The 144,179-nt window shown below is 39.0% G+C and overlaps 1 protein-coding gene and 1 long non-coding RNA gene across 2 annotated transcripts; one reads left to right on the forward strand and one right to left on the reverse strand.

Moving 5' to 3' along the window:
* Positions 1 to 11,714: 11,714 nt before the first annotated feature.
* On the reverse strand, positions 11,715 to 78,357 carry PIK3C3 (phosphatidylinositol 3-kinase catalytic subunit type 3). Its single transcript, XM_032675189.1, has 25 exons — positions 78,218 to 78,357; positions 75,999 to 76,187; positions 75,322 to 75,465; positions 73,149 to 73,278; positions 68,148 to 68,234; positions 65,915 to 66,010; positions 59,958 to 60,029; positions 58,773 to 58,877; positions 58,165 to 58,257; positions 57,274 to 57,459; positions 55,819 to 55,970; positions 54,545 to 54,632; positions 53,317 to 53,384; positions 50,135 to 50,240; positions 49,136 to 49,252; positions 48,390 to 48,521; positions 46,222 to 46,350; positions 45,812 to 45,881; positions 45,170 to 45,234; positions 42,714 to 42,798; positions 41,776 to 41,850; positions 33,548 to 33,716; positions 28,786 to 28,876; positions 16,043 to 16,168; positions 11,715 to 12,449 (listed from the first exon to the last, which is right to left on the reverse strand). Exons 1-25 carry the CDS (start codon positions 78,283 to 78,285, stop codon positions 12,435 to 12,437), a joined length of 2,658 nt encoding a protein of 885 aa, XP_032531080.1. The 5' UTR covers positions 78,286 to 78,357; the 3' UTR covers positions 11,715 to 12,434.
* On the forward strand, positions 78,356 to 86,608 carry LOC116780338. The gene is made up of 3 exons (XR_004354426.1): positions 78,356 to 78,474; positions 80,926 to 81,103; positions 85,812 to 86,608. It is a non-coding gene; the product is annotated as an uncharacterized LOC116780338 (long non-coding RNA).
* Positions 86,609 to 144,179: the final 57,571 nt, after the last annotated feature.

The following is a 144,179-nucleotide window of genomic DNA, read 5'->3' on the forward strand; positions in this document are numbered from 1 at the left end:
AGTGTCCCACTGACATCAGTTCAAAGGCAGCTTCAGCTGCTCTCATCTTCAAGAGAGAACTTTCTTGCCCAGACTTCAATTAATCCCCACGCTGCCTAATTTTTCAACATTTTCAACCTTGTACAGATTCATTGCACAAAATCCTGTCACTTCCACTTGTTCTTCTTTGCCTGAGCACACAGGTCTTCAGACAAAAAGGAAATATGAAAACTCTTATCCAGAATTTTCCTTCCCTGCACTGCAAGTCAATAATGTAGATGCTTTTTTATTTGCTTGATTTGTCATAATCAAAACTAAAAATAACCCACAGGGTTCAGTCTTCTCAATTTTATCCATTACAGAGACTGCCAATTTTCTGGCTTGTGCAAATCAAGTTTTTGTTATTTTGCCTAAGAATTAATTATGAGAAAATATTTCTTCAGCATATGCTTCAGATTTTCCTAAAACTGTACTATTTGCTTTTTTAAACAGGAAACTTTTCAATCTCCTAATGTACTCTTGCGTTTTGCAAAAGCCACAGATTTCCTAATTCCCATTTACATTGTGTCATTTAAGTAAAGTACTTCAGAACTACACCAAGCCTCTGAAAGGCATATTAAATATTGACTTGTGCTTGAGTAGTTTTCAATATGGAATTTCCTGTATTATATATTAAATATCAATTAAAAAAAATTTAAATACAGCATCATCAAAAGCAGATATAAAAAGGGACTTTCTTGCTCAATAAATCTGACCTCTATGCAAACTAATTGCTCTTCTCAAGGCATATTTTCTTTTTCTAAGACAAACACCCATTTCTTTCATTTATTTATTTTTTTAACAGAGCATTTGCAATGAAATGGATCACAAAGTGCACATGCATTATACCTCTAAACATAGGACCAGCTATGCAAGGTCAGCTGTACCATGTCATGTCCTCAACTCTGACAAGTAACAAAACTCAGGAGTGACGAGAAGGGTAAGACTATATTGGTAAGAATATATTAACATTTCTCTGTTTATGCTCTCAGCTTCCAATGACTTGTAGGTTCAGGAAATTCAAGAACTGTGAGCAATACTGCATTTGGCTGACCTTGATGAATGTTTCTTCCATGCATTTATCTAATTGCTATTTAGCATCCGCAAAACTCCATGATAAGGAGCTCCATAGTTCAATTATGCACTGTGTAAAGAGCTCTTCTTTTTATTTGTTTCCAACCTTTCTCTTGCTAATTTCCTTTTGATACCATCTGTTCACTAAGAAAGAGGAAAAACCAATAATTTCTTGTTCACTTTTTTTTTTTTTCCCATATGACTCAAGATTTTCATAAAATATCTCAGGATAGAAGGGACCTCTGGAGACCTCTCAGTCCAATCCTTCTGCTCAAGTAAGGTCACCTGGAGCAGGTGTTGTTCAGTTGGGTTTTGTGCATCTCACTGATGGAGAATCCAATTCTCCTCTGGGCACTCTGTTCCCAAATTTGACCACCCTCACAGCCTCTTGTCCTGTCACAGGGAACTACTGAGAGGAATCGGACACTCACTCCCCTTTATTCCTTCCCACTGGCTATTTATGCACATGGATAAAACCCCCTGAACTTTGTCTTCCCCAGGCTGAACAGTTCCAGCTCCCTCAGTCCCTCCTCACAGGAAAGATGGATGAGTCCCTGAATTTTCATTGTGTCCCTTTGATGAACTTGCTTCAATAAGTTTTTATCTTTCTTTTACTGGACACAATACCGCAGATTTTAAAGACCTCTGTCACATCCTTTCTCACCCATTTCTTTCCTAGTCTGAAGTTTCCTGGTCCAGCTACTCGTCCTGCGTTAGGAGGCATTTTCTTCCCTTGCTTATACTTTCTACTCATCTTCTCATTCTCTAGACCCAACACATTCATTTTGGAAAGGGACACCCAGTTGGGTGGATGCACATAGGCAGCAGCGTGAGGATGTTTTTTTGTACATTCTCTCTATTCCTACTCCAAGAAATCCTGCTCTTTGACTGCTACTGAGCATGAAAAGATGTTTTCCTAAAAATATTCTGTGTATTAGAACTCTCAGATCTCTTTTCTGAATACGCATTTTAACAGTTGGAGTTGTATAATGCCAGCCTTTCCTTATGGTAGTGGTAGTATTATTATTACTGTTGTTGTTTTACTAATACTACTACTATTTTCAGATGTTTCCCACTATTCTTCCTTCAGGTTTTGCTTCCTCAAAAACATAAAAAGCAATTTATTTTGCATTAGCATGTTTACCCCCTTTCAATTATTTTCCTAAGGCAAAACAGAAAAGTGAAAGAAGGGAAGGGAGGAATATAAAGAGGATACAAATAGTAGCAATGTATTAGTAAAGATGGACTATTGAAGTAATATATTGATCCTACATGTGATTTTTGAGATGGCTACAGCACAGCTTATGGGAATGTCTTCTACACTTACAGTCTAGTCTGTGAAGTGACAGGAGAATTCAGACACCTCTGTCAACACCGTGGGTACTATTTTAGTCACACATAGGGGAAACAGTTCAAGGGCTGAAGACTTCTGGCTTATGCAATAGAGAAGGAAACATGAAAGAACACCTATGCCTTCACTACCCACTCTACCTACCTCTGTGTAACTTGTTTTTCAAAGCCAGGGGTAGGACTTGGAGTATTTTCAAATTTCATTCCAAAAGGGTGAGAAGCATTCAAAATTTCCTGGAGGCTCAAGGCACAACTCAGAGGTCTGGAGGGCCTCTCCTGTGAAGCTGGGAGAGTTAGTGGTGTTCAGCCCAGAGAAGAGAAGGATCCACTGGGAATTATTGTAGAATTTCAAAACATTGAGTACTTGTAAGAAAAATGGGAACAGACTTTTTAATAGGCTTGCAGTAACAGGATAAGAGATAATGCTTTTAAAGTATTAGACTAGGTATTAGGATGAATTTTTTCACAATAAGGCTAGTGAGGCCCTGGCACAGGTTGCCCAGAGAAGCTGTGGCTGTCCCATCCCTGGAAGTGTTCAAGGCCAGGTTGGATGGGGCTTGGAGCAACCTGAGACAGTGGAAGGTGTCCCTGCCCATGGCAGAGGGGTTGGACTAGGTGGTCTTTAAAGATCCATGTAAATCCAGAGTATTATATCATTCTATGATTTTGTTACAGATAAATCTTGGATAACTGTTTTTGCAATCCAACACACAGCCTCATGGTGGGGAGTCAGATATTCACAGGAATGCATTACTGCTGCCTTGATAATAAAACCTTTTCTGACTCAAGTTTTGGACAAGATATTTCTTTCCACCTCTATCCTGTGAAATGGTAAGGTCTCTGAATATAATACCTGTTTTGTTCTCCACCAGAAGTCATTTTGTGCAGTGTAGCAAGTTGATTAAAAGGCTTTTACTGCGTGCTTACACAGTTTGGTTGAAAAAAAAATAGTTGACAGTTCTTCTCACTTTGATTTAGAAAACAAAACCATCATTTTCTCTTCTGATATTTTCAGGATGACCAAAGCGAAAATGTGTGAGTATACTTTTCCTTCAGAGGGCTTCTCCTGTCTTCTGTGCATCTATCCAGTGTTCCTTCTCATTTTACAGTCGATTTAACTAGCAAGATCTAGCTTTGTTATTTACATATGCCTTGCCATTTGGGCTTGGATTGCTGGTTTCTTCCATAATTACTTATATTATAGGAATGCTCATTGATTCCAGACCTTTGGTAATAATCACTATGCAAATGTAATGATATGGTCCTAGCTCAGAAGAGCTTGCAAATTTAAAAGGTCAAGAGAAGACAACACAGATGGATGCAACAGATGAAATAAGAACCACTTGGATCCCTGATGCCAGTTATATAGGATTTAAAGGAGACTGCAAAAACTCTTCATACATGTGAAATGGCAAACAGCTGGCATGGTATCTATGGAGCACCAGGATCAAGTCTGTCCTTTATTGTGTCAGCAGAAATTCACTGTAATGATTTCCAATTCAAGTAAAGCTTCCTTCTTTAATTATGTAGCTTGATAATAAATAAGGATATTAAAAATAAGAAAAAAAAAAGAAAAATAGTCTCCTTCCCACCCTCTATCATGCTGGATTTTATGGAATTAAACAAAATAGGAAGGGAATAATCAATTAAATCATCAAGAGACATTCAAAACTGCAGTATGAGTAGAAAGTAATGTTTAACATCAGATAATTCATGCAAACTTTACTTTAGAAAAGGTAATAATATATGCCTTGCCTTGCATCTTTCCACTACCAGGAACTAAACACACTTGTTATTTTAAGCTTCACAAAATACCTGAAAGCAGGTAAATAAGAGAGATTAGAGCAAGCACATCTGAAGCCTTGCTACCATGGCAATTGGATGGTACGTGAAGATTTGGAGCCCAAAGCTGAGCATAACAGAACAGCCAGTTGATTTCCTGGGGCAATGTAATTATCTACTCCGTGATTCAAGCTTGGTTGTTGTGCCTAGTTATGTGAAACACACTTGAATCTGCTCCAGCTTCTGAGAAGATGGCATTTCTAAAATGTGCTACTCTTTGCTGCCACATCACCCACTAATAAATTCAAGGAAGAGCAGCCTGTCTTCTTGGGACACCACCATCTCCCATGGGTCTGCGGGAGGCCGTTCATTCTAGTTATCACAGAATGAATTGGGTTGGAAGGGACCTTAAAAACCACCTAGTTCCAACTCCCTGCCATGGGCAGGGACACCTTCCACTAGACCAGGCTGCTCAGAGCCCCATCCCTGGGCGTTTCACAGAATCACAGAATATGCCGAGTTGGAAGGGACCCACAAGGATCATTGAGTCCAACCCTTAGCCCTGCACAGGAGTATCCTCAAGAATCACACCCTGTGCCTGAGAGCATCATCCAAATGCTCCTTGAGCTCTGTCAGCCTTGGGGCCGTGACCACTGCCCTGGGGAGCCTGTTCAGTGCCCAACCATGAAGAACCTTCTGCTCATATCCAACCTAAACCTTTTCTGACACAACTTCAGGCCAATCCTTCAGGTCCTGTCACTGGTCACACAGAGCAGAGATCAGTGCCCTGATCAGTGCCCTGTCCCTCCTGTTCCCCTCCCCAGGAAGTTGTAACTGCAATGAGGTCTCCCCTCAGTCTCCTCTTTTCCAGCTGAACACATCAAATGCCCTCGACCACTCCTCACATGGCTTCAAATCAAGGTCCTTCACCATCTTCATGTCCCTTTGCTAGACACTCTCTAGTGGCTCAATATCTGCCTTATATTGTGGTGCCCAAAACTGCCCCAATATTCCAAGTGAGGCTGCACCAGTGTAGAGCAGGAAAAGTATCTTAGTGCTCAGTGTTGGGGCTGTACTCCTAACACTTTGTGAAGCTCTGAACTTCCGCTGAAGTTGAGCTCATGGAAACAAACATTTTTTCAAGGTAACCAGCTGGATGAAAATGTGGCAGGATTAACCCTTTCTCTGAGTTACACAGAGACATTCCTGTACCTGTGGTTCCTCTCAGAAAACAAGTGTGTGACTATACAGTCAAAAAAAAAATCAAAGCCTAAATGTGATTTGGATGGACACTTAATCCACATCTCACAGAGAAGTCCACTGCTCAGAGAGCAACGTGTCTGCATGACATGGCTATGACCTCCTCTTTGAGATGGAGATGGCCTAGTGCCTTGAACTTCAGACTCCCTTAAAACCATTCAAACTTCCCATGACAGGGACATCCACTTAGGGATGTCCTCTGTTTGGCCCTTGCAAGCAACACGGTAGTACTGGAAAACAGAACTGCCCCGTGTGTATTTCAGCTTCATATAAATACCTGACTCAAGTTCCCAGCATGGTCCATGGAAATCTATGCGGTACAGCCAGTGGAATTCAGTAATTTCAGAGTCAGCTTGCTCTAAAGTAGGCACATAGACCTTGATTCAATTTGGCTAAAACTAAACACACAGTGTCATTTGAAATGGCCTGGGGTACCCCCTCCATGGCAGGGTGGTAAATACAACACGGAAAACATTAGTACAAACACTGTGGCTGAAAAATGGCAAACCACACTAGAACTCAGTATGCAAAACAAACCCAACAACCTCTCTGACTGAACAAAAGGCTCGGCACTAAAACTAATGAGTAGTTTTAGTATATGACCAGGGATAATACTATGGGTAACCAAACAATGAAATAGTTTGGAAAAACATATGCTAACTAAGCCTTTGGTGTACACACATAATGGAGATGCAAAACTGAGCTGGGGGTGTTCTGATTTATGCTGATTTCCAAGTCTTAAATGAGTTGTTCTTCTTGCTTGTTATATGTCTCAAACTGTAAATGAGAAAATAATGCTTGTGACTTGTAATTCTCAGTTTTTCTTGTACACACCCATTTACAATCCATGTGGTGTTAAACTAGAAAAAAACCGCATAGCTTCCAGCTATCCGTCTGGCTGGATCTCCTAACTGAATAAAATAATTTATCTGTTGCAGCACATTAAATCAGGATCAGGTGCCCATTAAGCTGGGCAATGCAGATGCAGAAAACATGGACCCCGACAAAAAAGGCCTGACAATGTGTCTTGCGGCTATTGCTTGCTTGAGCTGAAAAACTGCTGTATTTCAGTTAAGCTTTATTTGTGTATGTACAGAACTTTAGGATTAATTAATGAAAACACACAAACATTTTCATTTTCCTGTTTTAACTACAGCTTTCCAAGACAGAAGAATGGAGAGAACTGCCAGAACACTGTTTGACAGACACAGGGGTTCCAGCGAGTACATTTCTTCAGGCACTTTTGAGCTCTAAGATATGGAACAAATACAAGCCAGTGAACCAAGTCTGAATGCAAAGTGCAATCAAAACACACTGCTATTTGGCAAGTGGCACTTCCCAGATCCAACTGAAATTAAAGCCCACAGCTATGGTACTTCTTGTGTGAGACAAGTTAAAAATGGGTCCTGCACCGCTGAGTTTATAGAGCCGGGAGGGAAATGGAAGTTCATAAAGCAAAAAAAACTTCAAGGCTGATGGACAAGGAAAGCCACAGACATGATTGTAACACAGAGCCTCTCAGTTCTTGTTTCAAAAGCAGCATCTGTCAAGCTAGAAGCAGAACAGGAGCTAAAACCTGCCATCTCCTCGTTTCCAGAGTAAGATGCCACAGCACCTTGTTACTCGGCATATTGTTTCCAACTTGGAAGAGATAGGTGCAATATGGTCCAACATCCTTGAGAAGATACTACCTACAGGTTTTACTAAATTTTGTGGACTAACCACACAAAACAACTCTGAACTATACAATCACAATTTCTCCCCATACTCAGGATTTCAGCAAGTACAGCTCTCATGGTAGCCAGGTCTCTGCCATGTACTTCACTTTTAAGAAAACCTCATTCACCATCCCAAGGTTTGTTGCTGTGCTTTCCCTTGGAAAAGCAGCTGAATTAGCTTCCAGTGTAATGTAGCCTTGGTAGAACCTGATCAGAGACCTCAGCTGAACCACTCCTTTAAAGAGTGGGCTTCAAGCCATGCAAGCTGCTGTCCTCAACCCTGAGGCTGGTGAATAACTCAGACAACCATCACAGCATCAACCATCTCCCCTTCACCTCCATTAGGTCAGAAGACTCAGCCCCTGAGTCTGTCACTGCATCATCAGATGCAAAAAATTCCAAGTTTAAGCTGAAATGGAAGCTGCCTACTTCAGGGAATAGATAGTGCTGCTAGACCAGCTGTGCTTTTGTTTGAAATCTCTCATTCGCATGTCAGTCGATGTATGTCAGTACAGCATCAGAAAAGTGACAGGCAGCTGACTGCACTGAATGAGTACAACTGACATCCTCAGATATGGGGAAAAAAAACAATCCAACATTTAATGGAAAAGAAAAAAAGCTCTGTCCCTGCCCTGGGGACACAGCGCCCCATCACAAGGCACTACATCACCAGACAGGCAAGATGCACAACCACACAGATCTCTACACATGCATGCAGACATGGAACTTAAGTTACTCCACCTAAAGTTCAAAGGGATGTAATTTGTGAATGGTTTGTTAAAAGTAAAGATTTTACCTAATTATCTCCCATCTTCTGTGCTAGGAAACTGTTTCCATATGCCTGAGAATGAAAATAAACTTTCAGTCTCTAATCAGAGAGAGAGATGTTTTATTAAACAGATACAACAAAGGAAAGCCTTTGGCTACAATTAACTTTACAGTCTGATTCACAGTGAAAGAAGACACACCGAAAAAAGGATTGTGGCAAAGTATCTTCTCATTTTATAGATCACGTACAGAAAAAGCAGTTTGACACTGCAGAATGTGGATCTGCATGATTCACCTATTACGTTTTCCAATCAGCATCTAAGCACCCAGTCAGAGGAGGAAAGGGGTATTATCTGATTATCACTGTGAGGACCACAGGCTGGACCAAACTGAATGGCTCCACCATGGAAGAACAGACTCCAGAGCTCCCCAGAGCTTGGCTCAGCCACACCTTCACAGGGCTTTCCGTGCACTGCAGGTTGTGAACACTGATCCTTGGCTGAGGCTGTGAAGCTGCCACTCTCTGATCCAACACCACTGAAGAAAGGCAGTAGGGAAAAAATTAGGACAAATGCTTTTCTGTCAAGGGAAGGAATTCAAAGTGGATCTGTTAAATTCTGCAGAGCTTCTAATTGTGGAGAGGTTTTATTTGGAATTTAAGTACCTCCCTGGGGTTTAGCTTAATCCCCTTTGGAAAGGGCAGTCCCACACACAGCTTAACTGATTAATGCCTGTGTGTAGACGAGCTATGAATTCCCCCCCAATCAATGTTCTTGCTGTTTCAGGTTTGAACCCATGCAGGTGAACCTTCTCAATACTTCGGAAGTAACTGGGGTTGGGCATTTTATTCTCCTAAGTGAAATTTCTTTCCCCCTGGTAGGGCCCAGTCTAAATCACAGAAGTCAGGGCACCAATATCACACTTCAAGTAGCTTCACTATTTCACAGAATCATCACATCAGCTGAAGAGGTTACAAAAATCTATTTTAACACAATCCACCTGCAATCTGTTTTCAATGACTCCCTTAAGACTCCTTAAATGTAGGCGCTTCAGATACTTCATAATAAGAACAGTATTTTACCCTCTGCTGATGACACCTGGTCTTGTGAGTAAAACCTCTCCTGAGTTCAAAAGGCAGCCCATTTAGACTGCCTCTCTTTCCGCTATCCCCGCTCTTGAGTGGAGGTGTTAAGATTCCCATTCTCTGTTCCTCCTTCCCCTTCCCAAAGCCATTATCCCTCTAAAGCCTTTCAGAAGTGCTTTTTATTTTAGATTGCACACAAGAACAACAAAGCCAGGCAACTGTCTATAAGGACAGGAACATTTCTTGCCAAAAGGATACATGCCTTTTATATTAAAGCAAAGACCCCATCCATCTCTTTCTAACTCTCCTACCCCACCCTCCCCAAAAATTCTGCTTTGATGATTATTGTTTCTTCATCCCCAAAAGAAAAGCTGACTGTGACACTTTCTGCTCTGGATGCACCAGCAGTTGAAAACAACCAGTGACAGTCTATAGGTAGGGAAGAAAAAAGAAAAGAATGATTTCTTTTGCTTCTCCCACCCTCAATCCCAAAGAAAGACCACCAGAGATTCCAGAATAAAATCAGGATGAAGCCAAGAGGGATGCTGAAAGGCAAATAAAGCACCCACAAGCTAGATTTATTGTACTTTTTATCTCCAGTTATGTAAAATACAACCGCTGGGCAAAACAAGCCCATGGCAAAATTACTGACTGTTCTGTTTCTTTTTCTCTGCAATGCTTCCTGGGGACACTTAACAAAATGACTTTTGACACGTTGTTCTGTGACACAACTGGTACAGCCTGGTTTCCTACCAAATACTGCATCATGCTCTGATACACATGATGGAGCTCACAGCCTCACTCTATCCAGAATTTTGTGTTTGTGTGTGCACCCCCCCCACATGCATACACAGAAATAAATATGCAGGGTTAAACTTCTGACACTCCCCTGAAGATCTTTCCCCAACCAGGGGTCTACCTTTGTGAAACATATAAGGATTTCAGCTTTAAGACTTGTACTCCTGAAGACAAAATCTGCAGTAGCTATTCAAGGGATTCAGGTGATATTAGAGACAACAGACACATAATATACTCATGGTATTATATAGAGATATTGAGCCATGATAGATAATCTATCACACATATTTAATTTAGTAAGTCAAAGCTTTAGACTAACATATCTAAAAAGAAAACCTTTAATTTAAAACAAAATAACTTATTCCCCCCAATGCTTGTTCGGGTTTTTTCCTTTTCTTTCCTGTGTGTTTTACTTTAAATAAATGATGCCACATGAAGCACCAAGAGCCATCAAATTTTACCCAAAAAAAGTGAGAACCATGTATATGAGTATTAAAAAAAAACCAACCAAACAAAAGACTTACTGATGTGTGGACTTGTAGGAACAATTTTCAACAATATCTGGTATTTAGAAGACGAGGCATAAAGGATACATTTATTCACATGCAGTGTGTTGTATACCTGATAGTCTCCATTTACAAAGTTTTCAGTGATCTACAGTGAAATCAGGGTCTTCCTAAGCCTTACCCCACTGTGCACAGGTTCCATTCAGGCTCACATTGTAACATTCATAACTGAATTAGTGTACAATTTTAATAGGCTGTTGCATAGCCCAGCATATGAACAGGTTAATTAATTTTAAAACACAACATACCGAACGACCATGGTATTATTTTGTAGTGTGTTCATAAAAATTAATATTTATCACTTTATAAACCTCTCTGCAAAGTGAAATGTGCTGTATGATTGAGCTGATGATGTCTTTTGGGTTTTAATGAGGAGACAAACCTTGGCCTGTCTGGGCAACTGGTAATTAGTCTGCAGCAGGAAGAACAGAAAGTTTTCTTCAAGAAAAATAGAGGAAAAACCCTATAACATATACAGTTGAAAGGGCTGGGGGTTAGGAGACAAGAATTCAAGTCAAATAAAGTGTGGCTGCTTCATACAGATCAAAAGTTGTGTGAGCATATAGGATGCACCTTCAAAACAGATAAGAAAAAAAAAAGAAAAAGACCTTTTGCAGAATTTTCTCTGAATGTCTGAAAATTCCAGACTCTCAGAATCATACTTGGAAGAGACCACAAAGTACTGCATGTAGAATGAGTTCATGAGAAACAGAGGCAGCAGAGAAGTATGTAAGTGCGCCAGATGAAGCAAGACCAGAAGAAAACCTGCAAGAAAATGGTAATTACTACTTCTCCAAAAAAGAGTCAGGTAAAGATAAAAGGTACTAGTGTGGCTCCTCTGTGGCACTGGGTGTTCCCAGCTGACACAAACACTACTAGTAACTACGGTAATGCAGTTCTTAAGCGACACATACAGGGGAAAAGAAGGGCAAAAGCACAAAGCAAGATTCACTCACAAATATCAGTTAGATTCAGATTCAAATCAGTCCCTCTTATCTTTATAATTGGGACGGATTTTTTTCTGGCTTAAATTGTTATATAAGAAAAATACAGGAGTATAAGAGCACCCTTTGAAGAGAGCCACGCATTTATGGAGAGCTAATTACATTGTTGATCATACAAAACAGATTCATTATGAACTCAACATGTGGCACAAAAGTCATTTCAAGAGAGGCCTTATTTCAGCATTAAGCGAACCGAGAAGTGAAAATCCTCACAAAAAGCCAAGAGTTATAAACATAATCCTCCAGTACGCCATGTCTCAGCAGGTAAGATTAAAAAGACAAAACAGAACACTTCAAGACTGCAACAACGAAGATTTTATTAGAGTGAGGAATACATAATCACTGTACAGAAAACAATGAGAGTAAAAGTGTGAAATACTGAACCACTCACTGTGCATTATGGTTGCTGAGCCTGTTAGTGATGATTTAATTGGATGCCTATGGCTGGGTAACTTATCAACACTTAAAAACATTTTTGTAAGCAGGCAAGAAATGATTGTCCTTTCTAAATGGTAACATTGCCCAAGGTGGGAAATAAAGGATCATATGACATTACATTTAAAATTTACTCGGGGAACAAAGTCGGTGGGAAGGGATGAGAGGAGATTGCCATAGTTCTGTGGGGTTTTTGCTGCACCGAGGAACTGCAGCCTCTCTGCTGTAACTTTGTATGTACTTATATTTTAAATAAGAAAATATATTAACAGGTACAAGAATTCCCCATCAAATCCAGCCTCTTCCAGTTATCTTTGGCTTGAGAGGAAGTTGCTTACTTCGACCTTTGAGGCCCCCAAGGATGGTATAAACAATCATTTTCCTTTAAAAATTGGTTGGTTTTAAACCTGTGAAGAACAGAGACTCAAAAAGCTTCTCTACTTTCTGAGCTCTCAGTGCTCCATATTCCTAAATCTGCAGCTTTTTCCTTCCAAAGCTGCTTGGTGAAGTCCACAAGGGCTTGAGAAAGTCTTTTTCTTGAGCATTTGTTTGTTTCCACCACGTGTAGGCAAAAGGCTTATTTTCTCCAATACTAAAAGAAAAAAAACAACATAGAACAGAGTTTATTCAACCTGGTTTACTCTCAAAGAACAAAAGTTTTGAGCAAATGGAATTCTGTGCTTAAAAGCACGGTGAAATGCCTAGTGGGAGGTGATTTTCACAACCTCTAAGAGAAAAAACAGCACAGAAACCAACTCTATCTGCCCCATGACAAATGATTTGAGTTAATCCACACAATCCTGCTGGTAGATATTCCCTATTTTATTTTGGCATCCAATAGGAAGGAAAACAGAAGCCTTGTCCTGAGGTCCCTGCATTCTGGGATACAGCAGCACTGAGATTACAGTTTGGAGATATTCTAAAGCCATGAACTTCCACAGCGTAGTAACTGGTAACTGAGTTTGCTCCTAAGCAGAAAGCAGTCAAGCACTGATAAAACCTCAAAACTGGAGAGCTACACTTCTGGTGGGACATCTCATAACCTGCAAACTTTCACTTTTCTAATCACTGCTTAACATCACCCCTAAAAATGCAACTGACTTGATTTTTAAATTTATATAGGAAATAAAATGTGAAATTAGACACTTCATCTGGAGATTGTTTCCTGCCTCTGCAGAAATAAATAATGCTGCTAAAATGAAGATGACTCTCCAGGAAGAAATGCCTATCCAGTCTTCATTAGTATCGATTAAAATTGGTATGCACTTCTTCCTCCTCTTGAGCACTATTGTACAACACCATTATCTTATTCTAAATGTTAAATTTATTTACTTTTCAGACAACGTTTCTTAGATAACTGTTAAGGAGACAAATAGTGCATAAAAAGGTCTGTAAAATATCTGATAAAATAACAATTAGAGATACATTAGAAATTAAACCAAAGGCTTTGTAACACAGCTGTGAACTAAAATCCATTTACAATATTGTTACAAAAGAACAATACTGAACTGATTCCAAAACATCCTGAGTACTTTATCCAAGCATTTTACTTACTACAGAGTGACATATAGAATACTGAAACACCGTGGTTGCTATAATAACCAACCTTATTAAAAAGCTCTTAAGTGCTGCAGTAAACTGCACAGATTCCTTGTTGGCCTATTTTGGAGGCAGTAAAAGAACAAATATCTACTGATAAACAAAAAAAAAGTGTTGAAGAGCATTTAAAATTAAATATTATGTGGCATTAAGCTAAATCTGCTGTTTACACTTGTGTCATAACACTTGTGTAGTGCTGGGGTTTTTTTCAGTCAACTTATAATACTATTAAGAGCAAGACCATTGGCAATTAAAGGCAGAATTATAAATGAACAAACTGAAGCTTCAGTTGGCCATTGTGTGAGATGACCCCTTTACAGCAAATTCAATGACCCGTTAATTGCTCATTTAATGATTTACAGACTCCATGAAGACCACAGCAGCAAATTCTTAAGACCGCCTCAGACAAAAAGGAATGATAATGATTTTGACCAATGAAGTACTAAGTATCACTAAAAAGCGTCCTATTTCACTTGTAATATAAAGGGAATAGACATTAATTACAATGAATTTTTTGTAAGTTTTTTTTTAAATACATGAATAGACCTCAGATTCTTAAGACTTGCCAACTGCTGATTAATTTGTGACTATTCTTTTTGCATCCTCCTCACACTTGCAAGCATCCAGTATCCTCACAGGGGCAAGCCTGTAAGTGTAACTGTTTTTAGAGCATGAATAAAGGCAATAACTGGAACTCCAAAACTAGCAGAAGAATCCTACATCACATGGAGGCTAGAGATGCCCTAAGCACTTACAAAGCAACACACTATGTGTTTTCATTCTAGGCATCAGATGCCAAAATCAGAAAAGTACACAGCTTGCACACTCCGCAGCAGTGCACGAGGGGAGTTCAGAGCCTTAGTAAACACAGCACTTAAGACTGTGCTGCAGTTCAGCATGGGCCACTGGAGAGGTAAGACCCCCAAAATGAGATAACTGTGACAGTAGTGACTGGCACATCTGCTTATTTGGTATCCAAAGTGTAATATACACTGTGAGTTTGCTTTTTAACTCCCAAAAATATGAATGGAAGATGCTGCTGTATGTATCAGCTTGTTGCTTAGAACACCATTCCTGCGAGCTGAAATCACAGAATCGTTGGAAGGACCTTAAAGATCAACTAGTTCCAAACCCCTGCCATGGGCAGGGACATTTCCACTAGACCAAGCTGCTCTAAGGCCCATCCCATAGAAGCCTGGGATAACATTCTTTGGTACTTTTCCATATTCTGAACAATCTGTCCTGAGATTTTAAAAGCAGTTGTACGTGCTGAAGAAAGATCAAGCAAGAACAAGCCTGAATGGAAAAAGTAAAAGTTATCTAAATCAAACCTGTAAACTCTGACTTACTAATACAGCTTCACAAATGCAATAATAAATTATCTGGGAGAATCTGGTAGTCACCTAAGGCCAATGAAGTAAAAAGACATGTCTTAAAATAGTGACTGTACATGATTAAAAGGAAGACCTACACACATATTGGAGGCACTTAAAATTTTGACCTTGAATCTTTGTAATGGCCTTTTTTTTTTACTTGAACCCCAAGACAGATGCAGGGCATTTCACACTTTGTGTTATGAAATTACAAAACCAAAGTAATCCATAGTAAATGACAACAAATTTCAGATCATTTTCATATAATTACACTCCCTTTTTTTACATCACATAAAAGATCACCTTTATTCAATACATGTGTGGATGCAAATGACATTTTTCCTTCTTATTCTGCACTATATAGTGCAATTCTTCAAAATAAAAACTAAGTTTGAAGGCAACAACAGAAGATCTTTAGCAAAATGGATAGCCATAAAAACAGTTCTGCTCAGTTATGTCAGAATTTGATCAGCATTTTGAAGAAAGAATCAATAAAAATAACTGGGATAATGACTGACTTTTCAGAGCAGTTTCATTTTTCCTCTTAATTCCATTTCTTGTCATGAGTCTAATACTTAAGGCAAACAGTGTAGTATCTTAAATCCTGGACAAGCACAAACCAAATGTCAGATGGTTTTAGAGGAAAAAAAAAACCACTGTAAATTTGAAGCAGAAATGCTTTTGTGAACACGGTTTTGTTCTACACAAGAATCAAATATTTTATTGTCTTACAATGGCTTGCAGTAAGACAGCACAGAGCTGGAGGCAGCACTGCAGGTGGAGTCCCACCAGAGTACAGTAGAGGGGCAGAATCACCTCCCTTGCCAGGCTGCTGGGGATGATCTCAGGACACACTTGGCTTTCTGAGGTGAGTGCACAAGGCTGGGTCATACCCAGTCTCTCACTCACCAGCACTCCAAGTCCTTCTCAGCAGGGCTGCTCTAAATCTCCTCATCCCCCAGCCTGGATTGATACCAGGAACTATCCTGACCGCAGGTGACAGAACCTGCATATTTGCTAAGGCGTTTCCCAACTTTTTCTAGGATCACTGTTAGTTTGTTCTCCAGTCCTGGCAGTTAAAACAGTTTTATTCTGTAGGAAAATGAACTAAAACGTCACAGACAGTGAAGTTATGTCTTAAACTCAAGCACTTGCAACCTCTCACCTTGTTCACCTTTCACACAAACCAGCAACTGAGTAGAAGGTATCTCACCTGTGCAAACTTGTGTATCTGCTCCACCACAGCTGCAAAGAGGGCATGAACACTTTCATCAATTAGACTCTGCATATAATGGACAGCTTCCTCATCAGACAGGTCCAAACGAAACTTGTCCTGCACCTGGAATGGGGGTAGAAATGGCTAAAATTAGTTCAACACATGCACTATGCTATCTGTGTATACAGCAGCAGACACAGTGATTTCAGCTAAGACAGTTTAGTAGAGAATCTCTCTTTTACTTCTAAGTTGCAGCAGATTGCTGGAAATTCACAGTGCTATATAAAACACCTGTTTTAAATCCTTTCATCAAAATTAGTGTTTAAATAAGCTAGAAACAGACCCTGACATCTCATTGTCCCAACTACTAATTTCAAAGCTCAAGGCCAGAAAGTCAAGGGCAGTACTTGGACATAGGAGTTTAAGCAGAACTGAAGTGGTATGAGTTTTAAAAAAGAGAAAATACTCAACTTTTACTAAAAATGAAATGCCACTTGAGAAAAAACACACAGCTCTGCATATTAAATACAAATTTGGAAGAGTCTGGATGACCCTAATAATTTTTGAAAAGATGTAACACTTCCTTACTCTACATCTATTTTCAGGTAACACTATCTTTTAGAAACTGTAAGGCAATTAAGTAAAGAACACAGAATTAGAGGAAGGGCTGAGCAAATCAACTCTCTCAAAACTGACCTTTATGTGGTGGGTGTGAAGGTCATTAACTTTGATTGTATCCACCATCCACATAAGGTTGGAGAAACTGCTACACCTCACATTGTTTTTCCTTTTGACAGCAACATAGTTTAATCATTGCTCCAGTAACACAATTCATGTATGAATTAAAAGCTCAATGCACTATAATTAAGAATACAGCAACATCCATAGTTCCCTATTTCCACCTTGGCAAAGTCAAGAACATTAATGAAGGGGCCTTTCTGTGACTTCCAACTAATTTCATGGCAGTTTTTCAGAACTGATCCAGATGGTAACACTCTCTAACATATAGGGCTAACTAACCTTAACTCTACTGAGCTTGGTTTTATCCCCTTCCCCTTTCAAAACTCTTTTGAGAAGTCTAGATCTGAGCATTGGCAATTAATACTATCCCCTTAAAGTACTAGTTACCTTGCAAAGAAGTGTTAATCACAACATGTAAATTGCCCAGCAAATCCACATTAATTGCAGAAAATTTATTGCTGCCACCTAGTAACATGCTTTATTCACATAAAGATAAATCTCAAATGACATGAGCTCTTCTGGAGACCATCACATTCAAGTTCTTCAGTCTCCTGCATAATGAACTAGGTAAAATGGTATCAAACAATTTTTTCACCAAGTACTTATCTTCTACTTTATCTATGAGAATCTCCTTTATGGTATCTTTATACAAAGACAGAATGTTTCACACCCTCAGTAAATTGTTTCAATGATTAATTGCCCTATTTAACAAGCGTGACTTATTTGCTATCTGAATTTGTCCAATTTCCATCTCAAACAGTTGAGCTCATTAAAACTTTTTCTATTAAAGAGCTGCCTAACAGAAATTCCCCTCATGTAGGCAAATATCAAATGATTTATGTTTCTTCTTAACCTTCTTGTGGCTGTGACTAAGGAGACTAACAGTAAGATGGAATCAAGTCTTTCCTGAACGTTTTCCATGCATTCCCCTTTTTTTTGGGCATTGACAAAAATGTGAGCCAAATTATTTCAACAGTGCACTTAATAAGGTTGGATTTGTTAGATGACACTGCCTTTCCTTCCTATTTTGTATGCTTTCTGTGCATCAAGGAAACCATATACTCAACCACACTCTTTATGACAGCAAAAATGCTCCAAAATTGCGGTTTAGCGTAACTCTGTGTTCCTTTCAAAGGTAACCTACTATAAAATAGTACCCTTCAGAACTGTAATAAAAGCCTAAGTTAGCCTGCTAAGTATGGAAAGATCGTGGAATCATAGAACGGTTTAGGCTGGAAAAAAGCTCTATGATCATAAAGTTGCTTTACTCAAAGTATCATTATAAGTGATACAGTGGAAGTAAGCATAAATTGAGTTTTTCCTCAACTTCCTCTCAAAAAGAAGTTTGATCAACATGAAAGAATGGATTAAACAGGAAAAGTTCAAACTTTCAACAAAGCATGTACCAGGGAGAGATTCAGCAGATATTTCAGGCTAATAGTATAGAACTTTTATCTTCGTAACAAACACGATGAGAAGGAGGTTTATTATCTCCCACAGACATATCAGAAGTTTTTAGACAGCCAATGACGCACGCAGTAGAATCCAACTGAAGTTAATGGACTATTCACATGCTTGCAATTATGCACAAGTTTAAATACCTCCCCAAATTACAGCACAGATTTCTTTCAGATCTATTTCCATGCTCACAGAAAAGGTGATGTTAATGAGAATTCAGGAAAATTGCTCACTCCAGGCTTCAAAAAAAGGAAAAATCACCATAATGCTCTTTTACACAACTCTAGTAATCAAACACTTCAGCGATCTTCTAATTTGCTCATGGAAGACCTTCTCAGAATTCCTGCAGTTAGGGATATTAAGATGCAGCTTAATTCTATGGAATTAATGACTAATTAAACCCACTTCCCACAAAACACACTGGCACACTGATATATGTGCAAAGAAATTTACCCATGGTTAGATCTTAAAATCAGTTTGCAATGAACAGCAGGATCAAATGCTGCTGAGTATCAGATCTTTGCATGGAAGTTTTTCAGCCCTGCATTAAAACTGACTGCTGGAATCTAGATGAGAAGAAACACGGCAAAACTACAAATTATTTCTTGAGCTGCAACAGCAGCAACTGACTTCTAGTTCTTGTAGGAAAACCAACAGTAGCTCTTATTTGAAATCCCTGAGTTCCAATGTAAATGATGTATTCTAAAAGCCAGTAGTTTCTCACAGACGAGGCCAACTAGGAAGAGATTTTTGCACAGTGTTAAAAATACAGGCGAGTTTGGGGGGTGAAATTCTGATGAGTTATACAACTATCTCATTCTACACACTTATGAAGGATGACCACCATGAAGGCATCAAAGATATTCCACCTGAAGATTTACTTAAAGCTGTCACTTTGATATTTAAATCAACAGCATTGTTTTTGTTTAGTATTCGTTAAATAGAAAATAAATATATTTGATGAATCTGGTTAAACTTTTGCTTTGTTTCGAGAAAAGGAAGTTTTAAACCCCACACCATATACAAACACTGTTTTTCAACATTAAGTCTCAACAGAAGAACTTGAACATTCAAGGATGAAAAGGCTGAATGAACAAGTAGAGTCCATGCAGATACTGACATTCAACTTGAAATATTAAACCTATACACTTCCTATCCCCCTGCAGAGTGGATAGTTTAGTAATAAACTGTACAACAAGAGGATTGCAAAATTATATGAAACTGGGCAACTAGAAATTTTACTATCCTTCAGTAAAATTTAAAGCGCCTTGTAAGAAAGCTACTGTCAGTTATCATGGTAGAGCTTTTATTTTTCAAAAGACAAATAAAAATTAAAAGGGGAAGAGACCATGAGGGACAGTTCAAAAGAAAATATGGGGGAGTGAGGGTGAGGAGAGAAGCATTTAAATATAAATTACTTGTGGTTGCACTGATGATGAGCTAAAAAAATGCTGATCATCACTTGTAGCAGAATTCCCTATAGGATGGGAACTTAGTAAGAATAGCCAAAGCATGGGAAAAATATATTTTACAGTAACAAAAAGAAAGAAACACTACTTCACACCATTATCCCAGCACAAAGTTAACTAAGAGGGGAAGAGCGTAACATCTACCAGAACAATGGGCATTGTTAACTGCTAATAAATTTGGACTTTGTTTTTGCTTGAAGTGTCTTCAAGGAGAAGTAGAATGAGTATTGTTTGGAAAAGGGCACCAAATGTGTTTATAAAGCTGATTTCATAGAAAACTCTCAGGCCCATAGAGTTGTGTAAAGTACAAAAAACATGATGGCAAAAAGAAGACATGAAATACTCAAGAAAATACTAATCTTATTAAAAAATGTAGTTAAAGGTCTGAGATAATGGCAGGCCAATGTCTTCATTCTGTTGAACGAATCTCCCCAGGTTTACCCTTTTGTGGCATTTTGCATTTTCAGAAGTGTGACAGACTTAGGATTGAGATATGACACGTACACCCAGTAGGGAACAGAGCTTATGTGGGTAAGTGCACTTTCTTGTAAAGTTGCAAGATTTTCACTTAGGCCTTTTGTTCCTTAACCACAGGACTGCCTTTTCTCTCTCACCAAAGAGCAGATTTGTATGGATTTTTATTTTTCTTTGTCCTCAAATTTGATCTACTGTACAATATGGGCCAGGGGAATCATATTAAACTCAATTTTTTTTTCCACTAGAAATCATATTCTCCCTGCTAAAAAAATTACCTAAAATTAATTGGGTACTTAGGGCTCAAGGTTATGATAAACATTTTAGGAATTCTGTGGAAGCTTTTATCGTCTTCAGGACAGCATCCTCAACACTCATGAAGCTCTGCTTTTCATAACTACTGAGGAAGGTAATAATGCATTTTAAGGTGGCATAGGAGATGTACATATGAGAACTCTTTCTCAATCCTGTTTAGGTTTCAGACAAATTGCAAGTCAGCCATTCTGAAGAATGCACCACCAAGACTGGTGGCTGCTCTGCTATTTATTCTTCCAGTAATATTAAGCAGCACTGCTTGTGTTTTATATAATTTTATCACACCAGTATGGACTTGCTCATTGCAAAATCAGCTGCTTACAGAGAAACTTCAGTGTCCTTTTCCATTAGGTCATAATACACATTGGATGTCATCATGACTAAAACCTCAGACAAAAATCAATTTATAGTCAAAAAAAGAAAACAACAGTATTTAGTGGTCTTTTCATGATTATTTTTACTGCTTTTCCTTATAATTATTACCAGTACTCAGTATCCAACATTCATGTGGCAGAAATTGGCATTAAATTATTTGCTTAACCCTTATCACATTCCATCTTTTTCAGTAAAATACTTTCTTGTTTTCCCTGTTGCTTGCAGCCTAAACAACTGACAGAACAAACTATTCAGGTGTTTTATTTGCATGAACAATTTCATTTGGAACACTATTCCAACAACAGCCTTTGTTTTCAAGGGTTGAATTTGAACAAACTGCAGTTGCTAAATAAGCCCATGTATGCTTCTCTCTATATTTTTTTTTAAGTAGAAGGCACTAAAGATGTTAGAGAATGTCTCTAAATTGAACTGTGAAAATCAGGGTTTCAGCTGCTACAGTACACAAAGATTATACTATTCCAGCTCAGAATTTCACCATGCTGGCCAAAAACTTACAGTCAATTAGAGAGTGCAATATAAAGCAACAGGAGAACAAGAGTGTTCTCACACTTGGTTCATGTTGTGATGTTTATTCCAATTTTTGTTTTTTTTTTGTATTTTGAAATAAATTAATATACATGAAAAATCAACAGCCTAGAAACAGAAAAGCTGGGTGTGCAGCTGCAGCATCATTACCCAAATGGACACAGACATGAATATCTGTTGAAGCAAAATAAGCTCCGTTGCAATGTGACACTTTTACAAAGAATAAACCTCCCCAGAGTAGCAAGAAAATATGACTAGTGAAGCAAAGAGACCCTAATCAAGCAGAACTGAGTTTATTTCTCCTATAAATGTAAATTTCCTATTGGCATCAGGAAGGTTTCCTAGTGCCACCTTCTAACCAACACTTGTATTTTCAGTCAGGTGAAAAGGGACAATCACTGCCTAAAAAGGCTTGTCAACTTCCAACTTAGAGGTCCTTTCCATTTCACTAACTTGGGAACTCAACTCTCAATTATCCCTTGACTGACTCGGGAGGAAAGAGGAGGGGGAAAAGAGCAGTAGGAGTTTCACTATAAGCCGGATGAAAAAAAAAAAAAAAAAGGAAAAAATTATCTCAGGTTTAGGGACAAATTAACTCAGGAACTCTTCCTGTACCTTCAGTAACATCTCTGCTTCAGCTTTTATACCTGTACAATAAAAATAATTTTACTTTGATATAGTCCATGTTTCAGAACAAAACAATGTCTGTTCCGTCTTCTTGATAGTTTCCAAATAACCACACTGATCATTTTCTTATCAAGGGGGATGAGCCCTCCTCAGACTTGGAAACACAGAGGGTGCTCCCAGTGTTTCAGTCCACAGAACGATCTTCCTCTCTTCTGAGCAGTTTGATTTTAGCCTTTTCTGTCAAAACTGACTGGGGCTGCTTTCACAGACAGCAGTTACCTCCTGCTTGCTGAGAGCCAGGTATTTGTGCTGCCTGTGCTCACAACAACCTCGCCTGTAATGCAGTGTCTTTGCAGAACCTTCTTTAATCAATGGGCATCTGAAACACAGCTCAGGCAATTAGGACACTGTCCTTTAATGCCTGCTGAGTCCTTTGTCTGCCAATGAATCACTGGTCCCTGATGTTTTCTCATTTAAAGGTCAAATTTGCTATGAAGGACAGATAGAAACCATCTGGCTTTCCTGTAGAAAAATCAAAAGCTTTTTTTGTTAGGAGGTGACAATGTTGAATCCATTAGCTACATCTGAAGAGTGATGGTCTACTTCTTCCTTACGCAAAACTGGCTACATAATTGACTCCAGATTTTAGTCATTACTACTTAGGATTTATAGCACTGGCTAATTTTAAAAAGCCCAACAATTAGCAATTAGCACTTCAGCTGTGCTGGAAACAGAAAAACAAGGAGCACTGGTAGGAAAAAAAAAAGTGAGCGTGGGGATAACTTCATTGTATTATCAGTTATGCACTGACAGGTCAATATAAAGATTTCAGCTCAGCCTTCTTCCTGAAAACTGAAAAACATATGTGAAGAGTGGAAAATTTAAAGGCAATTACCTCAGAGGCCACAGAAAGGGAGAGGCAAACTGGGGAGAATCTTCTGCTACTTTTCAATTTAATTTCATTTTGTGACATTTTTGAGCCATGGTAGGTTTTCAGAAAAGCCTAAATCAGAGAGTGGCAGTAGGAGATGGTGTCGTGAACCATGAGATGAAACACTATACTGACAGCTCTCCTTACAAATAGTATGGAGAGGACAAAAGGAGATGAAAGGATCAAAAAGACAACAAATTTTAAGCTCCGCAGCTACTTTTTCTTGGTCAAAAATTGATATGCTTTTTGCTATGAAACTAAATAGGACGAATTCGAAGAGGATTTCTAGAGGTCTGAGGATGGAAACAATTTTGTGCAGCTGGTAATCCCTGTTTTCAGGGTTTTTTTCTGTGGGGAAAAGTAGTGATCGAAAATGGAGTGAGGCAAGTCAGTACAACAAGCTTTTCTTACAACTGAAAGGGACTAGCCTATCTATCTATAAATATTGGGTATATTCACTGCAAGCGGATAGCAGTGGATAAACAGTTGTGAAACTTCAAAGAGCTTTGTTTGTTTTCAGGACAATGTTGACTCACTCATTGCCAGTCCAATTTTATCTGTGGGAATGCATTGTTAAGGTCAGCACTGATTTAATTTCTGAAAACAAACACTACACAATGCAAGTAGGAAGGGAATGTCAAATTTTGGTGTGCTCTAAATCCACATCTCCAGTTGAAGCCACGGGGAGTTTGTGTTTCTTTTCACGCCAGCAGGAAAAAATATATCCCTTGTCACTTTTCTCTGATAAGCAAAATCAGTTTCTGTAGAGTTTGTTCTCTTTTGAACAGGAAGGATGTGAAAGTACCTTCAAGGAGGACGGGAACACACTTTTGCCATAAACCATGTCAGAGGTGCAATCTATACTTATTTTGCACAAAGTTACACACGACAGAAGCTGCTGTTCCAATTTTGACTTCATTTGATGTGCATTTCTCCCAAGACTTTCCAAAACCCTTAGACAGAAACAACACCTGGGCAATATACCTTCAGTTAAGATTTTAAGCTTGATTATACAATTACATTCTGTCAGTGAGCTTCCTGGGATGCCAAGCTGTTACTAGATAGTAGACAGTATTTTGAAAAAAGAAAAAAAAAATTTTTGGAAAAAAAGATAAAGAACCTGCCTTCCCTTTTGTTCCCCACATTAGCAGTGATATTCCTTACGAATACTTTCTGCAGTCAGATTTTTCTAAAAACTCTCATTTAACATAGGAGTCTTAAATTCGCAAAGGAAAAAAAACCTGAAACCATAACTCAAATCATCCAATGCCTCACTGAAGAGGACACGTTCTGTATAAGTTTCTTTACAATCTTACTTGGTTTCCTTATTTGTCTGAACATCAGAAAGTCCAAGGATTGCTGACTTTCAACCACCTTCTCTTAACTAGTCTAACTAGCAAGCATCCCATAATAATACACCTATATACCACAGGAAATGACAAGAGAGAGTACAAGAAATTGAGACATGGACAATGTCGATAGTATTCTTTATTCTTTTTTCAATTTACTTCACTCTAGCCATCATTACCATATGGCAGACGCAAATTTTATGCTTATTTAGATTACGTATGTGATTACTAAAATTAAACCTACATTCTGGCTCTAAGATCTCAGCAGAAAGTTTAGGAAAGAGGAACACAAAAAACATTTTATTTCCAAAGGTAGCTTTACTTGCCAGCATGTTTTTACATCTGACTGTATTTTTACTAGCAAGCAGATACTTTCTGCAACATAAAGCACCTCCCTGCCTACTGGAAGTGAGGATGATACCTGATGTCTCTTCGTGAAAATAAAGATTAGACTTGAACTTGAGCTACCATCTAACATGGCAAAGAAATATTCTTCAGAAATAACATTTGGAATAATTCATGCCTACTTGATAACAGCAGTATAGCTACACCTATTAAACTTTCAGTATCAGAGATATTTATGCCAAAAAAACAGTTTGACAAAATAACTGCAATATAATACTTCAACAGGTGTTATAATATATATAATATATACAATACTTCAGTAAGCATTCCTTTGTTTGAAAAGAATTTTTTTCTACCATCATTCTCCTTGCAGTTTAATTATAAAACTAGTATTCTGATTAATCTCAAAATTTAGGTAAAGGTAACCTAACTAGTTACCCCAGTTACTTGACTTCAGATGCCTGTGGGACTAGAGCCTCACTGGTTCCAGTGAGCGTGGACCAAAAGTAGGGCTCTGCAAAAAGGAATATGAGTGGTACTGCAGCACCAGTGAGGAAAATGCTGTCTGTGAACTTCCACCTACACTGTTTACCAGGACACCTTCTTAGATACAGAAACATTTGTAAATCTCCACCTTTGTCTCCGGTGAAAGTGATACCACGGCTGAAATGGCTATTGACTTGTCTCACACATCAAAGGTAATTTAATTTCGCAGGTCAGTCCAAAATAGATTTTTACCTAATTTGAGTCTGTTGATATATATATGGATTTTTTGTTAAAGCTTTAAGGAAAAAAATAAAAATCAATTGAGATGCTGAAAGCATTTATTCAATTTTCCTACAACAAGGTACAGTATTACCTTGTTAAATGACTGAACAAACTTGCCACTCAACCCAAGAGATGCAAGACACCTTGTTCCTTTCTTTTATTAGTACTAACAAAGTTTATAACTGATTTGAGATGGGCTAACAAAGATACCCAAAATAAGTTTTCTAACACATTATTTTAAAAAAACCCAATCAACAGTGACCTACTCACCATTATATAACGGGTTAAGATGATTCTGATTCTAGCCCATTGTTGATTCTACAGTTGTTGTCTGGTTTTCCTGTGGTTCTTGGTTGGGTTTTTTTTTGTTTGTTTGTTTCTTTCTGCTTTGCTTTGTTTTGTTTGTTTTGGTTTTTGGTTTTTTAGGTTTCATTTCCCCAGTAAAACAGTAAACCCAAAAATTGAGAACTAAATAAAACAATTGCTGTTGTATGAGCTTTCAACATTGTCATACGCACCCAGTAGATTATAATATCAACCACTGCTTTATGGAAGGTTCCTCTGTTCACCTCGTCTTCAGGGATCCCATATCACATATTATCTTTTGCACAAATTTAGGGAGTATATTCAAAGGCTGATTTTGAACCAAAAAGACTACATCTGAACCACTAATAGTGGTCAAAAACAGCTGAGCAGTCAGGAAAAAAAAAAGAGTTTATATAAAATAACAATACTTGGGAGATCTGAAAAACTTGGTTATCTTTCTGACAATATGTTATTGTGTGAGTCTTCTTTTGTTTTTTAAAGGAACGAGCACACTGTAAATTAACTCAGAGACCCAGAAAAGTAGGATCTTTTCCTCTCAAAGCAGTTGAAAGTGATTTGCATTCCTTGTTAGAAGCACTTGCCTTACTGCTTCAGTTCTAGTTTGTAACACATTTTAAAGCCTCTGTGAACAGACAGCCTTGAACTGACATGAGGGTAAAAGTCACAATTCACCAAGCTGCAGTCACTGCCAGAGCTAACAATCCCAATAACTAATTGCTGCATTCGATCTAATAGTGATCTGTCATATAACAACTATGCTTTTCATGCAAAGAAGGCACTATTATTTATACTTTGTAACGGAATTTAGAAGTAACCACGTGGATCTAATTCATGGTTCTCACAACTTCTTTTTAGATACTGCTTCCTTCCATGATCTCCAGTTGCACACAATGCCATTATGCTTTACATAATCTTGATTTTTAACTATTGCACATCAGCGAACTGTAACATACTTCTCAGCTGAGAAAAGACTTGTTGGGTTTTAATTCTGTATCATGATTTGTGATTTCAAGAAAATTATACGGGAAATTTATATAGAGTAAAAGAGTTTTAGAAGTGTCTGAAATACTCAAACATCGCTACATTAAAATAATCCAAGTATTTTACAGAATCTGACGCCCTACTATCACTAATTACAGAAAGTATGTACCCTGGGACAGCACTTCTAGAGAGTTTACTACCATAAAATGCAATGCCAAGATACTAACAAGAAACAAGGATATTTCATGTTAATTAGCAAGCACCAGGAAATTCTGTTTGATAAAAACATATCAGAGCTCATAAGAGAGCATTCAAGGCAGGAATGAACAATGCCACATGTCCAGTGGAAGGTGTCCCTGCCATGTTGGAATGAGGAGGTTGGAACGACATGAATTTTAAGGTCCCTTCCAACCCAAATTCTGGGATTCTATGATCAAACGACAGGGAACTCTGAACAGATACTAAGTAAGATTAAAAGACACAGCAAGTCTCAAACCTACTGATATAAACATGAAAGAACAGCACTTCTGGGATTCCATGAAACCATTTGTTTGGTTTCTTGATGACTGTTTCAGTCAACAACAAACTTTCCCAAAAATTAGTCTCTCCTCTGCCTGTAGTTGCATACTTCAAATTTTCTAGGATTTATGGTGCATCTATTTGAAGACTCTGCAATCTAAAAGATCTTCCCCTCCCTTACTGTATATTATGCCTTTTTACAGTGGGTAGTCAGAATTAAACAAGTCTTCTTCATAAAAATAAAATTCATAGACAGGAGTTGCATACTGTTAGGAAGGTCTCTTCCTTCAAAAGAAGGTGTCTGTACAAAAATGTAGTTACTCCCAGAACTTGGTAGGTATTGAACCATTTTAGCTGGCTACTTTAGGCTTTTACCTCCCATGTTCTATGTGAGTTATCTACTCAGTCTTTGTAGGGTATTTAGGGACAGAGGTGAGGTTCAAATATTGATATGGAGAAAGAATTAGATGTCATTTTCTCAGGAAGACAGTCATGTGGAGGGAGGACTGTCACCTTTACCACAAAACACAGCATTTGTGGCTAGCTCAACCTTCCTTGAAATGAAATTGAATAGCTACAGGAACTCTTTGTATCAATTTGAAACCAAGGAACTCTGAACAGAAATGCTCAGATTCTTGAAGGCAAAAAAAAAACTTTGTTTGAGTCACAATTTAGTCTTCTTTAGGGAAATTATATTACAACATGAAATATTAATTTAAAGATTCTGAATCTCTGCTTTCATAGCTTATTGAAAATAATGAAGAACAACCTTTTTTAGAGAAAATCCACAGCTGAAATAAAAATTACACTGAACTAATTTCCATTGGATACAGAGGCTCCACAAAGTCCTTTGTGGAATTAAAATACATAGCCCTTCACTATAAACCAGGTTATAAAAGAGCCAACATTTGTCTAAAATGTAAGTGCAATGAAATCTAGATGAACAAGGATCCAGTATTTTTCATGTCAACTGCTGCTCAAACATCAAATGGAGAAGAATGGCTCAAGCTGGAGTAGAGGGACAAAGTCAGAATTATGGGACATCAGCTTGTTTTCACAATAAACAAAAATTTCTTGGTGATGAAGATATACCAGCCTACAGGTTTCAAACCTTCGGCAGACTGGTTTTATAAAACCATCCATGACTTACAGTAATCTAGACTAGATGGAACAACCTTTCATGATATAGTCAGTGTTGATTGCTTTGGTTATAAAAGGTTTGATAAGGTGGGAACAGTGTTCTTACCTAAAATACCCCTTGGAACAGAGTGCTAGGGCAGACTGTGCACACCGCATGGATGATAAAAAGCCATTCTGTATTTATGGGCACATGTGCTAAATTATCTCAAAGTACACGCTCCTATCTTTAACTTCAATGATTCTAGAAACTGATCAAGATTTCCTAAGAGGAGTAAGTGTTCTCAGGTCAGATACAAAAAAGTCATCACAAGTGACTGAACATTTCTTAATGAGATGACCTAGGTTAGAGAAAGACAAGGAAAGCTTTTCAGTTACCTTTTTTACAGTCTTGTCGGGTTCAAGAGCAATATCTGGAATGTTGGCATCCACCATGAGAGAAAATAAGTTCAAGATCAAGTTGGAATACCTAAGCAGAAGAGTAAATTACGTAAAAACTTTGTAAACTGCACAAAAGACATTTTTTGTAAACAACTTAAGAACTCATCATCTTAAGAGTGAATTGGTAATTCTTCAGAGATCCATTTGCAACATTTAATTGAATATATTTATGTTAAGAACATAAGATACTGACATTAATCATCAAAGTTTAGCCCTCAAACTCTCTCACACAGCCAAAACTCAATAAATTGCCCTGATTTAGTTATAATTTTCTAAAATTACCAGAACATTTACTCAGAGACACATCAAATATAAACTGTGATTTTAAGATTTAATGTCATTTTCTACCTCAAGTAGGATAAACATTTGCTAGAATACTGATTCAAAGGTTATTTTTTATTAAAAAGCAACACAGCAGTATGATATAAATTAACATTCTAAGAGCTGAACTCTTCATAATTACAAGACATGATTTTTCAAGTCACTGTAAGGGCTTTTGACACAAGTTAAATATTTAACCAGATCCAAGTCTTCAGTTGCTCAGTTAAGCTCCAGTAACAGTGGTAGCATGCTACACTTATGAAGTACATATGTCATCTATAACCATTAAAACAGACAAGGCAGAGAACAGTTTTCAGCTTTGAAATGGTGTTGGAAGCACTCAGGACTATTTTTTTAAAGAAAACCATTTTGCCCTTGCAGGAAATTAGCTGTAAGCTGCTTTTTGAAAGGATAATTTTCAAGCTGTTCAACATAAACTGAAACTCCCCTTCCTCTGCAAAGAGGTCTAGTTCTCTTAAAGAGACAATGTATGTAACAGACCTCAAAATTTGAAATATTGCTTTGCTAAGAGCATCAGGAACTTCACAGATGATAGAAAATGAATTCTTAGCAGCAAAAATTGTTTATTAGGAAGCTGCTGAACATATATAAGCTGACAGTTGCAAGTACAAAGTATTTTAACTATACAAAATGATTGCTTCATGCTCAAAAAACCATCTCTCTAGACAAGTGTAATTCCATCAAACACTCATGATACTTAATTATTATCTGGAACTAGCACCACCTAACACATTCCCATATAAGATTTAAGGTTTTATAATGCAAGCATTTAAAATAAACTGTTTGGCCAGAAATCTTCAGTGTCTACTTTGTTTCAGCTGTTCTGCTTCACTTGCACAGGGGCGAGAGACTGGAGTGGGGAAAATTACTTTTACCACAAGTCAAAAGAGAAGCAGAAAAGTTACTCTACCATTTTGTTTCAGACCTGGATAAGAAATCTGGCAGTCAAGTTGCTTTGCTGCCAGGAACAGACATCACAGACAGTACTGATTTTCTTTTTCCCCTACCTGTCTGAAACAAACAAATCTACTTTAAACATGCTTAAATCTTACACATATGTGCTCTCAAGTCTCTTCATAGGTTATTGGTAGCTTCCATCAGCAGTTTTTCCTTTGAACCGACCCTGAGACCCTTTTGCTCTTGAAACGCATAGAGGACAAGAGCTTATGAGCACTGCAGGTGGTTACTGCAGTTATTTATGTGATGGAGGCTTGTAAAAAAGATTTTTAAAGGTCTACTCATCATTGCTAGGTGCCAGTTAAGAGCTGGTTCTGTTCCCCACAATCAAGTCTTTTGGTTCTTGAAGCATAAGGTCATATAAAGAACCTCGTTAAAAAAAAAAAAAAAAGTAGTTTTGGGGGAGATATTGAGTAGAAAAACCCCAGATTAAGAAAGAGTTGCTCACTATACTATCCACAGGTCTCTCCTCTGCCCCTCACCCCAGCATTTCTGTAACTCAGTAGTCCACTGTCATCCATCTTACTGGCTACATATTTGGCAAATATGCCATGAGGTTCACAGCTGGAGAACTGACAGCCCAAATTCATCCTAAGAGGAGACATTCTGCTGACTCACCTGAGCTAGGAGGCTGACCTGTAAGAAACAAACACCTTTGTCAAGCAAGTGGTATCACTCATCTTTGACATCTGCATTACAAAGTCCTCCAGAATGGCTGACTTCCATTCACAGCCAGAACAAACTTGGAGACAGGAATTCCTAGGTTTAAGAAGGTTCAATTAAGCACCTAAATCCAAACCCAAATCCTTCTCACACAATTTGCTTTTCTCAAAGCTCAGTAGAAGCTAACTTACCAAACAGATGAGCACTTGGCTACACTGAAGGTTGATTAACTTACAGTTTGAACATGAAGTGCTGTTAAACTTTAAGAAATCCAAGAAAAAAACTCCTACATAGAAGAGGCCTTGTGTACTAAGGAAGAAATGCACAACAGACAGAAGTTCGAATTCTCACTGATGTGTTTTCTGACAACAGAAATTTTTGGTTTTAAGTGCTTAATATATATCAATATATATCAAATAAATGCTTGATCCTAAGCATTCCTTTATTTTTTTTCCAACATTTACTTGGCTCCTTTGCATATAGATGCCCTGGAGCAACTAAATATTTAGGTTGTTGACACTGAAAATACTCTACCAAATTCGAAGCTACAAGACAAGGACAGGAGAGTTTACAGTTATTTGCAGTCCCAGACTAAGGCCCTGTCTACCTGGTCAAAAATTCCTAAGTTTAAAATGCAATTGCCTTTTTTCAGTGTGACTTGGGATCGCCCCATGGCTCACTTCTTCTCAAGACCACCTACACTCCCCAAACGCTGTCATGTCCAAGTTGGCTTTCATAAATGATATCAGCCACAACTTGCCCTGCAGCACACTCAGAATGCAGAGGCTGCTCCTTTATTACAGCACTGCTGACAAACACACACAACCCATTACTGTTGTTCAAGGCAGTAGAAAGCATCTCCCCAACTTCCCGCAAAGCCCCCAAACAAACAAAAAACCACAAAATAATGATCATGATAATAATGCCAAAATGCTTACAATCTGGAACAATGAACAGAACCACTGTTTCACTTGTAACTTTTAAATTCCTTATATTTGTTTTCACTATGCAACACCCATTCCAGTAGGAATCGTGGAACACCAACATACAGTACCTGACATATGTAGGGAACTGGTTATACCTCAGGGAAATAAAGAACAAAAATGAAACACAAACTGGGGAACATGACAGAGAGTTTGCATTTTGTCTTAGTAATCAGAAGTTATGGTTTCACACTACTTGGCCAGAAGGTGTATCTGTGAGTGCGTTTCTGCCAACATGCAGAGCTGTTAGAACTAAGCAGTTTCACATCCAATTATTCTTTTTTTTCAATAAGCAAGTAAGCTCAATAATTTTTAGTTCTAGCTGCTTGAAGTAATAGCTACAGTAATTCTAATATTCTCCTACACTATCTCTGTTGAAAGCCTTAAGGATATTTATCCAGAACCATTTAAAAATATTTCCCTATTAAGCTGAACAAACATTGGAGAGACTATAATTACAACTACAATCACAGACATTATAAATGAACCTATCTTGATTTACACTTTAGGTTGTATACCCAAATTACTGCTATACTCCACACCTACTGATGATCTTTGTAGCAAATCATTACATAAATTAATTCAATGAATAATCCTTCACTGACACAACAGACCTCTCCATTGAAACAGCTAGGTTTAAACAATCAAAACAACTTCAATATATGACAAATAAGAAATAAAGCATTACAAAACAGCTTTAAGCAATTCAGAACTTGGAATATGCATTAGCCTTTCTGATTGTTCTCTGACACCACAAGTATTGTTTGCTGATAACATGCCACTGTTTTTTTCAAGTTGTTGAATTGCTTTTAAGCCATTAATATTAAATAGACCAACTCCTTACTCTTTCTCCTTTTAACAAGTGGAGAACTACATACAGCATTTTATTTCATATCATTGACTGACTGCTTTTCATATTACATCGTACTTTTCACATATGCTTTCCATATTACTGTTTTTTTCCACATATTTGGAGGTTTGCATTATGTAATCCTGATATTAAAGTGAGATTATTTCAGCTCTGTTGAAGATGTGGTAAATCAAATCCCTGGACAGACCAAGAGTGCTTACCTGTGTTCTGTTTAAACAGAACAAAGCTGAGCTACTTGGTTCAGAAAGCTGACGGTAAGTAATACAGTCACTGCAAAAGAATGAAGCTGATTCCAAATTTAAAGCAGAGATCTGTTGGTCTGTAGATACACAGAGTCTAAAGAGGTTTCAGCTGCCACAGTTCTGAGTATCTAAAGAAATTTCTAACATATTTGATTGTCGCTACAAGCAGCTAATTTTTGTCCCACAGGACCTAAAGTCAACTAAGCATATGTGTGTGTGTCAGCTTCAAGCCAAAGCTTTTGACTGTCACTAATCTAAACTGGAGGAGGATAAAGCAGCAAATGAGTAATGACTTAAGAGTGAAAATGACAATTACTTGATCATCAATAACCAGAGGAAAACATACTTAAGGGAAAAAACATACCCAAAAGAGAAATATACAATTTGACACCCCATACAAGTTCCGAAATAAAGCTATTTAAGTTATTAAACAAGCAAAACTGGGGGATTTAACTTGAAGAACAATTACATTCAAGCTCCACCACCGCTTTTCCTTTGTTTCATACAAATTCTTGAGTTTACGTTCACACTTAAGCAAGTTTTGGATTTTCCACAGAAACATTTCAGTGATTCAGTTGCTCCTCTTCTCTCCTGCTTTACGGCGGCTCTAACAAATTCCAGCACAAAACGAGCCCTGTTACCTGCGGAGATGCAGGAAGGCTGTGTAGCACTGCTTGCGGAACTCCTGGTACTGCTCACTCTGTGTCCCTCCCATGCCTTCCACCATCTCCTTGTTCAGCTTCATCGGGGGAGGAAGGGGCTTGGGGTCCCGGCCCAAAATGTAACCGAAGTCAATGTGGAACAGTTTACCTGCAGAGGAAAGAAAGGCAAAAACGTCACATAGTTCTTGATGCAAAGCTTAGAAAAATAGAATTTTTAAGTCTAGTCTCTAGAGACAGTAGGGAGCTCTCAGAAAATAAAATTAATTCTTTTCTGTAAGGTTTATAACAGTATATTTATATATTCATTTATATACTCAGTTGTTGACTTGAAATTGTGGTTTTCGAGAAGCAAAGTTGATTTCAAATTCAGTAGGTGTACTAAAAGGCAAGATCGCTTTTTCTGCTTTTTTGATTTTTAAACACACGGAGTATATTCACAAAGACTGAACCAATATTTGAAACTGGTTAGTAGATATTTAATGCTCAATTTATATAATAGATACTATTAAGTCTTTCCACTTTCTTTAGAATGTATTAGCAAATTAAAATAATACTAAAAGCAGTGCAATGTGTGCATCCTGTTCAGTTGCTGCGGCACAAAATATGGTAAACTTGACAAGAACTAATACAACAAAGGGAAAATAAGACTCAGGATCCTAACAACAACTTTTTGAAGCCACTAAACACCAAAGAAGACTTCAATGTGGTTTCAAAAGTCTTTTGAGTTGAGTAAGGTCAAAATTTATCAACAGCTTGGAAATACATTGAAGAAACATCACAACAACTCCAAATCTGAAATTGTATTGCAAATGCAAATGCACCAAAGTTTGTCATGCACTCTTTCAGTACTAAAATGAGCTACATCACTTGATCACTACCTTCTCCCTTTCAACTCACTACATTTAAAACATTTCTGCAGCATGAATGTAACAAAAAACTTCTATATACCTGCTGTCTTCAAATGCACAAGGCAACTTCCCTTCATATCAAGAGCTTGCACATGGCCATACTGCTCACCACGGTGCTCATACCTTCACTGGGGAGAATTCACTGTATTTCCCTTCAGTAGTACTGAGCCAGGTGTGAGACACAACAGGTGGCAAAATGGACAACTGAACTTCAGTTGGTAAACTGCAGTTTACCAGCAACTTCAAAAAACCTAAAATATCTGGATATACTGAAGACTAAATATTATATAAATCCACAATGTTGTTAATAGAAATCAAAGTAGAACAATTCATAATTCTTAGGAGGCCATTTTCTAGGAACACTCTTGATTAACTTATATAAAGCAAAAAAAATGTTTTTCAAAGTGTTCTGCAAATGTTTTTTTCAGTTTGAAATGTATAATTTAAGCAATGACTTGGGCCCTAGCAGAACTACATCACAAAAAGATGGTGAGATTGCAGATATTCACACAGATACAAGATAAAAGATCTTTTAAACAAGAATGTAGAACATTTTTGCACGATTGTTATCTAGACAGAGAGACAGCACAGAACACAGAGTCTTGTTTCGGAATTATGGAACCGAACAGCACTACACAGGGATGCATTTGCTAAGAGGTGCTTTAACCTACAGCACCTGTATTCACTGAGATTTTCATAAGATTAGGTGCTCAGTGCTCCTGAAAAAAAAAAAAGGCTCAGTATTTTTCAATTAGTCACCCCTCTGACTATTTCACTGAATGGCTGGGCTTCACGAACAAAGATTTGGGAAAGGTCTCTACCACGTTTGTTACAAGCACGTTGGTGGTTAAAAAGGCCAATACGAGACAGGCATGTCTGATTGCAAAAGGCACAGCAGAAAGACTCCTTAGGTGGTAAATTCTGCAAGGCACGGTTCTTTCTGCGTTGTCTTTTCTCCTCAAGGGTGATCCTGTCTGTGTTCTCAAAGGCATAGCAGCATTATAGCTGGTGTGTCTCCAGACCTCCTGACTGGAGGCCAGAGTAGATCAGTTATGATGATCAGTACGGCCAAGGCTGAGATGTTGTTTCAGGGAGTCCTTGTATCTCCTCTTTGGGGCTCCTCTCATGTGGCAGCCGGTGGCAAGTTCACCATAGAGCAAGATCTTATTTAATAAGATTTTTTATTCTGTAAGAATTCACTTTTCACTGTGAAAAGCTCATTGTCTTGTAACATAGCCATCAATCCCCATATGTGTCTTAAGGATGGGGGCAAAACCTGCCAGGAACAACTTATGAATTGTTTTTTTGGTTAACCCAAAGATATTTGGGTTTGTTTGTTTGTTTTTACATTACTCAAAACATTACTCATTTGAAATTTGTCAACCCCAGCTAAGACAATGCTTGTCTCGTAACCATAGCTGAAAAACAGTCTACAGCAGAATGAGCATCTTGTTTGGGCAGGTTTTCAGAGAAATTTTTAGTTCTGGAGAGTCATTAATTTTGTGCAGTTTGTATTTGACAGTTTCTTAGTTATGTAATATGGTTGGCAAGAAGCACATGCACACCTTCTCAACAGAATTTAGAAGATGATTCTATGCAACTTTTATTTCACAGAATCACAGAATGGGTGAGGGTGGAAGGGACCCCTAAAGGACACCTGGTCCAACCGCCTGGTTGAGCAGGGCCACCCCAAGCCAGCTGCCTTGACCAGGACCACATCCAGGCAGTTTCTGAATGTCTCCAGGGACAGACTGTCCAACTTGTACCAGCCACCTCACTGTAATCCTTCATACACATATCATGGTATTTATACACAGTTATCACCTGACTGCTCACTAAATTAGACTGCATGTGACCTTTGTGTAATACCACCTCCTCTAAAGGCCTTGAACTTCCACATTTTATAAAACAATTACATGTCCTTCCTTCAATAGTGTGAGTGTCATAACACATAAACTTCTATCTCTTAGACCATCATGTTTTATCATGATCCAATTTCTTCAGATTTATTACATCTTAATTTAAAGGGCTCTTAATTATTAGACATGTCTATAAATTACAGACAAAACTGGACCTTTAGCTTTGGTTCATTACTGTTCCCAAATGACTGCTAAATCATATGGGGGAGATTTTATTTTCATTTCAGTCATGATTTAAACTAAAAACAGGAGTTATTTAAGACAGTAGGTGAAACAGATTTCATCCTCTGAGCTCCTTAAATTCTTGTAGGGTTAGGTATAGAAGGCCTTGGATTTCAATATATAGACACTTTTTTAAAAATATGAATTCCTCATAAAAGTGGGGGATTTTAGGCATCTGAGAAAACAATTCAGGAAACACCTCAAGACCACAGATAGGCACGCATGAAATTCCTGCTCTGTCTCAAGGCTCAGAGGAAGACTGTAGGTACCCACAAGGAGTCCAAGACACAGAGCTCTGGAGAGACATTTCTGATGTTCAAAGTGGCTCACTCCTCAAAGTCTAAAAGACTTCTTTCAGGAAGCAGGAAAAATCTCTGCAGGAAAGACTTCCTGCAGAGTCTCTTACCTTAAAAATAGTGCCCTAGTAACGTATATCCAAAGTTTCCATTTAAATACATTAAATATATTTTATATTTTTCAAACCCACTCTGAACTCCCCATTTAAAGTATTTTACCATAAGAAAAGCAAGTGAAGGTAGTTACTGGCTGGAAGTGGAAAAAAAGCTTGCAGAAAAAAGTAATAACGCAGCATGCACACAAAATTATTTCATTCAAAACCTAAAAGCTGATACCGGTGAGTACTTTTAAGCTTGCCTTTTAAAAAAATTATTTATTTATTTCATGCGTTTGATTACATTTTTCTACTGAATACCTGGATTTCTAACATATTGGAATAAAGAGGACAGGCCCTTGGAGACCTCAAGGAAATGGCATGAAACACAGAAAGTTTCCCCGACTAGCAGTCAGGGCATCAGGGATTTCCAAGTCCATCTGAGTTCCTTTCAGCCTTGAGAGTGATCTTTGATTAAGTGAAGCATGGACCTTTAGAGACTAAAAACTGATATCTGGTGCTTGCAATAGCCAATAACACCTGAATGCAGCTGGAGAGGCTGATTTGTCCATCACTTTTACTGCTAATACCTAGATTTAGTAGAGGAAAAAGCTCTCATATAGCAGTAATTTTTCCATTTCACTAGAGGACAGTTACAAAAAACTACTGAAAACCAGTTGTGGACTCTGAAAACCTTAAATGAAAGGCAGAAGACAAAACAAATGAGATGCAATTACTGAAATAAAACAAGTCTGATGACAATTGTCTTTTAACAGTAAAAAAACCTTACAAATTATTTCAAACTGCTCTGTTCTCATTGTTGGAGGGAAAAAACAACCAACCAAAACACAATAAACCCCAAGTTCAGTATTTCAGTACTTCTCCTGTAACCCCCAAGCGCCACCATTATTTTAACACGGTTCCTAAAAAAAAAAATACAATTTAGTGACTATTTTAACTGAATTCCTATTTTTAAACTTGAAACAATCGCATAAAAACTCCTCCGATGAAAACGGTTGGATGGACGGGGTGGTTTTCTGGCTTTCCCAGCAAATTCTGACATTACTGTCAAAATCTTGCCTTTTTGTTAACAGAGCATTGCCATGATGACAAAAATCAGAATTCCTAATTTATTGTCATCATTTTCATCATCAGCATGTTACAATTTTTCCAAGACTTCACAAAAGTGAAAGTAACACGAGTTTTTAATGACTTATTCAGGATACAGGTTTTAAAGTTATTATGCAGCAAGAGCTGGGGGTAAAGCTTATCGCTGTCATCCATATGATCGATAAGAGCTCAGCTTGTCCTCAGGATTGTAACTTCCAACTTCTCCCCTCAAGCTGTCCATTCTCAAAATACGCTCGATAAATTAAGAAAAAATTCCATATTACATGAAAAAAACTATGTTCTATGTATATTGTTAAATGGGAAAGACTGTTCAAGATACCTAAAAGAGAAAAAGTTTTAGCAGATCAACTGCTAAGAGCTATGGTCTTTTTGCAATAAGCATCACAGAAAATGGAGTTGCACGGAGAATCTACATGATAAAAGTATATGTTAGTTTGTTGTTTTTTTTTTTATATAAGGATTTTCCCCTATCAAGATCAGTAACATTTGAAAACACATTTAAAAATTCTACTACATTTTACATACTATAGTAGTTTGCACCATTAATAAACAGATTTAACAATGTGCTTATCTAAACACTGATATAGAGGGAAGGTCTGAATCCCACAGTTCTTCCATTTTTGTAATCTTCAAACCTGCTTTAGGATACATGGTTTTGACCATCTGGAAATACAAACACATGGTGTCAGCTCATATGTGGATCTGTTTAGGTCCCTGCTGTCTTACCTGGCAACCCTTTCTAACCAAGACTGAAGAATAAATCTGATGTCATTGGGGCACTTCACACTGGAGACAGACCACAGCTCTACCTCTAAGCGTTACATCAGACGACAGTACTGCCCTTTCACCTATCAACACATGATAGCACATGTAACATGATGCTAAAACCAAATGTGGTTTTCAAGTTCTGACTGCTCAGTCTTTGACCTGCTCTGAAGATACTTATATAACCTGATTTTATCCATGTAGCAATTTGCCCTCCTGCTACAGAACAATTTCAGGTGTATGGTTCAGGTCAGAGCACCTGTACTTTGAGAACGCATACTGGGAACTTGAATCTACACGTAGGTCCTTAAGGGTTATTGAAAGATGAAGCTGGCCAGTCACTAGGGCGGGTTAGCTTGTCAGACACACCACATGCCCGGTTACTCAAGAAAGCCATTTGAATGTCTAGGATATCCTGAAATATCCACACACAGCCTGGACCTTCGGGAAACCTTTTTATGTCTATAAAGCAAGTTGAAATTACTAAGACAACTCTAATGGGAAGAGAGACTACACTTCCCTGTGAAAGTTGAAACACTACTGATGACTGTCCCGATGTCTTACTCTTCTAAAAGGTTTAGGAAACGTGAAGACACCCATATCTGGGTATTTTATCAGTACCTAGATCCCAACTCTACAGTCAAAATCAGAGAGTGGAACAAATGCAGAACAAAGTGTTTTTGGGGGAAGGCATGAATTGCAACATACTAGCCTAGTGCATCTTCCATGAAAGTTAACTGAACAGCTGCACCTTATGTATAACAATCCCACTTCACAACCACCCAGCTTGTCTTTCCAAGGCAACAAAGGGAACATTAGTTGTTGATTCAGATGCTGGCTTCAACATATAAACCAGTCTGTAATCCTAAAAGGAGGCACTGATATTGCTTAAAACTGGACATTCAGCTGCGAAAGTGTCTTACTGTTTACAAAACACAGTAATATTTGCTGCTGAAGATTTGGAAACAAGAAATTAAAACACAGAGCAATTAATAACGTATTTAATCTCCAGAAGAAGTAGAAAATTCAAAGTTTTCAGAGAAAATAAATATTCCTGTTATGCAATACTGACTATATAATATGACCTTCAGGTCACCAGCTAAGACTCATTTATGAAACTGATGCAAGCACTCTTGCAATTTTTAACATTACTGACACATAAGGATGTTTTGCCTGAAAGTTTCCCATATCTCTTTCCAAAAAAACTGCTACAGTTGTCCTTGAAGTAAAATGATACAGAGCATTTAAAAACCTGAAAATTTAGATGTCCTGCTCAAGACTACTAAAAAAAGTCACTCTGTTTCCAGAACTATAGGCATAAGAGTCATGAAAGACAGCAGAAATTATTTCATCAAGATAACTGACACGGTCACATAAAAAATACATCCCTAACACTGAGTAGGAAACAACCTGGTTTTTATGAATGTCAGTAACTACTGCATAATATTTAAATTATACTATATCTATTATAAGCATAGACATCTATATGTTAGAAGGTGGTGCATGAATTCTATCGGAAGGAGTCAAACAGAGATGTGGCTACATTCATGGAACTGAAAGGTAGAGCCAAAAAATGTTAATGATATTTATTGCCATATAAATCCAAGAGAAGTACGTGAACCCACAGCTGGTACCCAGCATTCTTTACTGTACTGGAAGTCTTCAATTCATTAAATAAATATCATCAAGAAAGGATGCACATACAAAGGATGCTTATACAATTTTGAAGAAGGTACTTAGAGCATGGATCCTTCAAGAGAAGAATGAAATCAGTTTTTTCCAACTTAAGGCTAAGGGATTCTCTGTAGCAAGACACAAGCCTTTGCAGCAAGTCTTTGTTGTATTTGGAACACAAGGATTTCTCACAAAACCTCTCAGCATGTGGTAGAGCACATGCAGTCAGGCTCAGGGTGTATGGTGGATGTGCACTGCCCTCTGCTGCACTCCCTAAACTCTTCCACTAAGTCACTGCGCTGTTACTCTTTGTTAACAGAGACAGAGGTAAGATGCATTTTATCCCAAAATCAAAACACTAAACTATTCCTACTTCAGGAAGAAGAATGTGTTATGAAAAGATATATATTCATCACCATTGACAAATGACAGAGACCTCCCAAGACACATTTTTAAACTACTGTTTGCACATTTTCAAGCAGATAAGGAAAAATACACTTCCTTTGGTTGTTCCATTATGAGCTTAGAGAAAGACCTTTTACCCTAATCAAGGCCCAGTGTTAATTTTCTACTCTTTGAGAGTATGCCTGTTCAAAGCAATACAAGCTTCAGCCTTATCTGTAAAACTAACAAGCCTCCTGTGTGGATGTGCTTCTTTTTCCAAATAACACTTTTTATTTATATGTTTCTCATTCAATAAGCATTTCACTTTATAATAAACATTCTACCACAACTCTCCATCACTATGTAATGAAGGTATTCAAGGCACCAGAACTCCTAGGGAAGCTGTAGTTCAAAAGTAAGCAAGCAAGTAAAAATAAACCCAGGACAAAAATTGGAAAAAAAAAGTCTCCTATAAGAAATGTTATTTGTAAAAACTTTGTGACATTTATGCAGATACATCTGAACTCATTTTCAACAAAAACACTTGCATTTCCCTCCCTCCCAAAGCATTGATTCTAATAGTTGGAATAGCTTAGCTTTCAAATCCTTCATTTCCTCTAGTTAAGAAATCTTCTTCTTAATCACTGGATCAAATGTTACCTTAAAAGAGACAATATAACTTACATTTTAAAATATATTCTAATCTACAACATTCAGTGGGTTATACTCACAAGGAAAATGGAACAAAAAAGTGCCAACACATTACTAATTAAACAACTGCTGCTACAAAATTATACTGCTAAAAAGAATTACCTGTTTTTGTTAGCAGCAGATTATCCAGATGTCTATCTCCAACTCCAAGGATATAAGTAATCACACAATAACCAGCTGTAACAAGTAAATTGTAAACATCAATATAAGTACCTTTCCTGGAGAGCAACAAGTTCCACACAATTAAAGAAAGTATATGACATTATCTTAGGTCTTGTTCACTAGTAATAAATATAGCACAGAGACTCAGGCACCAATGGTGCTTGGTGAAGAATAAGCAAAATTATCAGCACCATGAAGAAAATTTGAATAAAACACTTGAAATTCACTCAGTACTGACCAGATTTTAATTTCTTAATACACAATTACATCTTTAACACTAAAAAGACTAAATTGGTTCAATATTGGGATTAAGATATTTCAAAGGAAGCTGAAATATTTTGAGCAAAATGACTGTAGATATTTCGAACTGAAGATATTGTAAGGGCACTGTAAACCAGCATTAGACACTGATATGAATCTGAATGTTCACGTCAGAAGCATTCACAAGCCCAGCAGTAAGTCTGGCAGTGATAAAGAGCAAACTCTTTTAACTGTTACTTTCACCCATTAACCAAAACAGTTTGAAGACCCTAATGTTTTCAAAACAAATTAAAATTTCAATACAAAAGAATTCTTATATAAAATGCTTTAGATCTCCCTGCATTATGAAGACCCCAACTCACAATGCAGAGGGGGCAGAGGTAAGATTATTGCTGGAAGGCAAAGAGTACTTAACTTATCCTCACCTATAAGAAGAACAAAGAGAGGACATGTATGACATGCCAGGCTCAAAATGATCCTTTTCCCAGGAATTCTGACAGCAAGTACATGCACAGTGTCCTGTTTGCAGTCATCTAAACTGAAATGTCTCCATATCTCATCCCCTTCATCCTTTAGACTTCAGGTATAAAGTTATCAGCTGTAAGACTGTAACTTACCACAGCTCTTAACATACGTGTCCATCACCTCTGCACTTATCCCATGAGGGCCAGTGTCACTAGGTGCATGTTTTCTGAAGAAGTTCTGGAGAGGATGTCATGAAGATATTTAGTTATTCCACATGATATGAAACTGGATCTTTAGAAAAAAAATATCTGAACCAAGACCACAAATGGCCATTATTAAAATCTGTTAAACTAACGACCACTCAAGATCTTTACTTATTTTCTGTCTCAATCATCACATTCTTACACTCAACACACAAATTGAAAAGTACTTTTCTTTATTAAATGTTTCATAAAATTACCAATGCATTGAAAAGTTACTAATCAATGAGTGACAATACTTTCCAAGCAAATTGTTTAGGCCAGGTCAACAAAAACTAAACCAGGATTAAGGGTCCTGCTTTGTAACTTCATTTGGGAAACAGTCTCCTACAAGGTTTCTCATCATGATATGTTTCCCTATTCCTCAAGAAAACCAGGTGCTGCTACTGAGTTTAAAAAGAAAATAAACCCAAGCTATTATAATATCCCAATTTATTATAATAAAAACTTGACATTTCCTGTGAAATGTGGACAGGGCCAAAACAGTCCTAACCACAGCCAGAAGAAAACTGGTCTTTTTGTGACTAAGAGAAAAGATAATTAAATTAAATCCAAGCCTAAGCACAAGTTTGTTCCATTAAGAAAAATCTAAGCAAGCACTGAGGAGGAGCACTTAAGAGGAGCATAGTGGCCACCTGGATGTGTACAGGTGACTAAAATCATAATGAAAAAATTAAGAATTATTTCAATGAAATTCTAAAACATGAACTGTCATTCTAAGACTGTTGATAGAAGGTAAGTAACACTCAAATATCAAAACACCTTTTCTTTCCTGCAGATCTGCATTAACAGCCAGCATTGGATTACTTGCTTTGAATCTTTTCAAAAGTTAATGTTGATATACAATGCTGGTCTTTATTAGAACAGCTGTGAAATCCAAAATGAACATTTACAGGAGGAGTAAAACAAACTTTTACAACACCTAGTTCATTTAGTTTTTATTTCCCTGGCCTACAATGCCCAGCTATTCTGTCATGCCTCAGCACAGGAAATCTGAGCTCTGTAATGTATTTTGCCATTGATCAGTGCAGTAAACTAAGACCTCATTGTTTTGGTGTTTTGTCTATTTGGATTAATAATTCTTTGCGGGAACAATTGCTTCTTATGTCTCCACAGCAACAAAAACACCTATTTCCTATTGGAATTTGATGTAACAAGTAATTGCAAAATGACAATTTCACAAGCATTTCTAAAGATCATGGCTAGGCTTCGGAAACAAAGATCTGGGATTTCTAAAGATATTGTTTTATAAAAACACATAATGGACTAAATTACGAATAGTACACTTTTAAGGTTACAAAGGATAACTTTAAGGTTACAAAAGATTTATGATCTGTATGATTATCGACTGTGCAGCTGTAGCTTATTATAACCTTTACAGAATGGAAAGCTACATAAACTTATGCAACTTGATAATAAACTTATGCTGCTCGTTGATAAATGACAAGTGTTTTTTATAAGTGATAAGCATTTGATGTGCTTATCTGTTAAGCAAATGATAATGACCAATGATAAGAAAATTTTAAGCTCCGTATTTTTAATATATGTAGTTTTTAGGAGCCAGGAGCTAGTGTGCTTTGGCTCACTGTTACTGAGCTATAAACAAATGCAAACTTCAGTATCAACTACAAAAAACTGAAAACAGGTACTTTGACAAATCGAATCCACATAAATATGTTCTATTTTCATTAAAAATCTTACTAGCTATTTACCTCATATGGCAATTCAGTATGTTTTTATCTATCTACATTTATCTCAACCAGCTGATCTAGCTTGGTTTGTGTGGTGTGCTTCAACCTAGCATGAGTTTTATGCGCCACTATTGCTATGTATCCCTACTCAATTCCATGAGAATTACAGAAAGTTTGCTAACAAAGCCAAGTTATAGTATCTAAACATCCACTATGGCAAGGAAAGAGTCTTCAGAAATATGAACAAACTAATTGTTACATCAAAAGAACCGTTACAGCATACTTTGACAAGGTGTCAAATCAAAACTAATGAATGAATGACAAACATTGTGAAACAAAAAAGTTCAGAAAAAAGTGTCAAGTATCTCCTATTCATCATTACAGCAAAGTTAGAATTTCAATTTCACAACTAAATTGCACTTTAATTATTTAAATCATGTTACTTTTAGAACACAAGATACTCAAGCAGTCATTTAAGTATACATTTTTAAAGCAAAACATCTGCTGTAAATACTCTTGATGTTTCAAGCCATAATTTGTATTCTAACCACAGATAAAAAAAATTAGTTGATAGACTGAAGGAATTTTGTACAAGATCTACACCTGCAAGCTACACTGTTTGATCAGCAGACGACTTAAAATTCGCCCACCACATACCTGTATTGTTTCCTCAGTAGCAAGAACTTCTGCAACTGGTACTGACTGAATAAACTGCATGAAGCCTGTGACAGAAAACAACCAGAAGGTTTCCAACACACAAAACTGTCAAGTTACTCTATAATGTATGTTTATGAACAGACAACGCTAATACACACTGCTTCTCATCAGAAAAAACCCCCACATTTTTGTCCCATGTTCCAATTTTCTGCCTTCAATAGTTTTAAAACAACTTGTTACTAACATCAAATTAGCTTGCAAAAGGTCTGTTGTTCCAAGTTTTTGTGAGAAGAGAAAGAATCTTAATGGTTTTCTAAGTATTTATCAAGAATGTATCTAAAAGCATAGCCAAGTTTGATATTGTTTTGCTTTTCTCCTCAATTTCATGCAAACATCCCTAAATATGAGTGTTATTTGTTCGAGATCACACAGCAAGCTACCAACAAAGACTGACACACTACTGATTGTCACCTACTCCAAAATCCAGACCAGGTTTCTTTTATTGAAGGTATCTGACTGACCCATGGAATAATGTGGTCACTTAGGACCTGAACTGCAACAAGTTTTGTTACACACTGTCTATGAACATAGGGATAAGTTTCTTTTCCATACTGTATTTTTAGGAAAAAACAGTATTCATACCATGTTTCGTACTAGTTGCCAGCACTTTATAGGGTGTCAGCTTCAAGTCTAGATTCTCTTTCCTTAACAGCTGGAAAAAAAAAAAACAAAACAACACAAAAAAGCAAAGATGAATTAAACAGAAAGGCAGATTCCATTTCTGAAAGGATATGTACTGGACATTGATATCCACTGTTTCTCACTCAAACTGATAATGAGTGAAAGCTTGTATGGCAATTTAAAAAACAAAAAAAATATAATCTACACAGGATAATTGCATGACTATAATGAAAAGAAAAAAGCCATCTAAGATCTGAGAACTCTGTAATGTATTAGCAATACAAGCTGCATTAACAGTGTTTAACAGTCTTGCTTTTGACAAGGAAAATCATGAAAACTGAAAGTCAAGGATGGCGATTAATAATTCTCACCTTATCCATGAGTGAAATAATCTGAAGAATAAGTTGATCTTGACGTAAATCATCACCATGCTTAAAAATTACTGGATATTTGCCTCCATCTTCTGTCTTGAAGAATAACTGAGCAGGCATTAATGCACTCTGGAAAAGGAAATATTCTACTAAGCTGGTTCCCAGCAATGCTCATATGAACACATGGCTACAACAGAGTTCTGAAATACAAGTCTTTATATTGCACTTGTAGTGACTCAACAGATAAGAGTGTACCATTTCCAGTTACCGAAAGTCTGATTCTAACCATATTTTCGAAAAGAAAAACACATTAAGGCTTTCCTTCTTTTTTTAAATCAAGGAATATGAAGGATACATTCCCCCTCTGAACTTCCGACGGTGGTAGAACAGGAAAGAAGTATTCTATTTTTTTTCTGTATGCATGTAATTCCAATCAACAAAGAAGCAGTATACAAAAGGTCACAACAAAACAAATTTAAACTGTCCAGAATAAGAAGAGACACAATTATAGGATAAGCAACAAAGAATTGCTAGGGGCAAGACATCTTAAACAATTAATTGCTTCCTTAACCTATTTAGTAAAAGCAAAAATGCCTTTTACATTGTTGTTTGACAAAGCCCATTTAATTGCTTAATATTTTTCTGCATAAAATGGGTTGAAGAGGATCAATTACCTACATGAAGGATATAATCCACTGCAACTGACCAAGTCACTTCCCTCCAAACCAAAACAAACAAAAATAATTGAGGATACAGGGTTTAATACTGAGTAGTTAGATTAGATTTTCCTATACAGTTAATATTTCAAAACTATTAAGTTCCATAAATAAAGGCAAAATTATTCTTTACGTAGTCCTACAAAAGCTAACACGTAATGTCCACGGCACCAGAAATTAGTCATTCTTCCCTTTTTAGGTCTGTTTGGTTTTTTTATCCCACAGCACAGAGTGGGATATTAAATGGAAATCTGTAACCTTTTAGAATCAGGAGAAGAAAAAATATATGATTTTGAAACAAGCTTATGGTTTTGGTCCTAAAGTCTTTGCATTGCTACACGAGACCAATATACAAAAGACTGATTCAAGTTTGCTCTGAACAACTTCAGCTGTTATTATTGATAGGAAACATTTAGATGCTGTTCCAGCAATCTTTTTGTCCACATTCTTTCCTCAAGCTTTAAATCACATTCACAAAAAATGCTGACTCAAATCTGCAAAACGTTGCTTTCCTGACAAAATCTTTCCAATGTTGCCTCCAATCAAAGGTGCAGGAGCATGCATACCCTTCAAAGAGACTAACAGGTAGCTAAAGAAGCAAGCTAAATCTGGTAGAAAACTATGCAAAAATATTCCGATTTTAAGTAAACACAAATCATATCACAGCCAACAAGCAGCCTGCTAAAACTACTGATCATAATAAATTCAGGACCCAGTAGAGATGCTGGCTGTCGCAGCAGCTTGTATGTTTTTTTAACTGGCAGAGAATGCCTCCTGGACATAAGTCCAGCTTGTAAAGCATATTTTGGTCATCTTAAAATTAGATTACAGTCACCTCTATGAATTGAAACCAAATTTGTAAAGAGGCCCTACATCACTGTGACCACAGTTAATAACTTACACCACAGGTATTAACTTACATTTGAAGTAGTATAATAAACAAAACAACCCCAGCCTTTCAGCAGTACATTGGCTGTTAAGATTAAGGGATGGCCACATGATCACAAGCAGTTGCTACAGATTGGTTTAAGGAATTACCAACTGTAGGGATACAGGATCTACCTGTCAGCTTACTGCAACTGCAGGACAAGACCACTTTATTGCTTATTGCTGCCCATGAATTTAAGTTATATTTTGTAATGGAACAGACATGCACATGTAGCTGAGAGGTGGCACATCTGCCTTGATTTGCATCATTTTGATCCTAAGTATTCCTGTTGAACATAGGAAGAAAGTTCTGGGAAATTCTGAACTTCATAATCTGTATCAGTCTTATAAAAGCTGCTTTTAAGTTTAGAACTTGAAAAAAAAAAAAGAACATAAAGAGCTGTTTAATCACTTTCAGAGCATGCTACAGTTACATTTTGCCTCAACTATGTCTGTCCCTTTAAATCTTTCAACTGATGTCACAAGACTGGTTTGTATTTCAGTTATTCAGAAGATCTCACTTACCTTGAAGAGTGTGGCTTTTTCAGGGATTATTCCTTTAATTTTCACCTGAGGTTCCAGAGGAAGTGGAATAAGTTCCATATCTGCTAAATTCATCTTTTCATTATCAGCTAACAATGCCTGAAGCCTCTCATTCTAAAAGAATGAAAAATTGTTTAAGAAAAAAACCTACAAAACATAAAACACATACTAGGCATGTAAAAGAAAGGATGCATTATTAACAAATATTCAATTTATTCAATTCTTTATATGTCCAAAAATCAAGCTTTCGCTCATAAAATCCAGGGAAATAAAAATTCTCTATTTGTAGTAATCTGAATAAGAAAGGAGATATTCTATCTAGTGTTTATATAGTCAAGCAATTTTAAAAAATACAGATACAGCTGCTAACTAAATTTCACTATGTATCCCCACACAATACATCACAATAACCTCTGTTACCTTCCCATGTCCCCCACAGCTTGTTCACTGTTGTATTATCAGCTATTAAATTATCCTCACATCCCTCTTCTGCCAAAGTACCCAAGAGTGTTCTCAAGGGCCTCTTCTGTTCTTCATCTACAAACTTTTAGAACACTTCGGAACTTTGGCCCACTGAAACCTCTACAAAGTTTGTTTATCATTAAGCAAAATTATTACAGGACAATGGACACCTGTTATAAATCTCAGTGCTAAGAATTTTTAATGAAAAGCTAACATTCTCATTGTCAGATTCAAGCCACAGGTAGGTTTTCCAAGCTTTTAGTTACCTTCTTCTTGCGGTTCCCACTTTCACGCTGCACTGCTTTCATTACATGAACCAGCCGGTCCACAAACGTCTGCTGGGCTGCCAACAGCGAGCGCATAACCCTGACAGACTTATCACCCTAAGAGAATGAAAAGAAACAGAATTAGCTCCTTGTTCCATAATTATTTTATCTAGAAATTATTCCTTTGTTCTTAGACCTTTGTGCTTTTAAGAGCTAAGTGAATAACGATCAATTTCCTGTCAATTCAAAAGGTATTTTCTGTAAAACACAATCAGAGTCACTGCAGGTGGCAATCAATTATCTGACCTAACAGTGCACTTCAATTTGCATCCACAACTTCAGTGGTGAACAGTCATGCATGACAAACCTATTCACACAGCCAAAGTAAGATAGTAAGGATAAGTGTGGAATATTCTTATGAAGCGTAAGAGTCAGATTGAAGTAACGCCCCTAAAACTGGAAATAATATGAAGTGTGAGATATATGAAAATCAGGACAGACTGCACATTTGCTATAAATTATAACTTCCAATTCACAGAAGGTTTTTCGGCTTTGTTTTAGCTATTCTTCCCCGCTGCTCCAGCACCCTCTGCTGCCGACACACAGAACAGCAAGCACTGCTTGTGAATTCAACAAATCGGTCTCTCCATTTTTACTTCAAGGACAAGTGTCTCCAATAAAGAAACAGTAAATAAACCAGCTTGATTACACAAGGCTTTTAGAGGGTTTTAGACCCATAATAAGGCAGAGGATTTTAGAAACAGTACGTTACCACCAGGAACAAGCAACAAGAAAGAAGTGTTCTCCATATCTGTTCTTTTCCTTTTCGGTAGTTTCTTTAGTTTTGCTACAAATTCAAAATTCAAGCAAAAGCAGAAGCTTTTATAAAATTTCAATACATACGACACAAAATAAAAGTCTCATCCTCTTAGACACCTCTGCCTTTTTAAGAAAGGACTACCTGAAACCACCACATATTTCCTTACACAGAAGCATTACCTTCAGCAAAGCCTGACTGAATCTTCTCATCACATTTAAGTACATTTCGTGAGTCTTTGGGTCCCTCTGCTGAGTGTCTTGGTCTTCACACTCCACTATTACATACCTGCAGTATAAAAACAACCCAAGTTATGCTGTACTCCTGTCCTACACAATTTGTGTGAAACACATTAGCTCTGTATTATAGACCTGGAACTAAAAATAAAGTCGATCTTGGAATGAGATCTCTAGTTCAACTGACAGGTGAACCCTTCAAAATTGCATAGTCCCAAATTCCCACTTGGATCAGGAGAGCCTGTAAAGTTGCTGAGATATTTCACTTACAGTAGAGTGCCATCAGTCAAACAGGACAAGTCTGAAATTCAAACAATATGAACACTCCAACCAAACAGTACAACAAGAGGAGTAGGTTTTCCACTGTACTAACACCCTCTATACAGTGGTTGAAAACTTCCTACTCAAGGACACCTGCAAGACCAACGAGAATCTCACACTACCTGTGCCCTGTTTTACTATTAGCAGTGGTGGAAGAGCCAGGTGTTGCCCCTAAAGCAGCTCTGAAAAGTCTACATTTCAAAGTAAGTTTCCATTTATAAAATTACCAATCAGGTACAAGATTTAAACAGTACAATTTGGGACAGTTATACTGAATTTATGTTTTGACATTAAGAAGTCACTTGGTATGCTTTTGTGCTTATTTCTTTTTGCAGCACTGACAAGCAAAAAGTAGCTCTGCATTAAAGGTCTTTCTGTTGGTCAATATTTCTCCCGGTACTACCAATTAAAAACTTTTAATAAACATATAATAAAAGTAGAAACATATAATATAATAAACATTAGTGAAAAAAAAATAAGAAATTAGCAAGTCAGTCGATTTGCAAACACTGCATTCAGATTTAAAAGTGCCTCCCTCATTCAAGGAAGTGACACATTCAATAACTGGACTCAGACTTTGCACTGGCAGCTGGAATTACCCTCTCCTTATATAATTGTGCAGAATCTCTTTGCCACTGAATGACTATGGGACAAGATTAGAGGTCTGTCATTTGCAGATGATCAGATTTGACTAGGCTTATTTATAAATACTCAATATATTATATACATTAAGGCATAGGTAATTTTTTCCATGTGTATTATCTCATGGAATCTGTAACTAAAGATTCCCTCTAGGACTTGGCTAATATACTATTATACATGAATACATGCATGAAAATAAGTCCATATTTATAAAATCTGTACACCTAAACGTCATGGAACACTAGAAGTAATGAATTGAAACATGCCACCTTTATCTTCATTTGTTAAAAGGCCCCAGACAGTCTCTCAAAGTTATCTTAAAATAAGGACTAAGAGTAATGCTTCATACTTGGATAGGTGTCTCACACGTCCACAGAGGAGACAGAAAAAGCAGTAGCACTGACTTCTGAGGCTGCTGTTAAAGTACAGGATAGCTCTACAGTGACAAGTGACTGAGCAGAAGGTTTGATTTTCAAGGGTTATTGTACTTTTTCCATTGATTATTTTAGGTGCATGCTGTGTCTGGATAGTTGAAACATACAACTGATCAAGAACCATGAGGATTTATGGCTACATCAGCTCAAACAGTGGCTGCGACATTTGTATTTTGTCACTGAGAAACTGAGATGTCTGGAAAGAAAACTAAGAATAAATTGACTGGGGTTCTTGGTTTGGTGGGCTTTTTTTGTTTGTGTTGTTGAAATTTTTTTAAATCATAAGTCAAAAACTTCAGAGTTATGGATGTTTGAACTTTCTGTAGCCTGAATATCTGAGATGTTGTGGAAATGTAAGTGTACAGTTTCTATCAACGTGATAGAAATATGGTAACATACCGATTACCAACATGTATCTTAATGAAGAATATTTGATTTGGTCAAGCACTTGGTTTCTACTCACATCATTTCGTACTGCAATTATTTTAGTTACTTGAATTTAACAGCATTTTTTTTTACTCAAGCCAAACACTATCTTTGGCCACAGCAACAGAACTAACTACTCTTCGCAAGTGTACATAAATCATGGACTTAAATGTCTTCAAACTCAAGCTAGTAAAAAAATAATGAAATAATAAAAGTTAGAAATTACATTTATAAATGGAGTCTCTCTCAGGATAGGTTGTAGAATTCTTGTAAGAATGTTGTAAGAACAATCTGCTATGTTTATGTCGCATTCCTAATTCACAACTTCTCTGTGGTTAACGCTCTTAATACATTAACATAGGATCATGTATATTAGTATTTTTAATTACTAGATGCAGCTACAGAGGATACAAATGAGAATCATGTGCCTTGGATTTAGCCATGTAAAAGGCACATAAGCTCTCACTTTTAAAATGCATGTGTATATACAAGTAAATAGCTTTGTGTGCTGTGCATATGTACTTTGATACGCACACACACACAGAGCACAGCTCTACTCATCTCAGCTTCCTTCAAATGAGGTAACTTCTATCTCCAAATTTTTACTCAGAAGGCTTTCAGACGACTAGTTTAGGCATCTAATTTAATTCCTAAACCAGTGAGGTGACACAAGATCCTCAGATAAGTAATCCTACGTCTCCACTGTCTAAATGAACTATTCACAGCTACAGTTCCCCCTTAAGAAAGCATACATCTGCAATGACATTTTGTTTGTGCTCATGGAATAACCACAAATGGAATCCAAAAAACCCAACAACTTAGAACAAAAAAATTAGTGCTTTATGAATCTTCATAAAATACACTCTTGATTAATACTGAAGTGCATAACTTCAGTGTTCTACCCAACACTGTCAAAACCATAAACACAAACCAAATAGAGAAGCAGAGCAGAAGATGAACTTTATCTCCTTCCCAGCACCATAAACAATTTGAATGACAACTTACAGCCTGTAATTGGGCTGTTTCTTGTAATGCTGTACTTAATTCCCAAGACATTACCTTTCTTTGTCTAGCAGTAAAGGATATTTTTGCATTTAAAAAACCTCCTTTTAATAACTATAATGTCCAAATGCATATTATTATACACATATTATTATATTAAGAGAAACTGATATTCTCTAGTTCTCTAGACAGGTCATCTTTTGCTGAGCATCCCTCTGGGCATTTTACTTTGATTTCAATTACATATTGATACAGTATGAATAAATAACCATTGGTAACAACAATAAACCATTTCCAACATACCAGTACAAGTAGTTTGCCAATGTGGAATTTTTACATGCTCGTGATATCAAGAAAGTGCAAAGGTCTTGCTAGAAGAGATTTAAGAAGAGCAAAATTAAGTTATAAAGAAGTCCCAAGCACTTGAGAGACAAACTTTAGAAAAAATCCCAAATAAATATAAGGGAGTTTTGAGAGATATATTCCCTTATAAAATCAGAATATGACCCAACCTAATATGCAAATCAAATTAGTTTTAATATTACTTCAAATCCATCAACACCATTAGAAGGAAAAAATGGTCTGCTACTCCAGTAATATATTTACCAACATTTCAAAAGTACATGGTGTTCTCCAAAAATAAACCTTTAATGTAAAATTTCTATTTATGTTACTTTTCTCTTATGCAATTATCCCTTTCTGTAAAATTCAATGCCAAAAGAAATTTCCTACTCTGTTTTGCACCCAGAGAATCTAAAAATCTTGAAGATGTTCTACATTTTAAGAAAAAAAAATGTAGAGGTTACATAGCATTTAGCTGCTTTTTTAAGGTTTAATATTTCAACTAACAAGAAATCTGTGTATCTTTACCAATATGTTCAGTTTGAGGTTTATTTTCTATGCAGTACTGAGACTCAAATAGGACAATTTGCAACAGGGAATAGGTCTTTAGTTCAAAAGCCAATTAATCTCCATATCATATTAAACTCAGACTCCCTCAAACTTTTTATACCTTTTATCTTTCCCTCCGTCCAGTCCCATTTCTATTACTATTCTCATTTTGTGGTTTAAACTGAGAATAATCCTTTGCAGAAATAAATCAACATAGTGTCTCAGGTTCAAAAAAGATGACATGCCAAAGAATATGGCTACAGAAGAAGAGACTGCAGAGACTAAAACATTTGGATAACTGTTTTCCATTAAAAAAACCTGCTTTACAACACCTTGAACACAGCGTCAATTTTTGATAAGTATGTGGTAGCCTTTGCAGTAATTTTCTCCTTCAAAGAAGAGGACTTTCATTTTATGAAAAATTCAATGCCCAGTTCCCCAGTTTCAGATAGTGTGACCATGTACAGAAACAGATGGCCTGTATTGCTATTTTCTTGGCATCTAGTTTACATTTATATTCTTTGGGCACTTTAAATATTCAGCATGATACTGGAGAAAGACCAAAATATTCACTAATGAAAGTTAGAAACAGTACCAGGTCAACAAAAAGTATCAAAAATACACGGTAAATCTGACTTACATCAAGGTTTTCATTTTCTGCAAGCTCTTTTGTCTTAGAAGTAAGAGGTGGAGAGGAGACAGGTGGAATAGGACTCATAATCTGGGAACTACACAAAGGAAAGCATGTAATTGGCATGATTCAAAGTTCTTGCTTGGGGGCCAGGGAGCATGCCTGGAAACAACAATGAATTTCACTTCCACAGCATATAAATTCAGAAAACTGAAAGAGAAGTATCTTTGAAGGTAGCATTCCAACCCTGTTTCAGAACAAACTGCTAAACAGCAACTTTGACAGCTGCAGTTCCTGAAAACAGCAAAAATCTGTCTGTGTCTGTATACAGTTTATGGCTGCGAAGGATATTCACTTACATCAAACTTTGCATTTTGTTTCATCTTCCATACAAAATAAGCAGACATGGATAAGAATTTAACAGATCTGCATTTTCAGGAGAAGCTGTTGTCAAAAGTGCTTAAGATGAAGCTGCTAATACACAACACCTGCAAGCACTCGTCTCTGGAATGCAGCTACACATAACAGAGCAGACAAATGAAATATTTGCAAGGCAAAATTTTCAGAGAGTAAATTTACCTGAAAGGAAGTAAGTAAATAGCTCTACTAATGTCTAAGTATCATGGCAGCCTCAAAATACACCATATATTCCGAGATACTCACTCTAGAGCTTTGCAGCAAGATCAATGAAAAGCTGCAGAATTGTAACATCAGAAAATATACCCTAATGATACAAATGATGAGAAGCTTAAGACTAAAAATCCTGGCAATTTGTAATAGATATTCACAGGAGACTTTGGTTAACTAGGTTGGTTTACACTTTGCTTAATACTTTATTAATTAGATATCTCAGTCTTTCTTTTGCATTCCTGTAAGAACAAGAAGCACGATTCCCCAGGTCTTTCCCTATACCACCTTCTGCAGGAGTAGGATGAAATTTCTTTCCATTTCAGACTGACTGAAATTTAGATACGCGTTCTGTGAATTAAAGTAGAACTTCACTGAAGACATCCTAACTTTTGCAGAAGGAAGTAACAACGTTTTTCCTGCTCTCCAGAAGTTGTCTTCCTTTTCTGTAGTAAAGGTCACAACTTCAAGATTAGGAATGTTTGCTCTGTAAACTATCTGTAATCAGGAAGCACATTAATTTTCTTTTTCTGTCACTGCTTCAGATTATAAAATAATGGGTTGAATACACAAAGGTCTCAAAAAACCAAGAAATAATTTAATTGCTTAGAATGTTACATGTTTCTGACTTTCTGCCGGAAGTCTAAGCTTCTTACCTGTCTATTTCTGCACTAGTTCCAGACGTTGACATAGTTTCTGACATTGAACCTTGACTGTCCCTTTTGCTAGGCTCTAGTCCATTCTTTATGTCATCAAAATTTTCATATTTCAGTGCCTGGACTAACTGTAGCAGGTACATCAGCAAATCCTTACGGAGGAAAGAAAAAAAAAACAAACACAAAAGGAAGTAAATTAAAGGCGTCAGTTAAAGCAAACTAGAACTCCACTATGTTTTCAAAATTCTAATTTATAGAAAAACATGGTCAGGATTTAGTGACTTGTAAACACGGAAACTGAGGTCTTCCTAACAAGTAATATATAACAGAAAAACTGGTGTTGGATGCAGTTTGACTCCCAAAAGATACTGAATCACCATACTATTTTTAGTTACTCAAAGACAGTAAATGCTAATTTAGTGAATATTTAAGTGCAACTAGTACTTTAAAATTCTCTTTAGCTAAGTTGCCCTACTTGTTGCCAGAATCCACAAAAAAAAAATCCTTTCAGTTTGTGTCTCCCAAGAAGAAAATTCAAACAAACTCTGGGCCGTGGTATCCAGAACTGAGATTGTCTCCGCTCTTATGGACTTTCATTGTAATCCTTTGTGTAATTAGGGATTCAAAGAGAAAAAACCACATATCTGATTTATTGTAGACTGAAGAACAGAATTTTAATCACATGCTGTTTAAAATGAATTTGTTACCTCTACTATTCAAGTTGCTTCATTTACCTACCTTCAAACACGTTGTAAAAGGTACATTTATAAGTCAAAGAACTATGACCTTGGCTATTGAAGCAGGCTTGAGAAAATATATTTATGCTTCCTATTTTAAACTCTATTGATTGCCAAGGATTCAAGAGTTATGGTAATATATTCAAACCTGGCTTTTTTTTTTTTTTAATGTCAGTAGAAAACAAAATATATAAATCATTGAAAATTAACAGATTCTATTATGTGGGCTCTACTCTCAGATCATAGCTTATCATATACTAATCAGTATACAACTAGAAACACCCTATTTCCACAGATGCTCTTCTGCTCATTTTCTTTAGCAAAAGCGTATAACAATATACTGCTTCATTTTACCAGATGGATTTGCTGAAAATCCTTTAGTCGACTATTTAAGTTCAGAGAACTTCTATGCAGGTTAACAATCAAAATTTATCACTGGTTTCTAGGGAGAACCAACGGTTGTTTTATCTTGTTTGACTAAACCAGCTATTACTGGCTCTTCATGCTAAGACAATTATCAGTGAGTGACATTCAATAATGTGAAGACTTTGCTCCTCAGAGAGCTTACAGTAAATAGCAACAGAGTGAATTATTTTGTGTTTCCTTCACTATTACTCCCTTGAATGCCTTGAGAAGTAGCAAACATTTCAAGTACTCAATGAGACTAAAACTCCTGAGACCAGCTGACTTTTCCCTGCACCCACAGACCAATGAATACCTCATCATCAGCCTGCTGAAGCCTGGCAACAGCATAGCGCCGAACTGTTGGGTTGGTGAAGTGGGATGACAGAAGCTCTAGAGAGTCTTCCACATCCATGGGCTTCCACTTGCCCAGCAGCTCCAGGGCTTGCTTTGCCTCTTGTGGTAGATCCCAGTTGACACATTTTAAGAATTTTGTCAGGGCCTAAACAGAAAGAGATGGGACAATTAATCAGTAAAACGTCAGACTAAACAAATTATTTCAAAAATTAATGTTTTTCATTAAGGTAGAACTAGATTCAGATTATATTTAGAAAAGCACAGACCTTGTTGATATAAGTGACAATACAATATTGAGTTGTTTTAATATGTCCCAAAAAACAGTAGCTGAGTTATCCAAAGAAAATGTAAAAATAATTGTTACTGTTCTATCACAACTACCACTACATAAAAAAAGTCCACTGATGAGGGATTATTTTGTTATTCAATTTACTCTAGGTTTTCAGTGTGCTGCTCCTTACTCTGGTAATGCTAACCTTTGTCTAAAAAGGATGAAGAAGCTCCTCTTCAGTAATTTTTTCTGCTGAAGTCAAAACTGCCAAAACTGGCATTTTAAGCTGACAGTCAGTGTTTGTAGAAAGACTACTGCAGTAATAACCAGTTCACATGATTTAATGGGAACATTTTCAGTCACTAATTTTTAAAACAGTAACATTACAGAAAAAATAGAATAATCTTGACTAGCTTCTACGACATTGAAGCTCTGTATGTCTGCAAGGACAGGATGTTGTAGAAAGATTGACAGATGATGCTCTTCTTGCACTAAGTAGTTTTATCAAACAATTCTAGATCATTATTAGATGATCTTTAAGGTCTCTCCCAACACAAAACATTCTGTGATTCAACTTACCTTCTCCTGATGAGTAAGGTAATATCTGAATTTCCAAACCAAATCCTGTTCCTCGTACGTTAGCTGTTTTGTCGGTGGATAACTCACTATGATCTATTAGATACATGGTCAGAAAGTGAGTTTATAAACATCAACAGGCAAATAAGCACCAAGTTAACGGAGTATACAGTGACAAAGCTCAACGCTGACAACACACAAAAACAGCCAGGGGATAAAAAAAGAGCTTTCCAACAACACAAAGTTCTCATGCTATCGAGGTGATGCTCCTCAGCTATGTGTTTGATTGAACTAGCAGTGAAGGTAAACATACGCAGTTACTTTAAGACTACCATTCACACCTACATGGTACATACAAAAGACACATTTTGACCCACACAAAACTGTTTTACAAAAAAATTAGCAAGTACCTTCTGTTCCTTTCTGAGCTGGACCCTTCTAACTAAGCCTTTGTAACAAACACTTAACAGCATTTCATTGTTAATGGTTTTCTATAAACTGAAATTAACTTGCCATCAATTAAATATATTATGACTAACAATATATTATCAAATATATTATCACTAACCTACCTAATAAAACTGAATTTAGGCATCATATGTCTGACTTACATTAAGCTGATCTCGTGTAGTTGCATTAGGCTTCAGGTCATGATCAGAAGGTCCACTTCTTAAACTTCGAGCAAGCTTGTGATGTTTGCTTTCTACTAAGTTCTCCTAAACGCAGAGGGTAAGTCAGTATTTATAAATACTTAGTCAAAGAAAATTACTACTGAAATGAAACCATCTAGTGAAGATCACCAGCCTCTTGGAAAACGCATGGCAGTTAAAATTCACATCTAAAACTACAGCGCCTTCTGGCCTTTTGTTTGTTGGTTTTACAAAAAACTGCTTTTACTAGGTGAAGGGTTGTCGGGATTTTTGAGGGTTTGTTTTGGTTTATGACTTCACACAGTTAACAAACTCTACCTTGCCTTCTGGTGAATTGCTGCAAAATGTAAGCATTTCAGTCAACACATACGTGATTGACAGCACTCAAACGTGCTAGACACTTCAAAAACATCTCTTCAGGATGATGTTTGCAGCATAAAGCTTTGTATGCAAGAAAAACATCTCAAAAACTTGTCCCACTGTTAATACCATGTTAGAAACAGTAGGAGACACAATAGGAGCCACAGTGCCAACCAGATTTCAGCAGCCAAGGCAGTTTCCAGCATTGTCAGACTTGCTCTTGCAGTGTTAGATTACAAGGTGCTCAAACAGTGTTGCCAGTACAAGCCCACTTACATTAAGGTTCCCAAAGCTGCCAATACCAGTCCCACTGAATTGGCATCCACAATAATGGAAATCTTTTCTAGAACTGTATTTAGGCACTGTCTACATGAAAGACAACATACAAGAGAGTGTAGGGAGAAAATATTTTAACAGATGAAATGACCAAGAGTTACTGCACCAGCCTCTAAATTCTACTTTTCTCTTCTTCAGCTCCCTCTTACCTTACATTCCCACCCTCTGACCTTTTTTGCCAACAGTCCCCCTTCTTTGCTTTCTTACATACACGTCAGAAGCAAGCACATTAAGTAAGGAAAGGAGTAGATGAACATAAGCATTAAATCAATTCTTTATTTTAAACTAGCAGCAGTAGAAAAAGAGATTATAAAATTCAAAACCACTGATACTTCTCAACTGGTCAAATACATCTTTCCACTGGAATTTTAAAGTATTCAAGACAGCAAGCTTTCATCTCTATGAAAAGTTCAACAAAAATACAGATGGCATTACATGGAGCATGCTTACCATAGACATCTGGGGATCTGGAATCTTAACAATTTCAGGACTTGTTAGAATTGGAGATGACTCATCACCATCCTGAATGACAAAAAGTTAAAGACATATTAACCACATTAACCAACTTATCTTATTATTGCACAGTGAATTGTACTACAGTGAAAGAATGATGCAACTGCACCTTATTTGACAGTTATAAAGGGAAAAAAAGAAAATAAAAGTTGGAATGTTTTTATTTTTATTTTTCCCAGATGATACACATTGTGGCAAGAGAGACGGGAAGTTCACCCGAGGAGATACAGCTTGGTAACTCACTACTCTGCTGGCATCACAGGTGAGTGGAAAAATTTGCCATTATCATTACACATGTCCTGTGGAAGCACAGAAAGAAACTAAACCAGGTTCTGTATTTCCACCGAAACAAAATAATATCCTAGAAATAACTGCCATGTTGCAGAAAAAAACTTCCTAAAAGTTCAACACAGACAAATTTAGGAAGATATATAAGTACCTATCTATAGGGGTTCCAGAGGCCTTCCTTAGATGGGTCTAACCTGTGCTTCATAAATAAAGGAAGGAGAAGGTAAAAGATTCCTGCTTGAACCAGGGAGAAGAAAAAAAAATTAAGAGCTTGCTACCACATAACAAAGCCAGCAACTCTGTTGTTCTTCCTCCGTTTATCACAGCAGTGTGGTTTTGAGCTTTTTAAACTTAGAAGTGTAAAGAAGCATTAATTACCATGAGTTACAAAAGAACATTTAATTTAGAAGACGGTATAAAATAGTAAAACACAAAACAAGACAACACCAGCATAATGTGTGCTATGATCTATTTATACTTAGTTTGTCCTCATTTTCTTTGCTGCAAATTTCAGCCCAGAATAAGGCTCTTTTGATATACTATTGTTTCCTTCAGTAATGTTACTATGAGGTAACTTTGTGGTAATTTCTGCCCCCACACTCCTTTTTCTTTTCTTTTTCCAATCACATATGCCTCTTGGGATAGCTTTGCTCCTATAATTTTCAGAGGTAACTTTCAAAGGAGAGGCTTATTTCAAGGGGAAGAAAAGAATCATTCATCACCAATGAGAAACATGAGTTAAAATTGCCATCAACCTTCCAGGAGAAACATTTTTTCTCCAACTACATAAATTTTGTGTCACTGACTACAGTTAAATATCTCTTATTATTAAAATGCACGTTCAGAAAGACACTTGTATTATGTTTCTATGCCTTTGTGAAGTAATAATTTTACAGTCAAAATAAAAGCAGTAAGAACACATACATCATTCCTAGTAAAGAGAAATAAACACACAATCTGGATGTGGTTGGTAACGATCCCAAAACGTGAGCAGGACTGCTTTTCCAATTAGTCTTTTAAAAAAAAGCATGCATGCAAACATTGAAGAGGACCATGAGGACATTTGCTTACAGTTTCTCTGCTCTAAAACCATACTGCCTAAATAATGAACTTAGCTTTGACCTAATTGCATAGAATTAACAGTATTTCCAAAGTACTTCTATAATAACAAAGTACTGCTGCCTCACTGTAACAACAGATTGAACTGAGCTGGAGCCACAGTGACAGATCAGCATTCACATTGCACTAAACCTCTGCCATCTCATCAGACAGAATGTTCAGATCATGCTGATGTAGTTTTACAAACTATATAAAAAACAATGGAAGTTTTGGGGGTGGGAAATCCTTATCTTCATAAACGCATCTGGTGACAAAGAGACAACAAGTAGATAGATTTCTATCTACTAATTCTTTATCTTCCAACTCAAAACCATAATAAGACTGCAGTTTGATTTCTCCTTAATGTAACAACAAAGAATTCCAATGCCCCAGTGACAAGTTTCCACTCCGTTTAAAACCTTCACATAAAAACCCTGCATGAGAAATTGACGCAGGAGTGGATTCAGTACTAACACAAGCATTCAAAATCCTACTAAGGCACTTTTAACATCCATGTCCCATGTGGATTCCCTAGGGATAAGCACCCTATACTACTACATCTTTCCCTCAGTGAAAAAAATTCAGATATGTAAACTGTAAAAGGAAAGCTTATAGGTTGATGAAAGTGGAACACCTATCCCACAATCAGAAGCCTATGACAGCTACTAACAACTCAGAACTCATCAGGATGAGAATGACAAAAGCACTATTACCTAAAGTCTGCTTACCTACAAAACTAAAAAAAGGTGCAAAGCCTTCCAGTGCCTCATGTCCAAATGTTTATAACACCCTCTAAAATAAAGACTGGGGATTTTTTCCAAGACTAGTGTTAGAAGAATGATTTCTACACTCATTGCTGGCATCTCTTTTTTGAACCTTTTAAAAGAATAATTATAATGACTGCTCCTTAAAATCCCTGAATGCAGTTAGATTACACTTAACAGCAAAGCTGAAAGGTTCTAAGCACTGAGGTCAAGCACCAGGAAAATTGTTCCCAGTATTTTGTTTTGTTACAGAAGAAAGCCTCAACCAAAGGCTATGAAACCAAGTTTTGCCAAGATCTGTGGGACAAGTAACTGTGTCAGGAGTCAACATTTTCCAGAAGACTGTTTTGTGAAAACCTCAAGAAGGCACAATTACATGAATTTTCTTTTAAAGGATGTCAACTGTTGAACTACCCTTTTGACTGGATTAATATACTCTTGTCATACCTGGAGAGCATCATATGCAGCACCACAACCCTGACCAACTTACTAAACCACAGCAGTGGCTAAATTACCACTTGAATTTGGTCAGGTGTGTGCTTTTGAAGTGTCTTTCCTGTTATTCCCATGTAGTGAGCTTTAGCTCACATCATGGAAGTTTTAGAAATCCCTGACATCCTCCACCTGCCAACAGTCATCCAGCCCTGTGGGACGTGATGAAAGCCAGTTCCCAAAAACAAGAACATGGTGCAGACACTGGGCCTGCAGCAACCTCCTCACTCCATAATCTGTTGCTCTTGGCTGCATCACTCCCCACAGCAACCAGAACCTGGGATGACCTGCTATTCTGCCACCAGAAAAGCAACATCAACACTAAACAGCACTAACTTGCTTTAAACTGCTGTGTTAGAGAGCTATAGAGGTATTTCACTACATTAAGGTAACTGTGTGACTTTATACAAATATTAGAGTCCATTTAAGACAGTTGACAAAATTTACAGAATTTTCCAAACCAACATCATTCGTCTGTACTTGCCTGAAAATCAGTCTTGCAACAAGAGTAAACAAGGAGGTTCTAATTATCTTATTATTTAACCAAAACATCATTTCAAGTAACACCAATGAGATCCAATTTCTCCCACACAAAAAATAAAAGGACAAGCAGTGCTGCAGACACTACTTTTTCTTTCTTCAAATCCATGAAAAGGTCTCTGATAATCAAACTTCTCCTTTTCTTTTCAATAAACTGGATGCAGCAGCGCAATCATTTATTCAAACACAAGTTACACTTGAAATCTGCCCAAAAACACATAAATGATAAATGCTGATGTTATTTGTTCTTGGTAAGTCACACTGAATTTCTGCCTAAATGGAGAACCAGGAGAGGTGCTCTCATTACTCGCTGACTCTATCCCTCACGTCTTGGGTGCTGTATTAAAATGAAGTCAAGAGAGAACATGGAAAGAGACACTGTTACTTCATCGTAATTGAATGTCGAGTCAAAGAATCTCAAATTCTATCAGCCGCTGTTTAACAGGCTACTTCTTCCTAAACACTTGAAAACAAATACATCAACAAAAGTGTGACAAGTAATCTCCACTTTGACTATCGGTCACAGGCAGATGACAACAGAACCCACTTTCATTATGCTCAGTGCACTGGACTGGTGATGCCCCATACATATACTGCAGGTTGTAATTGGAAGCATGACAAAACCGAGAAAACAGGCACTAATTTATGTACCATTTCCTACTGCTGTCAGAAAAGGGTCAAGAAATTGTTGAAAAGCTACTTAATAACAACAAATCCCTCAAACTGCAGTTAGGTATAGCTCTAATATGTACTATTACACATTCAATTACTTTATTTCCACGAGAGCAGACAATTCACAGTTATTCTGTTCCATGCACTCTTAACATGCTTCAGAAGCATCTGTCAGAAGAAAGATGCATGCTTGAAGTCTGAATCTTCTTTCCTGCACCTTGCACATCTGTAAAACTATAATGATGGGGGGGGGGGAAATGTCATGTGTGTAAATCAGGAACAATTCATCTATAATGGCAGGTTGCTGGGGGTAAGGGAGAGAAGTCATTTTTAGGAATGTCATGTTCTTTTATGAAAAGAGTCAAGAGGACACAAAACCACACAGCAGGCATCCTCATCTGTTTGCACCTGAGAAACGTACAGAACATTCTTACGTAAAAAGCTAACTGTTAGTAAAACATTTAAATGTTTTTATTCTATTCTGTTATGCTCTCTAGACAAATATTTCCTTGACTTCCACGGAAGTAAAGAGCTTTTCTTTGTTTCATGGGGGAATCTGATACATTGTAGGTTTCATTGTGATTTGTAAGAGAAGGGAGTTTTGTCCCCTACAACTGCTGGTTCTAGGATAAGTGTACAGAAGCACTATGAAATGAGCAAAAAGATTTTTAAAACATGGAGAGAGGTTGGATGGTCAGCTACATGCCACAAAAAGAAATGCTAAAGAGATAACCTAGACATCTGCCTAAGGCACGGTTTCACTACAATTACCAAAATTCACCAAAAAACTAAACTAAAAGAAAAACAAAACAACAAAAAGAAAATCAAATCAACTGCCCCTTCCCAAAAAAAACCCAACAAACTAACACCAAAAAAACCAATCCCAAAAAACACGCCCAAAGGTCAAACAAAAAACAAGCTTTAACTTGCAACAGATCATACAGTTGAAGCAGACTCTAACCTGTATCTTCTCAGATTTTTATTTTATTTTTGGAATCCTGCTTTTTGCCATTTATTACTGTATTTTTCACTACCTTCTCCAAGAATTTTAAGCTGGATCACAGCTTTTCTGTCCACATCAACTGGTAATGTTGCCACAAACAGAGAAATACTTGTAATCCATTTCCTATTGTATTAACGTTTTTGTGTACTGAATCACAGTACGACTCTCTAGAATTCTCAGAATAGATGCTCCTTAAACTTAGTAATTCTGATCTCAGAAGGACTCTAGCCTCTTTTTCTACCCTCTTTCTCCTTCTCATGAAGCTGCATTACTCAGTAACTTTCTGACTTCTTACAAATCTAAACATGTTGAAAAATTTAAGAGGCATTTTTCTCTGAGAAGAGATTACAGATATACTGCTTTTTCTATCTGAGTGGGTCTTTCCACAACACACAGGTCCGTAAAAGTAATGATAATGCGTTCCAATGCCACACTGCTGCCTGTTAATCTCACTGTTAATCCTTCACCCCATTAAATTATAACTCAAAAAAAAATACTGAAGGCATTGCTTTGGAGATCTGCTTCGTAAACAGCAAGAAAAGGTGCAAGACATTACAGCTCAGAAGTGTTTTACTCAATTAATTCCACAGTATTTTCAGCATAGAAGACTAAGCTTCTATATTTGTTCATTTTACAGAAAATATTCACCAGCAGAGATCCTGTGCAAAGTTTTAATAACTCATCTTTTAGAAAGTCACCACTCAATACAGGTATGTTTCTTCCTGATCTCAGTCATAATTCTACATACAGCTACTCTGAAAGTACTGCTGGATGGCTGAAGGAACTATAAATCAGAAACTTTTTAATCACTCACACTTGTTAAATTCTGTAATCTTGAACTCTATTACACAAATGACTGACTTCTGCAATCCTGTTGCATTTATACTGTTTGATTTGTACATACATAAACAATTGCCACTGACAGCTGTCTGCTGCTATCCTGCAGCAGAATATTTCACCTCAGCAGAAAAACCCCATCTATTTTAGGTGCATATGTTGCTTTTTAAGGACGACCATAAAGCCTGCAAGGCACATACCTTTTCGTAGTAAACTATTCCATATTCTTTATCATCACACTTGACGCAGCGGAATTCAATCATCAGGTACATAAAATTGGAACTTCGCTTCTCCCTCTGAGAAAAGAACCATACACAGATGTGTATCATTTATTGCAGGGCATCAATCTTCAGCATTCTCAGTACAGCAATTACCCTACTTCCTTTGTGCTGTAACTGATTAATTAGGTTATCAGGTTTTGTAGCAATTATTCAGTTAATCATTTCACAGCACTACTCGAGACCATATCACCTCTTTCCTGACATTCTTACTACCTCACATTCCCACTTCATGACAAACATCCACATGTAACAGATAAAAACCTTTTTTCATCAGAGCCTTCCAACTGTGGGCTAAAGGTGTGAAAAAATGCAACAAAGAATAAGCAGGTGACCACCAGGTTGTTGGTGTTTGCTTCTTCCCCCCCCAAACCATTACATACAATTATGCACGTCTAAGACAAAAAACAGAAGATATGAAAAAAAATCACTTTTTAAGACAACACCATAAAAGAGGCCGAGTGAGCCTGGACTACAAGATTAGATTTGCAGCTCATTCACTTTCAGAGGAAGATTTGCTCATGTATGCATTTTTTAGATGCTTTACCTAGAAAAAGTGCTTAGAATTTTAGAATCTAGATGGGAAACAAGAAAGAAGTTATTATACATAACCATCACCAGGAATGTATATTTAATAAAAAACCCACACATCCTTTTCAACAGTGAGTAATTTCAGTTCATTTAATGTATTAAGAATGGATTGACTTTCTAGTATAGGTAAAGTGGTTCTCTATTTAAAGCACTGCTCTAGGAACTAGTAACTTTTATTTTTCTGTACGTTTGCAGTAAGAGAGGAAAACAAAAAAAAAAGGGGGGGATAAAAAAAAGATTATAGGCTTGTTTCTAAAAAAAACCCTAAAACAGTCGTAAGAGTTTATAAAAACACAAATTTCAGTTAAACAAAAAATCTGATTCCAAAAGGTCTAATTATAAATTAGACAACAAAAATCTCAGAGCACAAAGCAGAAAAGAGAGTTCTGTGGTACAAGAGGGATGTATGAGTTTAACAGTTTGAAGGTGATTTCGCTCAGTCAGGGTTAATATCTCACTCAGATATTGAGCTACAAGATTATTATTTTTTTAAATATTCATTCAAATCTTACAAATGTCTTTCCTCAGTACCCAAAATTAAAAAAATAGAGTTGGACAGGTCTAAAGTCAAGGAGCAGACCATATGTCTAAAAAGCTTCCCATTACAACCTAAATCCTAGAGCTAAGTTAGTCATGCCTAACAGCGTTTGTTCCAAGCTGTTCCAAATTATTGATAAAGTCTGTCTTCTGTGATCTAGTTTACTTGAAGCTGAAAACACTTAAGACACTTGTCTGTTCTGGTGTACAAAAAGCTGGACATGACCCGGCACCGTGTGCTCGCTGCTCAGAAACCAACTGTGTGCTGGGCTGCACCCAAAACACCGTGGGCAGAAGGTGAGGGGGGAATTCTGCTCCTCTGTTCTGGTGAGACCCCACCTGAAGTGCTGTGTCCAGCTCTGGGACCTCAGCACAAAAGATATGTGGACCTGCTGGAGTGAGTCCAGAGGAGGCCATTAAGATGCTGTGAGAGCTGAAGCACCTCTGCTATGGAGACAGGTTGAGAGTTGGGGTTGTTCAGCCTGGAGAAGAAAAGGATCCAGGAAGACCTTAGATCCCTTTCCAATGCCTAAAGGGGCTCCAAGAGAGCTAGAGAGGGACTCTGGACAAGGAATGAAGTGACAGGACAAGGGCAAATGGCTTCACACTGACAAAGGGCACTGACCCTGGTTAGACTGGATATTAGGTGAAGTTCTTTACTGTGAGAGTGGTGAGACACTGGCACAGGTCGCCCAGAGAGATGGTAGAAACCTCATCCCTAGAAACATCCAAGGCCAGTCTGGGTAGGCCCAGAGCAACCTGATCTAGTGTAAGATATCCCTGCTCACTGCAGGGGGGATGGACTAGATGGCCTTTAAATGTCCCTCCCAACCCAAACTATCCTATTATTCTTACTATTGCTGAAATAAAAACATCTTTGGAAGCTTACAGAATTATTTATCACATACAGTGGCAGTTAAAGAAAAACAGGACAAGTACTTGAGAGCTGGTCTCCTAAGCAAGGGAAGGTTCCATATTAGCAAGTTAAAACCCCCCAAAACTACAAATCTGATGTTCGATGACCTACCTCATTGATCATCTCTATTTCTCTAAAGGTCAGTCTGTCCAGCCAGTCCACTTTCACCATGTGACCTTGCCGATGAGACTTCGTGAGCTGCACGAAAAAACACAATGATAACATTTAAATTGCTCAGAGCAAGAAAAAGAATACCAAAGCTATAATGTAACAGAGACACTAACACAAAATCAGGGGAAAAAATAAGGGAACTGGAAAAAAACCCCACAAAACATTGTACAGTGTACACATAGTAAATCCTTGATAACAGCTAAGCTATGCCATAAAAATAATTCTACTATCTAAAATACCAGTCACAACAAACACCATTATCCAAGCACATCATCTTTGCATTTTTAACACATCGAAACCATTTTTGAAGTAAAGTCACATAAAAAAGATATTTTGTGTCACTGTGTTTCATACAGTAAAACTTACCAAGCCAAACAAATATAAGCTATTTCAAAAACTATCCATATTGAATAATTCTGCCCTTGTCAGCCTTACCTAAACAAGTTTCCAGACTGGGATCACAAAGGGTCAGCTGAAGACTTAGAGCAAGTCATAGACAGTTTCTTCTCTCTTTGTTTTAGTCACCTGATAAGCAGTTCAGGTTTTGCTCCTACATCTACAAATTGCTGTAGTACTAGAAAGGATGTTGATTTGTTTGAAGGATTACTTAGGAGTGGAAGAGAAGATGTGAACATACTAACTGCAGTTTCAGAGGTACTATCACGTAATTGCTTACACGACATTCAGCAGCAGACCACATGAATACGAATAAGATCATCTTTTCAGCTCCTCAGAAATCACAAGCGATCTTCAAAAAATCAGTAATTCTTGTGGTATGCAAGAGGACATGCAGAGGGACTAGAAGACTAAGTTTCTTCATGTCTTAAAGAAATCAGTATCTGTCTAGAAAATGGCTAGTGAAGAGACCTGTCAGAATTGTTCTTATTAAGGGAAAGATTACAACTACTATTTCATTAGCTTTGTTCTGTGGTCAACTTATCCACCCAGGAGCAAAACAAGACACAGCAGATTTAAGACTTGTCTTTTCACACACCTATCAACTGCCCCTTCATATCGAACAACAGACCACCTTGCTTGGTCACTTTCCCCACTGACATCCTGACATTTAAAACAAGTCCTTTGGGTTCTTTCTCCTCTTATTCAACTCCCCAGGGTTTAATTTGGGTCTAGCAAACTTTGGATACTGGTTCCTACCTCTAAGTAGGAAATGAAACTCCCAAATAATTTAGTTTTCTTAGAAAAAGTTTATGCTAGAAAGAGCCAGAAAACGCTACAGCCCACACCATGGCCTCTGCACCCTCTCAAGGTTGGAATTAAATTTTAAGGCAGATTACTAATGAAAGCAAGCACGACATTAGCTCTGAATGTCAACAATCATTCATTTCACAAACATGTTATCTAATATAGCTTTTCTGATTCTTAAGTCTACTAGAGACGAGGTTTAAAATTTTCCACTGAATATTAATCCTCAACTATAGTTCTTGGCTCTACTAAAGTAAAGGACTAATCAAAAGCAGCCACAATTTAAAAAGCAACTGAAAAGCTATTCAGCTGGGAGAAAAATTCTGCCTTTTTTATTTTTTTAACTGATTTCCAGATTTGCTCGGGATTGGCCATTTCAAGAGGCACTAAATAGTAAACTAGCCATGAGCACCTGATGCCCTTTGTTCTGAACCTGTTCCATGAAACACAGAAACACAATCCAGTAACAACTACGAGACCGTTTGCTTGCAGCAGCTGATTCACCTAGCATTTCTTTAGGCTCTAGACCACAGTACAGCTTCATACAAGGAGTTACATTTTGATGCAAAGTTTGGAAGACCATTGCAACTTCGAAGAATTAACTCCATTCAGTATATAGTAGGGGCTTTTCTCATTTAGTTTGTCTCCAGTAAACTCTGGAACAGCTCATCTTCAGACTCCACAAACTTCAGAAACTTAACAGCACAAAAAGAAAAGGAAGGACAAGACAGAGGGCATGGCAAAGTCTAATCCTTAATAAAACTTCAGGATGTTAGATGTAAACAAAGCACAAAAATTCAGTCTCTGGGTTCTTTCAGCTTAGCTGAATGTAATGTAAACAGGAGCACAACACAGTAATAATTTTTTTGCCATCTTATGCTATATTCTGCAGCCAGTTCATCAAATTTCATCTCAGCAATATTGCAGAGACAGAATGTGGCAGGATTGTACTAAAAGGATAATACAGGACTTGGCCTTTGCCTCACATGCAACTTCATAATACACTTCAAAAGCAGAGAACCAGCAGCAAGTACACCAGTTATAACCCAAAATGCTGTTTCAGACAGGCTGGACACCATCACCTAATGCATTCAGAAATGTCCTATATAGTGCACAGAACAGGTCTTCTCACTCTCAGCAATGAAGAAATTCCTTAGCGATGAAGAAATTCTTTACCCTTCCATGTCCACCTCTCTACCACTTCTAAGTTACTCTCCACTGGTTTTTTTATCTAAGAAAAATATTTTTCTTACTTACTTATTCAAGGTAGCCCCTCTAAGCCCCATCTTAAACCAAAGCATCAAAGTTTTCAGAATACCACATATTTGCATATAGCATTGACACAAAGATTGAGGATAGCATTTATCAAAGTCCTGGGGAAAAAAATGTTATTTAGATAACTTGGTCACAAATTCTTAGTTCATTTTCTTGTTCACTGCACTAGAGAATAAAGAAAAAAAAGTAATTTTGTATGTTTTAGAAGAAAATCATTAGTATCTTAAACCTCTAAGCCTCCCTTATAGAGGAAAAAAGTCATAATACAGCAATTAATTAGGTCTGCATACAAGACCCAGGAGATCTGTAGGCATATATGTACACATGAAGAACTGTTCTCTTGGATTAATATTTAAAGCTTAAAATAAGAGAGAAGGTAGTGCATTCCCTTCAGGGAAAGAACTACTCATCATCTCCTACTAAATAAGAGGCATTCCTTTAGATAGTGTCTCAACATTATTATTGTTTAATTTCATTCAGCCAGCAGAAGGTGTGAGGGAAATGAATGGATCAGAAAGAACTTAAGAGTAGTTTTAGTTTAAGCAGAATAAATTAACACACCACTCATGGGAGGGATATCTTAATGTCATTAATATTTGAGCATGGTAAGGTACTCCACACTCTTCTCATTAATATTCCTTAGTACACAAAAAAATCTGCATTCACAATGCCTCCAGGATGCCAAGCCATGGCTTTTTCATCAGTAGCAATTTTACCAGCAAGATTCACGTGTTTTGTAAGAGCACAACGGTATGCTGCCTCAACATGAAAAGGGAGACTTGCCATAGTACCAATTATTCAAGGTAAAAGGATGCAACTCCTTCACCAGCCAGTCACTGATTTTATAAAAATTCCCTGTAATAATAAATACCACATACAGACATGAACTAAGAGCATGTCCAGAAAAAAGTTATCTTTTAGATGGAGAAAAGGTCCTTCAACAATCTCTTCTCAAGAGTTACTTGTTTTCCTCTTACCTATATTTAAATATACCTTTACACAGAATAGCATGAGGAGGCATTCAGCAACTGATGAGTAAGTCCTAGAAAAACTGAAGCTGATTGTGCTCAAACAATGGCTATTTAGGAATGTCACATCACAAGAACCTCCTCTGTGGTGTAAACAGCTGTGCAAATGAAAAATCCCACAGACACACCACCCAAAAACCCTACTCATTTCGTTGGCATCTGATGGTAAAATGTTTTTATAAAAGACCACAACAAAATACCAGTGAGAACACTCTCATCTTTCAGAAATTAGTATCTCCCAAAACAGCTTTCAGAAGAAAAGAATGGGGGCAGTGATGTTATCAGCTTTTTGTTAGCCATTAACTACAACTCTCAGATGGGATGTGAAAGAAGAATTCCCTCCTATTGTTCAGAGGCTTTGAGAAAAAGAATAGGCTACAGCAGAACCAGCTATTTTAAGACCGAAATAGTCCACATTATTTGTGCTTCTTGAGCTAGAGAGTATAAATAAGAAAGAGCTAAGGTTTGCTTAACAGAACTAACATGGAAGGGAAGGCCTACACTGTAAAACCCTTTCTCAGAAACCCACTTCATACATCATGTAACCATTTGATGAACTGTAAGCAAGCCCTGATATTTAGTGCCTCTCTACAAAGATTCTGCAGGCCAGAGGGGATTTATTCTACTATGATCAAGTGGCTTTAATGAGTTTTCCATTATAAATTCTATGTGAACTAATAAAAGACAGACCCTAGATGAAAGTTAATTTATTGCTGTGATAAATGTCTAGATGAGAAAGTGAATGCATTTATGGCACTGGACTTATTTTCAGTGGAAGTTGTACAAAGGTGAGGATGAAAACTAAGAGACCAAGACTAAGAAGAAAGCTCAGAGAGCAAGTGGATTGAGTGGTTTGCAAAGTTTGAGGTAATCTTACCTAAATAATCAAGAGATCAGCTAGCAAAACATTTCAATAACTAACGTTTTCTGATCAATTGCAGCAGTAGTTTTGATGGCAAGAATATACTCTGTCATCAAAAGCTCGGAGAATAAAATACTAATATAAATACATATTCATGACCTGAAATGAATATGTATTTATATATTCAAGTTCTTTCTAATGTAGAGGTATGTCACACACATGTAAACACCACATCAGACAGCTTTAAAGCTGAAAGATGGCTTCAGAAAGAAACTAGAGTGTCCTCACAAGTTACTGGTAAGGGATGTTCTTACTAAATCTGATGGAATTCGGATGTTAAGCTGTTGCAACAGAATGCTCTGTGTAATAGAAGTTACTCGTATGCCCCCTTTCAAAAAACACTTCAGAGCATGATCTAGTTCGCTCCTTCATATAAATCCTGTGAAATACCCAAACAACCAAAGGAAGGGAGCCTTCACATGAGAAAACAGAATGGGCAGCCTGTCTTCCTTTCACTCCAGTGAAGTGCAAGTGTGTCACATACATTTTAAAAGTTACTTGCTATTCCATTACCTTTGCTAAGCGGCTCATTTGATCTTCAGAGACTGTGCTGCTGGTTCTCCCAGGAGTTTTGGTGGGCTCTGAGCCATCAGCTTCCACGTTGGGCCAGACTTTCAAGTCATGCATTCCTTGTCGAAACATCCTGCAGGGAAAATGCGGAATCACTTCAGTAAATTCAAAGTAATGCAGCTGTCAGGAATCAAAATACATCAGCAGCTGCTACAAAATGAAGCAGCTTGCTTTGCCAAAACTACAAAAGTTCATAACTGAACTCTACTGCAAAAGTGACTTGCACCTTGTGCCCCCTACAGCCTTCATTTTACTGGCACAAAGAGTTTAGAAGAAATATTAAGCCTGAGATAATTTATTTGGCAAGTGGAAGATAAATGGGTAATTCCCAAAGTCAGTGGGGTGGTACAAACACAAACTGAGGACAGAGCTCAACCTTCGTAGCTTTATTATTTGTAATGAAGCAGAAAGTATTCCTCTTGATGTGCAAATTATAATAGTAACTTTAGGTCTGCCAAACCCCCAAAAACATCAACTAAAAAGCTACCTAAGTTTCATTTGAAGGTCAACTGACATAAAGCAGCCTTCTGAGCTGCCAAATAAAAAAAACACACGAAGAAAAAAAAAAGTCACAACCATCCACACACCATTTTCTCCATCTATGCTTGAAATTGAATTGATAATTGAAAGTGTGCAGTGAACAGAACTTTGCAGGGTAATCGACCACGTCTTCTCTCTGCAAAACCCTGCTTCCCTTGCATATTTGTGCTGATCCACCTATAAAAGACGCTCCAAGAAATCAAGTGCATTACCTTTGCCATAGCTGATCACTTAACTCTAACAACTTCAGGTAAATACAACTGAAACGAACACCTTAAAAAGTCAACCCTTAAAAATGAGAAATAACAATGAGAAGGACCGTCTGACCTTAAATTTACACATCACTTCATGGAATGCAACTACCAAGGTTTCCATTTACAATCTACAAAATTCAAAAGTTTTTTAGTGCTGTCTCTCCATCTATTTCCTCCAGGTCCAACATGCTGCAAATAAGATTTATAAATTTACTTTACTTCTACCTTTTTCCATGTGCTGTGCTCTACCAGCAGTCTTTGGGGTACAGTCCATTTTACTCAGTACAATTTTCTGCCCTAAGACTATGTCAATCATTTTTGTCAAAGCAGTATCCTCAATGATAGAGATACAATCTCTCCCTCTACAATCACTTTCGGCATTCAAGCATCATTAGAACAGCTTTCCTAATGCTAATCCAAACTTCTCCTGCACTTCAGTTTAACCTTATTATTTTTTATCCACTGGTTAAAACAGGCTATTTTTTCCCATTTTCCAACATTATGTACTTACTAGGAAAGTGTTCCCACTCTTTTTTTCACTTCATTAGTCTTTACACCTCCTCCCTCACACCTGTTTGCTAAATACTCCCAGTATGATACAGACTCCCAGAAGTCAGAAACTTGCTTAAAGGCAGTTGTATAGAAGGGAACATATCCCAGCTGAGTGGATGGGAAAAGGATACAACAGCATCCCTTGTTGCATATATTTGTAAACTGTTCATGTCACATTTTACAGGAACACTACAATGCTGAACTATCCAAAATTTAACATTCACTCTAAACCACAAAAAGTATCAGCGCCTCGTAATTTTTCTCAAACAACATCCTATTTTTTAAGTCTCCTCTGCACTCAGTCAAGATCCTTTTGAGGTATCCTCTATTGGACCATAGAATATTACCTTTGAAAACCCCCTGATTTACTGAGTGATATTTTATTCCCTATAAACATTACATTAGCCACCCAATTGCAAGCCAGCTAAATCAATCATTTTAAGTAATCAGTACTGGCATCCAGGCGTTGCAAAAGTATAGATATGAAGTGATTTCAGCATTTGCTACCTTTAAATCCAAACCTGTAGATCTCAAAAAAAGCCTAAATTTTGGTGTTACGCAGAAGAAGAGTTCATTCACACCATGCTGTAGCATGAATGAAATTAGAGTCAGGAACAAATAGAGTAAATAATCTACGTATCTGATTTTTCAAACATGTAATTGTTAACCTGGTTTAGGAAAGATTTAAAAATGTCTCTCTCATAACCACTGCTACCTTACTACTCACAAGCAAGCTTCAAAAGTGCACCACAGAAGCAAAAGCAGTTTACCCATATTTCCCAAAGAGCGAGACCGTTGTTCCTCCCACAGGAACTGCTTTACCAGGGCCATACACATCCCAGATGGTCAGAGCCACCTGTGCATTGCGAGGCAAGTCTGGATACTTCACAGGCAGCTTCAGCCACTCATTCCAGCTGCAGAGAAACACTTTTTATTAGTCATAAAGCTTTAGAATTCAAGTTACTCTGTATTAGTTTACGCAACCCAAATTCTCTTCAGAATATGAATTTCCAAGGGCAGAAGGACTATTTTCCTGCAGGCTTTAAGTATTCAAATACTTGTCTTCAGCATGACTAAAAGGCAAGAGACAAAAAGAAAAATAGTCTGGCTTGATGACTAAGTGACAAGGCTGTCAGGAAACAGTACGAAAATGTGCTAGTCCGGGCCTCAGTAGTCACTTAGATAGTAAAACATGCCCAGGTAATAATTTTAAAAACAACAAAGTAACAACAAAAGTAACAATTTTATCACTTACCTATTACACCAAAATATTGGTATTGTGCTGTCAGGGTAACACTAACCAATACAGACACTTGAAAAAACGTAATTCATTTGAAGAAGACAACAGAAAACAAATCTTTCTGACGGAAATAAAAACCATATATATATCTATCCATACTACTTGATGCCCCAGCAACTAAGAGGAAATAAAAGGTAAGTCACTTACTTCCATCTAGTGCTGAAAGCCTTGTAGGAAGTTCTAACTGGAAGAGCAAGAGGTTTCCCCTCTGCAAACACCTGACAAGTTACATACAAGTCAGAGCAGGTATCTTGATACAGTCCTGAGAACTTCAGCATCGGATCTTCTAAGAGAGCTTTGTAACTCTTCTGTTCTCTTTTCCCTTCCAGACTTCCTCTACGGGAGGAACAGAGAAGAAAAAAGAGAAAGAGAAAACATAGATAAATCAGAATTTGTTTTATCCATAGTAGAAATGCTATTGTAGTTCCACAGCTCATATTTAGATTGCCCAGTACTAAAGCTATTCTCACTTTGCATTACTTGCTGGTAGTGAAATCTAGATACCAGAGAGGAACAGAACGCATTGTTATTCTGATTTAGAGGTGGGAGAGAAAAGCAGGGCAAGAATTACTTGTTTGCCTTTTCAATGGAGATAACTTCTCCTAGTACAACCTGCAGATTCTCAAATTAGGAACCTTAAACAGGGCAACAATGAATGCCATATGCTGCTATTATCAACAAACCAAACTAAACATCAGATTACATGCACTCAAAACACTATTTGGAAAAAACAAACCTCCAAACCAGCAATGGTAAGTAAATCTTAATTTTTAAGATTTATGAAATGTATCATTGGCTTTGTATGTCAGTCATCTCTCAAATTAACAATAGAACAAATTTCAATTAAGCAGACTGTCAAAAAAAAAACTTGCAGCACTTTGCACAATGTTACTGTTAAGACAGAATTTCTTAGGCTTCAGCTAGACCACGATGAAAACAATCAAACACATTAAACATCTGACAGTGGATGCACATGTTAAAACAAAAACGGAATTGTTGCGGTGGTGACAGGAAAACACGTAAGATCAACCTTCCAGCAAAGAGAGATCTATCTGTACCACAAAAACACTTCAGAGCAAATGAACAAGCTACTTGCAAGAAACTAGCACTGCACATTCCAGGATGAGATAGAGTCCAATGCAAAATAAAATAAAAAATGCTAATTTAATTTTGTTTGGTGGAATGAAACAGCAAAGAGGACACATGTATCTGACTCAGGTATCACAGATAGGCTGGGTTGAAAAGGAACTTAAAGATCATCTTGTTCCAAACCCCTGCCATGAGCAGGGACATCTTCCACTACTATCACCTGTTCAGAAGTTAATAACTTCTGAATAACCTTCTCAAAGTTCATTTGCCAGAAAAGTGTAATGTACTTTAATGTATCACCATCAGGCACGCTACATTTTAGAGCCAGCTACATCCCTCCTGCACAACTGTAAACATCCCATTGCTGTGATGCAGAAAAGTGACTTAAAAAATGGTAAATACACCAGTGAACGATAATTCCAGCTTCAAAGGAAGTCCTTCCACATATGCAGCTGGGAACATATGCTGCTGCAGCACTTGGACCTTCCAATAAAAAACCTGGCTAAGAGCATCTTGCTTTCATGGGAGAATGGGAAGAAACAGGAAGGGTGTCACCAGTTTGTGTCCTTCCCGTATCACCGAGGATCAAGCTGTGGCACTGTGGTGGCCTTACAGCAGGTGAGAGGAACTTACACAAGAGACAGAGTAAGGCTGTGCACAAAGGCCTGGAGTGACAGGACAAGGGGAAATGGCTTCAAACTGAGACAGAGAATAGGTTTAGATGAGATATGAGGAAAAAATTCTTCTCTGTGAGGGTGGTGAGACTCTGGCACAGGTTGCCCAGTGAAGATGTGGCTGCCCCATCCCTGGCAGTGTCCAAGGCCAGGCTGGATGGGATCTGGAGCAATCTGGGCTAGTGGAAGGTGTCCCTGCCCAGGGCAGCGGGGGGGGGGGGGGGGGTGCGGAGTGTGGGACTGGATGAGCTTTAACGTGCCTTCCAACACAAACCATCCTGCGATTCTATGACACCGGCAGGTGAAAAGTTACCAGACTGCACTGGCAACCAATCTTTGCCTCAGAGGACCTGAGCACACAGATATCTGAGTTCGCAGCCCTGCTCCAGTTCGGCCCCTCGCCCGCCCCGTCCCGTCTCCTCCCCGGAGAGCGGCACCCGCAGCCCCCGGTGTCGTGAGGGATACGGGGCCGGGCCAGCACTGCCCGCAGCCGGGCACCGCCGGACTCCGGGGTCAGCGCACCCTTACAGGGGCGGGCGGCCCGGCCTCCCCCCACGGCGGCAGCGGCCGCTCCCCAGCAGAGCCGCGGCGGCGGTCACTCACATCTTGAGCTGCACGTTGATGTCCAGGTCGCAGCTGTACACATAATAAAGCCTCTCGGTCTCGCCCATGGCCGCCGCTCCCCCTCAGCACCCGCGGGCAGCACCGCTCCCCACTCCGAGCATGCGCCGCCGCCGCCATCTTGAGTAAGGGAGGAAGGAGCGGCACCGGCCCTTTACCAAAATGGCCGCCGGGCCGTGGCGCACCCTCCCCCGCGGCCCCCAGCGCAACAAGGGGGGAGCCTCCAGAAGGGCGGTGAGGTGAGAGCGAGCACGGGGTGTGCAGGACGGCTCGTGTGCAGCCTGCGGGCGGGGAGGGTTAGAGCAATTTAGCAGCCTCACAGAATCAAAGAATGTGCTGAGTTGGAAGGGAGTCACAAGGATCATGCCGTCTTACTCTTTCCGCTGCACAGGGCACCCCAAGAATCACACCACGTGCCTGAGAGCGTTGTCCAAACGCTTCTTAAACTCTGGCAGGCTTGGTGCTGTGACCACTGCCCTGGGGAGCCAGTTCCTGCACACATCCACCCTCTCAGTGAAAAACCTTTTCCTGATACCGAACACGAACCTCTCCTGTCTGAGCTTCATGCTGTCCCCTCGAGTCCTGCCACTGGTGATAAAAGTGAAGAGATCAGTACCTGCCCCTCTGATTCCCCTCGTGAGGATGTTGAAGATCACAATGAGGTTTCCCCTCAGTCTTCTCCAGGCTGAGCAGACCAAGTGCCCTCAGCCACTCCTCACACAGGTTCCTCTCAAGGCTCTTCTCACCATCCTTGTGGCCTCCTTCAGACAGCCATAGAATGGTTTGGGTTGGAAGGACCTTTAAGCTCATCTCATTCTGCCCCCTGCCACTGGCAGGACACCTTCCACTATCCCAGGTTGCTCCAAGCCCCGTCCAACCTGTCCTTGAGCGCTTCCAGGGATGAGGCAGCCACATCTCTGGGCAGCCTGTGCCAGGGCCTCACCCCCCTCACAAGGAAGAATTTTTTCTTCTTCTCTCTGAAGGACACCAAGCAGAAATGACTGTGCCCTTCTGCCACCAGAGGACAGGTTGATCGCTGAATTCATCGTGATTATTTTGTTATCACTATGCTGACTTTGGGATGATTTTTTCTCATTTTTTAAAATTTTTTTCCTGAAATCTCATCTATCATCAGCAGTAGGTGATCAGCAATCAGCACTTAACAGAAAATATGGTAAAATGTAAGTACAGAATGCATCTGCATCTGACACAGGCAACCAGAAACCACCAACTTACATACTGTAAATACTCATATGATTTTAAAAAATCTTTAATGTTTTGAGTATTAATACAGGTTGTGGGCATCTTTAAGTGACAAAAATATAGATGTTGTGTACTAGTAGTTATAGTAGTTATAGTAGTTATTGCTATCCTACACTTATTCTGTCAACATAGGCAAAGCAGCTGACACTGACAAAGAGGAGTTTTGTGGTTTATGTTCCACCATAGCTGCTGAAATTCTCAACATTGATAAACAAAAGTATAGAAAGTGCTGTTTTGCTGTAGCTCATTGAACTTAGAGCATGATTGGTCCTGAGGAAGCATGCAGACAAAGGTGCTCTCTCCCAGCACAGCTCTTACTAAAAACAGAGATAATTGTCACTTGGAACCACCATGTTCTCTTCCATTTTCACAGCAAGAATGAGTTAATGGGTGGCTGTGGAAGGACATGTTAGCTAATCCTGTTCTCTTACAAACCAGTAGCTCTGAAGGAAGAGACCAAGACAGGGGAGGAATGCTTCTTTTTAGGAAAGAAGGACTTTTTCACCTCAAAACTGTTTTTTTCCCATCAGGTTCTATGACCAGGTAGTCTTTTCTTCCTTTTTTCTCCAAAACAATTAGGAAACTAGAGAAGACCACGACCCAGAACCATATATCACTAAAATGAAGTCTTTGCTTTCTAGCACTGCCTCACTGGTACATATCATGAGACCAAAACGTAACTGAAACATAATTAAATTAACAAATTCCTTTACACACAAAAAGTGATCTTTTACCCAGCTTTTTCTTTCTGAATTTGTCGCTTTTTGATCACATTTACGGTTTCAGCAGCCCTGGCAGCTACCATTCATTTATTGCCTGCCTCATACTTTTTGTTGATTTCTGTTTGCTTGTTAGTTTCATTTCTGCCCATTTTTTTTACATAAAATCTCTGCCTTCCGTAACAAAAATAGATAAGCATATTGTTCTTCCTGGATGTGGAGAAAAAGAAAAACATAAAACTGTAAAAATTTAAAAGACAAATCAATCTCACAGCTTTAAAGCTATCTCTGCGTGTACACAAACAGTTGAGTACCATGATATGCATGTTCCTATTTTGGCATTATTTTTTCTCAGGAAAAATTAGATTATTTTTCAAATAATCGAATGATTAGTATCAGTTAAACAGTCTCACAGTCTGTCTCTCCAGTACAGACATTTTTAGATCATTGTTGAACTTTTGTTTATTTATCAGAGAAAAAAAACCTGAGGAAAAAAATTACAGAAGTCGGCATTAAAAAAAGTTTTTGAAGTAGTTTATTTCCTAACTTTTTCAGATTCCAGTGTGCCTAACTAGATAGGTAAATTAGGTGAAGGAAAAGAAGAGAAAAATGTTTAGAAAGACATTTTTGACAATAAAATTGAGGAAAGATGCTATTTCAATCAGAAATATCACTTTATACCACTGTCTCATATTAATAACGTTACAGTTATAGGTTATCAGATACTGCCATAGATGCAGATAGAAAGAGTATTTTTCACCTGAAGGATACTGAGGCACTTGGAAAAGGCAGTGATGAGCATACTGTACATGTCTGGGAGTCGTCGCCTATGCTGCTGACGCAGACCCTGCCGGAGGTGACGGGTGTCTGAGCAGGAACAGTGTCTGTAAGTGCCACAAACCTACAGCACAGGAAAGCTGAATGGGGCCCTTTGGTACAGAGCTACTGCCACTTCTGTCTGTCCTTCAGGGCACTCAGCATTTATGGCATCGTCTGTACTGATGAAAATAGCCACCGTGGGCTGTTGCCCCTGAGTCAGATAGTTTGTGTGTCACACCTGCCCTTTCTTGACTTGGCCCCTGCAGACTGTTCCATCCACATCCCAACTGCAATAATATTTGGTCTGTCTCTTCTCTAAGCTTCAGTGACCACTCCTGTGCCCAAAAGACATGACTGCTTATATGTGTGTTTTGCAGCTCAAAGTGTAGTGTCAGACGTTGTGAGGTTCTAGCACAAGTTACCCAGAGAAGTTGTGGATGCCCCATCCTTGGAAGCATTCAAGGCCAGTCTGGATGTGGTTTGGAGCAACCTGGTTTAGTGGAAGGTCCTGTGCATGACAGGGTGTTAGAACATGGTGACCTTTAACATCCCTACCAACCCAAACCATTCTGTGATTCTATGATTTTATGATATAAGGGTTGTTTGGCTGCCTGCAGGAAGTTCTTTATAGTGTCACATCTAGGCTTGGCATGAGGGCACTTTGTGGTGTTTGAGTGTTTCTGTTTCTGGCCCACTGAAGTAGGGCAGAATTATTCCTACTGTTGGGTGTCAAACAAGGCTGTTGCTGATCTGTAGCTCTTCCATAAGCAAACTCTCCTGGAAACTCTTGGGTTTCTTCTTTAAGGAGACTAATTGTTATATTCCAAAAGGAAGACCCGGAGTGAACTAGCGTGAACACTGTAGAGGCAACTGCATACATGTGATAGCAAGAACAAGTTCTGGAAGTGAACCAGAGTGTCAAGAGTGCTGATGCTGCAAGTGCATTGTGAAGCAAATTCTGACCTTTGTCATGCCAGCAGGAGAAGGGGCATCTGTCCCTTCTGTACTTTGGGTGAAATTGAAAGCAATGTGAGGGACTAATAGGCCTTGGTCACCTGCTTATGGCCCAGGACCCCATTTCAAGGAGTTCTGTGTCCCAGCAGGGCCATAGAAATCAGTCTTGTGCTCCACCCCAACCCTGCCTGGTTCAGGTATGGACTCCACTGAGCCAATTCCCACTCCTGGACTAATGACCCATCCCCATGGAGATCCCTGATGCCCAGGTCTGGACCTGACCTGGCTGCCCCACAGGTCTTCCTGCTTTCTGTCAGTGGGACAGGCTCTGGCTTTCTGCCACAGCACAGCCCAGCCACATGTTCCTGTAGTGACCTAGCATTTACCTGAGTGCCTGATCTTGAAACACCAATTTAACTTAACACATGTGAGCATTTACATTGTCTTTAAGAGCAAAGTATACAAAGAGGAATCTATTTTTTTCTCATGAAGACTATCAGTAACTGGTTAGCTACACCTAGATTTAGTTATTTGCTAATATCATGCCATTCTTGTCATTGGAAAACATATAGCAAGCAGGAGATTGACATTTTTCATTGCTTTCCTCATGCGTTAAAATCTCCCCCGTCCCTTTCTGGTTTTCAGTCTGATAGTTTGTCAGGTCTCAGAAGTCTGGTGAGGTGAAGCATCGAGGAGCAATAGAGAGGTCTGCTACTGACACGATTCTCTTTGGAGGGAATGGAGCTATTTTTCTTGTTTTGAAGCAAAACTATCACTTGCAGTTCATTTTCGATTGATAGCCACAGAGAAATATGTAACCTCTCAATCCTACCAAGAACTATATACCATCTTCCAGAGGACAACACTGATTCCTTGTACACCATCTATTTTCTACCAGTGGGACTACCACGATACACAAGAGGACTGATCAGTTCATATGTTCAACCAGGGCCCATGTTCTTGGTGAAGATTTTCAGCCAAGTTGCTCTGTTGTCAGACTTGTTTTATCTTTTCTGAGTGTGGACATCTGTCCACTAAAAACTGGACTGAGACAACTAGGAACTATACATAACCCTTAGTACATCTGTCAGACGATAATGACTTTCGGTCACTAATGAACTGGAACAAAACTGACTTGGCAACTGCCTTTTTCCCTCTAGTAATATCCTGAGAAAGACTTTACACGCTGGATGTACAGTGGAGAGAGTTTCTGCTATTTGGATACCACTGCGATGGCCGGGTTTTCAGAACCACAGTGGAGAGGTGTTTAACTCGTGGTTGTTGTATTTCCTTTAAAAATGGATAAGAATGGAGTTTTAGAAAAGAACACACCTTTCTGTTCCTCAAATATATGTTTTATATTTATTTATAACGGCATTAAAAGGTCACTGATTCTTATACTGCAGATACTGAATGATATTAAGTGTCCACAAAAAACAGTTATTTTGCAGTTAAATTCAAACCTTGTAGTATCATTTGGATCTAAAAACTGATTGTTCTCACAGTTCTAACCTTGGAACAAAGTTGTCCTTGTAATGTGCTGATTAGAAACCACCTTCTTTATTTTGACGAAACCACAAGAGTCTCACCTTGCTCCTGGGGCATTTGTCATGCCAGTCAGTCAGCCCCTCCCTCAGTTGCCACTGATAGAATTTAAAAATCACAAAATCTTTTAGGTTGGAAAAGAGCTTTTTAAGATTCTCAAGTCCAGCCCTTCCCCCAGCACTGCCAAGCCCTCCACTAACCCATGTCCCCAAGTACCACATATACATGTCTTTAAAATCTCTCCAGGCATAATCATATGGTGGATAAGATGGTCATTCTGGTTGGCCATACAACTCAGAATTCTCCATGGAACAGGTAGACATGAACAGGTGTATTATTAAAGGAATTCTTAATAATATTGAAGTATTTGTTCTAATCCATTAAAACAAGGTATGATTTTACGTTTTTTGTGCTCAGTACACTCAGATTTCATCCCATCAGCTAAATACGAAGCGCTGGACTTCTTGCAATGTTTAATTTGCATTGAAATGACAACAAAGCTGTGGACTTCCCTTTTGTTGTAGAATCAGCCTCTGCAATAACCCCCTTTGGAGGAGTCCCTGAACTCATTCAACTCTGTATAGCTTGAACTCAATAAAGTTGCACTAGGGAAGAGTTTGGTCCATTAACTTTAGTTTTCTAGTGCTGTTTAGTCAATAAGCCATATAATTCCCAAAACAAAGAAGGAGAAGGAAGAATAATAATAATAGGAAACATGAAATGTCAACACAACCTGTTCAGAAGGAAAAAAAAAAAAAAAGCTAAATCAAAATAAGAATACTGAGGCAGGTCATCACTTAGGGAAAATCAGTGTAATTCCAGTGAAATCAAGTAAATTATATTAGATTACCCCAGATGAAGACCTGGTATGTAATTTTAGTTTTTTCAGTTCTTTCTTTCCCTCCCCCCATCGTAAAATTTGTTTTAAAAAAAAAACCCTGGTCTGCCAGATTTTGCAAGTTCAGTAGTCTGTTAACTGAGTAAGTAAAGATATTATGAAAGCAATAAGTGCTGAAACATCACACATGCAGTACCTATCTCCAGCCAGTCCAATTTTATGCCTAAGGAGACTGGCAGAGTTCCTGCTGCGATTCAAATCTTATGTCAAATTTATAAACTTGTTTGCTCCATTCTCCTCTCCTATCCCTGTGCCCCATCAATCAGAGCTCATACCTGAACAAAAGGCCGATCCATCATTAAGGAGGCAGGTTGCAGCCAAATGTAAATTTACACTTAAAAAAAAAAAAGAAAAAGAAGGAGTAATACTCAAGCTGCAGGGCAGGGTCACCCTCTGACCTTAGGCAATCTGCCTCTCAATCTGCAGAACAGAGGCTAAAATAATGTGTCCGCGGAACAAGCAGTAAACTTTCCTGCTTCTACCTTTTTGAAGATTCTTGGAGTTGCTGCGTCTGCCGGCTGACACTCTGTCTGACTTTTAAAATATGAAAATCTCCTCCATATGCATTGAGCTCAGTTTTCTGCTTAGCATTTCAAGAGCCCTAAGGACCTTCAGGGAAAAAAAAAACATATTCTGAATTTTCAATTTTGATGACAATTTGCTTTCCCTACAGGATGTGCAGAAACACCTTGAAAAACTTGTCAGCTGCACTAAAGGAAATGTTCCTTGCCATGGGAATGAGGGCACATCACTTTCAACTAACTTAGGGAAAACAAGTTTGACTCTGCACCCCATGCTTCTGCAAAGTAGCTGAACATCTCTTTTAGGTTGTTCTAAATAAGAAGCAACAATAATAACAACTTAAAGAAAATAACAAACATAAAAAGCACGAACATAAGTTCTGACCATACAGGAAAGACGAAATTTATTCCATCCATCCATCCATCCATCCATCCATCCATCCATCCATCCATCCATCCATCCAGTTACAGTCCATCCATCACTCTGTCCATCTGGTTACAGAAGACTATTTTCATAGCTTCCTAGTCCAAATAAGGATTCAGGCCATAAAAAAAAATTGTTAATTTCTTTAAAACTAAATTGTTATGTTGGGATACATAATTTTACGTTGTCTGGGCTGGCTTCCCCTTGCATTGGAGTCAAGGTAAGGCAACAGTAACATTCAAGAGCAATATAATCACACCTACCTTCAATAACTGTGTGAGGTCAGGGTGTACCACCACTTGCAGTCCTGTTTTTCTCAAAAAATTGACTTACATGACCTACTTGTATTAAGCCCTGTTTCTATAAGCTAATTTTAAATGGGGTGAATCCCCTCCCTTAGCTGAGATAAATGCATTTTCTCTGTAACCTCCAGATCCCTGAATGGCACACTGGAAGTGTTAATTCTCTAAGCATCAAACACATCCAACTTTTTCAAGATGTGTTGAATTTTGTATCTTCTGTGCCCCAGATGAGAGATGATGGACTACAGGTAATATAAAGTTCAATGTTTCCTGGTCCAAATGAGATTAAGGACAAAACCCATTATTGACCCGAAAGGGTTCAGGTACAAGTTATAGACATTCTTATTCAGAAAACACAGAGGTTACAGAATTCCAGATGAAATCGCTGGATTTCAGTAGTCTGGATGCTCAGTATTCAGCCTGGATCAGCTCGCTCCTGACAGATGAACCACAAACCAGGAACAGGGGTGATAAGCCTTGATTTCAGGGCTTGTGTTCCATCCATTAGACAGAACTTATCTTTAATGTTAAACTCCTGGGTTTAGAGACTGGACCGATGGCAGTTGTTTGTTTTGTTTGGGGTTTTTATTTTTTGTTTTTCGGGTTTTTTTACATTACCAGTATTTCCGTGTTCTACATGGACTACACAAAATTGTTTGAATTCTAACATCATTTAATATTTCTGCTGCTAATCCTAGTTTAGCCATGACACAGACAAATCTGGTATTAAGCAAAGAAGTTGTTGCATAAACACGGTAAATGCTGCCTCTTTTCCTTTTAGTGGACTTAGAAATTCACACCAGAGCAGTTAGTTAGAATATGCAATTTATACTGCAGACTATTTAAATGTTTTAAAATGGAAGTGTTCATTACAAAGGCCTTTGCTAACCTTTTATGCAGCGTGAGATGCAAATAAAGCAGTGGCTGATAAAGGGAGACATGTAAATGAATATGTATGTTTGCATAAGCTGTATTTCTTTGCTGTTGTGGAACAAATTCTCTTAGTTCCATCCGCTGTTGATTTCAGTGTGGTTATGAACATGCAGCTGAGGCCAGGATAAATCCATCCATCCACCTATTGACTGATCAAACCGTATTTTTGATTACAGATCCCATTTCCATGTAGAAGTGAAGCAGGCCTTGTTCTCGAGGGCAGGCTCTGCAGCATCACCACTGCAGCACCGTGACAAGATTTGGGTATGCACCTCACTCTGGTGGGTGCTCATGTTGGGCACAAAGGGAAAGGAGCCCCACGTGCCTCTGCAAAATCCCAAGGACTAGTTAGGCACCAGCTTTTATAAATTTGTTATTTCCTTTTAAAAAGCGTTTAATAAATAGTAGTGCTATGCTTTAAAAAAGCAAGTTGAAAATTCGTAATCGATTTTGTCATTCTTGCTTTTCTTTCTTATTGGTAGGAAAAAATTACTCACTTTTCTCCCACCCTCTGATAAGACTAGGCTTTTGCACTCTATTAACCCCAGGGGCTAAAAGATAGACTGTTTTCTAACAGGTGAATTAGTGCTAGATAGCATTACCACAAATGCCAAGTCATTAAACATGTAATTGGATTTTTTTTTTTTTTTTGCTATCTTAACTTTTCTACATTATAAAGGATCTTTACAAATTAATGACAGAATATGAAGCTGCCCTGAGAGCTATTTGCCCATTAAAAACAGGCATGAAAAACTCCTATCCCCATCACATGGAGAACTATCCCACCAATTTCCAATTACTTCTGCCACTGACAGTTCACTGGACTGTTAAGTTATATTCTGCACCATGCTGCTTAATGTGGTTAAGTCAGGCAGGTATTTGCTGCTCTTCTTTTTTTCTTTATTCTTATTTCTATTTTTTTTCCCTGATTGTGAAGCAATTAAGCTATGTCACTAATGAAAAAGCAGAATTTTAGTACTATAAAGGCACAGTTAATTTAAAGATTGATCCCTAGCAATAACTGAATAAATCCTCACAGCATCATGGTCCAAAAATGTTTCTGGAAGTTTATTCAGGACCTCCAGTAAAAGCCTCCTATGTCATTCACAAATATCCCAAGGCAAGAAGCCTTAGTAAGAAGCTAAAGAATGAACTTCTGTGTCAAGTAATGAGAACGATAATATTAATGTTAATGGTAATAAGAAGGAGAAGGATACACTGTGTTGTTTTTTTTTTTTTCATTTGATGGAAACTTTGAACTGAAAATGCAGTAAAAGATTAATAAATATCAGTTATGTCAAGAGCTGAAAACAAACAAACAAACAAACAAATCTAAGGCTTTAGAAGCTTTGAGATGTGGAAATCTAAGTGACAATATGTGTTAGCTTTGTTGTTAGGTAATCAAGTCTTTAAGCAGAGGTATTAGAGGTATCGCTGGGAACTGAAAGGCATTTGCTGTCTGTAGGTTGGTGATTAAGTAACACACAATTCAGAAAATTGTTATATTGAATTTCTATGAGCTAAGTGGGAATATTTATTAATTAAAAAGTAGTCCATCTCAGCATGGTCAAGGGTGAAATAGCCACAGTGTAAATGGACTTTATAAAAATATTGCGTCGGATGTGGATCTTTCCTTCAGGTTGCTGATAAGATCTCTTTTCAACCAATTCTCTGATATCATTCAAAAGCTTTGGACGAATTTTAACTAATCCATTTCTGATGTAAATAGATCATCAGTAATCATTGAGATAGGGGGAGAAACCTGGGCTTTATAGAAGTTGTGTGGTGTCTGCAAATCATTAAAGTGATGCAACTAAATGGAAGGCAAGTACAGGAGTTTTCTGTCAGGATCTTGCAGGCACTAATGGCCACAAAAAGAGAAATCCAAAATGGAGTGTCTACAGAGAAGGACTACTAAAATTATCAAGGGAACACAGAACCTATTTTATGTGGAGAGATTGAAAGAGACTGGACTTTTAAAGCAAAAGGGGCAACGTCAAGGCAGGAAAATAATATTATTACTGTATAATTACCTCTCCTTGTAGGAACAAATGATACTCAAATTAAAGAAAAACAGTGAGAAATGCAGATAGGTGCAGATAAATTGCACATCTGGGTGGAGGTGTCCTCTGGACAGAGAGGGCTGGAAGCATTCTCACATGCCACTTTGAAGCATCCTCTTTGAACGTCACTGTGTTCTGGAGTATCTCCTTTGTCACATATACTCCACATGTATTTTTCAGTATGTCCTAATAGGTGTCATTTTTATAATTCCAAACTCCACTAAGTCTTTCAAGCAGATTCATGCTGGGATATTGCTGGATAAGGTGATGTTTGTACTGGAAACAGCAACTCATGCCATACTGGCCAGATTTACAGAATGTTCCATTTGCCAGACTTTTTTCCATCTTCAGCTCTCTCACTGTAGTTCGTTTTGATATTTTCAAAATTTGCCTTGACTGTCTGAATCTGAGGATTTAATTTGGCTTACCCAACTAAACAGAAAAAATAACCAATACATTTTCTTCTCTTGCTGCTTTTCCCTTCCTTGTATGCTGTTCCCACTCCTTTGGTTTCAGGGATCTGCAGCCAGAGGTTTGAGTTCAGGTATTCCTTCATTTTTTAATCTTGTGATTATTTACACTAGTGTGATTACACTATGGAATATATTACTAAACCAAGGGGAGATGATTTAACAACCCTTTTCAGGGTTTGGTATGATTTACCAAGGCTAATCATTTCAGAGATGAAATGAAGAATTACTGTTTTAAATACCCATGCTCCGTTCAGGCACTCCATTGCTACTCTGCAGAGCTGTATACAAATAATATAATTTAATAACGAGTGGAAAACATCCTGCTCCAACCTGTAAATTAGTAGCTGAAATGTACTCTTGAGCAGACAGCCAGCGCCTGGGCCGGTTCACACCTGGTATCACTTCAGGGCTTTTGTGAAACTCAGGCAGGCCGCAGGCTTTGTGCTGGGGTTTTGAGCAAAGCTATTTTCACTCTGCAATGAGCAAGTGCAGTCATATGTTTCAATAAGGGACTTATCTGTTAGCATGTGAAAATGTTACTGCTAATTTTACACCTTGAAAACAAATCAGAGTTTCACAGTTTGAAAGCAGAAACCAACCAGCTATAAACCGTCAGATTGACTGTGATCTCGGAATTGAATAGGTCTATTTGTTCTAACAAACAGTTAGGCCATTAAATTGCAAAGCCTTCCAGTGTTTGTCCAGGTAAATAAGGACACATCCAAATTGATTATCTGTTGTTCAGAGGTAATGATACGTTATAAACTATTCACTCTGGGTAACGTAACAGAAATGTGCTGTAGCCCATGGATGTACCATATCTTCCTGTGTAAGAACAGGGTCTCCCCACTAGTTTAGTTTAAGGTCTCCACATCCCACCTTCCTGCCCCCAGCCCTGCAGAGAAAATACATTTGCCTGATAAAACAAACATGTACGTTTTTCTTGCTTAATGAACATATATGGTGCTGCTGCTTCTGCTGATGGGGATTCCTCAGAAATCTGCTTGTGGGTACATCTGCAACTCACAGAAAAAGACTTCAGGGACATTAAGTTTGATCCTGTTCTTTTCAGTGTCATTATACTCATTTGAAAAAAGAATATCTGTCATCGCAGACATCAGATCCACTGGCTGCCCAGCAATAAATCTTGTGCTCATGTCAAAATGTCTCCAGCGGAATTTCTAGGATGAAAATTCACAGCTCAACATTAGGCAGCAATTTATGATATATGATACAAGCTGCATGAGTAGTATTCTTACAGGAAAAGGGGGGAATCTCTAAATTTTTTCAAATGGAAAGTAGTTAAATGATGCTATTCTCAGGAACTTTATTGACTTTTTAGAGTGTCATAATAAGAATTCTTCTCATGCACATATTCCTGATATCTCCAGACTTAGATTATGGCTACACACAGATCTGGCTGGAAATCTCCTGTGTGGAGGAGAGGAAATAAGCAGCTAAGACTGAGAACCAGGAACAGAAACATTTTCCATCAGCAACAGGACCTTCTTTATGGGATCCTGCTCCATCACTTGTGACAAACACCAAATTGAATGTTTGTGGGGACAAACTCAGAGAGGGTAATAACCCGTGCTGAGGCAGTGTGAGAATGATAAATGTTTTATTGTCTTTATTTTTCTCACATCACTTGCCAGTTAGACTTACAAGGTGAAATTAGTAACCTTCTGTGGTGGAATTTGTCTTGCCAAATTTTAGCTGACTGAAGTATTGAGTGGGATATTGTGTGTAAGTAAAACACTTGAATTTAGACACCTGGGGATGTTTATGCCCAGGCTGGTGTTCAGGTTGTCCTTGTAGCCGGTAAGGAGCCAGTGAGGGCTGCTGGAGGCTCCTGGGGAGTTACTGGGGCAGTCCTGGAGCCTGCAGTTGGGTGAGCAGCATCATCCCCTCGCTCCACGTGCTGCCCTGACAGCTCTGCCTTGCACATAAAGCCTGAGCACACCAGGACGCAACTTATCATACCTGATTTTGGGCCCTTTGAGCTGCTGTTGTTCCCTCCAGCCCTGATCAGGCAGAGGAGAGGTCTCCTGAGGGCTCTTCCATAAGGAGCATGACCAATGCTGGACATCGACGGCGAGGAACTGAATCATGGTCCAGGGGCCCCATCTGACCTGCATCGATGAGCAACCTTCATAATCGGGGGCAAGACAGGTGCCTTAAGCAACATTTTCATGTACCCTGTCATAAACACCTATTTCAGAATGGGACAAAATCTAATTTCTCCTAAACAATTGTTTGAAGGGGACTGACATTCAGAGCCTTGTACTGGAAGAGAATCACATAGATTTGGTGGAGAAGAGGAGGTCACCTCTCCCTGTTCGTGGTGTAACTTTGCTGAGCAACACCAGGGTACATTTAACCAATGTCCACTGAAATAGAAAGCAGGATAACTGATCGAACAAGCAAACCAGGCTTATCTCTCAGTGATCACATAACAGATGGCAAGCAATATGGAAAGGGGAACACACAAAGAGAGATATTAATTTAAAACAGGCAGATAGATGGAGCAATACTTTCAAAAGTAATAAATGGCTCAAATTGAAGGCCAATTCTCAAATGAATATTCGGAGACATATGGGTCGGGGTCTCAGTGGAAAAAAATTACCTAAATATGGTAATGCAGGATCATGGTTTGACATTTATCTTCTGTATGTAAAAGAAAAAAAGACACAGCTACATTTTTCTTGAGCCCTTTTTTCTCTGAAGTTGCTTGCAGTGGGACTGAAACAAGGTGGGTAAAAAGACATGAAGATTTTATGTTCTTTTAAAAAAGGGGAGGAATAATAAGTGGAAGAGTGTTGCTTTTTATTGCATTTCAGAATTTGCTAGTTCAGCTCTAAAAGATACAGGAATCTGAATCTGAAGATCCTCCAACAATAGAAATGCAAATATATTTGTAACCACTAGATGGTACTTAAAGAACAGGGTTGAAATGAGCTGCTCTGCTGTGAGATGTGTAGTGAGGGTGCCTGTGTCAGAGGCTTAGCAAAGTCGAGGCTGGTTTTATTTTCTCCATATCCAGTAGAAAGGGAAAAAAAAAATTAAAAAAAAAATGTTAAAAAAAAAAAAAAAAAGAAAAAGTGAAACTAAATCTCTTCTGTGCCTCTTCTGACTTAAAAAGAAAAATGGACATGGCAAAAGTGTTCCTGATTAGATTGGTACAAAAAGATGATGCATTCTTTCTGGATGAATCAGGAGATATGAGGTTCTGTCACTCTTTAGATATAGACTTGAAATACTAAGCTTAAATTTATAGCCTCTTGAATGAGCCACAGGACTCTGTTTACTCATAGAGTAGAATTGGGTGCAGTTCCAGCAGTTCTTCTGTGTGATCAGTTACTTTATCACCTTGATCATTTCAGAAGATACAATAACTCTCTTTTTTAATACGTCCTACTACAGTAGATTCTTTATCAACCTGCTTTGGATTTAATCACACTTCTGGGTCAGGAATCCTCTTCTCATCTGTCTCTTTCACATGCATGCAAACACATGCCTGCATAGGCATAAATACCTGTGTGTTACTTTTTGACTTTTTGCAATTTTTACATTTTCTGGAGGAAGGGCTGGGAGAGATAGGGAGCAGGTCTAGAGAAACGACAGCTCAATTGCAGCAGTTCTCTTTTTCCACTTCTAGTTTCCAGAAACAACAATCTATTTCACAAGGTAATGAGGGGAGGAATTTCCAGCCATGGGAATGATGTTGTGGTGGGTGCCTGGAAATTTGAGAATGTACCTTCTTGCCTGCAGATTTTGGACTTTCAGCATTAACTGACTTCATAGCATTGACTCAAACCTGTTGTTCACTTTGTGCTGGGTAACCTCTCCCATTCCATCCCAGGCACAATAGTTTAATCTGGTGCTTTAGTTTGGCTTCATTCCCCCAAATTTTTTTAGAGCAGAGAGTAGCACCGGAGAGGTCAGTGAGATTTTCCAGGAAATTGTGAATAACAAATATCTCTTGGATTCCTCCTGACGAACACCCTGCTGTGCAACTGGGAGCATTTCTTCCTGACCTCTCCTGCCTATAAGCTGTCCCTGGAGGTTTGCAGATCGATACTGTTGCTTAATGTACATGGAAAGGTTAGGCTGATTCTTATTCTCTGGAAAAAAAAAAATTACCACTAGGTCTTTTCTAAAAGTATCTCAAACGATTTATCTCTGAAGTATTCTGTGCCATTGAGCTCTGAAACCTCTAAATATTTGTTTGGTATCTCTGATTATCCAACTAAAAAAAAAAGGCAAACAGAAACAATCCTGTAATATCTTTATACAACAGTAAATAACATTAAGGTTGAAAAGGTGCATCTAAAAATGTTATGTGGTTTTAAATGATACAGAGAGTTAGTAGGGAAAGACTTTGTTACCTAGGCCTAACTTTTTTGTAGGAAAGGTGAGTCTCTGTATGTTGCTTCACATTTCTTTGCTTGTCCATGACAAGCCTCATCACAGAAAACCAACAGCTTTGGGCCTGACCTAAAGCTCCTTGAGCACAGGACAAGTTCTCCCAGAGGACAAAGTCTATTCATTAGTCTCATGGTAGCCCCTGTGAGCAGGAACATTTTTCACAAAAACCAAGTCTCAGGAATGGCTGTAGCATTGATCTCGTCACTGAGATTTGCTCTTGCATAATGGCTTTGCACCAGTGGGTTTGGCTTTGGTAATAAGACCTTGTGTGAAATCTCTGAATGTGAGTTTTACCCTGCAGTTCCTCAGTTTGACCAGCTGCTGGCCGGGAGTTACTTATTTTCTAGGATGAAGGTTGTTCAAAAGTAAACTTCTGGGCAGTTTTTATTTTGTTCCCTCTTGTTTTATAAAAATGCACCCCAACATCTTTAGAAGTCACACACTGCTAATGTCTGTTGGCCAGGTGTGTCCTATAACATCAAGGGGGGTCAAGGAGCAGAACCTGACATAAGCATGCCTCAGAACTCTTTGCCCTTCACTTGGTAACATCTATTTTATTAGTTGCAACTTGCCTCCCAGTCCCTGAAATTCCTTTCAAATATTTGTTCCAGAGCTGCACTGCTCCTAGCTCAGCCATGGAATTATTTGCCATTTCTTTTTCTGAGATAAAATCCTATCTGTTCCTGTCTGCCTGCTGCTCCATCTGTCTGCCTGATCTGCTGCTTCATAATCTGGAAGGGAATACCTTTTGGGTTGTTTCATATATATCTTGTAACCACTACAGAGCTTTGCTTGAAGGGGCCAAACTCATCTGTGATGGTGAAACTTCACTGACCGCAGGTAGTTTTAAGGAATGAATCAGATCTTCCCTTGGGACCACTGCAGATACAAAATGTGTACCTTTGTGTATGAACAGTCCGAGGTGGGGAAGGGAATCAAAGGTAAGGTTTTGCAGAGACTCTTCCAGGACAATAGTAAATCATACACTTGCTGCTGCACTGCATAGAATGCGCTAAAGGAGAGCAAGAAAAATGAAGGAATGTGCAATTCTGCCCACTTCAGCAGTTAGGCTTTTGTTGGAACACTCTTAAGCAATTACAAAGCTGCCAGGACTGTGTTTAATTAGATATATAAGTATTCATACAAAAATAAAACTCAAGCAACACTTACATCATGCCTACAAGGTGTTATTGTTCCATTTATTTTTTACAGATGGACATTTTGTCAGGACGAAACTTGCCAAGTGTTGGGAGAGAGAGAGAGAATGAGAGAGAAGGAAGAGGGATGTGGTGAAAAGAAATATGGATGCTACAGGAAAAATGACAGCGTTTGTATTTCAGAGAAGCAAGCAAAGTAGAGTACACATGTGACAAGGAAGTGTGACTCGAGTTCCCTACTTCAGGCTTCACTGAAATTGCCCAGTACTTACAGGAAAACAGATGACAGAGTAATTAGAGATGGTGCACATAATTTATTATCCATGGTCTTGAACTTCCTGTAGCTGATTGGAATGACCAGATGATTTTTACTAGTAGACAAGCAGAGAGGGAAAGGGGAGGAACATAGCTAAGTAAAAATAATAATTCTTTGTTTGCCTAGAATCATAGAATGATTTGGGTTGGAAGGGACCTCAAAGATCATCTAGTTCCAATTCCCTGGCATAAGCAGGGATGCCACCCTGTAGATCAGGTTTCTGATTCAATGAATCCTGAATCTTTAAACCCCAAAAGACAAAAAAAACATTCCTGCAGATGTTCAGGTGAAGGGAGACACAGCCAGCCAGCACCTGTGACTCTGCTGCTCTTTCTGGGACAGGATTTGCACACCCAGGAAAGTATGGGATTGCTTTTGCTCCCAGTGGAAGAAGAGTCCAGCTGTCTACAATGTCATGAGCACACTAAGTCTTGGCCTACAGGTCAGGCGGGTTCCTGAAAGGCTGTGTCCCCATAGGGTTGTACAGGATGATGAATTCTGCCTAGTGGAAAAGCTGGCACAAGGTTTGATCCTGGGCTTTCTTTGGCATTAGTGAGACTAGTGAAAAACTTGCATATAGCCAATATGTTAGACTGTCATTAGCATGAGGCAGGATATTCAGGGACAAAGTGGTGCAGTATATAGTTTATATCCTCTTGGTTAACTTGTGTCAGAAACACGGGTGCATTCACATAGAGTGATATTTTCTGAAATGTTACTGTGCTGCATGAGGCAGCCAAGACGTGTCCTTTTCAGCTACTGGTAATGCAAAGTATTTTGAGTTCACTAGACAAAACATTTTTTAATGGCACTCAAATCCATCAAGTACTGTCTGGAAATCATATCCACCTAACTGTGCCATTGTTGTGGGAGTTTTCTTTTGCCCTGGGAGGGGGACCAGTTCTGTTACTGCAACTCACTATTTGCAGCCTCAAGAGATGCACTTGCAGGTGCCATGAGTCTGTGATGACTCTGAGGCACAGAACTTAATACTTAGACTCAGTAAGGGAGGGGTTTTGGTCTAAATGCTGGAGTCCTGGCCTGAGTGCCATTGCAAAGGAAGATGATTACCCCAAACTGATATGGTCTGTATGTGAGGCTTTCCCATAAATTTACATGTGCTTCATTTCCCCCCATTATTATTACACTATAAGAGTGTAAACCTACAAAGGAAGGGGATATTTTGACAGCAGGGGAAAATGTCCACATTGTGACCTGGGCATGAGGCTTTCTCAGTCTTTAGAAGGGAGAAATAAGAGAGGTTAAGATGAAGTAACACATGGATTTTTCTTTCACTCCCTAAATCTGTGGCTATAGTTTTCAGAGAGGCTAAAGGAATTAAGTATGCATTTCTTTTTCAAGTGAAGAGTCCAAATCTCAGACCTAAGCCTAGAAGGTAAATGTTTCACTTGCTGTATTTTAGCCTTGGAACCGATCACATGTTGAGTTTATACAAATCCCTTTATTACCTTTATTACCATGGTATTCATTATCCTAGTAACAGACTGTTATGTTAACTTACAAAGAGAAAAAATTGGGGACATCCATAAGCTCCTACATAGAAAGACTGATGAGGAAACAACTTGATGTTGGGTGTGCTTTCTGTGTTTTCCTTAGACTGTCTCAGGTGGTGGCTGCAGAATGAAAATGCTCCACTGATAAACACTTGTGAATGGTGGGGGAAAGACACTATCATTTCAGGTGCAAATCTGATAGCTTCCCATGAGGATTGAGGGAGAGGATTAGTTACCTTCTCCACACTCCTCTCATACCTCCATGCACCCCCCAACTTCAGGATCTATATCCGAACCCTCCATCTGAACCAAAAGGCTTTATCTGTCCCTTAGTGAAACATCTTTTATTTGCCAACTTGTTTTTCCCACAGACTCCCGCTCCCTTTTGTGTTTGCGCTAATGTTCTGAATGTCTACACCGCGTAGCCGATGATTATTTGTGAGACAGAGTGAGTTAATGCAGATTTGCAAGCTGTTCCCATTTGTTAAATGTCAGAAAAACACATGCAAGTCACTGGCTTTAGCACTTAGCTGCCAGCTGGCTCTTCTGAAAGGAGGGGACAAATGACAGTCTATCAAACAGCATGCTTTCAAAGAAAGAGGAGACCTGTTCCAGAACTGCAGCTTCAGAGGCTCTTTTAACAACATAAGCAAAACTGGGAGCCAACCTCATTTTTTCCCCCTGGCTGTAATGAACACATAGCTTAGCGACAGCATTCCCCCACCCCCAGTAAAAATGTACTGGAATTACAAAGCTTATGAGGAAAACAAGTGTCTTTTTTTTTTCCCTTCTCCCTCCTATTTCCTTAAATTCTTATTTGTTTTTATTTATTTATTTATTTTTGGCTCAAAAGTAAGACTAAAAATGTCAAAAGGGAAAGGAGTGGGGTTCTGAGATCAGTCGCAAATCTCAGAAGATTGCAGGAAACTGTGCCAAATTGAAGTGTTTATCCATGGGTAAGTGCCCAGTGTAGATTAACATATTTTAATTATGGTCTCCGGGTTTACTGCGCTCCCCAAAGAATACATGGTTTAGGCCTCACTGGTGAGCCAAAGTTGTTGGGGAGGAGGGGGAGGGGATTATTTTTGGTTGTGCATGCTGATGGGGAGCGCTGTCCTCGCTGTGCCCAGAGTGCCGGGACGTGCCGTTCTCCTGGAGCAGCTGCCGCAGGAGCAGTGGCGGCAGTGCCGGTGTCCCTGTGCCACCCGACATGCTCCGACCCTGACCTGGAGGCTGCCAGCGCAGGGGCTGGGGAGCAGCTCTGCTTCCCGGGGTGATGTCCGCTGGGACCCCTGACATCACCCGCTCATTAGGATGTCTCTGAACAGCTGTCATGTGGTGCTGACTTTTTGTCACAGCTGACAGCGGTGAGATTAAAGCAGGTAGCCCGAGGCTGGAAAACTCTGTGTTTTGTTACGAAGCCCTGAGTCATCTAGTCCCTTGTTATAAATATTAGGTGTCAGATTTGGATTCACAGAGTCACTCGTAGCCTTGGGTAGATCCCATTACACAAATGGTCCAATTTATTACAGCAGGACTATTTGTATACAAGATTGCCATCATTGTCAAGATGTCAAAATCTGGCCTCGCATGTTTAATGCTTCATAATTAACAAGCTGCACCATGCTAGTGAACATCTTCCAATTACAGAATAAGATTTTGAAATAAGTGGTCAGTTCACAGAGTCTTTTCTGGTTAAAACTCACTGCCAGCTAGGAGAGGGCTTCGGGAAGAAAGAGTGTGGTTCAATGCAAGGTCCATCTTTTCTTCCCTGTTCTTATTTTAAGCTGAACATCCAATTTCCTTCTGATAGGTGAAAGAGGAAGGCAGAACTATGAAAGAGTAATTCATGCTGCATAGCGTGCAGAAGAAGGGGGATCCCTTCTGCTTATCTCTATCACTGGAAGGAGCCCAAGTTCAGTGCTACCTGATGGAATGGGAAAAACTAGGTGAGATGAAACCTTTTCCAGTTGCAAACAGTGCCAGCAAAGCTCATTGCTCTGTTCCTCATAAATTTATCTCAGGATCACTCCCAAAGAAGAAATTTGGTGCCAAATATACATTTAAATTGTCATCTGAACCATACCTCCTTTCAGCTGTTTAATCTATGGGAGTCATAAACTCTCTGAGTGTCCATGCTTTTACTCTGAAAACATACCCTGGACACCCCCAAATTTGAACAGTGGTTTGACTAACTCTAGCCTAAATCCCAGTGAGATCCATGAATTAGGCAAAGTTAAGCCTCTGAGTCTGATAGGTATAATTTGAACCACCCCTCATGTCCTCAAGTTCAGCACAAGGCCTTACTTTACTCAAGGCCCCTTTCATAGATAAAAAAGGTCTAGCTATTTAAACGAAAAAGTGAGATATCCCAGGTTCCAGGCTGTCCTCATTCAGATGAATATGAAATAAGAGACTTCAATTGCTCTAAACTTCTCATTATAGTCTCAAACTCCAGACTTTGAGACTGTCTGGGGAAAAGGGCTATAAAAGTTATTGTTCTGCAGCTGGAGGAATCTAACCCCATTTTGAATTTTGAATGCCCAGGGTCTTCAGAGCTATGTCCACAGAGATATTCAGAGATATTTAGGCACCCAACTGCTCTTAGTCTCAGTGCCTTCATCAATAGAGATCACAGTCAGCTTGGATTTAAAGCGTAACAGAAAATGAAAGGACCAAGCAATATCAGCCTGTGGAGAGAGTGAGAAGACAGTTGTTAATCTGAAAATTTCCTCCACATTAGATTCTTATTATCTTTCCTTTTGCACCATAAACTGTTCCCTACAATTGTGCTTGGGATCATTCAACTGAAAAGAAAAGCTCCCCTGTCCATCTGCCTGGCAGGACTATCCAAAGGTACCTCCTTTTCTCCTTCCCTTCCTCGGATCTGGCTGGCAAAGCTTATCAAACAGAGCGTTACGATGCAGTAGTCTCTCCAAACCTCCAAAATCTGATCTGAGATAGCTGAATTTGTTTCAGGTTAGCATATGGCACTGCTGCATTTTTAAGTGGCTTGAGAATATTGTTAGGGAAAGACCAAATTCAGCAGCCTGGTGGAGGTTGCCTCAGATCCACATCAGAGATCCAGTGAGTACAGAGACAGAGCATGTATTCCCAGCAGGCACACAAACACATATATACACCATAAGTATTTATATAGAGGTGGATCCAGATCCATACACCTCACACACACACAGAGCATTCACACAAACACCGTCAGCACCAACAACCCATCACATCCCCCCTTCTCGGCACAAAATATGCACATATGGATAAAATATGGATCCACCAGTAACTGGGCTCAGACACTCAATCTGACCAGTAGCTGCCTGTGAATCCCAATCTTCCCCATGTTGCTGGCACCTGGACATAGGAGGTCCTGAGCCTGCAGCCCCCTTCCAGGGTGGTACAGGCACCTTGCACACAACATCACAGACACACACACACACGGAGGATCCAGCTAAGAGCACTGGCCAGTCCTATTTACGCACAGCTGTCTGTTTTGTCCCCTTTCCCTCCAGTTTACCAACATTTGACTCAGTCCTCTCTTTCCCATCTTTTTTTGTTCTTGACTTCCCCTAAACATCCCATAGTAAGTCTCATTCTATCCAAAACACTCTTCCCAAAAGTGTCACTGGGTAGTAACCCCTCTCTGTCCCTGAGGGGCTCCAGGGAGCAGCTCTTGTGACTCACCATGGTGTGGTGATGCTCCTTATGGACAGCCCTGAAATGAGGCATGACAGAAGTGCATTTCTTTCCTGAAGTTGTTTGGGTTCCCCCCCTCCCCATTATTATACCCTGGGCTCCTCTATGTGTGTGTAGATGAGCCTTTTATCTCACAACCTGACAAATACCTGCTTTATGTGAGATATTTTTGTAGATCCTTCTCTGTCTCTGAGGCATATAAACTCTGTCCTACTTGTTACACAAAGAGCATTGGGGTGAGTAAGCCCTTTCTTTTCATTTCCTTGAAGAATGTCAGGCTCAGACTTAAGCAGTAATTGCTGGTAACAGCAGCATGTGGTTCATGTGGGCAGATGGTAAGACAAGACCAGTCTGGTAAGTTGAGTGGGGTGTAGCCAGTGTCACCATGTGAAGGTCAGCATCCCCACTTGGCAAAAAAGGTTATTAGTGCTAGATTTTTTTGGGACATCACTGTTTTTGAGTAACACTAACAAAATACTTTGACAGTTAAGGGTGTCAGACATGCACAGACATCTCATTTTTAAAAGCACACAAGACTCAGATTTTCAAGGATGCTTAGATTAAAGATCAGCAGACACAAAGGAAGGTTTTCAAAAGTGTTTATGTGTTTCATTCTCATTAACTTCAGCAGAAGACAAGCATCTTAACTTCAGTTTTAACTTATTAGCATCTTTTAGTATCTAGATGTCTTAAAAAACTTGTCTGAGAACTGCTATATAGAAAGTCTCTCATTTTAAAAATGAGCACTAAAAAGTATTTCTGGTGGAGCATTTAGGAGTTACACTGCTGGTATCATAAAGCAATGCTTTTCCTGCCAGAGTTCTCTCTCAGGCACATGGTGTGATTCTTGGAGTTGTGCTGTTCATGGTCAGGAGTTGGACTCAGTGATCCTTGTGGGTCCCTTCCAACACAGGATATGCTATAAGTGCTTTTTCTATGGAACAGTTATCACAAAATCACAGAATGGGTGAGGTTGGAAGGGGCTGCAGTGGGTCATCTGGTCCACCCTCCCTGCTCAAGCAGGGTAATCCCAGAGCACATGGCACAGGATGGTGTGCCTCCAATGAGGGGGACTCCACACCCTCTCATTGCTTCTTGTCCTGTTGTTGGGCACCACCAAGCAGAGCCTGGATCCATCTTCTGACACCTCCCTGCAGATAGTTATAGACATTGATGAGACTCCCTCTCAGTCATCTCTGATAAACTGGATTTTTAGACATGATGAGAGACATGATAAATATGGCAGAAGACTTGAGAAGAGACAAAATCAAAAACAATGTCTAACTTTCAATTCATCTTGAATCCTGTTTTATCAGCATGGCAAGATATGCTTTAAGACTGGATGGTGGTAAAGTACGGTTTACAGATGGAAACACTATTTTCTCATTTTACTGCTTCCTGTGTTGGTTGAGGAAGATTATCCTGGGCATTTGTGTTCAACACACCCTGGAGTGCTGTACATTGAACCGGCTCTGAATGAGGAGGCTGCAGGACCTTAGTTTACCAGCACCAGGCTGGGATGACCAGTCTGCTCCCACAACCAGAACGAGCCTCTCCTTGGGTGGTGATGCTGCAGTGCAGACACTTAGCTATTTTGGAGCCAATTTAATTCTCTATCTCACAGTGATGTTTTATGCAGAGCAGGCTTATGCTTAGGGCCTGATACAGAGCCCACAGAAATGGATAGGATGCTTTTGACTGTGCTTCAGCGAACTCCATCTAAATCATTAAATTCTCCCCACCTCACTTCCCTTCCTTGAAACAAGGATAACCACCTTTTTCTTAACACAGTACCCGTCTTGCTCAACACAACAGATCTCTAATCATACAGGGAGGAAGAGAAGAGAGGGGAAGGAAGGGCAGATGGTATCATCCTAATGCAAATAATAAATAATCAGATTAATCCCTGCATCATGACAAGAGTTTCATTAGGTGCAGAACTAGGGAAAAACACTGCTGTGTTCCCTGGGAGCAAGTCAGAGGGGGACGTGATAAAAAGTGCTCCCAAGCTTGTTTTCTTTTCTTATTTTCTTTTATCTTTTTTTTTTTTTTAATTATTCTCATTTGCTTTTTACTGGGGATAGAGCAATGCAGAAGGGCAAAACCATAAAATTATGGTGTTGGAAATCAAATTCTGTGTTTAAGAGATTTTTGTCAGCATCTCATAAGCAGGGTGACCAAATGCTCACATTGTAGGGGTCTTGTTTTCGTGATCTGCATCCATATGTCACACACTTAATCAGAGAGGCACGACTGTGGACTAAAGCAGACAGACCTGAAATGTCAGTGCTCAGGTAGGAGGAAAGTCCTCTTTTCCCTGACTTCTTTAGTTGAAATGTTGAGCGTTTTGCACTGCTATTGCTGCTTCTTGGTTGGACTGTTTCTATTTCCGCAGTGTCCTCATGCCTGTCATTGCCTGGACCTGGTTCAATAAACACATTAGCCACATCTGAGAGTACAAATATTTCTTCAGAGGCTTAAATGTCTATTTGAACATGTGATTGCAGTAACTGCACGTGCAGTCAGAGCCAGCCCTGTACGCAGTATCAGTACTGACATGTCCGAGTTTAGGAGGATCCCACATAAGAGGAGGAACTATACCAGTGTCAAATGGCAGGGAATACAGGCTGGATGCATCGATGGGTCTGCCTGAGGCGGTCCTGTAAGTCACATCAGAGGCCAAGTGGGATTGCCAGTCACTTGAAAACCCTCTGCGTGGAGTATGCTCATCGTGCCCACCCTGTGGCTGTGCTTCTCCCGAGCTTGGCTGTCTGGCTGCTTGCTCCAGACCACAGGCTGGGGGTGTCGCCTCCTGCCTTATTAATGTAGCACTGGCACTGGGATGCCATGCAGCAAAAGGCCCGTGGTGACAATTGTTGCCATACTGCAATCCAAAAAGTCAGTGTGGAGAAGATTTACCATCAGCAAACACACTACGAGAAGGAACTCATCTGTGCTCATCTTCCCAACAACACTCTCTTCTTTTACACTTCTGAAATAGAGAGTTTCTTCTAGTGCAACTGCTGCTAGTCAACACACACTTTCACAAACAATATGAACTGAGCAAAGTGAGTGTTTAATATCTGCAGAATGATTTATAATGTGCTTTACAGAAAAGTTTTCAGCAAGTCTGAATTCTCTATTAAAAGCTGCTTGCTTCATTACAGAGTTACCAAAATAGGCAAAGAAAATATTCCTTGCTTATCCCAAGACTCCTTAACTCCTGACAATTTTAATAAATCAAGGAACATTTATAAGTACTAAATGTTAAATGTGTATTCACAGTTAATTTTTAATCAACTAACAACGGTGATGTGTTAATTGAATGCCATTAAGAAACCATAACTTGATGCATTAGCTATTTTCCTATGCAGAGGAACTTTTCCCAAGGCTTCCAGTTGTTGCCCAGGCTGCTTTTGTAAAAAGAAAAAGTATTTTAAATGTGTTTAGACCTGGACTGTTCAAACCCTAAAACTGAGCCAAGTTCACAGGGTTCACTGAGGTTTGTAGTTCTATGAATGTGAGCTGAATTTAAAACAAGCCTGGGCTAAGTTTCAAGTTATCTTGTGCCTTAAGGTGTGACTTACAACCTACAAAGTGATCATGTAGGCTCGACATGTAGACTCCTGGCTTCAATATGAATTGCTTAATTTTTGAGATGTCAACCAAAAGATCAAACTCAGCAGGGTGACATTCGCCCGTCTCTGAGACTTGTGAAAGCAACTTACTATTTTTTCATCCGCCTTATCAGGTGGCTCTTTGCTGGTGTGAAGTCAATGCAGCTGTGGCACTTTTATTCCAAATGAGAATTTGCACTAATGCCTTGATCACACATCTCCTAGCTGCAGTGCAAATAGCTGAAGAAGATGCTGCTCTTTGTTCTGCCCCATGTATTCCCTTCTGCTCTTGCTGGCTTGCAGGATGGACTGTTTGTGTTGCCCACTTCACTCTTTTTTTTTTTTGATGAAAGCAAACTGGGTTTGCTTAATCTGTTTAATTAGGAGTTCTTTACTAACCTGGTTGAATCTCAGTGAAGACAGGTATTCTTCACAGAAGCAGCTGAGAGAGCAAGTCTTGTGGGACAAAAACTTCTGGCAGAGCAAATGGGAATGGACTGAGGCTACTCCTTTGGTACAGATAGAAAAGAAGGTGGTGAAGCCCCCAGAGTCCCTTCTGTACATAGTCTTTGGATGGATGTTTTACATATTTCACCGGGCTCTGAAGTAAATCTGATCAGAAATGCAAGGAGGAAAGGGGGAGGAGAAGTGTGAGACAAAAACAGCTAAGTTATAAATATCTCTATTTTTAGATACTCAGATGAAATTTGCTATGGGGTTTTTTAGTGATGGTAATCAGGAGAAGAATGAAGGGCATCAGTAAAGATGATTGAAACCTATCCAACAAAAATAATCTACTGCAGTTGGCTCATTTTCTTTCTGATGTTGTGCTCAATGAAATGAATTTAAACTGTTTATTTTACAATTAACATGCAATGTGCATTTCTGAAGTAATTTATGAGAAACAATTTTCTTTTTATGTGGGACTGCAGCAGACAGAGAGCAGAGCTTCAGTTCACAACAGCAAGGTGAAGCTCCAGGGAGGTGCTTTCTCATATATGAATTTTGCCACTCTCCATATAAGTTGTGTGTCCTTTCCTGTGTCTTTACCATAATAACCTCAGGGTGCCAGGAGGGGGAGCTGGAGGAGGAGGAGGAGGAATGGCTCATGGGCACCTAGTACTTGCAGTGTTGCAGAGAGCATCATCTGGTCCATGAAAGTCAGAGTACAATCAAGGCAGACATTTGCTATTGGGTTAGAAACAGGTTGAAGCCGAAATGTGGGAAACTCTGTCTCATGAGAGGCCAGAGCCACACATTGCTGAGTTCCTGAGACGTTTGCGTGCTGTATATCCAGTCTCTTCTGTGGAGCTGCAGCTGCCACATGCAGTGTGTATGACTGGAGGAGGCAGAGGTAGCACTGTCCTTTCTCATAGTCCCACCTGTAAAACCCTTTATACATGCTGCATTAATAACTATTATCCATCCCCATTCTCCAAAGTGCTGTCAGCAGCATGGATGAGCTGATGATCTGGGCATTATCCTGAGATTTCAGAGTGTAAGGTTTGGTTCCTTGCTCTGTTATATATTTCCTCTGTGACCATGTGCAGGTTGCCTCCGAAGGGAAATATACTGGGTTGTAAAAGGATCTTGAATCTTGAAGATAAAGTCTTAACAAGAGTCAGTGGCTGGAAGCCAGGCAAATTCAGATGGGGAAAAAGGTGCACATTTATAGTGGAGAAGGGAATTAACTCTCAGAACAAACTACAGAGATGAGGGAAATTCTCTAGCTTTTGATGTCTTCAGTTCAAAACTGAAATGTAAATGTAGCCAAATACAGATTAAGTTTAAGCAAAAGCAAATGACTGGGTTTAGTACCGTTGTAATTCTGTGGCAGTAAATAGCTGATGGTATCCAAGTGGTTAGACTAGGTGAGCTAATACTCTTTTTCCAGGCTTTAAAATTCCTGAGGCTATAGCACAGGAGAATTTCTGAAGGACTGTGGCCAGTTCCCAACTCAACAGTTAAACTGAACAAATATACCTCCATAGGAAATATCTGGTATGGAATCCATCTCATTCCACTTAAGTTGACTAAAAGTAAGATACCTGATAATTAGTTATCAAGGTTTTTGCTAAAGTTGATGGCAAATGTTGGCAGATGCCATGAGTGTTTCAGCTGCCAATAGTGGACCCTCTGGTCATGCTCTCTCCATCACCTAGAGGTTGAATGAGATGGATTCCAGCCTGTGCACTCCTAGTTCAGATGTTTAGCAGCTGTACTGTTATCTTAACTCTTCTTGTCTCATAACATCTCTCCTTCTATTTATCACTGTTGCAAGACAGTCCTACATTTCATACCCATTTCAAGATGACTTTCACTTTACCAGAAGCAAGACAGAGCCTGTGGATTAATTGCTCTCTGAAGATGTTTACCTCTTTCTATTATCTGTCATGGAGCCTAGGTGTTTAGCTCAGACCTAAATAATTTTCTGCCCTGAATGGTAGGTACAGCATTGTAAGAAATTGATAAAAACCCACTGTGTTTCATCCTGACTATGTTTGAATTTTAAGAGGTGATTTTGCAAGGAAATCTGATATTTACCCAGCTGAGTGGAAACGTGCATATATTAAAAAGAGGAGGGAGAGGAGTACCTCATGTAACTTCAGCTGTCAAGAAGTTGTAACATTAGTGTCTGAGGCCAGTCATGTTGAGCTGACACCTCTAGAATTGATGTCACAAGTCCCAGATGCCTGTTCCCAGATAAGGTCAACTACTGTGCAAACCAGGCGAAATTTACTGACTTCAAACAGCTTTCTACTGATCTGCCTCAGAAAAAGAAAAGCATTGTTTTGTTTGGCTGATCAAGGAATTGGAACTAGGGACCAAATTCAACTTTAATTTTTTTTAGCCAGCATGCTAATTAAGAAGCATTCCTATATTGGCTGCTTAGGGAGGGATACAATAGGCACCTTCAGAGGGTGATTCAACCCAAAAAGATCAGAGTCACCTTCTCAAAGAATAACTTCATTTCTTTCTCTGTTTCAACTGTAGAGAAATACAAGGGTGACCAAGACCTAGCTTACAGCAATTAACTAAATATATAAAATTAGAGAGTACAAATCTGTACTGAAAAATCTTAAAAACCACACCAACTGAAATTTTGTGCTTCATCTGTCATAATTTTGTTGACATTGCTGGAATAAATATGTATTTTAAAGCTTGCTCAAATCTCTGTATGTAAAGATATTTATACATTCATCTGTAGATATTTGTACGTTTATTTATATGAATATTTATGTAGTCATAGAGACAGTCACATAGATCTCTCACCAAGCAATCCTCAAATTTGGTGCTGTCAAAGAAGAAAAGTATTACAAAAAGAATTAAGGGAAAGTTTCATGAGCTGGCAGTCTAGGTCCCAATCCTGTGAACACTTTTTGTATATTAACAGCATTACAGTGGAATTCATGGTAGCAATTATGTAATTAACTTATTCTATATGACACTAGATCTCATCAGACTAGCCAGGGCACTGGCTATATTACATTCAGCTTTAAGTCATATAGAGGAAAATCATAAAAAAGTACTGCTAGGTGGACTCCTGTCTTGGTGTGGAAATTTCCAGTAGCATTTTGTGTGGTTGGGCATCTTTGTTGTGTTTATTGGCTGGTCACCCTTTTCCTATCTGAGGTAGCAGATGATAATCTAATGTATCTGCTGGCAGAGACACTTAAATGTTGTTTTGTTTATGATCCTCTGTGGTGTCTTCCATTTCATAAGTTTAATTGATGTTCTCTCCTCAGGGCAATTATCTCTGCAAGACTCACCTTGTTCAGTTTCAGCCTTAAATTCACAGACTGCCCCCAGGAATGAACATGTATCTCCACCCATGTGACCTCTGTGAGAAGTAACAAAGCAAATTTCCAAACTAATTCTCTCATCCCCTTCAACTTCTCTGTGGTCTACAGGGAAAGGGTAAAATTCCTTCTTCCGGTGCCTGAGATGCAGTTTCTTTTCCTCCAGCATCTCTCTACCCCTCAGCATCAGATCTTTTCTGTAGAGCACGTTGTCATGGCAGCCACGTGTTCCTGGAACTCCTTGAACAGAATGGTTTGCTTTGATTTCCTCACTCAACAGGAAGAGATATCTGGATCTATGATGGAGAAAAACAGCCAAGCAACCACTTTTTGGAAAATCAAGGAAAGATGTGGTTTTAGCAGTTGTCATTTTGCCCTCAGACTACCTATTTTTGCCCCAGGTACAATCTTCACTGACTCCAACATGCTTGTGTTGCTGTACACCCAAACCAAAATCATTGGGAGAGGAAGGTATTTTCCACAAGTGAGCAGTGGATGTGCAGATTGCTGGACATCAGAAGGGAGTTAGGAGCACTTGAGCCCAATATTCAGGAGCGTGTCCATCTCTATGTAGTGGGTAGGATAAAATTTTATCTGTACGGTCAATTGACTGTAACAGAGCATGGATTGCAATTTTTTCCACCTACAAAAGCAAGATTTAATACTGCTAGGTCCTGGCATGCCTGAGCATTTCAAAACACATGTTAAAGGTCCACAAGAGTTAAGCAGATGCCCACCTAACAGTATGGGTATTTTCCACAAAGCTCAAGGTCTTTCGTTTGTGGAATAGTACAGGTATGCTGATGGCAAACTTTGATTATCCCTAATCCTCTTTTGTCTGCAGGGGAATAAATCAGGAGGAACGTGAAGCACACAGCAAAGGAATTTTTTTTTTTTTTTTTTTAACTGAGGAACATTGTGCTGTATATTCCTTACCCAGCAAAGTCAGGGATAAGTAGATTTTACCTTGGTTTGCATCTTCACCCAGAAAGCTGTGGATAAACTGCCAGGTCTCACTGCCCCTGATGGGAAGAAGGAAAAATGTCTCTTCCTGGTATTAGATTTTCTAATATTGCTTGTCTGACAAAAGTTATTTTGTCCTGGCTTCGTGCCAGGGAGATGAAGCTTAGGTTCATTATGAACTCTTTTCCTGTGTCCCTTATTCTTCGGCCGTGATATTAACAGATATAAAATACTGTGGTTTGGATTTAAAAATAACCTTCTGTTTTCATCCACCTTTCATGCTTGAAAGGAAATTTGTAAATTGTCAAGTTGACTTAATTTTTCCTGTGGACTTGCACCTATTTGCTGTAATAAGAATTTCCCCCTTGGGTTTCACTCATCTCCAGTGTGTGGCAGGAAAAAGGGATTAGGATTGTATTTGTCTTCTTTCTGAAGCCAATACCCTTTCAGCAAGTCTGCTATTAGTTCTGGCTGCCAAAACAGCATCTTAATGCCTTACCTGAGAGTCAAGTATTTTATATTAAGTTAACTTTTGCCTCTGCTGACTTTCTGTATTCTATTTACTTTGGAATCCTCACTCCTTATGGAGCTTACTATTGTTTTATGTGCATTTAAACCTGTATTATACTCTTTGGTTCCTCCTGCTAACCTGGCAAAGAAAGGGGGAAGGAGTCTTGGGGCTTCTTCTTTCTCTAGTAATGGCCCATTTTAATGAGTTTATCCTCTGATTTGGAGAGACTCTTAACCCTTTGGCACCAAGAGATGGTACTTCTTGATGCTAAATGCATTTTTGTCAGAGCTATGGACCATTGCTACCTGGGGGGATCTACACAGAACTTAGCAGACCCATTTATTTGCAATACAAAATAATGTTTTGTTTACAGCATCCTCCTCGCAGGGCATTGATCATAAAGCACCTCATTCCAGATGCAAATTATCAATAATTCAGGGTTTGGGGTTTTTTCTCATTTTTTTTGTCATGGTATAGAAGATCTCTAATGTCTTGTATTAGGAAGAAGGATGTGCCTGTGTGAAGTTCTATGTGGAGATTTTTCCAAGATGACTTGCAGTTTTGGAGGTTTTTAAGTTCAAACTCACAGACAGCTACATCCAGTACATAAACTGGATGGGCACTGTGACCCACCTCTGACCATCACGGATTGTCAGTGAAATGTCTGTCACAGTAATTTAGAACTTGACCATCAAAAGGGAAATTTTTTCTGTCCATAAACTAGTGACATCTATTGTCCTACCTGAAAAATCAACTGTAAGCTATTCTACTGCAGCAATTATCTATTTTACTAAAGAATATAAGTCAAAGTTGAGCAGTTATGTTTTTTTTTCCAAGGGAAGTCTGAGTTTTACATTCCTTCTGTCCAGTGAATTGGGTTATTTTTCTGGTGTATAGCATAACTTTATCTACTGATCAAAAATGTATCAATAAATTAGATAGATAGGTCAAAGTATTTTAATATTTTCTGTCTATAATTTTGTCAATGGATTAAATAGAATTTTTTAAGTGATCATAACTTGTATTAATTTCCTATTTTTTGAAGGTGAGTGAACTGACACAAGGAAAATTGATGTAATTTTACCTAAGGGGATACAGTCTGAGTTTTATAAATGTAGGTATCATTTTTTATTGTCTTTGGCACTGCAACATCCACCTGTGGATGTTGTGGATGTGTCTGGATGTGATACAACCGGACACAACGGGCACCTGAACTGCTCACTGGGAACCCTCACGTATTTTCACCTCAGCAATGCATGTACTGTGAATTTATTCATAGTTAGGTCCTTATTTGGCTTTTTCTCCCAACATGTATTCAGTCTGGAATGTGGACATGTAGCAAAACAAAATTTAAAAAAACAGCCAACAACCAACCAAAACCATTGATCTTTCTTTTCTTTTAGGACAAGAAAATAAATGAACTTATTACTGCCTATAGGGGATTTCCAGTAAATCTACTAAAGTAAGGAAAAATATATATATATATTACTAAAATTTGTCTTTCCAAACCAGATTAATATTTGTTTATTTAAGATTTTTGTTGCAAAAGTTTTATTAAAAGTGTTCAGCTGTAATTTCCTTTTCCTAAGTTAATTTCTCCTTTCATAATAGAAAAATGGGATAGTAGGAGGATGAAGACAGGAAGAAAGGGATTAAAAAATAATGGTGGAGGGAGGAAATGTCCACTTAAAAAGGGAACTTTTTCCAGAGAAACAAATCATTAGGGGGCAAAATACTTTTCATAGACTCACAGAATGGTTTGCGTTGGAAGGGACCTTAAAGATTTTCTTGTTCCAACCCCCTGCCATGGGCAGGGACACCTTCCACTAGATCAGGTTGCTCCAAGCCTCGTCCAGCCTGGCCTTGAACACTTCCAGGGATCAGGCAGCCACAGCTTCTCCAGGCTGGTTGCTCCACTGCCTCACCATTCTCACCATCAAGAATTTCTTCCTGTTAGCTACTTAAAAGTACTCTCTCTCATTCTCTAACTTTGAAAAGGAGGCAGATTTGTTGGAGGCTTTTTTTTTTGAAAAGTTTTGTGTTAACTTTACTTTTCCTTCACTGTTGATTTCATCTAAATCTCAAAACCTTCCCCTCCTGCACTGTCCTACTGCACTGTGTAAGCAAGCTGGGCTTGGATAGACACTGCCTACTCTTGCTCATCACATCTTGTCTGCTGTGTTTTTATTGAGCTGATCCTTGAATAGCCTGAAGTCTTGCAGACTCTGTGCTGTACGAGGGTCGGTGAATGTGGATGGTTCTGTACCAAAGTGTTTAAACTGCAGCATTCTGTACTGAAAATTAACGAGAACAATGATAATCATTGCCCAGACCAGTAATGTTTTTAAGTGATAGGCTGAGATACCTAACTTTGGAGGACTGTTTTTGCCTGGGTTTAGCATCTACTTGTTACAGTTTTGGAAAGACGGATAGCTCCCAGTTTTGGGGCTTGCTTGCTTCACGCACCATCTCCAAGCAGGATCAATCCCTGCATGTCAGCATTTCCACAACCTGACAGTAATCAATGTGCATTTTAATTAGATCAGATACTCTCTTTTTTTTTTTTTTTCCTTGCCCCCTCCCCCCAGTTTATGAGTGACAATTTCTCTTTCTACAAGATTGAGTTTTACATTCACCTGCTCGGGAAGCACAATATCTGCTACCCAGGATGTCATACAGCATCAGGACCATCCACTGTCTTGCATGAGGTTATTATGACAGGTTCCTGTGTTTTTGTGGCCTGGCTCCACGAAGCATGTCACATTTGATGAATGTCTGACAAACGTGAGTTGCTATTTGTAGGCTTGATTTAGATGGGAAGGAAGTTTTGCTCGGAGAACTGTTCCCCCCGGATGTGATCTGATTCCAAGCCTTTCAGCTCAGGACAGTCAGTCTGCAGCCCTGACTGAATGATGGGTCAATATCCAATAACTCACGATCAAAAGCTGAAGTCTTCTTAATCAGCAGAGCTTGGATTTCCTTCAGGGGATGAGAACACTGTGCAACCACTCTGACAGAGATGCTATTTCCACTTTCTTTAATCTGAGGACATTACAGGCAAAGCTAGCTTGGCATGAAAAATTCCTTACATTAATTATCACAGCAAAATAAAAAATAATAGAATATATATTTTGATGCTCAGGCAGTTAAGACCAAACCTGATTCATTTTAGGTCAAAGCTCTTCAATTAGAGTCACTTTGCTTTAGGATGTGTTTTTTCCACTTAATTGAGCTATACTATCTGCAAGTTAACTTTTTTCTTCCAACTATGAGCAGGAATTTTAATAATGACAAATGGATATAATCTATTGCCTTTCACCATGACATCTAGGCATAGAGCATGAAAATTTATGACAGTCAAAAGATTTTGCCATAAAAAACCCTGCTGTCTCCTGCTTAGTTGAACCATACTTGGAGATTTCTCTTGTCTTCCCTGTTGGTATGAGTCAGGTGTCAGACTTGGCTTCAGCTTTGCTTTGGGGACAGCATCTGTCAAAAGTGTATGACACAAAGAGTATCTTCAGACTTGGCCAAGATCTTCCTGAACAGTTCAGATCCTATTAATATTAAATTGCAGGTATACCTTCTCCTTTCATGGTTTATTTATTTTACAGAAGACATCTTCTATTGTTTAATGATCAAGTGATTTTTCAGGCATATCATTTGCAGTATTCAGCATTTTTAGTAGAAATTTGTCATTTCTCTGATACTGCTTTGTTAAGTTTGTCTTGGAGAATTAGTCCATGTGTCTGCCAGTGGAGGAGAGGAGAAAAGGATTTGACAGAACTTTTGTCCTTCTGAGTTCTGGGTTCTAAAAGGGGAAACAGCACCATGTAGACATTACATGTGGCAAGATGATGATGACACAAAAAGCCTTGAGGGTCTGAAAGTAAAAGACAGGCAGCACTAGCCAGAGCTAAACACGTGGGGAAGTATTTAATGACCAGTGTTTCTGCTAAGTCTGAGAAAAATGACACTTCTCATCCTTAGTTAGCCAAACATTGAATCTACAATTTAAATGCCCCTGTTGACCAAAGCCATTTCCTCTTTTTAACAGATGGAAAGGGACTCTGCTAATAGTCAAATTTTTGATCACCAAGTTTGCAGGATACATTTGGGATCATGGCAGTTCTCTCATGAGGAAGAGAGCTCATTTTGTTTGCACCTGTAAACAGACCATGGTCTGACACTGTTGAACAGCTCATGCCAAAAGACATCTAGCTTTGCACCTTGTCCTTTACATTTCTTCCTGTTTTTAACTGTTACTCATTTTTACAGCACCTCAGGTGTGTAAGGTTTTCTGAGCTATCATAAAAGCCAAGCAGTCCCAGTCCATTAGTGACGCGTGAAAGCTGTTTGCAGTTTTATGTCTGCTAGTTTAATCGACTTTTCTGCAGACTACCACATGGTGTTCCTTCCATTATATCACACTGAGGTATAGCAAGAGAGCATTCAGCGTCGATAGGATCAAAACACAATGAGCAAGAACCATATGAAAACTGAAGAGCTGCTCTATGAAAAGCATTTCCCTTTTAAGATGGTTTTAAGAGGTTTAAGACCCTTTCGTCCCTCTTGTTGTTGAAAGGTGGATCCGAGTGGGACAGTCTCTCATAAAAATCAGAAAAACTCCCAAAGAACAACAGGTATCATATTAGAAAGAAACCTATGGTTTGTTTGATAGCAAAAGGGGGGAAAAATGTTACTAGATAACTAAAAGAGACGTGTTATCTCTAAAGCCAAAGGTAGAAATTGGGGCCACTGATGACATTGTCTTGAATCAGAGCATCTCCCTGGCTGAGAAGAGCAGAGACAACAGACAGCCCTTGAATGGGAACAGGAGGATGACACACAGCTTAATGACTGCAACACAAGGCTATAGGTCCTCCAGTTGTCTTTTGCTTAGAGAAAACTGAAGTCTATCCTTTCAATAACAAGCATTAATTCATCAATCTAGGAGACCCTGATGTGTTTGAGAAGTCCTAGAGTTCGTATATGGTGGTATATGGTTCCCTTACAGTTAGAGGTATCTACCTAATAATTGAGGAAAAAAAAATATGCTTACAGTAGTTATAAAGATCTTGAAGGAAATCTTTAACAATCAGGAAGGCAGTCCTCAAATCATTTTAGATACCTCTCTGCAATCATCAACTCAATGCTCAGCAGTGGCTGAAATGGTTAATAGCGTGTTAGTAACGAATAGGAAAGGAAATGGTCACTGAATGGAAAAGCCCTGTGCTTGCAGGATGTTAATAGATCTCCCTGATAAGTTCTGGGCAGGAGGGGAAATTGTGGGCTGCAAGTCTAAACTGCTGCATGCTGTTATGCTGTTTTACTTAATGCACTTAGCTGAGAGCACACTCTACCATTCTAATTCAGCAGCACAGTCTTGGGAGTAAAGATTTGCCTGATCAAACTCAGTTCGCTGACAGCCTTGGACATAAAGACTTCCTACAAATATCAGCAAAGTAATAAAAAAAAAATCAAAAGAGAGGAGTCATTTGGGTCAAATCTCGCATAACTGAATTAGCAGAATGGGAGTGAGCTGTGGAAAATGTAAGATGAATATTTTGCATTTCAGTGCCACTAAAACAGCAGAGAAGGTGTTCAAAAGAGAAATATCAAGAAATATGCCTTGATATAGAGATGATGAAGATTTTTTTCTATCATGTAGGTAGATGGTAGGAGCTCTGAGTCTGGTTCTCAATCTGTTATGACAGTTTGCATCACTGTTGCTCCATTTACTCCAGATTTACGCTTCAGTTAGCCTAGACAAGCATGAGGATTCCCAAAGTCCTATCTGTGTTACTAAATGTTCTCAGCATTTCAGCATTCACCCATGTGTGTCTGGTGCATATCCTGTGGTTCTGTGGGCTGGGATGCTTTAGTGTTATTTCCCATTGAGTCATTTCATTATTTATCTGTCCCTGGAGGAGGATTTGTGGAAATGGCATTGGAGAGCTGTCAGCACTTATATGTTCTTGTTTGCATCCTCTTGGCAAAGTGAGTTCCAGATCAAGCAAATCACAGGCTCAAACTTGAATTCATATTCCAGGTAAGCATATTTACAAAGCACAAAGACTGCACATTTCTGGATTTTATATGCATTTGGAGGGTGGGAGGAAGAAAAGGATTTTTGTTTAAGAGCACAGTGCAAAACCGTGATGTGGCCTTCCCTGGGTAAAATCAGCAGATAACATGTATGTTTCCTGTGAACATCACTAAAGTAAGGGTTAAGAAAATGGATTTTTCTTCTCCTGATTCGTTTTGTTTTGCATCTCATTCTGGCTTCTGAAAGTCCAGAAGAAACCTTGGGAATTTTAAAACAATCTAATTAGTCTGGCAAAAGGGTAGGAGAGTCTCATGTGGTGATAGGTACTGAAATAGAAAGGCAAGATGAACAAGTAAATCCTTTTTGTATTTCACCTTGTGGCAAGAACACTTAGTAGAAGCAGAGAGATTTGTGATCCATGTTTCATTCTCCCCTTGACCTATCCTATAACTTTGGCCAGATGCCTCTGTGGACATTGCCTTACTCATCTTTTGTCTCCCTTGCCTCAGTGCTTCAGGGATGCTCTGACTCATGGCATGTGTAGCTCTTACCACAATGGCTGTGCTGGAGTTTGGGGAACTGGTCTCTCACATCCTTCAACCCCAAACTCCCTAAATATCCTCACCACACAGAGTACATCTCTTGAACTGAAAACTGATGACACAGGTAAAGCAAAAGACATTTTGCATATGCTGCAATATTGGCATTTGTCAGGAAATATACTTGGTAACGAGGGTGAACAAAGGCTGACTTTCATAATGGTTGTGAAGCAAAACAAAAATTGGAAATTTCCTCCTGAGTACTGTCTGAAACTAAATAATTCTTAATGTTTAGATATTTATGAAATTACTTATTAACTTTTGTATTTCTGGGGGAATATAGCATATCTGTGGTCTCCGAACGATTTGTAACATCTAGATGTAGTATTAAAAAGAGAAAAGGCAATAAAGTTGAAGGGTAAGCATCTTGCAATATAGCACTGGTTGTGTCAGAGTGGAGGTGAGTGATTTTCAAGGGGAGATAACTGGACTCTGGGACAGGAGACATTTCAGAGAAGACTTTGTGTGGAAAATGGAGTAACTGATGGAAAACATGTCTTCCACACGTGGAAGTGATGCCTTGTGATCTGTGGTCAGAAGATGCAGATGATTTGGATTCTGTTTCTGTGCTGGTGACCCTGAGTAAGCAGCTGAGCCTCTCTAGACCTGTTTGTCCAGAAACCTTTGTAAAAAATAATGTTAATAAAGCAAAAGCAGGAGTCAAAATGTCACACAGACTATAAACACACAGGGAAAGACTGAGACACCCAACTCTGGCATCTCAATATCTGAAAAAATAGATGACTAAGAGCAGCAGTGCAAATAAGGGTGGAATTCAGCTTTACATTCAGGCCACAGTATCCGGTGCTCCATATGCTGCTGACTGAATTGCAGCTGAATATAACAAAAGCTCAGACTGCCAGGCTCAGCTGTAGGCTTTTCCAGCCAGACAACAAGTGTGAAAGCCTGAATCTGGCCTGATACTTCTCCCAGGTCATAGTCACTCCTCAGTGACTAGAGGGAGATAGCTCTGGTCTGTGATCCAGAGGTCAGCTAAGTGGGGATCACCAAGAGCTATTCCAGGAAGAAAACAGATGCGCAGCATGTCTCCCTGTGGTTTTACTCTGCCAGCCCTGGCTTTGTGACTTGCTCCTCTCCGCTCAGGATGTCCCTCTTGGCAGGGAATCCAGGGTACCTTCCCACTTTGAGTTTGTGGCAAGCTCTCCAAAGAGACAGTTGTGCTCCCTTTCAGGCAGTGGAAGACCCCAAACTCCACCAGAGAGAAGCTGGTGATGTGCACTTTTGATTTCTGTGGTACAACTTCTCCTCCCGATGAATTAACTTGATGTCAATACTAACAACACTCAGTCAGTTGGTGTTAGGAGCCTGATCTATCCAGCATTGCTGTCAGCATGTTATATATCATGTAATCTGTCTTGGCTCAGAACAATCAATATATTGCTCCCGAATTTGCTTAAAAGTGATGGAGTTGAACAAGTCATAACAGGACTGGAAAACACTTGTAAAACTTCCCCTTAAGGTACACAGATGTAAGATACCCTCCCCACTCTTCCTCTTCATGGAAAACAATGAAGATAATGGCTGGATTCCTGTCTCACAGGTGTTTAATGAGGTTAATGGCTCCTTTATAACCATTTTGAAATCTTTGAATGGAAAATGTTACTGCAGACCTAGGCATTGCATTATTATCCTTTCTGATCCTTTCTGAAAGGGGAACATACCCTTCAGAGTCTTCTGTTTTGCAACTGCATTGTTATGGTTGTTGGTGTATAAAATTGGTGCTCGGTGTGTATAATTTATAGCCTCTAAAAATGATAAATAGCCTGAGAAAGAGGAGGGATTTGTGTGTTCAAGTACTAGAAGTTTCAAGATGAAAGGATATTTTTGGGAAATGGTCTATAACTTCCCACAAACTATAATTTAACCTGCTTCTTAGCGGTGCTGTTTCTACTTACACTGATGGAATTTAATTTTGGAGGCATCCTAGCTGTGATCTTGCTGGTGAGCTCTGTTCAGGCCTTCTGCAGTCAGTGGGAATGGAGGATCTCAAACATCCTTCAGAAAAATCCTAAGAAACTCTAAGGGTTTAGATGTCATCGACATTACTGGTATCACCAAGATCTATTTTATAGGGTGAACTATAAATTAGTATATTTAACATGGAAAAGGAGATAAAAAATATACCTGTTAGAGGAATATGGATGTGGAACTTACCTCCTGTTAGAGTCAACTGGACTCAACAAGGTTTTCAACAGTGTTCCATACACTTATATGTATGACTAAACTATAAACTTTCCTGAAAAAAACCCAAACAGGGAGCTGGACTGGATTCTTTCCAGGATAGATTTCTGATTTGATTAATCTACATTGGTTACTGTCCCTTACCTTTAAGTTTAATGGGCTGAACATGTTATGTTGTACTTATTAAAAAACTGGAGCTACCCACCTAATTATTAACAATTTAATATACTTGGCAATTGCTGAGGAACAGTGTGAAAAAATGTATTACATCATGAATCAGATTAGCTTTACTAGGTACTATAAGAGATTTCAGATTAAAGAGGGAGGAAGGTAAGGCAAGGCAAGGCACGGCAAACCAAGGCAAAGATTTAACTAGAAACTGTCATCAGTAACGAGTAAACATGCCATGGGTTTTGTTTCTTTTATTTTGGAAATGTCTTCAAATTCCTACACACCTCTTGTTGCTATTACTGTAACTAAAACATTATCTTAAGATTTTAGTTTTCATCGATATTGATCTCATAAAATGCTGAGCATGTCTGTGACGTTAATGGAAGCTGAGACTATTCAGCAGCTCACAAGTTCAGGCCCAAAATGGTTGCATTTGGTTATATAAAATGCATCAACCTCCTAACCTCATTCTACAAAAGTTTCACATTGTTATGGAATCAGCTTAAATGGTTTGTCTTAATGGAGCTCTTGAGTAGTGGTTACCAGAAGCTCTTTCACAGGTCAGCAAAACACTGTTATGTTGATGGCTCCTGCTGACAGAGACTAGCAAGAAACAAGTCTTCATAGAAGATGAAATGCATATTTCATTGGAGGAAGTGGAAATGTTGCTCTGTATTTTAACTTGCTCAGACCTACACCGCAACATTTAACCTCATGGTAACTCTGTTCTTCCCTCTGTAAAAGCTTGAAGTATTCACAGAAAAAGCACTTGTTTTGTCATGAAAATGAGATGAATATATGAATCCAAAAGAATAGAGTTTAGAAAACTTCCAAACTTACTAGCATCATTATTTGCAGAATTCAGACAATGCCAAGTGTAAGAAAAAATTTGTAAGAGCAGCTGCATCTGCTTGTCAGCTACAATTGGTATAAACAGAGATTCCTACATTATCCTGTTAGACCTCCTACATCCCAATAATGTATAAAACCAACTGCTGATGTCAAAACCTGTTAGGATTTTTTGGTGAAAAGTTATGCTTCATCTAAACTAAGACTTTTGCAGGAACCTAACAGGTTTATATGGCCAGGGAATTAAGGGAGGAGAATGAGCAGATGTTTCTGGTCTGTGGGGTCTGTGGGTAGAAGGGGATTGCATGATATCCCTCCTCTAGGAGACATACAAGTGCTGATGGAGGTGAGGACAAGTTTCTCGATGAGACTTTACGGCTCCTCAGGGTAACTACTCTCCATCTCATGGACACCTCAGGGCATAGACAGCTTCCAGCACCCTTCCAAAATGACAAACTGTATCCAAAGGCTGTGAAAACTAATCTGTTACCTCAGCCCTTTGATAGTGCCCAGAGAAGTCTGGCCTCTGTTTACAGTGGCACAGAGAAATTTGGCCTTGCAGGCAGAGATTTAAATAAACCAAACTCCTACAATGCCAAATGAAAGCAAAGGTGGATAAGGGACCATCAAGATTTACTCAACTGGTCAGGAGCAAAACCCAGCCCCCAGGCTGCAGAGCAATGTTATGAACTCCAGACAGAGGTACCCCAGGGAAAAGGATCCTATAGTCAGCTCCACAGAGTCATTTAGGTGCCAAAAGTCATTTGAAGCCCACAGAAGTCAATAGTTAACGAGATGCCTGGCCCAGAGGCGGGTGTCTGCATGTCTTGGAAGGTTTAGCTCTCGGAGTTAATTCCAATTTCTTTCCCTTGGGTGCTTTGAATCATCTGAGACAATCTTGGGTGTTTAAGAGATCCACATCACCCTGTCAGAAATCGTCTAGGATTTATGGGGACCTGTAGTTTTTTGGAATGACAGTGAGAGACCACAGGCATCTCCTGGAGCATTTCTAATGAATTCAGATTTCTACATAGGCAAGTGAGTTCTTTTAAAAAAGAGTGCCTTTGCTTTGTTCCCCACTCTGCCATTAATAAAGTATAATGAATGTGTTTTGTTGCTCTAGCAAGGACTATATTTTAAATATCACTCTCCTCTCCATTTTTCTTTTTTTTTGATGTGTGTGGTTTTGGTTTTTTTTTCCCTCTAATCCCCTGGAAGTCTGAAAGGTAAAATAAAACTTTCCTATTCAACTACTTGGTTCAATATTTGCTTGCAAACACAGGGTGTGGTTCAGGGTATGATTCTTTTCTCTCTGGCCACAGAATTACTCATGTCAGTATACAAGCTCTAACTCAGCTGTTCACATTATTGTCTACCAATATATATGTACATATATAAAATAAAAAAAAAAATAGCCTGTTTTTGGTGTTGTTTCCATTTATTACTTGGTCTCTTCCTCCTTTGTGAGAATCATTAAACAAGAGTAACTCTTTTGTTCTTAAAGTTTAGGTAACTATCAGCAGAGCAATAAAAGGGAACTTTCATAAAATGCCTGTATTCAGAAACTTGAAGGGAAGAGGGAATTAATTGTCTTATGCCACTGACCCATTTATATTAATGGTTGGAAATACCTAACAACAAAAAGTCAACAAAATCTCAGGAAACAAAAAGGGGTAAAAAACCAATTTGTTCCTCATTAAGGTGCTGGAAAAGTCCAAGATAAACCTGTTTAAAATTGATCTGATAAGCTGGGGAGCTCTGATTCACTGATGTGTTTTTCTCTGCTAATGGTCCTTTGCTAATATTTATCCATTGCTTTGAGTAACTATTAATCTCCTAAGTTGAGAAACTCTACAAATGCAATTTCTAGAGCATTTAACCTTTCATGTTTGCTGCCTCCAGAGTTTGGGTTGACTTGGATACCAAGCACTACATTTTACTTAGTTTCTATGAGCTCTAAATTGCTAAAATATTGGCACAAAGACTACTTAAAACTAGATTTTCTTTTTCTTCTCCTGCACAAAAATATGATAGTTTTCCCAAAGTGTAATGAAGCTGAATTCACTTCTGCTTTCCCACTTGCTCACTTCTGTCCATCACTGAAGCTCCTTCAATTGCTATGTGCTTACAAGTGTCATTTTTTTCTTCCATAATTTGACATCAGAAATGACCAGAGAGGTAACAGCTCAGCAACATGAATGTTCTTCTAATGATCTCTTGGAGAAAAAAGAAAAAAAAAAAAAAGAAGAAGAAGAAGAAAAAAAGTATCTCTCTACCAGCCTAATAATTCTAATATCTGGCAATAAATCTTGATTTTTTTAAAAAAAATGAAAAATTTCCATAAACTTCCTCATATATGCAGCCACTCAAGTTTGTCTTTTCATATAGGAACTTTTAATCCTTCTCTTTTTCTTTCTTCTGTTTTTCCCCCCCCCCTTTTTCTTTTTTTTTTTTTTCCTTTTCTTGCCTTTTTTTTTTTTTCCCTTCCCCTATCCTATTCTGGCCATGACAACTAAAGGCTTTTGAAAAAAATGGCCGGGGCTCTGAACAAAGCCTGTTGTTGCAGGTAATTGTTGAAATATCAAGGGTATTCCGTCCTCCATTACTTAAGCTTTCATTTGTGGCTTTCATGGTTTTGAGGAATGTTTATGGCTGACAATCCTTTCTTTACGGCTCTATCCTTCAAGCTCTGGCTGATACCGCTGAGAATGACCGCATGAGTGACTGATAAAATGTCAAGATGCCATTGTTTCCAGGAGACTGTTTGGGAGCAATAAGATCCGTTTCAATTTATCTCATCCACCTGACTCTAAGGCTCCAGGTTTTACTTCTCGGACTGCTACAAGGGATAGCAAAACAAAACTCCCCCCCCCCCCCCGCCTCTCCTGCAGGCAACACGAAACTTTTAAGTGCTCTGATGTGACATTCTGCAGATGGGTTGTAACAGCAGCAGTGCTGTGACGTTGGAGGCATGTTTCACAAAGCACGTCAGTACAATATTTGGGACTTAATTAATAATCTCCGTGAAAGCTGGTTTATGGATCATAATAACCGTATTTTTAAACTTGTGAAATGCAGCAACAAAAAAATCTAATTCGCGAGGCAGATGGTGGAGCGGGGTCTGTGGAACAACAGAATGGGAGGGCTTTACTGTGAGTTTCAGAGAGTCTTCTGCTAGGATCCAGTCCTTGCCAAGACTGTGCCACTTCTCAAATGGTCTTTGATGGTTGCCAGACTACTGATAAATCTGAGTGAAGAGGAGGCAGCAAGACAAACTGCCAAATGAAGTAAATAAAAAATATGAATTAATATTTTGCATAGATGGTTTTTGCAGTGCAATTACTCTAAAGACATTACATTCAAATTGAATAGCATTGATGTAATTCAATTGTAAAGTTTAAGTGGCAGTTTTCTAGGATGTGGATTGGAGTTTACACAGGGACTAGGACAATTTGGATCTTCTTCCTGTGTGGTACTTTTGTGAAGAACTGTCACAATCATGATAGTGTTAATAACAGCAACAAAAAAACCCACCTGTTTAATGTGATCATTCTACTTTAACAACTTTTAAGGCTCCAATCCTGTAGAATCATAGAATAGTTTGGGTTCGAAGGCACCTTTACAGACCATCTAGTCCAACCTTTCTGCAGTGAGCAGAGACATCTTCAACTAGATCTGGCTGCTCAGAGCCCTGTTCAACCTAATCTTGAATGTTTAAAGGAATGGGGCATCCACTACCTTTTTAAGGTTTCAATGTTTTTTGCCATTTCTGTAAGTCATGAGGCAGTTCTTGATCCTTCCCTCGAGAAGGCAGTGACCAGCTGAGCTGAGCCACCTCCTGTGGCTGAGGATGGTCCTGGAGTGCTGATGGGTGCTTAGATTTCCCTTTGTGGGGCAGAAAGGTCTCTCAACTTTTGCAGAGACACTTCGTATACATCCTGTCCAATATGTAAGCTACTCATATGCTAAAGTGATTAATCTGAGCTACAAGGATGTAATTAACTGTCATTTAACTAGCAACTGCAGTTAAACTAGCATTTAAATTTGCTGAGGCATAGATTTGATAAAAGGTCCTGAGGTGTGGCAGAACTGCTGACGCTGACAAAAGGCTGGTCCCACTCAGGTTTAAATTAACCAATTTGGTTTTAAAATCTCAGTCTGGTTTAGAAAAACCTTATTGTACCTAGACTTCCTGGAAGGCTGTGTTTCAGACCAGCTTCTATCTCCAGCCATTTTATTACAAAGTTTAAAAATTGAGCTGAAGTTTGGGTGCTGGGTGTATTTTCCAGGAAATTTTAAAAAAGACATGTTTTCCTGACATTGTGGAAGACTCATGAAGTAACTTCGACTTTTCTCTTTTGCCAGAGAGCATTATTGTCTTTACCAGGTCTGAATTGTATCTGCTGTGATCGCTGAGGCTGCTTAGTGTCCCTGAAGACTCTCAGACTTTCTGAATCTTAACTTCCTACTGTGTAAAGTAAAACTTTTGTGAGAATGAGTAACAGTTCAGGCAAGTTCAACCTTGCTGTAATTCTCAAAAGATTGTTCTTCCTGTGTTAAGCTTAGGTACTCCAAAAGTGTTTTTATTTCACCCTGTTTAGAACACTAAAACATGAGTTGGAGGCTCAGCAGAATATATGATGATCAAGTTCAGATTTGCTAGATACCATTTCAACCTTCCAGTAACATCATGAGCAGCAAGTAGAAAACCTAACAATATTCTTGGACAATCTGCTCATAGATTTCTTGTCTGATTTTGCAAACTGAAGCAACTGATTGCACATTCAGCCAGAAGACTCCTTTCAACCTAAAATGGAGTCCTCATGGTTATTGCTCCTAATTGCATCAGGTAGACTCCTCTGACACCAGGGGTTCACCTGCTTTAGCAGACAGGTCAGATGAAAGCTGAGAGAAAGCTCTGCTTTGTGAAACCGGTCACAAAGCAGATTAATGGCAGAAACAAAGTACCTGACTTCCACTCCTATAATTTGACCACTGGAGCATTACTTATCTTCCAAGACCAAAAGCCTGTGCTTATGGTAACTCCTATGTTAGTGATACAAAGGCTTCACTTGGGCTTGACCTATACTGGGGTTAATAATGGAAACAAAGGTATAGATTAATCAGAAAAATGAAGCTTCAGTGTCTAAGGATCATCTGTTGCTGTTGCTGGGTTTGACTCTGCCCTGTATGCCCATTCAAGTCATCCTGGTTAGTTAGGATGGCAGAATCAGGTCTAGGAACATTTAGCCTTATGCCAGACAATAACTTACTTCCTAGGCATGTGCCATCTCTCTAACCAGATGCACTTTAAAATTGAGCAGTCCCTTATACTACAAAAAAGGAGGTTTTTTCTTTTCTTATGTGAATAAAAAAAAAATAATTGAAAACCACTTACCTGGTCAACATTATTTCATAGGGTGCTGAAGTATAAATCAGACACAGTGCGACCTTCATAGAAATTTCAGATTTATTTACAGTGGTTTGCACTGATCGCTTTATCTACAAGGAGCTCAGTTTCCCCTTGGTGACTCATAAGTAATGTGGTCCACGCAAACCCGTGTAAATAGATCCAATATTTCAAGGAAGGTCATGCTATATACTCTCTTTGTTTCTCAAGAATAGATGATGGCTTACTGCAGGGCTGATACGACATTTATCTTCGTGAGTGAGGAGGTTGATTGTGTGGCCCAAAGGGCACTAGTCATGGCTGGTGGGCACCCAACGGGAATGAAACACACCCCATAAAACTCTCTCTATTTTTGTGTCTATGTGATGAAAGCTCCTTACTCTCCAGATAGTCTGCAGAACACACTAAACAGTAAAGAACAGTTTTCTTTCAACAGGAGCAAGAAACAGGAAATAAATCCTTACACTTCCAGGACTGAGAAGACCTTAACCAGCTGTGGGAAAGTAGGAAAGTTCCCTTGTGAGAGAAATGTCTTGAACTTTCCTGTGGTGCCTCCTTGGTTCCTGCCAGGTGGCATACTCAATCAGATTGACCACAGGCTTCATGCAGTCAAGCACTGCCTGCATCCCCTCTTTTCTGCAGACAAATTCAGATCTTCAGGTTGGGTATATCACCTGGAAAAGTCCAAATCCACTAAATGGAGACAGTGGTGTGCTCTTGGGCTTTTGTTTTTAGTTTCATATATGGTGTTGTGATTTGTTTCAAAGCCTCCCCTTCTCAAACAGCAAAGCTTCACGAGGCATAACTTACCCCAACACAGCACCAACTGTGCTGAAGAGTTTGCAGCTCAGTGTCACAACACCCCCTGGCTAAGAACATGACCCAGACCATGATTATCTCAAGGAACATCTTCTAATAAGGTGATGAACACAAGAACTTGCTCTCTTCCTCTGCTGTGTTTTGCATGAACATGACAGTATCAGACTCCTTGGTGGAGGAGATCTCCAGGTGTATACAGCACATGTCTTCTGCACACTGAAATAGCACTTAACACTGGCAGTGTTGGGTAGTTTGTATTTGCCCTGCTGGAGCAACTCTTTGCTCACAGGGATCCATCTGAATAGACTGAGCCCTCACACAGAAGATGAATTCAAATTATCCATCAGTTAAAATTATACCATCATCATGTAATGATTTTATCCAAGATATCTGGATCGTATCATGTTTCATCACTGGGACGATACCAGATTTATCCAAACATTCCCATTAGTAATACAAATGTTCTGTCTTGTGTTATCTCTTAATTTTGTTTTGCATCTAAAATAATGGGATTATTTTTTCCTTGAAGTAGCAATCTAGGACTCTGGAAATCAGCATTGAATTCCCTGTTTCACCACAGATTTTCCAAGTGATCTTTGTGGAACTCTTTAAATTGACTGGAGAGTGCACTTCCAGGTGGGTCAGTACCCACAGCTGATTTCTCTATGCTGCAGTATCTCACTTAAAAAAAGGATAAAGTTATTTCCTTTTTCTGTTTCCGTTTCTATTTCTATCTTAGCATTGCTTATTAGACCTCATCTGTGTTGATCCTAGTGTAAGTGAAGCTAGTAATAAAAATACCTTCCACTCATAAGATAGATTTTGGAAATGAGCAGTGGCACGCAAAAACAAGAATATAAATTTCCATCATGTTAACAATTTAATCACTATAAATAAAAGATTATCACCATGTTCTCAAGCCTGTCCTAGAATACTTTTAGGACTACATCTGTGAAAGAAATAAGATGCATAATGCCATTGGCCCATCATATTTTAATCAGTCTTTGCTCTGTGTCTTTTCCAATCACCGTAACTGTGTAACTGTCTGCGGAACAGACTGGTAGTGTATAAATTTTTGTCACTTGGTCCATGTTTATTTTTAAGATAGATGGGGAAGACAAAAAAAAAAAAACCCACAAGGCAAAAATTCCATTGTTCAGGAACCTCTGCCAGGTCCGACAGCTGGTGAGGAGAAAGGTCAACTCCTGCTAACTTTTGCAGTGGGTGGGAGAGAGATATGGAGAGCGTGGAGATCAGGAGGTGAGCAGGGTGCCCCCAGACAAAATAGATGACTTTAGGGTAAGGGAACATAGAAAGATTAGTTAATAAAAAAAATCCCCCCAAAACCCCCTAGGCTGCTGTTCAGGAGCAACCTGAATGACCTCACAAATGTCAACAAGTAGAAGAGATGTGAACAAAGTAGTCAGGTTAGAGGATTTCTCAAGATGTGCAGCATGGGTGTGCAGGACTACGGTGGGTCTGCTGTGAGTGAGACAGTTGAGACTGGCCTTGCACACATCTCATTTCCTGGGATCTCTGCTTTAATTCCAGCAGGGAAGATGCATCTTATTTGGATTCCCTTTCAAAGCAAATAGAGCTCTATAAATCTTGCAAAATGCTCTCTTGTCCTTCCAAAGTTCAGTGAGTGCTCTGCAGCACCACTTGGAAACCCATGCAGGAGTTGTCTGGTAAAAAAAAAAAAAAAAAAAAAAAGACAAAAAACCCCAAGAAAATCTGAGTTTTATGAGCATAAACATCTGTGGTATTTTTTCAAAGTGGGCATGTGACTTTTCTAGTTGACAAGTGTGCAGACAAAGCATCATCTGTGTTCTGTTACGGAGTTTCTGAAATGTCTGGTCCTGATTCTTGTCAAAGAGTTGCTGGAGCAGGTATATGGCTGCCAGGTATAACAACATATGAGTCCAGCAGATGAGATTTTACGTGTAAGAGTAACTACATAAATAATGATTGCTTTGCAAGTCAGTCTTCACTGGCAAGACTAGTGGTCACCATGACAACGTGTTTAAATAAGCATGGGTTGTTCTGAATCTGGGACGATGGGTCACGTACTGGCTCATTATGAGCATGGAAGGTCTTGGGGACAGAGACCCTGAGCACAGCTCAGGAGCCAATGCTGGCTGTCCTCCCACTCCTTCTCCTGCCCCTTCTGCCAGGCTCCAGCACAAACTGTGGTCTGACGTAGTTTCACAGCATCTTTTCCACCCTGTGACCCTGTGCTGGACCCACCAGTCCATGTTGGGCTGTGGGGTCATGGCAGTGGACGGGGGGGGCTGTGACTCCATACCTCAGTCAGGGAAATGACTGCCAGAGGTGCTCTGGAAAGCCCTACTAAGTGCCATCCTGCTTGTCCACTAGCCCAGCCAGCTCACCTGGTCATTGCTATGAGATGTGATTGCCTCTGCTGGAAAAAGAGCAAAATTGGAAGTGCAGATGTGTGGCTCAGGACAAGCACTGCCCTGCTATGGCTGCCTCCAATCTTGTGTCTCCTGGGTGGGTGTCCGGTCCCTGTTCCCACATGGCATTGCTTTGTGCACGGGAGATGTATCTTTGGAGATTCAGGAGGATGGTCTGGTGGCAGGGTGGATGCATCAGTGGTCCATCTGTCTCCTGTCCATCTGCAGTACCCACCAAGCAGAGCTCTGCAAAGCCTTTATACAACCCTTATGGTACCTTATAGCAACAGATTTTTGGTTATCAGACATTTTGGCCACTCTGGAGGTGGAGTTGATGTCAAAGGAGTACAGAGTAAGCAAAAGGCAGATTTGAACTGGCCCATCTTGAGTGCTTGCGACTGAGGCAAACTGCTCCAAAAGGCAAGAATGGATGGAAAAGAAAGCAGATGAGGAAGCTGGGGCTGTTCAGCCTGGCAAAGAGAAGGCTCCAGGGAGACCTTAGAGACCCTTCAAGTACCTAAAGGGGCTCCAAGAGTGCTGGAGAGGGACTTTGGACCAGGGCCTGCAGTGATAGGGCAGTGGAAAAGCTCTAAACTGAAAGATGGCAAGTGTAGATTAGATATTGGGAATAAATTCCCTGTGAGAGTGATGAGGCGCTGTCAGAGGGTGGCCTGAGAAACTGTGGCTGCCCTATCCCTGGAAGTGTTCAAGGCCAGCCTGGATGGTGCTTGGAGCAACCTGGTCTAGTGGAAGGTGTCCCTACCCGTGGCAGGGGGAGGAACAAGATGACCTTTAAGGTCCCTTCCAACCCAAACTATCCTACATTGAAAAACCCAAACAAAACAAAGCAAAACAGAGACCCACCAGAAGAGCTCTCTGCAGAAGAAAAGAAAAGAGGACACACAAGCAGAGCACGTGAAATGCTGATCAGTGCAGCCCGTACGGACACCGTGGGTGTGCTGAGCAGCAGAGAGAGCTGTGTGCAGGAAAGGAATGTCTTGTGACACACAGATGCTTCCCTGCCTGCGGAGCGTTCAGCAGCAGGCGGGTTAATTTAGCGATGTCGCACTCAGAGCGTATCCAAATGTTCCACTGGTCGCTCTTGAGTTACTCTGTGTCTCAGGTGTACTCTTCAAGTATTTTAAAAGGGGTAATGATTTTTTTTTTTTTTTTCCTGGTAGCGAGTACATCCAGGCAGATATAATTTTAATATAAAGGGGAAGTTTACTAGAATAGAATTTAAGAATATTAAAAAGGGATTTGGTTCCGAGAGAAATATTAGCAGTAAAGGCAAGGATAAGGATTTTGGAGAAATTTAATTAAAATTTAATCTTCTTTCTAATTAAATTTCCTTTTAATTAAACTTAAAATTAAATTCGCTTTGTTTAATTGGAGGAATTTAAAAAGTATTACCTCAGAATGTCAATCATTTTTTTTTTCACACTATAAAAAATAGTTTACCCTGGTTTGTCTGGTTTAAAGGATGAGATTTCACACTGAGTGGAAAAAAAATAGTAATAAAAACATAACATTTAAATGTAAATCAATTTACTTCTCAGTTATCTTCTACCTTGTTCCCTTCTCCCCCTCTCCTATTTCACCACACCATAAATGAGGACAAAATGTTTTTTGCCCTCAGGAGCCTGTCTGTGTCGGCAGGGAATGCCCCAACTCCTTTGACATCTGGGCCACTCACTTATTACAGGACGGAGCTCTGGGCCGTGACAGTGCTTTACTCTGCTTGATACCATTAATTTTACCGCTTTGTCAGTCATAATTTCTCCTTTTTCTGTTTGTTTGACTTTTTTTTTTTTTTTTCGATAAGAGGGAGGCTTGGGGATGTGAAAAGCAAGAAAGGAACAGGAGGCTCTTCCAAGGTTGCAGTGCCTCAGGATGGCACTGCAATGTCTTCATTGCTCTCTACATCAGCATCACTTGGTGCCCTAATGCCCTACACCTTCCATTTGCCTCTTAAACCCCCTGCCTTTCCACCCTTCCCTACCTGTTCTCCAAAATGCCAGAGCACTGACTCATCTTGCCTTAAATTCTGCTGCTCCTGCTTTCCCCTTTGATCACCTCTCTGCTGGCTCCCAAATCCTCCCCTCTGCTGAAAGCTGCCTGCCCAAGGCCATTAGTGACCTCCTGGCCTGAGCTAAACCAAAAAGTGATTTTTCTGGTCTCAATTTTCTTCATCTATCTTGCTCTCTTCATCTGCTTCCTCCTTCTCTGCTTCCACTTTACTGATGACTCTCATTGCAGATCAATGAGTACCTTTTCATGGCTCTTGCACCTAATTCCATTGCTTATAGATTGGCATCTTGCCGGCTTTTACAAGATGCCCCATTGTCACACCCTCGTCCCTCCTCTTGGCCTCATTCAAGTTCGTGGTTAGAACCATGTGACAACTCCCACTGTCCTTGCCTTTTGCCACTCCCCAGACACATCCCCTCTTCCTCCCAGGCTTGGCTCCATCTGCATTTCTTCTGCTCCCATTCTTTGCCTTATTTTCTCTTAAGCGCCTTTTTTTTCTTAATTTTATTTTTGTTAATTTTTCTTTCCCTCTTCTGTATCCTTGTGTTACATATGTATGCCAGCACTGCAGTCAAAGGCAACAGTATCCAGTCAAGTTTCAGGTTATGAATCCAGTGAACCAGGACTGATCAAACAGAGAGGTCACTCCCAACTTACTCTGTGCAGCAACCTCTCTAAGATTGCAAAGATGCAATCTCCATGTTCCTCTACAAACCAGCCATAAGACCTTTTTGCCAACCTTCTTAGCTTGAGAAACTCTTGAAATAATCTCTACCCTCAGAATATGAATCATCCTTTGCCTTTCATTCCATTGAATCCAGCTTTTCTTCAGCACCAGTGTCATCCTGGGTATAAACACAAGCAGTTTTAAAGAAGCTGAAACCGAACCCTTGGAAAAGATGTGATATACAAGGAATAAAAGAAACAGAAATCAAAATGTTGCCAGTAAGGCAATGCTGGCTCATTTTTGTGCTTTGATGATTGTACTTTGAATGGCTGATACCGTAGGGATACGAATCAAAGTTGAGCGGGATGTCACAGTAATCAAGATGGGAGACCAGGGAACTGGAGAGTGTCTGAGCCTGAATTTGCCAAACCAATTGATAAAAACCAGTTTTCTCCATAATAACATAATCAGTCTTCTCTCTAAATAGTTCAGGTGCTGAAATTGCCTTCTGTGCTTGAATTTATAATAATAAGAAATAATAAAAAGCTCAAGCAAAAGGATTAAGCAAGAATGAGCTGCGTGTACGTGCTCTATGCAAATTGGTGACACCGCTGTATTCATAATTCATTGTAAGTGGTGGAAGGTAAATAGATTTTTATTTTTATTCCCCGTGAATCTCTCACATAAGCAGGAGCTATCTCGTTAGAACATTTTCCCCCTCTTGTTTTATTTAAGTTGAGAAAGAAAGTAAACAGATTACTGTAGCAGCTCCTGATCTCAGATTGTACAAGATGCTGAAACTGAGGCTGTAAGACCCTGCTCGGATGAACCCTTTCTGCTCTGTCTCAAAGCAGAGCTGGGGCTGGTGGCCTTAGGACAGGGTGTATAGGAGGGGGACATCCCCCCAAATTATGTTGGTTGGAAAGATTCCAATTTCTTTAAATAATTAAGCAAAACCACAAAAGCAGAGCAGTCCATGAAGCCATACAGAAACATATTTAGGGGACCAAAGTACGACCTTAGTAGGAACATTATGTATCACAGGACTTGGGAGCAAGGAAGAGAAAAAAAAAAGAATTCAAACAAACACTTTTATCTTGATGACCCTTAAATGAGAGGACAAGGAAACAGTATGATCAGCTAGCAAAACATTGGGAAGATAAGAGCCCTTTGTCAGCACAGAGGGCCTGATTCTCCCTTCCTTTGTCATTTGCATCTGTGCAAGGAGAATGACAAATTGCAGCAAAGATGCCACAAATCAGATCAGTTTAAACCAGTTCCTGGCTTTGCACATGTTTTAATGACAGTACAAGGTGAACAGACTTGACTCAATCCCAAAAAGTGATCAGTTGATCTGATACCTGAGCTATGGTTGTATTAAGTGTCAAAATATAAATTTTCATGTTGCCAGAATAGAAAAAATCCCACCATACTGCAATATAACAACAAAACAAATACTGAAATATCATTAGATACTTTAATAAATGTTTTCTCAAAAGTGCATAATTAGTTTTCAGACTTCTGTTTCCCTTTTTTATAACTTCGTCTACTAAGATATTTCTGCCATGAGTTACTTTCTTTTTTACACAAGTTCAGTTTTATCCCAATTATCCACCAAGTAAAAACAAAAAACAACACCAAAAAACCCCCCAAAACCCTTTATAGTATTTCCACAAGACTAATATAAAGCAGATGCATCCTGCTGAGTTCACAGTATATTTTAAACAAAATGACCCCAATGTTGTTCTGAATCTTATAAATGCTGATATATATGAATACCTTTCCATGGAGGGAGCATTCTCAGGAGTATCCAATGGGTCAGTCTGTCCCTGTTTGAAATGGTAATCATATGCACAGAGTTGTTTTTCAGTTTCATTTAGTTCTTTTTAAGTGTTTATTTTTGCAACACATTGTCCTATATTGTGGTCATTTTTTTTTCCTGAACATTTCTCAAGGCAACTAAAAATAATACTCAGCAATGTTTAACTCTTGTCTAGCATTGATTGTGGCAATGTCCGGAAATATGTGTGTGTGTTGTGGGAGCTCTCCAGATATAAAACATCAGATGTCTATAAAGCATGAAGGAACACCTGCCCAATTTTTGAAAGTAATGGAGGTTTTGATTCTAAACAGGATATGAAATATATTTGTGGAAAATTTAAATGCAATGAAGGGAAAATCCACCACTCCTTTACTCCACTGCAATCTTCCCTTGGAGATCCCTGAGGATGGGATTCAGCCTGAGTGAGAACTTGAATGTCTGTGACTGTGTCTGAATTTAGATACCTACAGTGTGTCTGTCAGTAGTGTGCAGTTGTATAAATCTAGCTGAGTTGTACCCAAAATGTCTAAATGACACACTGCCTGTCTAGGCAAGATGGACATCCCAGCTTCCATCTATCCTCTGCTATGATCTGGAGGCGTCTGAACTCTACATAAGCCCTTGAAAAACAGAGAGAAAGGAGAAAACATTGTTTTTTTCCCCAAAAATTTCTTTTTTGTAAAACTGATCCACCTATCTCATTTTGAGAAACTTGAGTGTCTCAAGATACTGGAGTCGAGGACCTACCTAATCCCGTAACTCAAACTTACAAAATCCTGACATGCAAATCGTGGAGTCACAGAATTGCCCTGAAGTTCTGCAGCAAGTGATGTCCACCTTTGGTGTCTGACAGGGGGTGGCTTTGTCCACAGAATGGCTCACTCTGGGAGCTGAACATCTCAAGTGCACTGGTCCATGATCCTTGTAGAGAAAGCTTAAGTGACCCGTCTCCAAAATGATTCATAAAGGTATGAATGAGAAATTCAGGCCCAGGAACATGAAGCCTATTTGTTGCAGCAAATGCAGTACTGGGCAAAAAATGTGGAAGGTTCTCTGGTGGAAGCTTCTCTAGTGGAAATTTTCCCTATCCATGGCAGGAGGCTTGGAACTAGGTATTCTCTGGTAGCTTCCAACCCAAACCATTCTATGATTCTGGGATTCTATGAGAAAATAACTGATTATATTATACTGATGATATTATCCTATACTGGACTGACTGTAGGTAGGTGTTTGGGGTGATTTTATAAAGAGACGGTATTGACTTTGTGCCCCACCCAGGAAGGAGGCAATTAAGGTGGGCTGACTTGTGTCCATAGCTTTCAAACTCTTACCCACACTCCACATAATTTGGACACAGTGAATATATTGGGGTAACGATATGGATACTTAAACCAATTATCTTTTCTGATTTATCTCTTTTTCTAATTGAAAGAAAATGTTTGTCCCACACAATAATCCATCTCTCAGTCTTTTGGTGTGAACCAGGTTGGCAACAGAAAAAAATAGAAAAAATAGGAAAAAAACCCAAAAAACAGTCTTTGAGTTTTCTCAATATTTCTTTTTTTTTGGAGACTGAGTCTAAGTCACCAAGTCTATTTGACCATTTTGAGGAATGTTACTTTTTCTCCTGTTGATCTGTATCCATACCTGTATCAGCTGGGGTAGGAGGAAGGATAGAAATTTAGTTTCACGTATTGCAGTTTTGTGCCCTGACTGCAAACCCAAATGCCCCCTCCCTCTTCGCAGAATAAGCAGAGGTGGGGTTTTGACAGAGGCCTTTAATAGAATTTCAGAAAGCGTGGGGATGGGAAAGACCTGTGAGGTCATCTAGTCCAGTTCATAGCCAGAACAACTCGGGATGTTCTCACCACCACAGAGGTGATGGTACTTGGTGGCAAGTCAAACATAAATTCCGAGTCAAAGATCCCTAAATTTTGCAGCATGAGATTCAAGAAGATGAAAAGTCTGGAGCAGCTTCAGTTATTTTTGACAGCGGTTTTTATTAAATTATTTATACTAGCATGAAGAGGGTAGTATAAAAGTGGCTGAGTATTTAACTATATTTATTTTTCTATGTAAGTATAAGAAGGTTTGTTTGTTTTACTGTATTTAAATTACTGGTCATGTGTTTGGATTATGAGGGACAGAGATGGAGAAATTGGCTTTTTCTAAGTGATCATGGCACTTTAGTTGTGTGATAGGGAGCAGAGGGTTCAGGGGTCATATGAGTGTTGGTCAAATATTATTAAAGAGAAGCATTTTAGTACAGGTTATATTTCTCATGTTCTGATGTTTCTTTTTGAGCTGTCTGTTATCATGGATATGCCCAGTCCTCACTTACTGAAGCTGATGTATGAGCCCGCTGAAGAGTCAGGCAGGTGTTACTACACCTTATCCCACTCATCTTCCATATCAGGTGTTTGTGTGACCTTTTCTTCCCCCGTGGTTGTGAACTCTGAAACACTCTTTGTGAAACCAAACTGTGGATAGGGGAGGACAAGTTTGCAGCATGTGGCAGTCTTTCAGCACCCTCTGGACAGTTATTCAAAGGCCTTTTGGATCTCCAGGCATGCCGATCTATCCACCAAACTTTTGTCTCCTGAGACCTTAGCTGTCCAACAGGAGATATCTATCTCCTATATATAGATACATATATCTATAAGAATATATATATCAATATACATATAGATATTTATCTTTTTTTTTTTTTCCCTCCCCATATGTGTGCAAGAGATGAATCACCCAACCCACAGCAGAGTGAACCCAAACCTCTACCAAGTGAAACAGTGGAGGGGAGGAGAAGGAGAGGGAAAAGCTCCCTGTTTTCCACCCTTTGGGAGAAGGACAGAGGGCGGTTCTGCCGCGCTTGGCAGGCGTCCCCGGCATGGCGTCAGTGTTCCCACGCCAGGCTGTTCAGGGCTGAGTGGGTGTGCTGTGCTCTTGCTTTTCCTGGAAATCTCACATTTGTTGAAATGAGCATGCATACTTAAAAAAAGGTGTGTGTGGGAGCCGATGAATCACTTCTTCTGTCAAAGACTCCAGACACCCAACTGAAGCCTTGCTGGATGTCTGGAGCTCTTTACTCAACTTTAATCTTTAGCGGGTTTTAATTTCTCACAGAATTTCCCTTAATGTCATACAAATGCTTCTTCTATCAACTGCTTTGCCAGCTCTTTCCCTTTCACCCAACCAGCCCTGCTCCTCTCCCCACCGCTCCAGAGGCACATCTTGATCACCACCTCCTTATTTGCCATCCCAGCTACTCATTTAGTTATTCTTCCACAGAAATGATACATTTAGGGCCTTATTCAAAGCTTTGTTTGGTGAGACAATATTACTGATTTCCAAGTGTGCATCCCTGGAGCTTGTGAGGTGACTGGTGTTTGCTTGCCTTGTGCTGCACCTGCCACACTGGGAAGGATGCAGGGAAGGAGGAAGAAGGCATGAGCCAAGCAGAGACCAAGAGAGTTAAAGCCTAACCTCCTCCCTGTCCCTGACTTACAGACAATCCCATGGTTCTCCTGCCCATCTCTGACTAATAAACAAAATTTGCCCCCAGACTTGGGAGGTTTTAGTTAGTTTTGCACTGACAAGAACAGGCAGTGAGTAGGAGGGAGGACAAAGTGCATCATGCTTTTCTTCAGAGTCCTGTTCCTGATTTGGGTTTGTCTTCATTGCTCTCTACGATATCCTGGAATGAGGTTGTAGTCAGGTGGGGGTTGATCTCTTCTCATAGGCAACAAGTTATAGGACAAGAGGAAATGGCCTCAGGCTGTTCAAGAGGAGGTTTAAATTGGATATTAAGAAAAATTTCTTAGCAGAAAGGGTTTTCAAGTGTTGGGGCAGGCTGCTCAGGGAAGTGGTGAAATCACCATTCAAAAAATTTTCAAAAAATGTGTAGATATGGTGCTTGGGGACATGGTTTAGTGGTGAACATGGCAGTACTGGGTTAATGGTTAGACTCCATACTCTTAGAGGACTTTCCCAACCTTAATGATTCTATGAGTCTGTGGCTCGTGGTCCTGGTCAACCAAGGACACCACCAAAGCTTGCCAGGGAAAGGAATTTCCCTTAAGGGAACCCAAACCCAAAATAACTGACCTGTGACATGGTGAAAAGCTGATTTAAAAGCAATATAAAACCTTCACAGCTCAGGGTGAGTGAGAGATATGTGTCAGCATCTGCCCCTGAAGCTGCAGTGGGACGGCAGAGCTGACCTTGCCCTGAAGAAGGTCTTGTGTTGGTGCCCTGTAACCAGCCAAGGGCTCAGGTTGGCATCAGGCAGGTCTCTCTCAGGCCACAGGCACTGTGACAAAGCCATGTGTCCCTCAGCCCTGGAAGTGCTGGGATATTCACTCATTAAAAGATATGAGCACTTCAGTCAGTCACATGGGCAGATTAACTGGCCATATTTATATCACTAAATTAAACAGCGCTGGGCACTGCAACTTTTCTGATAAATTACACTAATAAGTTAACAGTGCATTTTCATCTCAAGCAAGCAGGCACTCCCACAAACCATGTCTGTACTCTTTTTGGGTGTTAGCGTGGAGCAGGAGTCGCTCCCAAGAGGCAGTCAGGATGCAGGGGGATGGAGGGTTCCACACTGGTGTGAGCTGTTGTGTGCCAGCTGGCCTCGGTGTCACGCTGTGGACTGGGGCACATTTAGTTTAAGAGCATGGACAAAGTCATAAAGTCCAGCTTTTCAGCAACCTAATGAGTTTGGACAGAGGGCTGCTCTGGCGTGGCTGTATCGACTCCTGTTCGGGACGTGGCTCTGTTGGTCCTGTCGTGGATCTCCACTCAGGCCCCAGTGCCGTGCAGACATGGCTCTGTTAGCTCCTGCTTTCCATTTCCAGAACTAAACTTGAAAGTCAATGGTAATTTTCTTCAAAGGGTTGGGATGTGCCCTTCACCTTTTGCCTTTGACTTGTTTATTAAATTCTTGACTTTTTTTTTTTTCCTGACAAATTGTGGATGCCACTTAAAGGCAAGACACAAATTCGGCTTGCAGTCCCAGGGACATCAAATAGCAGCCCTTCCGTGGGGGAAGAAAGATGTTTTTCATAGCAACCTGTAAGAGAGAATCTGTCTCCCAGTACATACAGACTAAGTGCTGTTTTAGTGGCTTTGACTTTTGAAGCAAAGGCTCAGTGAGTTGTAATTAGAGCTGGTCATTTGTTTTTAATGAAATCATTTTCCAAGGGGAAAAAAAAAAAATATATTCAGCTTTACCCAAATCAAAACATGTTGTGAAAATGTGCTGATTTCAGTGACATTTTTATGGGAGTAAGTCCAAATGAATCATTTCAATCTTCTCTTTGCATTTTGATAATGTCAGAATGTTTCATTTCAAGAATATTGAAACATTTCATTTCAGCAATGCGGTAGGAAAGAGCTGTGGAGCGCCAAGTAATCCTGTCTTCAGGATTTGTAAAGCAGAGAGTTTAAAGTATGGAAAGATGGTGGGGCCCCAGCTTGTTCCTCCAAAGACAATTCAGGCATGATTTTCCCTGCGTCACATATATGGGGTCCTCTGATGTGTCTTGAGAAATCTACAGAGCAGGGATGCAGAAGAATTATTGGAAATCTGGAATTCAAAATGAGAATTGTATTTATATTTAAGGAAAAATAATGAAGAGCTAAGTAAAAAACCCAAACAAAGCAAGCAAACAAAACCAAAAACCCCCACAAAGACCCCAGAGAACAAGAAAGTAAAAGAATTTTCCCTTCACAAGGGTTTCTCCCTATGAGTATACGCTGTGGATTTTGGTTGGTTTTTGGTTGGTTTTGTTATTTGTTTTATGGTGGTTTGTTTATTTTTTAAATGGAACCAAATAGACACATTTATTTCAGAAGACATGGAGCTGCTCAGAAGTACCCATTTTCCTGAGTTCCCTTTCCTGCACAAACAAGATTTTCTGGTCTCTTTGGAGATCCACCCTGCCAAGCTCTTTCAGGAAGCTTGACACTGTGTGAACACCTACAGATGTTCCTATCCAGGGTACCATCAGTGTATGTTGCTCCCCAAATCAGTGTGGTTTCAGTGAATTATACATAACCAAGACAATTTATAGATGAACAAGATTTTTATAAAAGAGTGGGAAAAGAAAAACCAAAACCATTAGAAAGTAATAGAGGTGAGTGACGTAAGTGCAGTCCTAGAAAACTAAAGAAAAGTGTTTAAACTCTGTAATTTAAAAGAGGTTATTCAAGTGTTTTGAATGGACTAATCAATGAACATTAAGAATCTTAAATCATGATTAAATTTCATTATTTGTCAGCATTAACCCAAACGAGCTTGTTTTCCTTTTAGCAGCCATACTTGAAATCATTTGGAAACTAATTGGAAACAGTGAAAACAAATTAAATTACAATACTCCTTTTACTGCATCACACAGGAGAGTTTTTGAAAAAGTTTCAAATAGACTTTGCTGAAAATGTTTAGTAAGATTCCTAGTATTGATGAAGTCAGTTATGACTGGGTTATGACTAAGGTTGCACATATCATATATACCTATCTATGTACCTCCAATTTATCTCTAAAGAAGCTTACTCACACCTGGAGAGTCTCCAGGATGACCTGGGCTTATTTCAGCATCTCACAGGGTTTTAGTGATCCGTGTTTAATTTAGTGCTGTCACAGCTGTATCCCTGGAATCACCCAACAAGAGAGTTTAACACTGTCGAGTCACAATGAGAGCCGTGACTGCAGGGCAAAACTGGCCTTGATCTTGTCCTACAAGGAGCATCACATCAGAAAGCAGATTTTTCTTGCTGCTTTGTCAAGCTACTTTAATCTCTTTGCTGCTTTTTTTTTAAGTGTTGACAGAATGAGAGAAGAGAAAGTACTGAGCAGGAAGACATCATTACATTGGAAAGATGGGAGTACACTGGAATCAGAAAGGTTTAGAGTCTCCTCTTGTATAGTTTCAGTGGTGGAGCACAACATTTGTTTTAGGACAAGGTGGGGAGGTTAAATATGAGCTTCTGTCATAGTTGATTGGTTCAAAAACTTGATGGGATAGTCCTTTCTGAGTTGTCAGTTTATGAATATAGAATCCTTTAAGGCACATGTAATAGGGAATTAATTGCTTTTGCTCTTTGGGAGGACGTATTCAGCATATCTTTAGAGTTTTAACACTTCCTTCCGTTCTTTCCATTTTCTTTTCTGTCTATTTAATTTCAGCAGTTTCTAATATAAGTGGAAATTCTATTTGAAATAGGTCAAAATACTCTCAAGTCTCTCTTTTTTTTAATCAAATAGTCTTTCTAAATATGGATAATTGTTAGAAAGTTTCAGATTTTAATAATCACTGATGTCATTGTCCATCCAGCAATCTACAGAACAGATTCTTTATGCTCCTAAGCTTATGAGGGAGGCTATTACTTACTTGTTAAATGCATCATGAGTTCTGCTATGAATAACAATATGCTAATGTTCAAATAACTGCTTATATTAGTAACTAATGATCACCTCTAATAGTCCTGCTATATTTGTGTGCAAACCACCTTCCTATTTATACAGCAATTACATCATGTGTCTGCTACTTGGAACTTGCATTTAAATACAACACACTTCCAAATAAGCAAATATATTAATGTTTCCATGTGCAAGAACACACGAGCTCATTTCACTAAGCTGGGCAGATGGTGTTTCACGTGGAACTGGGCTCTGTCATCTGGTATGAGCTCATGGATTGGGAAGGACTATGTGCTATCATGGCTATAAAGCTTGTCCATCTGACTTGGTTAGTGTCAGGCCATCTGAAGAGTGTCAGTGGGCTTCCTCTTCATTTCAATCTGTCTACAAGAAAGAAAAATGCTGCAATGTGAATACATGGTAGTAAAGTGGCTTGAGGACCCCTCTGCCATCAGAACTGCCTTGCAGTGAGGAGAGCAGGATTCACGTCTCTTGGGAGCTGTTCATACCAGGGCATCACTTTTTCTGCTGGTCCCCACCCGTGGAGATGCAGCTGATTAGTGACTAATGAGCTTGTGAGGATGAGGAGTCAGAGAGACACCATACTAGTGCAGGGGTGCTGTGTAGAAACAAGGTTCAGAGGGTAATAGAGAAGAGCAATTATCCATGTTTTTCTTACTGTTATGTTAAAACATTCAAATGTTTTAAATCCCTTTAAATAACATTGATAGAGCTTTTCAAGGAATTTTACGATTGTTGCCCTTGTGAATTTCATGAGGAGAGATACAGGAGAGAAAAGAAAACTCAGGCAGCTCTTTTGGTCTTGGAAAACAGATTTATGTATCTTCTGTCTACAAGATCCTGAGAAAAATAATTTTGTAATGTTCCTTAATAAAAATGTGATTTTTTTCTGTTCCTCTCCCTATGAATTTCTGTAATTATTCCTGTCCTAGATTTGGCTGGAATAGAGTTAATTTTCTCCTTAGTAGCTGGTACAGTGCTGTGTTTTGGGTTTAATACAAGAATAATGTTGATAATACAATGATGTTTTGGCTGTTGCTCAGCTCTGCCCACTCTAAAGGACTTTTCAGTGTCCCACGCTCTACCAGCGAGGTGCACAAGTAACCAAGGAGCAGCATGGCAAAGTGAGCTGACCTGAACTGGCCAAAGGGATATTCCACACCATAGAACGTCATGCCCAGTATAAAAACTGTGGGAGCTGGCCAGGAGGGGCTGATCAATTCTTGGGACTGATCTGGGCATCAATGAGTAGGTGGTGAGCAATTTTGTTGTGTGTTATTTGTTTCTCTTGGTTTTTATTTCTGTCTCCCTCTCTCTCTTCCCCTTTTCTTTATTATTGTTGTTACTATTGTCATCATCATCATCATCACCATTATTATCATTATTATGACAATATTTTGCTTTATATCAAGCATTAAACTGTTCTTACCCCAACCCACAAGTTTTACCTTTTTCTAATTCTCCTCCACATCCCTCCAGCAGGGACAGGGAAGTGAGCAGCTCTGTGGTACTCAGTTGTTGACTGGGGTTAAACAATGACAACTCCAACAACCCATTCAATAGAACATTTAATAAAAAAATAACAATTCCTCTAAACCTAGTATTAAATATTTATTATTCCTTAAGCACCACACATTTATAAATATATATAAACACTTCTTCAAGTTTAGGAAAGGGCCATGTAACTTTGTCCCAACCTACAAATAAATCATTGTAATTGTGTTAAGATGCCTTGTCGCATCAAGGCAGAGGGTTAGGCCTCCTAACAAAGCCACTGCTTTTTGACTTTACCATTTTGAATCATTCAGTTTTGACTTTCAGGTTATACTAAAATACATCTTTGATATGCTAGACAGAATGAGCTGCTTAAATCTCTCACTGCAAGGCATTTCTCTAAACTCTCTAATATTTTTTTCTGGCTCTTCACTGCATCCTTGACAATTTTTCAGTATCTTTTCAAATGTGTTCTGATATCAATCTCACCAGTGCTATAAACAGAGGTGAAAATCATCTCCCTGTCGTGCTGATTTTGCATGCTGCCAAATCTCTGCACCCACCTGTTGTTTCCTATTTTTGTTACCAGTATTAAAGAATGACTTCATGGATGCCTCAATAAACCTGGAGGACAGAGATTTGCCACCCAGAAATGGGAAAGAGTGCAAAGCACGAATTCACATGTCGATTTGCCACCAGACCCAGACAAACTATAGCAACAAAGTGACTAATTTCAAAGTGCAGTGCTTTGGGCCCATCTGCAGCACCACTGGAAACGCTCCAGGGTCTTCTTCCACCCTTCAGTGCCGCTCCAGAGGGGTACTGCTCTTCTGCAGGTGTAGATGGTTCCATATGGATGTCTCAGATACCTTAGTGCATCCCAAATGTTATTACCCTTCCTTAGTTAGGAAGCTGGACTCAAACCTTGTGTTCCCTTTTCAGCCAGGGAACAGACGTAAGTATCCCCAGGGCTGGTTTAGGCTTCCCTGCTATTATTTACTTTGCCCCTGCTGTCTGGTAGCCTCACTTGCTGCTTCTCAATTCTAGCCTTAGAAAGAGAGATGAAATTTCTCTGCTTACCTTTGCCATGTCATCATCCCTGATTTTAAGACCAGTGGCATATCTTCCCTCCTTTTTTACTTTTTCCTCAAGATAAGTCCCAGTCTTCTTTGCAGTTCTTTAATAAGAATTCTTTCACAAATTTGAAATTTGCCATCCTTGTCATCCTTGAGCATTCCTTGTCATCAAACTAATAATCCTCCTGAAGTCTAAACACAATAATGAATTTCAGAGGCCCCTCAGATAAAAAAAATAAAATAAAAATAAAAATCACTTTTTGAATGTAAGATTCTTCAGACTCCCCTGAAATACACAGGAATCCTTCTCTTGATTTCAGTCTATGAGATCTGCACAAGGAGACCTACAATCAGGTCCTGGAGTGAAAAAACATCACTTGAAAAGTGTAAAGAAAGCAAAAATCTGAGAATTTTCCATTATGGTTTTAATCTGGACCCTTAGACATTAATGACAGTGTTTCTTTTTACATCAGGTATGTTGGACAAGGCCCAGACTGCCTGTAAAAATGCTGAGCATATCCTTTATTGAACATTTTGTTATTTAATGTGCCATTTTTCTGATGTATATTTGATAAACAAATTTGTTACCAGAAGCGTTCTTGTTACCAGTGACATTTAAACACAAATGCAGATTTATATATGAGTAATTGTGTTTCGAGTGTAACCGTGTGCATAAGTCAGCATTTTGCAAATGTTACAAAAATGTACAAGCCCAAGCAGAAAAAACTACTTGCCCATCTTCTGCTGCACTTGATGTAATGAAAGGTAATTACCTTCTATTCACACATTAAAAGAAAGCACTCATCTTGGGTAAGACCATGATTGAAAATCTGTTGAACTTAATGGAAGTCTTTCAGTTGTTTTTGGTGAAAGAGGTCTCAGGCTTTCAGGAGGAAAGGAATATTTTGCAGAGCTGCTCAGAGATCTTTTGGGATTACAAATGAGGGATTGTCACCGTGGTGTTCAGGTGCTGTAGAAATGTCTCCTCTTCTAAAAGTCTTGCCTCTGGCACTCATCTTCTTGTTGCACTAAGGTAAAGAAAATGCTGTTGACTCATATCTACCAGAGGTGAAAATCCAATCTCACATATGTCCTTGCCATATAAGAACATTTAGAAAAGAAATACATGTCCTTAAAATTATATCAATTCACCTTACATGACTAAGAAAGAGACTATTTCTAAAGGATATTGATTAAAATGGAAATACATTCAAATAAATGGATTCTTAGCTTGAAATAACCTTTACAGTAAGTGAATGGTCTATTTTGAAAGTATGATGGGTGTTCTGAGGGGCACTACTGTATCTTAATTTTATTTCATTGCTATAGAGAGTTATCTCTGTTTATGAAAATGCTATGCAAAGTGAGATCTATAGATTTCAAAATGGGGAGGAGCAGGAAATTTTGTCTTAAAAAGACATTTGCCTTTCTATTGCTTATTATTCTTTAGCATCAAGAAAGACCAGAGACACAAGTGAAGATGAGGTTTCCTAGGCATTATATCAAACATAAATAAAAGCCAGTCCCTTTCCATGAAAGCTCATATTTTAAATGAGTCAGACAAAGAATGAGACCAAGGAAGTGGTAAAATTCCTTTTGTAGTGACAGGTACCAAGAGATTTTTATCTGAGCAAATACAGAAAAAGAATCAAAGATCTTAAGTGGGCAAACTTCCCCTTTACTCACAAGTAAGTGATTTTACAATAAAGGACTTGATGATGAGAGAAAAATCTAAAGAAGGGGGAATTGAAAATTTAGATCTTCTAAATTGAGCAAAACACTTAACCAACATTATCCCATCACTGATGTTCACCTATTTTGCAAAGCTGGGCTTTGCTGATGAGGCTGAACTGCTATGTGCGTTCAATGCAAGGATCACAGGTTAGAGAGAGCAAAGTCTGAGGCTGTTGGAGAGCCTCAAGTGTCTTCTTTCAGGGTTCTATGGTACTTCACTGGGGAAAATAGAGATTCT

The sequence above is a fragment of the Chiroxiphia lanceolata genome, chromosome Z (genome assembly GCF_009829145.1).
Source record: "Chiroxiphia lanceolata isolate bChiLan1 chromosome Z, bChiLan1.pri, whole genome shotgun sequence".
Lineage (NCBI taxonomy): Eukaryota > Metazoa > Chordata > Aves > Passeriformes > Pipridae > Chiroxiphia > Chiroxiphia lanceolata.

Bases quoted from the DNA above. Each gene is read 5' to 3' on its own strand.
- PIK3C3 (XM_032675189.1), bottom strand. From the start codon at position 78,285: ATGGGCGAGACCGAGAGGCTTTATTATGTGTACAGCTGCGACCTGGAC. The intron at 48,522-49,135 runs GTAACTAAAAGC...TCATTCTTTTAG, and splicing joins GTGGGAACCGCAAGAAGAAG to AATGAGAGGCTTCAGGCATT. The intron at 45,235-45,811 runs GTATGAATACTG...TTTCTGTCACAG, and splicing joins GGCAACTAGTACGAAACATG to GCTTCATGCAGTTTATTCAG.